Genomic DNA, 132,776 nt, shown 5'->3' on the forward strand with positions numbered 1-132,776 from the left:
GGAATCGAACCGCGATCGCGTGGTTTGCAGGCCCGCACTCAATCCACTCAGCTACACCAGCCAGGGCTACTTATTTTTAGACAGATGGGAAAGGAGGAAAGGAGGGAGAGGGAGAGAAACATCAGTGTGTGGTTGCCTCTTGCACACCCCGCACACCAGGGAATCTGGCCTGCAACCCAGGCATGTGCCCTGACTGGGAAGCGAGCTGGCAACACTTTGGTTTGCAGGCTGGCGCTCAACCCTCTGAGCCACACCAGCCAGGGCTCAGCATTTATTTTTTAACATATGGATATGGTTATTGCTTTCTAGAGTTACACTTTTAACACACAAGCATAAATAAAAAGACTTAAAAACATTTATATAGATATGGAATTTAGTACTACCCATGTATAATGCACATCCTTATTTTTCCTTCCAAAATGTGGGTAAGAAGAGGTGCATTATACACCGCAAACTACAGTACTATGCAGATAGCAGTTTTATTCATAATGGCTAAAAAACAGGAAACACTCCAAATGTTTTTCAGCAGATAAATGGTTAAAAAAAACTGTGACACACCCATGTCATGGAATACCATTCTTTGACTTAAAAGAAATGAATTATTAACACGCCCAACATCTTGGATGGACCTCAGAGGAATCATGCCCAGTGAAAAAAGTAAACCAAAATGTTATACACTATATAATGCCATTTGAGTAACATTCTTGAAATAACGAACGAAACTATAGAGATGGAGGACAGCCTAGTGGTTGTCAGCGATTAAGGATGGGAGGGGGAGAGGGTATGCGGCTGTGAATGCGGTACCGTGAGAGAGGCACGGAGTGGTGGAATTGTCCTGTATATTGATTTTGGTGGCAGTTATAAGAGTCTACACATGTGACAATATTGCATAGAACTATTCACACGCTCACAGATGCATACAAAACAGGGCAATCTGAATAAGCTCTGTGGGCCCTGTCAGCACGCTGGTGGATACCGTATTAGAGTCCTGTTAGGTGGTGGCACTGTGGGGAGCTGGGGAGGAGCACAAGAGCCTCCTTATGCACTTTTCTTTTTTCTTTTTCTTTTTTTTTTTTTTTGCAAATTCCTTGAATCTATCATTTGTGTTTCAAAATTTTTTTTTACATTATAACTACTATGCAAGTAGCTGCAACATCTCTGCCACTGCCCTGAGGCCACCGCCTGAGAGAGCAAAGATCCCTGGGGCCTGGGCAGCGTTCCAATGGAGCTCCTCACAGCTGAGGGCTAGGCAGAGTCAGCAGTCAACGTGCGGCTGCCGGGGAACAATGGTGCCCTGCACAGAGTTGCCTTCTTGTTTTTGTTTTTTTGAGGGTTGTTCTTTCTGAAGCATGTGTTTTTTTAAATTAAATAGACCAAACATACATTTTGCACTTTTACACGTTTTCTGAATTATGACCTAAAATATATTCGATGCAGCAGGCAGTTAGGCAGGCACAGGAAAAGTAGGAATGAAAAACCAGCTACAGAGGGTCGCCAGGGTGGAAAGCCCCAGTGCCTGGCAACGGGCAACCCTGGGAGGGCAAGTGTGGTGCAGTGGGACCTCGTCCCCAGGGTGACATCTTCCTCCCCTAGAATATTGCCGGTCCTGTGGTTTAGGCCCCTTGTCCTTTCATATATCTGGTCATGCAGTTCGGACCCTCCCCTGACTTTCCCTTCCCCAGCATGTCGCCAGTCATGAAGTAGACCCCCTCAGAGGAGGAACAAAGGAGCCAGAGACTAGCCCCCCATGACTCCCTTCCACAACCACTTCCTAAGCCAAAAGCCCTCAGGACCATGAGACTCTGACCCACATCAAATAATCTCAGATGTGCTGACCACAGAGAGCCAGGTGGTCAAACCAGAGGGAGCATGTAGGCCTCAGCTGTGTTCCAGCTCCCGGCCCAGATCCTCTAATTCCCTAGAAGGCTCTCTCTTTATGCATCCTATTGTCAAATGTCAAATACGAGACACACGAATCACAAGACATGTATTCAGAGGCATTAAAGCCTGAAAAAAAGCGTGTTTTAAAATGAATGGAATCCTGTCATATTCTATTCAAATAGCTCCCAACTGAGAAATTGTAACCTCTGCGTTTATTGGAAGAACAGGATCCTCCCTTGTGCCATAAAGAGAACATTTTGATTATGGTTTAATTGCTCCATTCAAAACACAAGATCTGGCCCTGGCTGGTGTGGCTCAGTGGATTGAGGCCAGCTTGTGAACCAAAGGGTCACCGGGTCTAAGGGTCACCCTCAGTCAGGGCACGTGCCTGGGTTGTGGGCCAGGTCCCCAGTAGGGGGCACTTGAGAGGCAACCGCACATTGATGTTTCTGTCCCTCTCTTTCTGCCTCCCTTCCCCTCTCTAAAAATAAATAAATAAAATCTTTTTTTTATGTAAGATCTGAATAAAGGTCCACTTTCTGTGACTTAAGATGATGTGTGAGGGGAGGGCGGAGGGGGGATGGGGTTATTTACATTAGCTGGATGAGCTCATATGTGTCCTCCTGGAGAGACTGGGAAGGAAGCTGGGTGATGGTCATATATGAGTGGAAACCAGCTGACTGGAGGTCCATGATTCATGGACAGCTGGCTCCTTCACAAGGGTAGGTAGGGATGGAGTGGGATAAATAATCAGCTACTTCCTGCCTGTGTGGGACCCCAGGAAGTGCTTGGCTGAGTCACACAGCAGTGATGGAGGTGGCTCTTCTGGAGAAACTGACTTGTGACTCCTTCTCAACACATCTCCTTGACTGAGTCACAGACCAGCCACGCAGAGAAATCCACCAGAGCCGTGACATTGCTCTGGTGCCTTTGACTGAGAAGGGAGCAACTCCCAGAAGTCAAGTCAGTCCATGCCATGACAATAGAGACCCAGAGAAGAAGAGTATGTGGCCATGGCCACCAGCCCCAGGCACCAAGTCCTCAAGGTAAAAACTAGTGAATTAGGGAGACCAGGGCAAGCAGCCACAGACAGCGTCACCTAACCTCGTATCTCAGAAGGCCTCTGGACATCATGTGGTCTGGGAGTGAACAGAATTCAGGAAGATGTACACTTAATGGGGAAAAAAATCTCTGCTTCTGCAAACCAGCAACAGATATTTAGCATTTTAACTAGGAATGTGAGCAACATACCACATTAGTGGCGTATGTGTCTGACATAAGTAAAAAGCATATGTCCATCTCACATCACAGTTGTTGCAGGTACCTGACATATAATTCACCCTTCACCTGTACTTGGAATTTTTAGTTGTATTTAGACTTTCACTGCATCTTACTATGTAACCCATTATTAAAGTGCACATGTGTACTATATCAGAAATGTTTATGTTTGGTATTTTGATAACTGCATTTCAATAAATGTTCATTCTTTCGTAATCCAGTACACTTTGTTTTTTACATTTAAGTGCTATTCAGAGAACTGGCACAGAGTCCATGTTAGAACACCCAAGGGGTCCATGGAGGAGAAAAAGTTTAAGGACATCGTATTAGTTTGCTAGGGTTGCTGTGACAAACAACCACAGACCCGGCAGCTCCAACAACAGAAAGGCACTGTCTCACAGTTCTGGAGGCCAGAAGTCCAAAATCAAGGTGTTCAACAGGGTTGGTGTCTTCTGAGGCCAATCTCCTTGGCCTGTAGATGGCCGCCTTCTCCTTGGTTCTGCTCACATGGTCCACCCTCTATGCAGGTCTCTCCGTCCAAATTTCCCCTTTTTATAAGGGCATCAGTCACACAGAATTAGAGCCCACTCTACCAGCCTCCTTTTTACTTTATTGTCTCTGCAAAGATGCATCTCCAAATAAGGTCACATTCTGAGACACTGGTATTGGGACTCCAACGTATTTGTGAGGGAGGCACAATTCAGCCCACAACACACGCATACTCTAGTCCAGTCTCCGTGTTTTCCCCATGAGGCCCCGAGCAATGGAGCGACTGACAGAACAGCTAATAGAACCCTGGTTTCCTGGTGCCTCCTTCAGGATTCCAAGAGCATGGTACACTGTAAAGGTTCACACAAGCATAGGTTAAATGGCGGCTGAAACCCCTTGGAAAGTGGGGAGCAATCTCTCCACATGCACACGCTCTCAGAAGCTGAGAAGCCCAGTCAGAATGCAAAGCTTTTCACTCAGTGGGCAGCTAGTTCTTAGGCGCCCTGGGGGAATCAGGGAACACTTCCAGCATCATTTTTTACTTTCTGGTGGCCGCTGCTTCCAGTGTCATAACTTTGATAGTGGTCATGGTCATCTGCATCACACCTGTGAGAGGGCACTGATGGGGCACAGGGATGACCACACGTGTGGTCACCAAGAAAACAACCTCCGCTGCACTCACGAGTACAGGACATCCAAATACTTCAGGAGAGTGGGAAATGTGTTCTCACCACTATTTCCTGAGAATCTCTAAGTCCTCTGGCCTGTTACCCAAATCTGAAATCCCGTCTCCTCCACCTGACCCTGTTACCAAGAGAGCTGAAATGAAATCTGCCCCCACAGCAGCTGGCGTGCACAAATCTAGGATACGGAACATGCCCAGATTACAGTTGCCAGGGCCCCAGCAGGCCTGTTTCAATACATTGGCCATAAATCTGATGCATCATTCAGGCTTTAGGTAAGAAACCCAGTACCCTATGCCCTAATGGAGCAATCAGAACGATCACCTGTTAGAGACAGCGTGACATCAAGGGAGGGAACAGGGAAACTACTACCTGCACGTCCTGAAGTGACATCAGGGACATTTTTCATCTCTGAGCAGCCAGCCTCCCCACTGGCCATTCGCCGAAGCCAACCAGCCCCGTTAGAGCCCGTGTCACGTGAACTCAGGGCACTTTGCCCTTCTCCGTAGTGCGCTGAGTTAAGCACGTACTCGCTGCCTCACGTCTGTCTGCCCTGCGGGATCACAAGCAGTACGAGGTCAGGAGCCGTGGTGTATCTCGCCCACCGCCGTATCCCCAGTGCTGAGCCCAGATTCCCACGGGTGGTGGACGCTGGTTAATATTTCCTCCACAAATAGACGAAAGCCTCTCCCACTTCCACGCCCACCTCTCTGATAACCTATCGCCCTGGTGCAACACTCCCTCCCCTCCAAGGTCGCCCAAGTTCATCCAAATTTAAAAATGTAAAAGCATGCCCAAAGTGTGGAAGCAGAAAGCACACTGCCATCTGGCCCACAGACACCCCCCCTCACTTCTTCCCCCTCCCTCCCTGCCCCCAGGCCCTGGAGCTGTTCAGGGTAATAGTGTCCCAACTGCCTTTACTGAACAGTCACTTTCTATTAAGGGTTGTATGTGCACTGCCTCATTCACTCCACACAATGACCTTGTTTGGAGACTTACTTGTATGCTGAGGGGCTGAAGATCTTGTCTGAGGTCACAAAGCTACAGGGTACTTGTGTAATAACAAAAATTGCATTTGGTCTTTGTCTCCATTCCTGGGACAGAGCTCCTAAAACCCTTGGAAATTCCTGAGTAACAGGAAGTGACTCGTTCTTCACAAGGAGCCCCTTTTGATCGCACCAGGTCTGGGCTCATGGTGACACAGTGGGGCCCCTAGATGGCCTCAGAATGGAGCTGGTCCCCCAAAACACCAGGCGACTAGAGGGTTGGACCTGCAGCTAGGAAGCTGGGAGAGACAGAGTGTGGAGGGAAGAGAGGAGAAGCGAGCAAACGCACCCAGCCCACTCGCTGACCCCTGAGAAGGGGAGTAGGAGTGCTGAGTGGGCTCTATGAAAACTGAAACAGGGAGGTTTGCTGGGCTCCCGGGTTGGTGAACACATACGTGGAGGTGGGAGGGTGGTGCCCCCAGATAGGCATGGGAGCCCCACACCCCTTCCAACAAACCTCGCCCTATTCATCTCTTCCATATGGGTGTTCCTGAGATGTGCCCTTGACCATAAACCCATTATAGTGAGTGAACTTTTCTTCCCTGAGTTCTGTGAGCTGTTTTAGCAAATTATCAAATTGGAGGAGAGTGAACTTTTCTTCCCTGAGTTCTGTGAGCTGTTTTAGCAAATTATCAAATTGGAGGAGATGACTCCCCAGCTTTACAGCCAGTGGGTCAGAAGTACAGGTAACAATCTGGACTTGCCACTGGTGTCTGAAGTCGGGACATCTTCTGGGACTGACTCCCTAACCTGTGGGACCTGCATTAATCTCAGGCCTATAGTGGCAGAATTGAATCAAATCGCTGGACACCAGCTGGTGTCAGAGAATAGACTGGTGTGGGGAAAACCCTTGGACATTTGATGCCAGAAGTGTTCTGTGGGTAGAAACAGGTCAGTATTGAACTTGGGTTGGAGCCCAGATAGGGCTGATTCAAACACCATGCTTCATCAGCTGGAACCATTGTGCAACCTGCCTGGAAGTGGCTTCATTACTCTCAAAGAATTTCTGGGTTCACAGCCCCTCCCTGAACATTATTATGTCATGGTCACATTTGAAGTTCGACTTCTGGCCTCTTGGATTCCAGGCTCCAGCAGACATTCTTTAGAGTCCTGCAGGGGCTTAAAGGGCTTCCCAGCTGCTACACACGCTCCAGAAAGTAAACTAAAAGGCAGAACTCTTTTTCAGTTCTCAACCCTACCCTATCTGAGGCGTCAGAAACAATGCCGACACTTGAGTGCACTTGAACCCAAGGCAGCAGCCACCAGAGCTGTTTTTCCCTCAGCTGATTAGCAAGTGACAGAAGAGGTCTCCTCATTTCCTGAAAACACCAGTGTCCCTTCCCCTACCTGGTAAATAATCACTACAATGCCTGAAGTTTAAAAAAAAAAAAAAGGTGAGCAAAGAAAGAACAGATATCCACACAGCCTAGTTCGGATGGTTTCACTGTTGCATTGCCACTGGTGTTAGCAGAAGAACCAGTTTAAATTCTAAACATGTTTTCTCTTGGCACTTGAAACCAGGTCCCAGCTGGTGGAAGTGGTTGAATACTAATTACTTGTAGCCAAGGACATCTGAAAACTGTCTTTCAATTTCGTCAGTTGAAATCATCTGTTCCTAATGCTTCTTGCCCCAACCCACTTTTCAGAAATCAAGTTAATAAGCTGGCAAAATCTATAGTTACAGTGAAGTTAACAAGATTTCTTTCCTTCATTTATACATTTATTTGACCAATACTTATTCGGTGTTTACTGTCCACAGACAGGGGACTAGATGCTGAGGAGGAAAGAGTGGTGAGCAGAAAACCACATAGTTCCTATCCCTCTGGTGCGTAAGTCTAGTTAGAGAGCAGGTACCGAAGCAAACAATCACACCAGCAAGTGGAAAATCACAACTGGGAGTCCTACAGAAGAGAGGCATACAGTCCAATGGTCACATTTCTCAGGGATTTGAACTAGTCCAAGGTTGGAGAGACTCCCCCGAGGACATGACACTAGATGAATCAGGAACTAACTGGACTAGAAGGGGGACACTAATAGCCAGAAGCAAGTGCTAAGGCCTTGCAAGAGAAGAGAGAACAACAAGGACAAGGGAGGCACAGAAAATCAGTACGACTGGAGGAGTGTGGTGTACGGTGAAGCTGGGGAGGTGAGTAAGGGCCAGCCACCCAGTTCGTGGTGAGCTGTGATGGCAGAGTTTGCCATTAAGCCCCCCAAACAGTAGGAAACCACTGAGGGGCTTTAATCATTGGGACAACATAATAAAAAACACTGCTCTGGTTTTACAGCAAAGTAGTAAGTCGTATCGGCCATACTGCACTTTCCTCGTGGCATGGCCAAAAGAATGACATTATCTCCTCTAGAGATGACAATATTGATAGATAAAGAAGGAGAGCAACTTGCTCAAGTCATCGCATGCTGGAAGCTAAAACACGAGATTCTCATGTTCTCATGTCTCTCACCATCCCTTTTTTTAAAAGTAGATTAAAAATTTGTGAGTAGTCCCTTTAGGGGCCCCTCCTCACTTAATGCATTTGACATGCTGACTTCTGAAGTTATCTGGGTATAAATAACTCAGCCAGTGGCCAGAAATACAAACCACCTAATGTGTGCCCCCATAAATGGCTAAGCCTTACTATCTCCCCTCCCCACACACTGAACCCATTTCTCCTCTCATCCCTCTCCACGCACAGTCACTCCAACTTCCCAGCTGCAGTGTCCTGCCTCTGGCAAAGGCTGTGTTGCCTGCACTTTCAGCATGACCTCATCACCACAGACAAAATAAGCCCTTAAGTGTTGAAAAGGAAAAGAAAATGTTGTATGTTATCCTCTAAAACAAGTCTAAATCATCCTAGAGCCCCGAGTCTATAATTCAGCCTCAGATTTATTTAGAGGAGGTTATTGATGTTCCCTCAGTATCTTCATCTGTAAAAGGAAATAATAAGACTTCCACTGCTAATAATGGAGAACAGATCATTCCAAACAAAGGTCCTCATCAGAATAATTAGTTCAGCTGGAAAAAAAAGTGAAAAAACAAAACAAATAAACAAACAAAAAAACCCCAAACATCTACTTGGAGCTAAAAATATAGTGAAGAAATGCCCTTTGGGGAAGATGAAGGCCTGGGGAGAGGAGCCTGTGTGTGCTAAGAACTGCCTTCCTCCTGCGGGTGTTTGCTCATTTGAGAGGGGCTGGCCCAGAGGCTGAGCAGTGATTCTGACAGCCTCACCTGAGGAGGAGGCTGTGGGTTGGACCCCAGGGACAGACGTAAGAGTGGGACGTGGTGAATGGCCCTCACTTTGGACCACACAGTAAAAGTAAGGGTGACGGCATGGAACTGCTGCTCAGTTTCAAATGAGACCAACAATCGCAGATTATTAGTTTCCTCCAAACCCAGCACAAAAAATTGTCAATCTCTGAAAATAGATAGCATCATATGACCTATTTTTTCAAATGATTTTATAAGAATAATGTCTTGCACACAACCCAAACTAACAAGGCACATGAGGACACAAAACAACACGATTGAAAACCTACAGAAACAATAAACAGTAGAAATAGAGTCAGGAGTATAATTAACAAACACAAACTGTTAAATGCTTACTATGTCCAAAAAGATAAAAGACAAAACTAAAAATGACAGTAGCAAAATAGAAATTACCTCTTTAAAAAAGAATGAATGGAAATTTTAGAACTGAAAATACAATAATCAAAATTAAGAATTCAATGACTAGCCCTGGCTGGTGTAGCTCAGTGGATTGAGCATGAACCTGTGAAGCAAAGGATCACGGTTCAATTCCCAGTCAGGGCACATGCCTGGGTTGCAGGCCCGTTCCCAGTGGGGGACACATGAGAGGCAACCACACATTGATATTTCTCTCCCTCTCTCCTTCCCTTCCCCTCTTTCTGAAAATAAATAAATAAAGTATTAAAAAAAAAGAATTCAATGAATAGGTCTAAGAAAAATTAGCAAACTAAAAATAGAAGGAAAAACAAAGCAACAGAACAGCGCAGGAAACATAGAGTATACATAGAGATTGTCTAGTATATAGGCATATGAAATTCTAGAAGAAGAGGGGAGGGAATGAGGGAAATGTCATATTTAAGGAAATAATGACTGATAAGTTTTCCAAAATGATGAAGAATCTCAAATTCAAAAAACCTTAAGAACTTCAGCATGATAAACAAAAAATGAAATCACCCCTAGGGACATCCTAATAAAACCACTGAATGTTAAAGACAAAGGAAATATCTTGAATGTAGCAGCAGGAAAAAAAACACATTACCTTAAAAGACCTGAAATAAAATGACAGTTGACTTCTCAACGGGATACAGTAGAATGGTATCTTTAAAGTGCTTTGAGAATCCCTCTTACTAGAGCAGCAAGAAAAATAAAGGTACTTAGGAATAAATTTAACCAAGAATGTAAAAGACCCATGTTCAGAAAACCATAGAACACTGAAGAAAGAAACTGAGGAAGATACAAATATAACTTTTCATAGATTATAATCTACATTATTAAACTGTCCATACTACCCAAGGCAATCTATAGATTCAATGCAATTGTTATTAAAATACCAATGGCATATTCACAGATATAGAACAAATATTCCAGAAATTTATATGAAACAAAAAAAGACCCTAAAGAGGCTCAGCAATCCTGAGAAAGAAGAAAAAAGTTGGAGAGATCACAATACCTGATATTAAACTATACTGTAAGCAAAACAGTCTGGTACTCCCATGAGAACAGACACAGAGATCAATGGAACAGAACAGAGAGCCCAGAAATAAACCCATGTCCCTATGGTCAATCAATATTCAACAAAAGGGGCACAGGTATACAGTTGAGTAAAAACTGTCTCTTCAATAAATGGTGTTGGGACAACTGGACAGATAGGTGCAAAAATAAATAAATAAAACTATACCACCAATTTATTCCATACACAAAAATAAACTCAAAATGGATAAAGGACTTCAATATAAGTTGTGATACTATAAAAGTCCCAGTGGAAAACATAGGCAGTAAAATTTCAGACATCCCACATAGCAATATTTTTGCTAATATATCTCTGAGGGCAAGACAAATACAGAAAAAATAAACAAATGGGACTATGTCAACATTAAAAGTTTCTGCACAGTAGAGAATCCATCATGAAAATGAAAAGGGAACCAACTATATGAGAGAATATATTTACCAATGATACATCAGACAAAGGTTTAATCTCCAAAATATATAAAGAATGCATGACTCAACACCAGAAAGACAAACAACCGAGTTAAAAAATGGGCAAGGACCTGAATAGACACTTCTCCAAGGATGACATACAAAGGGCCTAGAGACATATGAAAGGATGTTCAACATCACTAGCCTTCAGAGAAATGCAAATTAAAACCACAATGAGATATCACCTCATACCTTTCAGAAAGATTATCATTAATAAATCAACAAATAACAAATGCTGGCGAGGTTGTGGAGAAAAGGGAACCCTAGTGCACTGTTGGTGGGATTGCAGACTAATGCAGCCACTGTGGAAAACAGTATAGAATTTCCTCAAAAACTTAAAAATGAAACCGCCTTATGACTCAGAGATTCCACTGCTGGGAATACACCCTAAGAATCCTGAAACACCAATTCAAAAGAATGTATGAACCCCAATGTGCACAGCAACACTATTTATAACAGCACTTTGAAACAGCCTAAGTGCCCATCAGTAGATGAATGCATTAAAGAATTCATCTTTACATTGAGTAAAGATTACATTCACACATTGTGTAAATGTGTGGTACATTTACACAATGGAATACTATGCAGCACAAAGAAAGAAAGAACTCCTACCGTTTGCGACAGCACAAATGGAATGGGAGAAAATTATACTAAGTGAAATAAGCCAGTCGGTAAAAGACAAATACCATATGACTTCACTTATAACTGGAATCTAATGAACAAAATAAACTAAGGAGAAAAACAGAACCAGAACATGGAAACATAGCTGTAGGAGGGGAGCAGGGGCAGTGGGGGAGAATAGCGGAAGGACAAAGAAGGGATTAGTCAAAGAACATGTATGAATGACTCAGGGACATGGGCAACAGAAAGGGGATTGACTGTGGGAGACAGGGGTGGGCCAGGCAGAGGGGGGCAAAAGGGGAAAAATTGGGACAACTGTAATAGAATAAATAATAAAAATTTAAAAAACTAAAAAATAAAGTGTAATGAGAGAAAATTCTACAGACATTAAAAATATACTAAAAAGAAGATATCATGAATAAATCTATGAAAATTTGGTCATATGGTTGAATTACCAGAGAAATAAAACTTACCAAACCTGGCATGATAAAGTAGAAAATATAAATACTGATTTAAATTCATAATTTAAAACCTGCCCCCCCCAAAAGTGCCTGGTCCAGATAGATTTGCTGGGAATTCTACAGAACACTTAGAGAAAAACTAATGCTACTCTTGCATAAACTCTTTCCAAGAAGAGAAAAAAAAGTCTCCAACTTTTGGATCATATTTGAAGCCAGTCTAACTATGATCCAAAACCTCTGAAGAATGTCACAAAAATAGACATTTCAGACCCATCTTACTCATGAACACACACACACACACACACAGACGCACATACACAAAGCAAAGTCAGCATAAACCAAATACAACAATGTATAAAGAATTTAACACATCCCAGCCAAATTAGTCTCATTCCAGGAATGCCAAGTTGGCTTAACGTTCAAAAAGCAATCAGTCAGAATCACATGACATCTCAACAGATGCAGAAAAGGTATTTGATAAAATTTAGCATATATTCATTAATTTTTTAAAAACGTGCAGAAGATTAGAAATAAAAGATAATCCCTCTTTTTATGAAGCATTTACAAAAATCATCCTGTTATTGGTGAAAAGTTAAAAGCTTTCCTTCTGAAATCAGGAATGAGACAAGGATACTCACCATCACCACTTCTATTCAACATTGCACTGGAGGGCCTCACAGCAATAAAACCAGAGTGATGGATAAAAGGTAAGAATTGGAAACAAAGAGAAAAAAACTAGCATAGTTCTCTGACTACATAATTAACTTAAGTAAAATAATACTTAAATATTACTAAAGTAAATACTTAATACTACATAAGTAAAGTAATATGTAAGTAATACTGAAGATAATTATTAGAGCTAGTTCAATGAAGTTAACAAGATCCCAAAGTATAAGGATAATTTTTTTAAAAGCAATTGTTATTTCTATATAACAGCAATAAACTAAAAATAAAAAAGTTTACTGATACCTTTAACCTCTTTATGCTTGATATTTGTGAATGTATTATCCAACCCAAATGTATATTTTTGACTAAAGTCTTTTGTTGTGAAAAAAAAAGACAATTTTTTACAGTGGCATTTAAAAAAACATGAAAAAGTTTTTAGTCTGAGGAATTTAAACAGCAGCTACTAAAATTTAAAACTCTCTGTATAAAAAAGCCTAAGATCACCAAGGAGTGAAAAGAAACCAGACATGTCTTCAGCATTTTCAGGATGAAAAAAAAACCCTCCAAATTATGCAGAGAACTATTCACCTAATCACAGCAAAGCTACCCACTGGACCTCAGCTGTGGCTTCAAGACTTTGGGAGTAGAGTAGAAGAGGGAAGTCTTAAGGAAACCCTTGAAAACCCAGAGACCTGTGAACTATGCAGTCCACAAAGAGGACCCTGTGCCCAAAAGCACGCTGCACTTGGTTCAACACTCTGTCGACACCATCTTGAAAGTCACGATACTTGTATGTTTAAACTGATATTTTGGAAGTGAAGTCTGATTCCATGTTGCATGGGAATTTGGTGAGGCTTAAAGCCAGTGCAAAGAAAATGTGTTATATCTACCCCTGGGTAGCTGAGCACATACTTTGACCCAGAACTTGCTGTGATTGAAGGCAGAAGGATAGGCAACCAAGGAGCCCTATCATAACCTATCTTACCCAACCTCTACCAGCCAACCACATATGCTGAAAATGATGACACAGAAGGACAGAAAAAGATAGGTCAAACCAGAGTTTCTGTTCATTTTGGTCCTTCCTTACTAATCAATAAGAGAGTGTTAGTAAAATGTGAGCACATCAAGAAGTGAAATTAAATCAGTTGAGGTAGTTTTGTATAATAATTGCATTATTTTGGTAAAAACAAAATACATACGTATATACAAGCTAGGAAAAACTAATTGTGTGATTTTGGTGATTTTGTTTATAACTTAAATGCTCTTACATTTGTATTTTAAATTGGCATTCCACAATATAAAGAGGATCAGTAGAATTCACACTAATAATTTAAACTTTAAGTTTTCTTTATTTAGAATTATATAAAATACCAACTTAAAAAATGTCAAGAGACTGTAGAGGAAAAAACTTTATATGTTGTTGGGAACCCCCCTGCCTGGTTTCAGGAATTGTAACTACCCCCCATGGCTAAGTGAGCGACCTCCTGAATGCAGGCCACAGGAGACAAAGCTTGTCTCTAGCATCAGCACTGCTTCTGCTTCTTCCCCTGCCCCCAAAGCATGGTCGCTGTCCATGGCAGGTACGAGGGTCAACCTCAGAGAGGGGCAAGCTAGGCCAGACACGATCACTTGGGAGGTCATCATGGAAGGACTCTGGGGGCTGCAACAAAGAGGGAGCAATGGACACTCATCCCCACCCCCAACCCCCAGCTATTGTGACATAGTCCAAGTCCCCATTTCCCTCTGGGAGAAGCCCTGCCTGGCTCTAATCCACTTAAGCTTAAAAACCTATGATGGAGAAGGCGGTGCAGCCCTGTGCTGGAAAGGGTGGGTATTGGGTAAATCAGGCATAAGAAAGAATATGTAAAAATCCCATGAAACCTGCTTTGTTTAGAATGCTCTCATTTAAATGATAAGGGTCCAAGCAAGAAGTTTGTTCCTCAAAGTTTTATGGCTCATTAGCTGTCTGACCCTGACTGAGAATAAGCCCTCACAGTTCTTTGAATGCTATCTATTCTTTGATCCTTACCTGTATTCTTGTGCAAACAAACCCAATAAAAGCCCCCTTGAGCAGGGGGCTCTTGGCCCTTCCCCTTTGAGGGGTTGGCCACCTGTTCTTCCCAAGCAGATCATGTCTTGGTAGTGTTTATTTTCATCTGTGGCAGAAGAGGGTGGGGACTTGCAAGGAAAGTTGCCCCCACAATATGTTAGTATCTTTAATGACACTTTTTGCTTTGTGACCAAATGGTTTTATATTTTCATTTTGCACATGGCCCACAAATGAGGCAATGCCCTGAGTAAGTGATATACAGCCCTGGGTAAAGCTTTGAGTCAATATGACCAGGGAGCATTCTCACCATGCAAGAAGATACAAATGTGGAATGACGAAGGTAGAGCCCACTTCACCTGTGTTGGACCTAAGCAGTGACACCGGGCCCCATGCTTAGAAGAGCCCCTTGCTTGTTTTAATGCTCTCTGTTGCCACCTTGACATTCTGGTCACATTTTGAATAAGCAATCCCACATTTCATTTTACACTGGACTCCACAAATTATATGGACAGCCCTAGGAGATGGCAAGGTGGAATCCTACGGGTTCGATCAAAATTGAGGATATCAATATAAACACTTTTAAGTATATTATATTGATTATGCTACTACACTTGTCCCATTTTTTTCTTCCTTTTATTTCCCTTTGTCCTACACCCCACCTCTGATCAGCATTACCCCACCTTAGTTCATGTCCACGGATCATACATATATTTTCTTTGGCTTTCCCATTTCCTATATTATTCTTATTCTCCCCCCTGTCTGTTTTGTACCTACCATGTATGCTACTTATTTCCTGTACCTTTTCCCCACCTTCTCCCTTCCCCCTCCCCACCGATAACTCTCCGTGTGATCTCCATTTCTGTGATTCTATTCCTGTTCTAGCTGTTTGCTTAGTTTGTTTTGTTTTTGTATTTCTAGGTTAAGTTGTTGATAGTTGTGAGTTTGTTGTCATTTTACAGTTCATACTTTTTTATCTTTTTCTATTTCTTAGATAAGTCCCTTTAACATTTCATATAATTAGGGCTTGGTGATGATGAACTCCTTGACTTTACCTTATCTGGGAAGCACTTTATCTACCCTACCATTCTAAATGATAGCTTTGCTGAATAGAGCAATCTTGGATGTAGGTCCTTGCCTTTCATGACTTGAAATACTTCTTTTCAGCTCCTTCTTGTCTGAACGGTTTCTTTTGAGAAATCAGCTGATAGTCTTATGGAAGTTCCTTTATAAGTAACTCTCTCCTTTTCCCTTGTTGCTTTTAAGATTCTATTCTTATCTTTAATCTTGGGTAACGTAATTATGATGTGCCTTGGTGTGTGCTTCCTTGGGTCCAAATTCTTTGGGACTCTCTGGCCTCCTGGACTTCCCAGAAGTATATTTCTTTCACCAGATTGGGGAAGCGTTCATTCATTATTTTTCCAAATAAGTTTTCAATGTCTTGCCTTTCCTCTTCACCTTCTGGCACCCCAATGATTCAGATGTTGGAGAGTTTAAAGTTGTCCCAGAGGTTCCTAAGGTTCTCCTCACGTTTTTGAATTCTTATTTCTTCATTCTGTTCTGGTTGGATGTTTATTTCTTCCTTCTGTTCCAAATCACTGATCTGAGTCCCGGTATCCTTCCCTTCACTGTTGGTTCCCTGTATATTTTTCTTTATTTCACTTTGTATAGCCTTTATTTCTACCTTTATTTTGTGACTGAACTCAGTCATTTCTGTGAACATCCTGATTACCAATATTTTGAACTCTGCATCTGACAGGTTGTCCATCTCCCTGTTGCTTAGTTCTTTTTCTGGAGTTTTGATCTGTCCTTTCATTTGGGCCATATTTCTTTGTCTTGGTGCACCTGTTACATTGTAAGGGGAGAAGCTTTAGGTATTCGGCCTGGTGGGGCAACCCTCTTTGCTGTGTTGGTGCACTCTCTGTGGGGGAAGGGTCAGAAAGGAAACAATGCCATTCACTGGTTCCACTCTAGCCCCACTTTCCATCACTTCCCTCACTTCCCACAGATGGTTTGTGCCCTTTCATGTGCTTATTCCCAGGTGGGTTTGTGTATGTTTCAGGATCCCACGGGCCTCTCCAACAAATTCTCCTGTGAGACTGGGGATTTTGATCATGTTCCCACTACCCAAATCTAGAACTTAATCATTAATAATAATAATAATAATAATAATAATAATAATAATAAGGACAGGGCCCTGGCCAGTATGGCTCAGTTAGTTGGGTGTTATCTTAAGAAGCAAAGGTCGCCGGTTCAATTCCTGGTCAAGACACATGCATGGGTTGTGGGTTGTGAGACAAATCCAAATTGAGAAGCATTCAATAAAATAACTAGCCTGTAGTCTTGGAAATTGTCAATATCATGAAACACAAAGAAAATCAAGAAACTGTGCCGAACTAAAGAAAACTAATACAAAATGACAGCTAAATACAATGTGTATTTCTGAACTAGAACCTACATGGGAAGGATGTTAGTAGGACAACTGATGAAATTGGAAGATGGGACACAATTAGATAAAAGTATTATATCAAGTCTAAGTATTCTGAATTTAATAACTATACTATGGTTATATAAGAGAATCTCCTTGTTCTTAGAAATTCATGTGGAAATATAAGGGATAATTTACTCTCAAATGACGTAAAAAAATAAAAAATAATACCCCTAAATAAAGTGAGGAAAAAAAGAGAAAGAATAATGATGCAAATGTTGCAAAATATTTTTCAGATATTGAATCTGGTTATAGGAAATAAGAGATTTTTCAGTACTATCCTTGCAGCTTTTTTATGAGTTTAAAATTACTTCACAATTAAAAGTTAAAAATCAAATACCAAAGAATAAATGTGATAAAAAATGTGATAAAAGACCTCTAACAAAAGAGTGTCAAATGTTAAGAGAAAATAAAGAAAACCTAAATAAGTGAAGAAATAAACCATATTCACGGATTCAACATTGTAAACATGCTGATTCTTCTCTATAGATTCAATGCAGTCTAAATAAAAATCCAAGCGAGATATTTATGGCAACTAAAACACATATTCTAGGATCAAGCAGAAATTCAATGGACCAGGACTAGCCAAGACAATCCTCAATAAAAACAAAGTGCAATCATTTGCTCTATCACTTCAAATTTTACTTTAAAGCTACATTTAAAGCACCAAAAGCTACATTAAGGTGATATTGGTACAAACTTAGAAAAATAAATCAATAAATTATAATAGAGAATCTAGAAACTGACTCTATATTTATGACAAAAGACCACTGGAGACCAAAAATGAAAAGTCAATCTTCCAATAAATTGTACTGAGTTAGTAAAATGTGCGTGGGGGGTGGGGCAGCGGATGATGCCAGGCCCCTTACTCTTACCATTCACAAAACTCAACTCCAGGTATACTGTAGATTAATGTAGAAGGCAAGCAATAAAACTTCTAAAAGGTAGCTGTACCAGTTGTTGAGCTCTTGTCTGTCAGCTCCCAATCCACCCTCCTGTTTTCTGCTTTGTGACTCAGAAGCTGGGACTCTATATTTTTCCTTTGCTAGTTGGCTTTGCACTAGATTTTGCAGCAGGGGCTGAGAGAGGGAGACAGAGGGGTTGGAGGAACAAGAAGAAACTTCCTCCTCCCTGCTTTCCATGTTGTTCTCTGAGCATCTCTCCAGCTACAGCCATGCCCTCACCCCCCACCCCACCCTCACCCCCCACCCCACCCCCACCCCTGCAACCCCACCTGAGGTGTGTGGTCCCAGCCTCCAGCGTCCATCCACACTCCTAGAAGCAGTCTCATCACCCTCTCTGTGAGCCATCAGCTGCAGCTGGAGCGCCTAGGCCCTAACACCACCAGCCTATTCCTGTTGTTCCCTAACCTCGAGGCCGTACCTCTTCTCTGAAGCTCTTACTGTCCAGCCTAAGATTACTTTTTTGATTTTCAGCCTCTGATACCTGCGTGACCATTCCTCCTTAATAAATTCTCTCTGTTGCAATACACAGTGTGATTTCTAGTCTCCTGACTGGATACAACAACGCACAAGAATATTCTTATAACCTCAGGGTTGGGAAAGGTGTTCTAAGCAGGCCACAAAAAGTGCTAACCATTAAGGAAAAGTGTGGTAAGATAGACTACATTGAACATATCAAAAGATAGCTCTTCAAGGATTAAATGTCAAGTTACAGAATAGGAGAAGATATTTGCTATTTATTTAACAAAAAACTGGGGGGGGGGGGGAGGCTTTTATCCAAACAAAAAGAACTGGGCAGAAAACCCAATGGATAACTGTATACCTTAAATATATAAAATTTTTATGTCAGTTATACCCCAATAAAGCTGAAGAAATGAGCAGACTTCAAAATGTATTCTATAACACATAATATCCAAATGTCCAAGAAATAAATATGTGAAAAGGCATTCAACTTCATTTGTCATAAATGAAATGCAAATTAAAATCAAGACAAACTCTCATTACGCACTGTCATAATAGGTGATATCTAAAAGATCAGTAATGCCAAGTAGTTTTTTAAAATATTTTATTTATTTATTTTTAGAGAGAGGGAAAAGGAAGGAGAAAGAAAAAGAGAGAAACATCAGTGGCTGTAGCTCAGTGGATTGAGCACAGGCCTGTGAACCAAAGGGTCCCTGGTTCGATTCCCAGTCAGGGCACATGCCTGGGTTGCAGGCCAGGTTCCCTGGTGTGCAGGGTGTGCAAGAGGCAACCACACACGATGTTTCTCTCCATCTCTTTCTCCCTCCCTTCCCCTCTGTCTAAAAATAAATAAATAAAACCTTGAAAAAAAATAAAATGTAGATAATACTACACATTTCTTATGATTATTGTAAGGATTAAATGAAATGAGGTATATAGAAGTTTTTGCAAATATATAATATAGTAAGCATTCAATACATAGTAGCTATTATCTGATATAATACTACTGAGAGATGAAAGTAGCTACAAAGCCTTGGCTAGGGGAAAACAAACACAACTAACAAAAAGCAGTCAGAGGGCCACAGTGGTTTCTAACAAATACTAAAGTCTGAAGGTGAGTTTAAGTATGTTTTCTCCAGATAAATGCCAGGAGATGAGGAAGCATACCTGCCACAATGCCTGGCTCATGAGAGTCTCTGGATAGTTATTAGAAATTGGATGGGTGGGTGGATGGATGGATAATTTGAAACGAAAGTTAACCTGATGCAACTGTTGCAGCTCCGAGAGCGTAGAGACATTCTCCATGTGGTTCTGTTTGCTGAGATCCTAATGCAACACCATATTCAATAAGGCTTTAGGCTTTGTGATGACAGGGAAGACTACCTTTGCAGAACTTTTCATCATCCGTCTTGACTATTTACAGACCAGGCAAAGGGATTATGTCAACCTGGATCTATTGTATCTACCAAAGGTGGTCATTTATTTTACCTACAAATTAAGTGTTCTGCCAGGTTCCCAAGAGGCTGAAAGCAGAGTATGGGAGTAGTTTCTCCACCCAGACAGTCTCCCACGGGGAGCGGGGGCTAAACTAATGCTCAACCAATAGACAGGGATTCAAGCATGAATAGGAGGCAGTTGGCTAACAACATGTTTTCCTAAGACATCCTAAAATGACAACCAGGCATCCGGAATGGAAACCACTGAAGCCACAATTTCCAGTCCAGTACTGAACATAATTGTAGACTTCAAAGTTTTGTTCATTGCAGGAAAACGTCACATTCTCACCAAGTAGCCATGATGCTCCTGTCACCGAGTGTGGCCTGTCTGGTTCCCAGAACTGCAGACCGAAGAGCCCATTGACTACAGAGGCACATTCTCTAGTCACGGGGCAGAGGTCATGTACATTGTGTTATTTTATTATTCCTGTTATAAAGTATAATATGCTTGCTCATAAACTCTGCGTGCCTCTCCCTATCCCTCCACTCCTCTTCCCCACCCCCATCCCTCCTGAGGTAACACAATTCACAGTTAGATCTATTTTCTTCCAGACTCTTTTCTTTAAGGGCATATGTTTCTTTTTCCTTAAAAAAAAAGGTATTAAACTACATGTGTATGGTATAACAAGCAATATAGTTGCTTTGTCCTGGTTCCTGGCACAGAGCTCCTAAAACCCTTGGAAATTCCTGAGTAGTTGGAATATCTTTTTGTACTGATAAGGAACCCCTTTTTTACTGCCCCCGACCTTATACTAATGAGGTCACACAGGTCAGGCCCCTAGATGGCCTTAGGAAGGGGCTGATCATCAGAGAGACCAAATGATTGAAGGATGGAACTTCTAACTCCACCCACAGGCCGGGGGGAAGACGGGTTGACTTGAAGCTCTATAGAAACTCTCGGACAATGATATTTGGTGAGCTTCTAGGCTGGTGAATATGTGGAGACGAAGGGAGGGCGGTGCACCCAGAGAGAGCATGGAAGCTCTGCACCCTTTCCCATATACCATGGCCTGTGCATCTCTTCCATTTGGCTGTTCCTGAACTGTATTCTTTACCAAAAACCTTTAAATGCAACTAAAGTACCTTCCTGAGCTCTGTGAGCCATTCCAGCAAGTTACCAAACCTGAAGAAAGAGTCTTGGGAACACTGGATTTGTAGCTAGTCCACCAGAGTACGAGGGGCAACCTGGGACTTGTGACTGGCATCTGACGTGGGGGCAACAGGGTGGAACTGAGCCTTTGACTTCTGAGGTCTCACACTAACTCCAGGTAGCTAGTGTCACAGTTGAGTTGAACCACTGGACACCCAGCTAGCACTGAAGAATTGATTGGTGTTGGGAGATACCCCAGAAAATATTATTCAGTAACTTGCTTTTTTTTTAGCCCAATATCTACCATAAACAGCCTCCAAAGACAGGACTTTGCAATGGACATCATTCTTTCTGACATCTGCGTAGCGAAGCGGACACTCTAACCAGAGAGAGCCCTTCCAATGCCATTACCATTCCAGTGTGTGTCGGCCCCTCGCTACTGTGTGCTTTCCTTTAGCTAGCTGCACCTGCACACCTCTCAGGGGCCTGACGTCGGGCTTCGGGAGCCATTAGCCTGGAAGCACTGAGAACAAGGAGGGCTTTCAGGATTGTGAAGGCCCAGCTCCTGGACCCCAGTTGGTACAATTTATACTCCAGACTTGCCCAAAGAGACCAGGCAGGTGCTGACATTTTATCTGAAAATCGCTCTCTGACTTGATTTCTTTCTCTTCTCCGCTCCTGCCTCCCCCTGGTTCGATTCCCAGTCAGGGCACATGCCTGGGTTGCAGGCCAGGTTCCCTGGTGTGCAGGGTGTGCAATGCAAGAGGCAACTGTTCTCCTGGGAACACGTCCACAATAAATCACATGCACACTGCTCCTCACTGCAGGTGTGTCCGGGGCAGATGACTTGTGACATATAATGTTCCATGGTGTCTAATGTGCCATAACCTACCTAACGAGTCTCCTATTAGTGGATTTTTATTCTAGTTTTGACTTTTCCTGTCCCAGACCACGCTGGACACAGACTTACACACAAGTTTTACAACAGTGTCATGAATGGCCCCACCCAGCTATTCTGATGAGTTGCCTTGGTGGTCAAGTTAGTTGTTCTGCCTCCTACCATTAGAGTTAAAAAATAAGAATATAAACATGACTGCAAGGATCCCACTACCTTTATTAGTGACCATGGAGGTAGATGGCTGGGCATGCTTGTTTATTTTTCCTGGAGTTAGGTTAGGATGGAAAAGTTCAACCCACACAACTTCCGAACCCCCTGCTGTCAGACTCCTAAGTAATCAATGGTTATCATCACACATCCTCCCCAGAGGCTGGGTCCGCCAGACGTATTTTCAGATCAATAACTCAGAGAGAGTCCTTTGAGAAATTACAGGGTCTTACATCTCAGTATCTTACCTCTTCCCAATGCCTTGGATGGCCCCAAATAAAAAACGTGAAATCTTCCTGTTGGAGAGATTTCATTCACTGTGAAGTTCTCCGGGAATTTCCAAAATGAAAGGGCTCCAGCTGCATTGAATATTTCCTTCAGAAATGAGCAGCTAGGACATACGGAAATCTATTTGGAATGCTTTTATTAGGAAACCTGTAAAAATAAGCTAAAGTATCTTACTCTGTGGGGGAACCACCAGAATACAGACCACACAATTCTCTTTGCACAGAACCTAACATAGCAATAATTTGGGGTTTTTTTCCCCTGCTCTTGGGTGAATTTGATTTACCATTGTTCGAAAGACCCCTCTCATCTCTGACTACACATTTCCACTCACTGAATAGTTCCGAATGAAACGTGAACGTGACAAATCCCCATCACATTAGCTGTGGCTGGGAGGAGCCCCACCTCACTCCTGAAGCTCTCCAGGGCAGCTAATGAAGTCAGCTCACTTACAACATACAGTCAGGGTGTGAACAGAAGAGGTGTGGTGGTCACAGCCTCTGAGTTGCCTGGCAGCCTGTCTGAGACACGGGACCTGGAAGGCGCTGCAGCCACAACCGCATTCCCTCAACCCTGCTACCAGGTGGGCAGACCAAGCCTTCTCCTCCCAGTATCATCAGCCTTATCTCTTTTTCTTATCACAGGTGACAAAGTTAAAACAGGTTGACTCACCTGCACCTCTCACAGTTTCCTACTGTCCCATCTCTTATTGTACTGGAAAAAAAACCAACAACAACCCTTCAACTCCTGTCCTCTGGTTGAGAAGTTGTGGATCAAACCCTCTGGGAAGAGAATGAAGTCTTCCCTAGGAAAGTGTTTCACTTCAGATGCTGAGAGCAGGAGACACAGTAAATTCCAAGAGCATTGGCCCTAAAATCTTAGTGATAAAAGGGAACCAGAGATTAGAGTACAGTGGGGCAGCAGAGAGAATACCACTTCCTCGGAGTTTAAGTGGCAAACCAGCTCTTTCGTGGCCAGACTGCCCATACTTCAGCCTGCTTAAAACTAAGTCCTGGCCTGGGGCTCTGTCCACAAACAGACACTGCTATTGTTACTAAGAACACAAAGAGCGCAGGAGAGAACAGAAGGTAAATGCCAAGATCTCACGGATCACCTGCCAACACTTTCTCCTTATTGTTATTATTGACATTATTATTGTATTGTTACAGAATGCCGTGGTCACATTTTCACACATGTGAAGCCGGGGAAGCCGCTTTTCCATCAGCGTTAGCATCGAGCCCACACCAGCCACCCCTCTGGGCCTGGGGCTTGGAGCACTGCCAGCCAAACTGATGTCACTCAGAACACCGGCCTTCGACTCACAAAATTTACATGGCCACTGGCTCCCCAAAAGCCCAACCACCAGGCACCTTTGTTTGTGTGACCTGGCAGAGTCCTGCATACTAAACAAAACAAATTTTTTTAAAAACGACTCTTTCTTTTAAGTTTACACAGTGAGATAAGGGAGACACCTGCTGAAATAATCTTATCTTACAATTTCACATTAAAACTGATTGCTTTTGTAAAAAGTTGGTTAACCTTTATTTCATTCCCATGGAGATGAGAAAGAAATAGAAACCATAATGCTATCAATGGGGCCAAGAGCACGAACAGAAAAACACACTGAGTTAATGAAAAATACCACTTTTACTTGGTCCGTACTGACACAGAACCACAAACATACAGACACAAACACCTATAGTTTATACAACTGACACTGATCTGAAAAAGTGCAAAATAGAACAAAACCCAATTTTTTGAGGACTGCATTTGTCTCAGGTTAATGCGGTTTCTTTTAGCCGAGCATCGTTAGGAGCTGCTGTCAAGGCAACCAGACAAGTGAAGAAGCAGTGCCAGTGGCTCTGGGCTAAGGATGCACGGACCAGCGCCGGTTCTGCGTTTGGGTATCGGTCACCTCTCTGGGCAACCGTGCACTGCCCGCCAGTCAGTGGGTTGGACTGGGTGACCCAGGGTCCCTTCCAGCAGTTCCATGTTCTACTCCTAAGTAAGAAGGAGTGCATTTACATTGATTTGCTTGGGTGGATAAACAAAAGGGAACAAAGAGGAAAAACTCACCCTCTGAAAGCACATGAATGAAAAGACACTATTCCAGTCCCAAGGGAAAGGTACTCTTTCTCTTGTCTTGGGGCAGCACCCACTGCCCTCCGCTTACCCCCACCCTCACCTCCAGTCTGGGCACCAGCTTTTCTTCCCCTCCCTGCACCAGCGACTAAGGTGGAAGAACGCTGGGACCAACAAGGATAAGGGAGCTGGTTCTGAGCTAACAATTGACATCCCCTGGCTGCTGGAACGCACCTCACCCACCTGGCTGTTGGATGATGACAGCCAGGTGGGTGAGAGCAAGTGCACTCTTGTTAGAGCAAGTGCAGCTGCATTAGGGAACTACATCCTGCCACTCACAGCCACCAACCTCAGCACAACTTGTCTGCAGCCTCACCAGGTAGCCAGTTCAGCTCACAGCCATTGTCCAACTACTTAAATTTTATGACACCACTTCATATTTCTAGAAGAGAGTAATTTTTCCACCTTTCATTCAGAAGCTAAACTTTGATAGAAGATGCATAGGAAGAAAACTAAAAGTCAAGATGTTTTTAGAGGAGAATTTAAGATTGTATTATTTTTAGTTATATATGTAATAGATGTAAATGCTTTCATTGTAAAAGATAGAAATGTAGAAGTTTACAAATGAAAACATAAAGGTCCTGCTTTATCATCCCCCATCCCCATCTACTTCCCCTCCAAAACTAACTTACCTCTATTAACAGTCCTTCTAGTATTTTTCTGTGCATTGGCCCATAATATATATATATATATATATATATATATATATATATACACACATTAAATAGGGACATACCATGCTATACCATATAGCCACATGCCGCATAACAATGTTCAGGTCAATGGCAGACCACGTGGACAAAGGTGGTCCCATGAGATTCTAACAGAGCTAAAAATATTCCTATCACCTAACGACATCATAACCTGGTGGCCAGTGTAAATTGAGCACAAGGCACTAGTGTTTTTTGTTCGTCTCCATCTACTGAGAGTCATGCTCTTTACTAGAAATGCCTGGGGTACTCAGCTAGTCCCCAGGGAGCTTCCCACTGACCCTCTCGCCCTTCTAAACCAAGGTCAAAACTCAACCCACCCTTGTGTTTCTTATTACAATTGTAAGATGCCCTTCAGCAATAACTACAAGGGAACTTTGAAGAAAAAAAAAACTTTATTACAATACCTACAGGTCCTGGGGCATATAAGGAAGGCCAAGAGGTACACACCCAAGTCTTGGGTGGGGAGAAGGTGCCCATAGACCTGGGGTTCTGCTTGTACTGGGGTGGAGCTTGGAGGCTCAGGAACTCGTAGGCTCACTCTTTACTGGTGAATTTAAAGCATAAGAACAGAAATGTAAAGCATCCAAGAAAAGCTGACCATGCAGTAGGCATTCAATTAATGTCCCTGAGGTGACTGATGAAACACACTCCCGTGATCGTTGTTCTTTAGGAACTCAACACCAGGTACAAAATGCAAATTTTAAAGTACAAATTTAATACTTCAAATAACTGAGAGAAAATGACATTTCTAAGCCAGATAAAGTTACACCTTATACTTTTACACTGACCCAGAAAAATGAAAGTGAACATATTTTCAGGGAAATCACATCAACAAAAATGAGATGGTCAGTTTTCCCATCTCAAAAAATTGCTCCCACAGGGTTTCTCCTCTTTCTGGAAACTCATTGACTTTTCTCTAATCATGTTGGACCAGCAAACAGCAATGACAATAGCTCTCTGGCCACCTGGCAATGATGACTACCCGGTTTAATTCTCCCTCTATTCATGGCAGTCTGTGTGATTTCGGACAAGTTGTTTAACTTCTCAAAGTACTTAACCTCTGAGATGGAGTTTTCTTATATATATATTGTTGAAAGACAAACATATCAAACATTTTTAGACTTCAGAACAAAAATTGATTGAAATTGGTCAGCAGCATCCAATTTAGCAGATTGAGAGAAGCTCCAAGGAGCTGTACAAAATAAAAGACTTTATAGGCAGAAGGAAGTGGGAATAATGAAGTTATACTAGGCAAAAAAGCAGTTGTTTTTGGCAAGGTGACTTTTCATTAGGGGATGACAGGGGTCTGTGAGGCAGATGACCCAATGACTTCTGGTTGAGTGATTTTTGATTGACAAGTATAAGGTTCTACTTCTGGGAGAAACCAAACTGTGATTAGTCTTGATTTGGTGACATGGGACTTAACATAAGTGACTCCATTCTGGAATTGTTGCTTAGTTTTTAACAACATGAATGGAAAAAATATGTAACCACCTCATAAAGTTGTGGGGAAGATTCAAGGCAGTGTCCTAGGAGTAAACATCTACCCCAGAGTAGGCACTCAAAAATTACTGTTGTTTATTTGGGAAGGGCCAATTCTTCCTATGTACCCTGGTAAGAAAATCAAGTTAAGTTTTGGCCTCTAGCCCTGATTTCCAGAACCTCTCTAACACCCTGGACCACTGAAGAGATACAGTATTCCCCATCAAAACTAGAAAGGGTTGCTCTGGCTGGTGCGCATCAGTGGGTTGAGCACTGGCCCACAAACCAGAAGGTCACCGGTTCAGTTCCCAGTCAGGACACTTGCCGGGGTTGCAGGCCAGGTCCCCAGTTGGGGGCATGTGAGAAGCAACCAATTGATGTTTCTCTCCCTCTCATTCTCCCTCCCTTCCCTTCCCTCTAAAAAAAAGTAGGTTTTTATAACAATCTTTGAAAAAAGAAGTAGAAAGTGTTCAGCTAAGAGGGGTCCAGAAGATAAAACATCACAGCAGTGGAATGGGAACAGGACATGGACCTGCCAGGGGAAAGATGGATTTTTCTCTTACTGAAGGGAGAGCTGAACTCTTGAACCAACGGGATGTTTTCCTTTGTTCTGCCTTCCCCTGGATTAGCCAAAAGCAATGAGCGGATGGATGTCACTGCCTACTTCCTCCCAATTGTTTTTACAGACCTACATTTTGAGAGGGCTAATTGTTGGAGTCCTCTTCTTTCTTCCCCACAAGAAGAGAGCTTTGTTCAGCAATTAAATCAGGCTATCTGAGATACAAAGCCTTTCCATTGCAAAACAAATTTTGCCCCCCCAAATAGAAGAAATATTGCTTCTTTTTTATTTAGCTGACAATGTTTCCTCCTTCAGAGACTGAACTGGAGTTTTCCATCTGACAGAGATACTGGCCCAACCATGATGCAAAGCAGAATATGAAGACAGCTATTTAGATATCGTGCAGTGAATGAAACCAAGCAAAGATCGCCTTTGGTGTATCTGCATCACGGCCCCAGCCCCCTCTCTGCCTTTGTTTGGTGCTTACTGCATTTCAGACTCATTAAAAAAAGGTAACCCCACCAGCCTCTGGGTGACATGTGCTAGTAGTTTCCATCTCAGGAGGTTTCTTTGGCATCCAGCTTTGCAACACTGATGTATTTTTTTCTCATGTTCTAGAGAGCTCCTGAGGACTTTTCATTGCCACTGTCGAAAGTGGTGCCTGTTCTGAGATTAAAGGACTGTGTTCTGTGATTTAATCTGTATGCAAACTACTTCAGTCCTATCTCTGGGAAATGCAGCCCAAGTTTCCCGGTGCAAGTCACTTGGCAAAGTCACCCTCTAAACAGGAGACTCTAGCAGGGTAGACAGCCAGGGCCACACAGCAACCCCAGAGAACCCTGGATCTCTGGGAAGATGCAGAAGGCTGAGCCATCCTGGGGAGTCTTTGAGAACGGGGGAGAGAGGAGTCAGCTTTCCAGAGGGGAAGGAAATGTGTTCTTAGCAGTTAGTAGTAGTGGTTGTATCTGGAAGCTCAGAGCTTTTTTCTTAATGGCACACAGAGCTTCCACACATCCTGTGGTACTGTTTTCTCACTCTCTTTGTAGGGAAGTAACTCTCACTGAAACAAACAAACTAGATTAGGAGTTAAGTCAGTTTAGTCCCAGCTACTATTATGCCTGAAATCCCCTCTGTGAGCCTCAGTTTCCTCATCTGTAAGTGGTAGAGTTGAACTAAAAGACCTGGAAGATTGCAACTTTAGCAATCTAGGCTTCTAAGACTAAAAAGCTCATGTTATTGTTAGTGTAGGTAGTAAAGGAATACTAGTAAAGGAAGGGAGCAAAGGGCATCAGACATTATGAAGCATAATCAATTAGGGAGCATAAGCCTACTTTTCTAGGAAGTTGCAGCATTCCTAGGTATCCCAGGAGATGGCATCATCACCCCACCAAAGGGATTAACACCCCTCAGTCCCCCTTTGTAGAGAAGAAGGACTGCTTTTCAATCTCCCCAGGGTACATCTGGTCCATTCACCCAGACTATAGAGGGGAAGCAATAAACAATAAAGTGGAAATTTCTCAGCTGGGTACATGCCCAGTAGAAGCTAAAATGGCACAGTGAGCGGTGGGGTGGGGGTGGGGGGGTGCTTCTACTTTGAGACATGCACAGTAGAAGCCAAGATGGCAGTCATAGAGGCCTGTCAGTCTAGCCTGAAAAAAAAGATCAGATTGGCTAAAGGACACAGAATCTTGGAAGATCTAGAAAATGGATTAGTTTGGGGGTCACTCTAACACCAGCACCCAAAAGCTTGGAAAGTTGATCGGTTGGTTTGAAGAAGTGCCTGGTCCTTCCCAAGCCAGAGATAATATAATGAGCCTAACAAAGAGCTCCCGACCCCCACTTCGCACCCCCCCCCCCCGCCCCGTCTCTTGGTAACACACACTCATCCGGCTTGCTTGTGTGTTCTCTGTCCAAGCAGCCATGCGGGTCCACAGCTGCACTCCAAGCATGGGCCTGGGCACAGCCCACTGGACCACAGCTGGGAATACAAACTAAGGTAGCCAGATGGTGACAAAGACTGGACTGGACCGAACCAATGGCACAGAACTTTTTGACCTTGGCCTTTCTACTGGGCTTGATAAGGACTAGACTGAACTTTTTCCATGGTGGAACAGACAGAGATGAGACACTGGAGCTGAACCTGGGAAAGTCCTTTGGGCTTGATCAGCTTTTTCAATATATCTCACCACATCCTCCCATAGGCACATCCCCAGAATGCTTTCCTTGAAACCCCATGAAATAGCCCCATTTCCACCAGCAGCATTATGCATGCATTTATGCTTCTCTTTGATAGAAATTAATGTTTTTCTCATTACCTGTAAAATTTCTCCTAGCATTTAGAAAAATCTTGGAGCATAATAGGAATGCCATAAATTCTGAATGAATGAATGAATGAATGAACAACCAAATAGAAGAACCTGATTTAACCCAGCTCATCTCACTTCCGCACAGCACCATCTTGGCGTGGTGAGAGCCCCCCAATTTGCTTCTGTCCTTAACTGCCCTTTTTAGCTTCTCAATCCATCCTAACCTTTTGTAAGCTGTGGATTTAAAAGGCGAAGAATTCTTTATCCAGATATAATCTACTTGTCACAGAACAGATTTATGTTTGTGGAAGAAAGCCCAGATGCTTGACTGGGCTAAGGTGTGCTTTAGGATCCAACTGACCCAGAGTGCCTGCTGAGTACAACTTTTCCTGGGCACTGTCCCCACACTCTCAGGCCAGGACTGGAATATAGTTAGTGTCTTTCTAAAACAGATTGAGCAACCCGATCTCTCCAGACATTCCCTTCCACTTTGACCAAACTCATCTTCCTGTGGCCAGTGGTGGTTCAGCTACTTTGCAGGACTGAAAGCTTGATCTTCACTAAATGGGCTTCGCTTCATCTCCCTATGTATGGTGCCTTCTTATGTTCTAAGTGATTTGGTGTCATGCTCTTTATTTGCCATTTGAGGCCCAGAAAAGCCCAAACGGCTGAGTCAAGGCCACACGGGGCCCCTTCTATGGGCCGAGGAAACAAAGAGCTAACACATTTAATTCAAATGCCCTGAAGTTATAAAATGATGAATAACAATTTGTCTCACTCATTCTTCTTCCCACTACAGCTGAGGAGATGCAAAGGGAATTATAAAAAGAACAGGCCCCAGGAGGAAACCATCCCAGCTCCCAGGAGAAGCAGCTGAGGCAAACAGCCAGTCCCCTTTGCCTTCTTCGGATGGCTCGGATGTGCAAAGGAGATCAGCATGACAGCACCCAAAGGCCAGCCTGCCCAGAGTGGCCAGTCCTTGCTCCATTTCAGAGGGAAGCAGGGTTTCTCTGAAGTGGCCACAGTGTGTTTACTTCCCCTTCCTGTTCTTCTATCTATGCTCGTCATCCCTCCCTCACTTCATCCACTGGTGCAGTTTAGGATTTAAAAACGAAATAAGAAAAGTCTTAGATTGAGTTTTCTGAAATTGTGGAGCTGGACAAAAGGTGCTAAATTCATTGTCCTGGGACCAGCGGCAGGTCATTTCCAGTGACTAAAACGTGGTATTTAAAGGGATCTCTCTGTTTTTCTTTAATGAGATTCTCTGAAGCTCTTGCTTTCTTCTCCACATTGCTACCTTGGCTGTCTTGGAACTTGAAGAACCTGAGCATCCATACTGAATCTGTTACATTGCTGGCTATGAAAAGATGTTCCAAGTCTTAAAACATTTTCTATCTCTAATATTTAGAATTATGGCCCTGGCTGGTGTGGCTCAGTGAACTGAGCACCAGCCTGTGAACCAAAAGGTTCTCGGTTCGATTCCCAGTCAGGGCACATGCCTGCGTTGCAGGCCAGGTCCCCAGTAGGGGGTGCATGAGAGGCAACCACACATTGATGTTTCTCTCTCTGTCTCTTTCTCCCTCTCTAAAAATAAATAAATAAAAATAAATAAAATCTTTAAAAAACAACAGAAAGAAAGAAAATATTTAGAATAATAAATTGCATATAACAGGTATTCAGAAGAATCTTTTTGGTGAGGACAGCCCTCTTCCAAGTCACACTGTATAAGTCCCACTGCAATAACTAAAACGAAGCCCTCTAGGCTGGACAGTAACTGAACCTACTGTTTTAAAAAAACATGTTTTCAGGGCATTGCCATGAGAGTACTTCATCTTGCAGGCTCCACCCAAGCACCTGAGAGAAATCTTCCATAATTATTTTTTCACTCTTTTTATTTTTGTCAGAAGCACTGAATAGAGTTCTGTCTTTTCTTATCCTTGTTACACTACTGATTTAAAGTGAGCAAAGAAAAATGCAAGCCAACTATTTAGACAGCTTTTGAGTTTAGTTTCATAATAAAAACTGTCTAATAATTAACCCTGCTCTTCTCAGTCTATCGACTTAAATATTAATGCCACACAGAGGTACCCAGAATATTTGACCTAATATCTGGGCACCCTGAGGACCAATCAAGGTAACACATAACATTCACCCTCACAAGGATGAAGGGAGGACAATCCAAAAGATTGACACCAAAATCGAATCTTAAAAGGCTAGGGGGGACTTCCAGCCATGATGGAGGCATAGGTAGACACACTGTGCCTCCTCACACAACCAAAATAAGAACAACAAGTTTAAAAACAAAAAACAACCAGAACTCACAGAAAATCAAACTGTGTAGAAATCCGACAACCAAGTAGTTAAAGAAGAAATGTTCATCCAGACCGGTAAGAGGAGTGGAGACGGATAGCCAGAAGGAGACGACCAGGCCAGGTGATAGCTTGCAGACTGGGTGGACCCAGATTTGCATGCAGATAAACCAGGAGGAACAACTGGGGAGCGAGACAGACCTCACAACCCAGGGCCCCAGTGTGGGGAAATAAAGCCTCAAACCTCTAACTGAAAACACCTGTGGGGGTTGAGGTGGCAGCAGAAGAAACTCCCAGCCTCACAGGAGAGTTTGTTGAAGAGACCCACAGAGTCCCGAAATGTATACAAACTCACCCACCTGGGAATCAGCACTGGAAGGGCCCAATTTGCTTGTGGGAAGAAGGGGAAGTGACTAAAAACCCACAGAGAGTAGAGCAAGCAGCACTGTTCCCTCTCGGACCCCTCCCCCCACACATAGCTTTACAACCCAGTGAGCTGGGTTACCCGCAGTGGTGAACAGCTAAGGCTCCGCCACTTACTACATAACAGGTGCACCGAGACAAAAAAAATTGACCCAAATGAAAGAAACAGTTCAAAGCTCCAGAAAAAAAACATAACTAAGCAATGAAGAGATAGCCAACCTATTAGATACACAGTTCAAAACACTGGTGATCAGGATGCTCCAGGAACTCGCTGGGTACTGCAACAGCATAAATAAGACTCGGGCAGCAATGAAGGTCGCATTATGTGAAATAAAGAAAAATCTACAGGGGACCAACAGTGATGGGAAGGAAACTAGGACTCAGATCAACAGTTTGGAACAGAATGAAGAAAAAAGAATTCTAAAAAATGAGGAGAGGTTTAGGAGCCTCCGGGACATCTTTAAACATTCCAACATCTGAATCATAGGGGTACCAGAAGGGGAAGAGGAAGAATAAGAAATTGAAAACTTATTTGAAAACATAATGAAGGAGAACTTCCACAATCTGGCAAAGAAAACAGACTTCCAAGAAGTCCAAGAAGCTCAGAAAGTCCCAGAGAAGTTGGACCCAAGGAAGAACACACCAAGGCACATCATGATTACATTACCCAAGATTAAAGATAAGGAGAGAATCTTTAAATCAGCAAGAGAAAAGGAGACAGTTACCTACAAAGGACTGCCCATAAGACTGTCAGCTGATTTCTCAAAAGAAACCGTACAGGAAAGAAGCGGCTGAAAAGAAGTATTCCAAGTCATAAAAGGCAAGGACCTACATCCAAGGTTACTCTATCCAGCAAAGCTATCATTTAGAATGGGAGAGCAGATAAAGTGCTTCCCAGATAAGGTAAAGCTAAAGGAGTTCATCATCACCAAGCCCTTATTTAATGAAATGTTAAAGGAACTTATCTAAGAAAAAGAAGATAAAAAATATGAACAGTAAAATGAAAACAACCACAGCTATTAACAACAGAACCTAAAAAAAAACACACACACAAGCAAACAATTAGAACAAGAACAGAACCACAGAAATGGAGATCACATGGAGGGTTATCAGTGGGGGAGTGGTACAGGAACAGAGGGGGGAAAGGTACAGAGAATAAGTAGCATGAATGGTAGGTAGAAAATAGACCGGGGGAGGTTAAGAATAGTACAGGAAATGTAGAAACCAAAGAACCCATATGTACGCCCATGGACATGAACTAAAGGGAGGGAAATACGAGTGGGAGAGGGTGTGCAGGGCAGAGGGGAATAAAGGGGAGGAAATGGGACAACTGTAATATCATAATCAATAAAATATATTTTTAAAAAACAGGTTAGTGGGACCTGGTAGAATTTAAAGGGAAAGATTTGCGATCCAGTCAGAGAGGAGAGAATGTAGGGAGTCTCAAGAATAGAGAATAGGGCTCACTCAGAAAACCACAGAGGTCTGGATGGTAGGAGTCGGGGTGGAAAAGCCTGACAGTCATGAGCGAGGGGTTGGAAGGAAGCAGAAGGGTCCCTGGTTTGGAGGCTTTGCTTGCTGTGCTAACGGCCCGTCTTTGTGTGTGTGTGTGTAATGAATGACCTTTGGAAGGACTTACCATAGGGCTTATCAGATTTCCACTTTAAAAAAAAGGCTTTAAGTGTGTGTTCCCTGGTGCCTTTCTTCCCTTTTTGGCACACATCCCCTAAACTCTAAGATCCCCCCAAGACTTGCAATCAGGGGAGCAATGGGCAATTGCAGCTTGTCCTGGCCTGACCCGTTAAACCTGTCTCCAAGGCCCCCTTTTCTCTGACTCTCCAGTGAGTCAAAGCAGCCCCATCTAGGCTCTCTACTGTTGCTTCTTCTATCCTAAACCCTTCCTTGTTTCAGTGTGCCCAGCTTTAATAAAGGCAGTCTCAAAATAAAAAAATAAATAAAAGACTTTAAATTGTAAAAACAATACCTGTACATAATGTCTCAAAAACAGTTGAGTCTGTCACTTTAACAAAAACAACCAATAGTATTTGTGGGCAATTTCAAGTTTTCACGTAAAAATTAGAACTGTAGACTCTCACCCGGCAGCTCAGTTGGTTAGAGCATCATCCTGACATACCGAGGTCGTGGGTTCAGTCCCCGGTGACGGCACACACAGAGTCCATCAATGAATGCATAAATAAAGTGGAATGCACAAATAAGTGAATGTTTTTCTCTCTCAAAAATTAATCAAAATGTTTAAAAACCAATTTAAAAAATTAACTTATAGCTGCCACTATAAGATTGATAGCTTTTCAAAACTTTAAGAATCTTCTGATGACATCAGAGGGATATTAATCAATATTTTAAAGTATTGTATTAAGAAATATGTCAATATTTGGAAGATCTTCATAACTGAGTGAACTAATATTTTCCGAATTACCTATGTTAGATGTTCCAAAATGATGCCCACGTAAAAAAGTCAATTCAAAAAGCAAGATTGACCAAATGCACTTTCACGTAAAAAAGTACAAAAATTTTATGGATGCAGTTTCATATTTGACATCACAACTAATCATTAAGAAACTATATTTTAGGCAGTTTGGGTAAAGAATCAAAGAAAAATATTCACAATCATTTGAAAAAGATATTAACATACCCCTTTCTTCTCAACTACAGGTCTGTGTGATACTGAATTTTCTTCATATACTTTATTTTTTTTTAATTTTTTAATTTTTTTTAAATTTAAAATTTATTTAATTATTTTTCAAGTACAGTTTTCTATTACTCCCATCCCAGCCCATCCCCCCATGCTCCCCTCTCCCTCCCATTTCCACCCTTCCTAATTGTCCATGTATCCTTTATATTTGTTCCTCTAAATCCCTCCCCTATTTCCCCTGAAATTCCCTTCCCTCTGGACTCTGGTCGCTGTCCCCCTGTTCTCTATTTCAGTGTCTTTGGTTATATTTTGCTTGCTTTAGCCAAAGCAGTAAGTACATCACAACAGCTGAAGAAAGAATCGGGTAAGAGAACCTGCCACTCGAGAGACTTACAAAAAATACAAATGCTAATTCTTCTCACCAAACATTTTCAATTTTGGAAAGTATAGTTATTTGCCCTGGCTGGTGTGGCTCAGTGGTTGAGTGCCTGCCTGAAAACCAAAGGGTCACCAGTTCGATTCCCTGTCTAGAGCACGTCTAGTTGCAGGCCAGGTCCTCAGTAGGGGGCACATGAGAGGCAACCACACATTGATGTTGATGTTTGTTTCCCTCTCTTTCTCCCTCCCTTTTCCTCTCTAAAAAATAAGTAAATAAAATCTTTTTAAAAAAGAAGTTATTTTGCATAAATTGTTTATAACATGTCATGAGCTTATTTTAAAATAAAGTGTTAAACAATGTGGGGTTTTTGCAGTTTCCATTTCAAATCCACTAAATATGGACAGATAGATAGCGCACACATAGGCAAAGGCTCTTTAGAGTCCTTAATAATTTTTGAGAGCACAAAAGTCTTATTTACAAATACGAAGTCATCATGTTGTACATCTGAAACTAATACAATGTGATGTGTCAATCATACCTCAATTTTAAAAAAAAGAATCCAAATTTTTAGGTTCTTATTTGACTTAGGGGAAAGAAGTATGAGTTCTGAAATCAAAAAGTCAGGGATGGCCGCACTAACTTATACTGTTTCAATTGCTCTGAATTGAAAACATTACAGCCTTTCACAAAAAGAGGGGAGGAAAGAAATCCCTGGGGTTGGAGAGCCTGGGTTAATCATTAAAGCGGCTGCTCTTTGTCGGGTGCCCTGGGGTGTTTCCACCCCGGGGCCAGTGCACTGTAGTAAGTGCCTTGGGGTGGGTGACGGGGTTGCCTTCTGTTTACCAAGCAAAGAAACTATTTATTGTGCCTATAAGCAAACTTCCCAGGCTGTTTCAGAAAGGGTGAGTGTAGAAGCTGAGTATCTGGAGAACTGTTCCTCTAAAACTATCTACTCGGGTGCACCCTTGGGCAAGTCTTTAATGTACTTCAGGAAAAGGTCTCCCAGAAGTTGCTGGTCTCCCAGCCCTATGTGGAAACAGTGGGAAGCAGAAAACAGGGATCCTTAGAGACTGGACATGTGGTAGAGAAAACCTGTTGTTCATTGGGACTCAGAAAGCTATCTCCATAGCCCCAGGGACACAAAACCCTACTTGCTAATGAGCAATGTGACTCAGTCCCATTCCTGTGGCTGATGCTCTATCCAGCAAGGTCTTGCCCAGCTGCGTGGCTCTCAGGTGGTGTGACTGCTGGTCTGACAGACCTGGGGCTTTTCCCCAGTTATGGCTGAGCAAAATCAAGCAGGATCCTTAAGTTCTCCTAGTCGCTGCATCTGCAAAGTAAGGATAACAATACCTGCTTCGAATTTAAAGCACCAAGCACATTTTTTTAAAGATTTTATTTATTTATTTTTACAGAGAGGGGAAGGGAAGGAGAAAGGTAGAGAAACACCAATCTGTGGTTGCCTCTCATGCACCCCCTACCAGGCACCTGGCCCACAACCCAGGCATGTGCCCGGACTGGGAATTGAACTGATGACCCTTTGGTTTGCAGACCGGCACTCAAATCTATTGAGCCACATAAGCCAGGGCCATTATTAGATTAATGACAACCATTTCAGTGCTTACTCATGACAAGGGATCTTCATTTATAAGATTTAGTCCCCACAAAAGCCCGAAAAGTAATTATGGTATTTCTTTACTTTTAAGGAGAATTTTTGTCTACATTTGTCTAACACATCTAACACATCCAAAATTGAATTTTGTCTTGCATTCAATGTGCATATGGTTTGCCCTGTTTTGTACAAAAGTGAATCAACTGATGGTGCATTTTATAATAAAAAGTACAGTATGGAGGCCCTGACCAAGTAGCTCAGCTGGTTAGAGTGTCATCCCAGTATGCCAAGGTCGTGGGTTCCATCCCCAGTCAGGGCACATACAAGAATCAACCAATGAATGCATAACTAAGTAGAACAACAAATCAATCTCTCTCTCTAAAAAACAAACAAATAAATACAGTATGAATATCCCCATTTTATGAATGGAGAACAAGTTAAAAAATATTAAGTTCCTTGTCTAAGTCCATGCATTTGGCACGTGGTGGGACAGAGAGGTGAACTGTGGACTGTCCATCTCCAAAGCCCGGGGTTGCCCCAGGAATCCTTCACAATGGGCTGGTGTGACCCCTCTCCCCAGGCCCTGGATTCTATCACACAGCCAGGAATTATGGAAAAGCAGCTAGTCCCACCCAGGCCTTGAGTGCCTGCTCTTTCTGCTCCTTGGTTCACTAAATGCAGTTGTCAGAGCATCCCAGTGAGACATCTTTTGCTCAATTAGCCCAGCATATCTGAGGCAGGGTTCCTCTGGTGCCTGCTGCGTAAGTTTAGGCCTCGAGGAACTGAACATGGACAGCTTGCATAGAGCATTTATGGGCAACGCAATGTTACAAAATATTTCATACGTGACAGGCACTTCTCCACTACGCTCACCCTCATCCCCACCATCAGGTTCCTTTCTGACAGTCCTCCAAACCCACCCCGCTGCTAATCTTCGTTTTATCCTATCCTATATGCGGAATCACGTGGCTAATGATCCCTGTGTGTGCAAAGGGGGTGAGGCTTCTGCCAGTGACACCCACACTATTCAACACACCCAGACCTCTCTCAGAGAGTGAGCAAAGGGTTCTCTTTAGTCCCAAGTGGCCAAACTACCATGTTTTGAGGGGCTTCTTTTAGGATCATCTTAAAAGTATGTCAGAACCTGTAGGGTAAACCCAGTGTCTACAGATTCCCTGGGCCCGTCAGCAAACGGTGAAGGCTGCCTGCTCACACTCCCAGGGAAACAAAGCCCAAGCCCAAGCCAAAGCCACCCACAGTGCATGAAAGAATGTGAACCCAAAACGAAGTTCACAAAACAACCTTTAGAACTTAACTCCACCAAACCTGTTTTCCCTTTATTCTTTAAAGCATCAAAAAAGTTTGTGGGAAGGATGAAATAAAAGCCTTTGATCTGGTATCTAGAAAAATTTGGTTTTATTGCTTTAGATGTGTTCCAATGCATATCCCAATTTAGGATAATTGGGGGGGGGTGCATGTCAAATTTGTTGCAAATATTTCTTAGCATGTTTTCCCCCCTTTTGCTTATGATTTTTTATAACATTGAACTTAAAATATTTACATTGTGGAATCTCAGTATTTCCTCTGTAGTTTCTTTTATTGCTTTTAAGCTTGGTCTCTGTCCATCAAAAAATTAGATATTCACCAGTATTTTCTCCTTTTTAATTAACAGTTTAATTAAAACACACACATGTCAAGACAGATGATACAATGCTATGATCGCATTAGCTTTTTCTTCCCAAATAGTTAACCAATTCCTGTAGTGGTGAGAGGGGACTCAAGAGTTGGAAAATTTTAGTGTAAGTAATAGCTAATAAGCTTAGTAATTAATGCATGTAAAGCTTTTGTTCCAGGAACTGAAGGTACACCCCACCCTGACTCCAGGAGACCATAAGCAGTTCCACCTTTGGGCCTCAGGAGGACTGCAAGCAATTCAAGATGATAGCGGAGTCATTGTCCTCCAGGGTGAGATGACCACTGCCCAGGACACAGCTGAAGATCACCGCCCAGGACCAGAAGGCTGAAGTCGTTTTTTTAATCCAATTAAATTTTCACTGAACTTCAAAACCCCTCACCACACCTTGTTTATTCCCTGCTATAAAAGCCTTGGCCTAGAAAGAAAAGGGAAGATTTGTCCGTTAGGGTAAGAACTCGCCGTCCTTTCAGACCACGGGCCATCTGAATAAAGCGCCCGTAAAGATTCGATCCCTGTCTCTGCTTATTGGGTTTGGTAGTGACAGGAAGCCCTAACTCTGGTGTCTTTTCCAGTTTGGGTGGTACTGTTTTGTAAATAATCCCAAGTTCAAACACTGTTGCCTTTGCTGGTGTTGTCCAGTTGGTTGAGCACTGGCCCCAAACCCAAAGTTTCTGGTTCCATTCCCAGTTAACCCACATGCCTGAGTTTCGGGCCCGGTGCCCAGTTGAGGGCACCTGAGAGGCAATTAGACTGATGTTTCTCTTGCACATTGTTTCTCCTCTTTCTCCCTTCTTTCCTGTCTGAAAAAATTTAGATATCTTAACTGTGCTGGTGAGAAAAGGAGAAAGTGAGCCCAGGGCAAAGATAAGAGAATCAATGGGCTGGAGGGTCCTACCATCCCCTGGGCCTGCAGGCAGGGAGCACCTGGGTGGAGTGCAGGCCTGGCCCAGCCCCACTGCCCGTGTAAGAACTGCTGCTGGGGGAAGGGGCATGGGACAGGGGAGTAAACATTGATGGGCACGCTGCACGCTGTAATGGGGGACACACGCGAGCACACACTTGCCAAAACCCATGGAACTGTGCGACAGAGTCGCCCCTAGTGAAAACCATGGATTCCAATGAACATTCATGGATCAGTATTGGCTCTTCAGCTGTTAACAAACATACCACACGAGTGACATTTGTTCATAATAGGGGAGACTTAGTACATGGACAAAAGGAGGGCATATGGGACCTCCATACTAGCTACTTCCTGTCAACCTAAAGCTGCTATAAAAAAGTGGACACATTTTATTGTTTGCCCCAGCGCTGGCACTAGGTGATCGAGACCTGTGCGTCCCGTCTAACGGAAGCAGGAGGAGGGGGAGGTAACAGCCAAGGAAAGACACTGGGCGCGCTGGCCGGAAGCGTGAAACATTCTCCCGGCCAGAAAGGACCAGAGGTGCACTTCGGTGTATTTCAATCAGGTATTTTATTGTTCTGGCAACTGCAAAATATACAAATTTCTGAAAGGCAGCCCCCGTCTGAAAGCTGGTACAGCTTCATCCCAGGTAATTAATCCAGATATACAGAATGCAGAGAAGTTGTAGGTCACACACAGAAGGCCCCACACCAACCAAGGAACAATAAACCCAGTCTAAAAAGCTTTCTGTTTTCAGGCTCCCTTATACACATTAAATAAATAAATAGCACATATGCTATCAAAATAATAAAAAAATAAATTTCAAGTATCACAAACGAAATCATCATTGGTGTGGTTCAAAACAGTTTTTCTCCTCCCCCTAAACAGAGAGTTTCATCCACGGTCTCAGGACAGAAAAAGGAGCGAGAGAGGTACACACACCCCAAAACGAATATGCAAAGTTAAAAACATTGGTCCCAGATATTTCTCAGGGGCGGAGGGTCGGAGGCAGAACATTGGTTCACGACTGCAGCTCCATCCAGCGCCTCCTGGAGTCAGACCACCGGCTTTCACCTCAGCAGCACCTGCTCCCCGAGGTCCCCCTCCCTGTCCATTTGCATCTACCTCCCCACCTCAGCCCTTGCGAATCCTGTCCTGTGGGAGGCAAGGCTCCAAGTCTGTACTGACTTCAGACGGCAGGGGCGAGAGAAGCACCTTCACACGGCCCCACTCAGATCGTCCAGTAAGAGTCAAGAATCAGAGTTAGCGCAGACACCCAGGGAGAAGTCCAGAAGGTGGGACATAATCAAGTCATTTTCAAGAGCAGAACTGCGGGCCCCTGGGTCTAAATATATGACCAACCCACACACATACACTCGAGTCCACTGGACTCAAGACAGCGGGAAACAGGGAAAATAACCCAAGTCTTCGGTGGCACAGAATGTACATACAGACCTCCTCTCACGCAGACTGACAAGTAAGGGGGATAGGGACTGAGTGATTTGGTGTGAAAACCTCAAACTTGATTGTAGGGTGTCCGAAGTATGTTCCATTTCCCACATAATCCCAACCAGAGAAATGTACATTCTCAAGGAGCTCCACTCAAACAACAAAGAAACAAAAATAGCTGTTCTCTCCACTTCCAGCTCCGCCGTCCAAGCCTGCCCATCCCCCACTCCCAGCTGTTTCATGGGCTGAGAGGGGCAAGGATGTGAGGCTCAAAAGCAGAGGGCGGACAGGAAAGAGACCTTTGGCACCAGCTTTTGGAAAGATTCTCAAAGCGTTATTTGGACAAATGCTGAATCTCCAAATTGTTTCTTCTGGGCCTCAGGACACCCCCTTCCTCCCCCAGGACCTGGAAGCAACACGGAGAAAACAGCAGGTAGAAACTATAGGTGCTGAGCATCATCACATGTCCCCAAACCCCTGCTTTGAATGGAGAGGACATTCCCCCAGGAACCTAACACCATGCCAGGCACACAGCAGGTGCTCCATGAAAGTGTACGACAGCTCACTCCAGGGACACCACGACTGTCTCTTGGAGGAAGTGGCCTAGAGTGAGGGCCGCTGTCTTGATCTGGCAACTAAGGGAGGTGAAGGACATCCGGAAGGAAGGAGGCTGGATCTTCGTTCTCCTGCACGCTGTCTCCAAGGGTTGTCCTCCAACTGATCTGAGTGCGGGCTCCAGCCAGCACCCCCAGAATCCCTTTGAGTTTCTCATCTTGTGGGCAAGGCGCAACTCCCCATTCTTTCACACTCCCGCTCGCGCAGGGCACAAAACCCAAACATCTAAGTTTCTGAAGAGAAGGTGTGACTTTCGGGTCACATGTTCTGCCAGAAAAAAAGGTGCAAAAGCAAGCAGCCCCAGGAGAGCCACCTCTCAGGGGCCTTAGATCCGAGCCTGAGTGGAGGGACCATATAGCTCCGCCAGAGGGTGAGGCCCTGGTGCTATTTCCTCTTGCTGACAGTCAGATGGTCCTTCAGCATCTTCAGAGGCCAAGCACAGACCTGGGAAGGTGTGTGGACATGCAGAGGGCCACTGCTTAGCTGACCAGCAAGTCCAGCTCAGGGGCTTCTGTCTGCACCTCCAGAGGGGCTCTCTTGGCCAGCCCAATTCCAGCACATGTCTCTTCTTCCCAAGTCAATGATGCACGAACAAGCCTTGTGAAAGTTTTCAACATCCCTGAACCTTCAGCAGCTGGGATCTAGGCCCCTTGAACTTTAGGGCTCTGGGACCAGTGTCACCGCCCCAGCTGAGAACATTCCAGGCCACAGTCACAAAAGTGAAACAAAATAAAACAGCACAGAGGTGTCCGGCGTCCCCTCCTCACGGCCTCCTCTCACCTCCTCCATGGCTCACCGTCCTCACCCAGCCTCGTGGACAGTCAGTGAGACACTCAGCCCTGGACAGTGGACAGAAGGCTGGGGTGGGGGTGGCTGCAGCTGCGGCTGCAGCAGAAGCACGGACTCTGCGCACACGCGGGAACAGCATGCTGGGGTCTCGGCCACCCCAGTGCTGTGGGGGGCATGGGTCCACTCTGACCGGCAGACCCCTCTTCTATGCCACCCCGCCCCGTTCCGGGAGAAGTCCTTGGAACCGCTGGCCTCAGGCAGATGGAAGAGCCCCTACCTAAGTTGCAGGAAAGGAAATGGAATAGAACCGGCGGGTCTGCCTCAGTGTGTCCCAGAGGAGTCGGCGCTGCTCTGCGAGCCGTTCATGTTCTGTTTTCAGGAGAAACAAGAGTGGAGAAGGGGCATTATTATTACTGTTGCCTAGGTTTCTAAAGCAAAAGACTAAAGCCATGCAACTGAGATTTCACCTTCCCTCCCCCCAAACAAAAAACACAACCCGGAAAGAGCATATTAACCAAACTGTTGGCAGTTGCCCAGGGAGGCCCAGGAGCACGTGGAGGTTAAGGCCAGAGCTGCATGGGAGAAGGGCCTTGTGACAGACACCGGGCATCTGCCTGCAGGAGGCAGGAAGGATGGGGGGCAGACAGCAGGCAGCTCTGTAGGTCAGAGCTGTTCTGGGGAGCACTGGGGTCAGCACCTAAGAGACCCTCGGCTCACAACCCTTGAGAGTCCAGGGAAGTCTTGCTGGCTACGCCATGCAGAAGATGTGCTAGGGGCCCCCAAAGAAGCATAAGAACTCTCCTGTCACTAAAGCTCTCTTCCCGTTCTAGTCAGAGCCTCACCCACTTAAAAAAATGTTTTTTCAGCTGGCTGGGGACAGAGGATGGCTGCCACCGCACAGCTGCAGTCCCTTTACCTAACCTCCTCAATTAACCTGCAAAAAAGGGAGACACTTTTCAAAAAGTATTCTCTCCCATCCTAAGAGTCTACAGTAAGACCGTCTTAAACGGGTCCAGGGAGCGAACGGGACCCAGGCAAACAGATATGAAAAGATCACCTCGGCCCCCTTCCCTCCCCTCCCCATGCAGAACCATGGGCCCTGGTGCAGAAATCCCTCCAGGAGGGAACCCCCAGGCTGGCAGCACCGAAGCCTAGATCTGAGCCTGTTCTCAGCCAGACGCAGCAGTCCAGGTGACCCGACCCTCCAACCACAAGCATGTCACACAGACTCTGGGGCTGGGGGCATCTGCTGGGGAAGGCCCTGTCACCTTGCAACCAGAGAGGACCCGGCCAACTTGTGGGATCAGAGAGTGAGGTCCCCCTGCCCAGCTAGCTCCAACCCACCCTCGTCCATGGCAAGCCCAAGGCTCCGAGCACCCACACAGGACAGCAATGAGACAATGACACTGGGGGTCGCAGGCACAGGCCATGTCAAACCATTCACTCATGGTGTCCCTGGCTCAGGATGCATGGAGGGAAAGGAGGAAACACGATAGGGGGCCTCAAGACAATGGTGCTGCTCTTAAAAACCACAAGTTCTCTGGCACGAGGTGTATGAGTCACATACTTTACAATGGGCAGTCTTCACACAGAACGAGACGCCCTGCCGGGCAGCAATGCCATGACTCAGAGATGCAGAGGGCACAGAGAGGCATGCACCGAGCCATTTACCTTTCCAAGGTTAGTAAGGAGAAAACTTTGAGAAAATGTGACAGACAGTTCGTCTTTCAAGCATAGTGGGGGCAAAGGAAGAAACATGTTGGAAAAGAAAAACAAAACAAAACATCTTTAGTAGTATTTTTTTCTTAGTGTGCATTTGAAATTTCAAAATCCAGGATCCATGGTAAATGGTTGGCCCCACGCACTGATGGAGCCCTCAGGAAGGGACTGAAGGGCACCACGTCTGGCTAGGCTGCCTCTCCCGCTTCACCAGGAAACCACCCTCACTGGCATCCACAATCCCAGGGGCTCCCCCACTTCCCATTCTCTTCGTGCTGAGCCCACTGGACTGTGTGGAAGGAACAGGAGAGCGTGGAAATGCAGAGCCAAGTGTGAACCAGAGCCCAAGACATACCCACCAAAGCAGAGGGCACCGCTTCTCCCTCGAGAACAGCTACCAGCCACTGGGCACTGACTACGTGCCAGAGATTCTGTCAGTGCGACATTATCAAAGCACCTTGTAACCTTCCTATCTCCATTTCATGGAGGAGGGAGTCGGCACCCTAGAACTGCACTACCTGGCCCAGAGTTCCGAGGAGAGAGGAGAGTACAGCCAAGATCCAAACCCAGCTCGGTGTGACTTTAATAATACGTTTTGGGATCTGCAGCCCCAGACATGGGCTTGTTCTCCTAGGCTGTGCTGGGCACTGAGACCACAGAGAATACCACCCTCCCCAGCAGGAAGATTTCTTCCCTGGCAACAGCAGACCCTGGGTCGGAAGGAACAGGAAATGCACAGATCCACAGGGCAGCCACTATGCCCACATTAAATAAACACACCTCAGCCTCGGGAAGCTGCCGCAGGGAGAGGCTGCAAGAGGCAAACGTCAATCAAGCAGCTCTGGGCAGCCCCACAGGCTGCAAATGTCAGGTGCCCGGGACAGGGGCAGGTGAACAGTCATATCTTGGCTGTTCCCAAAACCAGCCCAGAGAAGGCAGCCAACCTTCAGGACTGTGGGGCCTGGCTAAGCCGGGGCTCTGCCACTTGACCGGCAGGATGTCCATGGCAAGAGACTTAACCTCAGCCCTCATCTGGTAAACGGGGATAGTGTCTGCCCTGCAAATGTCCTGGGGTTGTTTTAAGGATCAAAGGTAGGAAGACACAAGCACGCACATTTCCCGAGAGCTGTAGAGCATGGCAAAATACATTTCACTATAGGCGCAGCCACCTAATAGAAGCTCGATGCCAAACAACTGTTTTCCCAGAACTAGCCAAGCTTTTAAGGCTTATGAGGCTGAACTCTCCAGCCCTCTCAACTGTGCGATGTGAGTGGCTGGGGAGGTGATGTTTTATGATGGCTGTTACTGTGACTGCGATACAGAACCGCCAGGACAACAGAAACGCTCTGGCTGTAGGGAAGGGGAAACCAAGCAGATCTGATTCAAAAGCTGCTCCCAATCCTGAACATGGCCATCAAGGCGGAGCAGTCCCCATGCAAGACAGCCCGATCCAGAGCAACAGTTTCCAGAGGTGGGGGAAGGGGTCCCTGCCAGGACAAGAGGGAGAGACTGCAGGGTCTCTCTGTTTTGTAGATTAGGCTCTGGGTAAATTTTCCTCTCAAAACAAAAGGGCTCTCCAGGGGAGACACAGAACTTAAAACACAATGGTAGCCAGGGTAACACCTAGCTTACCACCAAAATCTGAGGCTAGGACAAATGAGATTAACAGTAACAGCAACCCAGGACCCTGAGAGGGAGCGAGGAGAAGCCAGCTGTAACCGTGGCAGCACCGGGACACAGAGAAAACAGATGGGCCATAAACACTTCTTGTGTCCTTTGCTAATAATTCATGAATCCCCTTCTCCCTCCTGCTGTGCCCCTCTCCCTCCTTCGATGCCACAAAAACTGTCCTTATCCTCAACACGTTAATAGGCAGGAGGGCAAACGGGAAAGCAAGAAGGAGGTGCTAGCAGCAAAATTATTCAGAGAAAAATACTTACAAACAGGCTTTCCCTAGCAAAGGCTGCAGAGAGAAAAGGTGGAGAGAGAGAGGTCAGTAGAGGGACAGGGTATGAGGTCCAAGTCACACGAAATCAGAACATCCTCTGCTGGGACCCTCCCAGCCTGGCCCAGCTCCCAGGCTCTCTGAGGATTCAGCTCGGCGACCCCAGAGGACTGTCCTGTCAGAGTGCTGGAAAGGCCCTGCCCTGCATCCTCTGTGACCCAGGACAGTGCAGCCCCACATCCCCCTGAACTCAGCCCAGGCTGGAACCCCCCACCGTCACTGATGGTGGCCTCTAAACTTCCAACTAGGACCCCATAGTTTATACCAAAACAGTGCCATAGACACACCACGCAGAACTTCAGTTCTCAGGTTTCGTAAAAACACCTCTAATTTTAGCCCTGAAAGGAGTATTAAGTAGTCATCTCCAAATCCTACCCCATCATTTTAAAAGAAAGGAGACTGAAGGCTCGGAAGGGAGGTAGCCTGACAATAAAATCCTACAGCCGGCGGCGGGGCAGACACCATTGTGCTCAGGCTCAGCACCTACTCCCTCACTCGACCTGCTCCAGCAGCAGGTGCTCCTCCCCCATCCCTCAGACGGGAAGACTGAGGCCTGCCCAAGGCTGCACAGCACCTGCCGCCACATCACATTTCCAGACACCACAGGGTTTAAGGGCTTCAGGAGAAATGCAGAAAGAGTTTGTGGGCCTCAGCATGGAGCTCATAAACAAATCCAATGCAAAACTTAGCTGTGCCTTATCTGTAAGAGACCAGGCCTGGTGGGTGGAGGTGGGGGGACACCCTTTAGTGGGACCCAAACTTGTGCCCAGAGTTTCTATGTCCCACAGATTTTTGGCTGTCATTGAAGGAAAAAAAATGGTTTCCTAAAAGCAAATCTTAATACCCAAGAGCCAAGATCTCAATGAGCCTTTAATCTTCATAGTGAATAAAGTGAAATTTAATTGGTTTTCAGTTTTTCGGGTTTTTTTGTTTTTTTAACTATCTATTAAACAAACTACATTATGTGAGGAAGTGGCTATTTCCAGACCACCCAGCTTGGCAAGGCAGGCTGCCTGGGCTCTCCCCAGGCCGCGCAGGCTCTGGGTGAGGACACTCTCCACGGGGCCCCTTCGACTACAGCGTTTCTGCAATAGAGAGCCACAGCAAGAAAGGAAGAAAAACTATGCAGCCAAGGGCCTGGGACAGAAAAGACACCCTCAGGCCACACAGAAGCCAACAAACAGCCCAGAGCTGCATGGAGACTGACTTCCCAACTAGGGGCTGCCTTCAACTTCTCCTGAGAAAAACCTATTCACGAATGTGGATGGGACACAAACACTTCGCCATCTCTTCCGCTCTGCCCGGTGCTGCCCAGTGAAGGTCGCCTCCTCAGAAAGCAGGTGTGCGCACTCACAGCCATGGTCAGGGACGACCTGCCTGCGGACTTCCAGGGTATCACAAACTTCCAGAGTGCCCCCGCGCTCTCTCCCTCCACCACCCGCCTGCACATGGGACACACTGCAGGGAAGGAAAGGGGGGTAACGCACTTGTCCGGGCAGCTGTGCGGGCACCTCCGGGGGCAGGCAGTTGGGCAGGGCAGCGGAGGTAGAAGCCACATGCTCCTCAAAGCTGTTGATGCGAGGCTTTTTGGTGGGCTCGGGGCTGGCTAGTGGGGTGACACTATTGCGTCTCATGAGTGGGTTAGGTCCCTTCTTTGCGTCCTAAGCAAGACAAAGACAAAAGAGAGAAGGCGACAGTTATGTGGAGAGGGAAAGTAAAAAGCCCCCAAAAGAAAAAATCAAAACCAAATGCAACACATTGCTCTGCTTCTGGATTTTACTGATACGATGAGATGGACCAAGGTGAATGTCCCAGGGACCACAGCATTGCCTCTGTCACGCATCTCCCAGTCAGCGAGATGATGGGACGATTTCCTCCCAAGCCCCTTTTCTGGGTCATTCCAAGACACCCACCCAGATAAACGCGACATTCACAAAGCAGGTGACGGAAGAACAGCAGGTCCAGTTCCGCACAGTCACTCGATTACAGCAGATACCAAGGCGGAGAAAAGAACCTTGATGCCATCCTCCGAGAGGGAGAGCAGAGGAGAGAGAGGCCTGGGCAGGAGGCTCAGGTAGCCACTAAGGGGACAGGATGGCAGGAGGGCAGGGGGAGGTGTCTGGGACCCCTGCGAGCTGCCCACGAGCCAGGATGTGCAGGGCAGACGTGGAACGGCTTTTGTATCCCATGACTATGCCCCGGCTCTGGACCCGAAAGGCAGGATGCAAAGCCAGCCAGGAGACTGAAGACACAGACCCGAGGGAGGCAGAAACGGCCAAACACTGGTCTTCTGACCAAGTGCCAAAGCGACCGTAGTGATCCCCATGGCCCGTCACTGTAGCTCATGACTCAGGAGCCTGAGTGGGAGTCTGTCTCCACCAAGACCCTGTCCCAGTTCTGCACAATAGTGTTCAGGAACCATCAGAGTCCAGTTCAGCCAAACCCCACTGCTGGGGGCTGGGCCGGGAGGCTGCTCCTCCCAGAACCCCAGGAAATGCAGCGTCCTCCAACCACCCACATTCAGAAGGGGCGTCACAGAGCCAAGGGACGCCATCCTCTTGTGTTTCAGTCAACCAGCCAGGCAACTGCTGGTGGAAGCCAGGATTTTAGTGCCAAAATCTTCTGGCCAAGCTCCCATGAAACAGGAAAGTCCCCTGCACTAATGGGAATGTCATATTCAGTACACGCGGAAGCATCGGACTGACGCTGGCAAAGCACGCATTTCCAATCGGTACAAAGTAAATTTCAACTTTCTTCCACAACATCCGCCTGGATGCAAATCAGCTCTGCCCTCAGGAGAGCCCACCAGGCTGACCACCCGAGTCTCAGACTTCCAAGGGGAAATCCAATGCCGCCAGGCTCTGGGGTCTCCTGAAAAAATTCCCACCCACCAACCCTCTCGCCTCTAATTTCCAAATCACATGTTTCTCCAGTTCCGCTTCTTTTTGCATGATTATCATTTCTTGGTAATTCTGTGCTTAAGTGCACAGAGATGACTGAGCAGATTTGCTGATCCTGTTTCAACCCGTAACTCTGGAACTTGAAAGTAGTTTTAGGCACCCCCCCCAGAAAAAGGCAACAATATTTGTGCTGTGGTTCCATTTAAGAGCAGAATGTGTCTTCTTCAATGCTCACTTCTCAGGTCAAGTAGAAATGGGGGAAGAAAGCATGGAAAGAGAAAAAAGAAGACACCAAGAAGCCACAAGAGAGACAGGGCGGGAGCACACGGATGCTGAGAGAAGGGAGGGGAGAAACCCCCAGGCCCGTGGAGTCCCAACAAACAACCTCAGGGAGAGCCCACCGGAAGACACACGTCAGCATTTACAGGCAACACCATACTGGGAGCTTCCCAAGTTCACACGCACTGGCCCTGCCACTTGACGGTCCTCAGGGTGGAGAACAGGAGGGAGGTGCTGAAGGGCCAGAGGCACGAAACTTCCACTCACCTCTGACCTCTCCCGGTGTGTGTTCACTGACTCCACATTCAGGTAGATGGATTCTACACGGCAACCTGGGTGGGGGAGAGAGCAGCAGCTCCTAGTTAAAGGGGACGGGCCGCTTACAGCCCCAGAGCCACCAGAGCCACTGTCCCAAGGACCAGGTCTCATGCAGCCTGGGCTGTGTCACCACACTCACCATAAGCGACTGGAGTCAGTTTCAGGACGGTGTGAAGGGGGCATTTCAGGTAAGGCATCTCCTCTGAAAAAAAAAGAAACAGGTCCATGATTCAATAGGAGGCTCAAGGATGGACATTCCCAGGCCTCCAGTGAGGGATCTGCCAGGCTGGAACCTCAGAGGCCTGGCCGGGCAGGGGTGTCTCCCCTGGCCCCCCACCCCACTCAAGGCAGATGGCCCTAGAAAAAAACACCTAGCCCAAAGAACAGAATCAAAACAAACCCCAAATCCTCTCTCACACAACGAGTTACAGTTAAAAAAAGTCATTCCCCAAACAACTTAGGTGCATTGAGATTCAGCTGAACCTCATGCAGACTCAGACTCAAATGTTAAGTCTGAGGTTTCTGGGCGGTTGTTCCCCAGAGGTGGGCTGAAGAGAAGAGCTGTCCCTCCCAAAGCCCCTGAGGCGTGACTGGATGAGGGCTTTCAGGAGGCTGTGTCATGGAGCTGCTGACCCACCGTGCGTGCGTGTGTGTGCTGCAGGGGCCTCACGGGGATTGACAAGAAAGGGGGGGGCCTAAGGGCCGGAGGCAGCGCAACAGACCATCTGTGCGGACCCGGTAAGGAAGGATGAGATCTGAAGGACCCGAACTCAGAGGCCGGCTTCCCTCCCCGCTCTCAGGGACCGCAACTAGCTCCCAATCCCACCCCACCCAGCAAGTTCTGGGGGAGGGAGGCACCTGCGCTCTTATCCAGGAAGTAGGCCAGAAGGCAACGCAGGACAGCCTGGTGGCAGATGACCAGCACGTTCTCCTGCCGCTCCAGCTCCATGATCACGGGCTCCAGGCGCTGCACCAGGTCCTGGTAGGACTGCAAGACAGAGGGAGAGGGACGGCGCTGTGTTGTGGCAGCACACACAGGAAGGTGGCAGCCTGCCACCCGGCCACCCCTCATTAGAAACTAGTAGACAACACACAACCGATCAGTCAGTCAAGACCCAGGGGCGCTTTAGAGCCACGGCCCTGGGGGGCGCTGGGGAAGCCACCTCCACTGGCTCCCTGAGAACGGGAGTCCTCAGTGTTGATGAGGACGTGGAGGAGGGATCCTGAGAGGACTCCATCTGCGGCCTCCGTCTCCCACTGCTCCCTCCCTCTCCTCACCTTCTACTGCAGAGGGTGAGGAGAGGGAGTCCTGGCACAGAGCATCGTGATGAGCTTTGACAACGTTAAACTGAACGACAAGCAAGACACAGCTGTGGCGCAATTCCATGTATGTGAAATGTCCAAACAGGCAACTCCACAGAAAGCAGATTCGTGGTTGGCGGATGAGGGAGAGTTGGGATCCACAGCTAACAGGTTGGGGTTTCTTTTTGGATTGATGGCATGTTCTAGAATTAGTGGTAATGGTTGCATGGTATTGTGAATATACTAAAAACCACTGGATTACATGCTTTAAAATGGTTAAAACAGTGAATTTTGTATTATGTAAACTTTATGTCACGAAAAATAAGTTGAAAAAGAAGGAATAAGCCTATGATTTTTAAGAGAACCAAGGTCCTATTTACAATGGTCTCTCTGCTGTCTCCTTACTTCTCTGACTAACCAGGTCCCAGGGAACAAGGACCAGGGTGATATAAAAGGACACCCCCTTGGGCTACGGGGGAACAGAGACCTGACAGGCCACAGACAGGAAGGATTCCCATTGAGTGTTACCATGCCAACGCCTGCAGGGAACCCCTGGGTACCACGTGCATTCTACACTCTCTGTCCTGGGCTCTAAGCAGCTGCTTGCTCAGCCAAAGTGAGTTGTAAACGGCTTTTGAGAAGGCCCTCCATCAATGCCAATTCAGTCAGCATGGCTGGCTCAAGATGACGTGTCTGCCACCTCCCACGCAGCCAAGGGGAGAACCCTCGCCACGAGTGAATAACTGCCTACGATTGCTGTCCTCTCTCACACTGTCCTGTGTGTTGTTAGAGAAACACACCTCTCACTATTGCCCATAGGAAAATACAACTACACTGCTCTCGGAGCTGGTCATAAGGTTCAGCTTAGGAAGACCCGATTCGAAGGCGAAGGGCCAGGAACAACCATCGGAACAAGTGCAGGGCTCACTGTGCGTAATCTGTTGCTAGTACCTGTCCACCTAGGTGCCCAGCAGCCCTCTCCTGGCCTAGCCCGACACCCGGCCTCTGAAGGACCATTGCACGCTCCCCCGTGCACAGCACACAGCTGCCACGGCTGACCACGCTCCGCCAAACGGACAACGGACCCTAGGTGGAAGGGGGAGCAGCATCAGCGCACGCACCTCCCCGGTGGGGTACCGGTAGTAGTATTTGTCCTGCTCACGCAGAGCGTACTCCTCAGGGTAGGTGTCCTTTATCTCCTCATAGGTCATCTCCTCACAGACACCCTGGAGAAAACACCAAAGGTCATTAAGAGAACATGCCCCAAGGGCCAGCTCGAATTGGTCAACACAGCACAGGCCTGGAAGGGCTCTCATTTCCAGCAGATATGGCTGGACAAGGCCTCCCTGCTCTCCTGTTCCCACCCCACCCAGCCACAGCCAGGCCTGGAACTCACAGCATCAATTTCGTTGAGCGCCTTCCACTGCTCGTAGGGAAGCTGGAGGGCTTCTGCCGTCTGGATGGTGCTCTTCAGCTGGCTGGTCCACACCTTGAGGTCCTTCAGGTTCTGCTCCTCCACAAATTTGCTCAGGGCGTTGGCAAACTGAGAGGGCGTGGGACAAAAGGGACACACACTGGACTCCAGGCTCCCAGGCCTGCTGGAGAAGCAGTGCGGGCTCGTTCGCACTCCACACTGGGGACGGTCACCCTGCTGTCATTCGAATGGCGAGGAGGAGGCTGAACAACTGAAAAGCTACTCCCTTACCCCCTCCTCACAGTCCCAGAGACACTCCCTCCTGTCCACACGAACACGGGCCCACCCACAGGGACACACACAGATGCACACAGAGACACGCACGCAGACACATAACAGGGACAGAGACCCACAGAAACACAACCACATGCAGGGTTACAGACACAGACATACACAGAGGAACAGGAACACAAAGGTAGATAGAGGCACACGTACAGACACACAGACACGCACGTGCAGAGACACAGGCATCCACACACACACACCCCATCCCTAGTCCCCCACCTTCCCCCCACTCCCCTCCTACCTTCCTGCCCCTGCTGGACAGGCCCGAGTCCCCTCCAATCTTCCCCTGGAGGTTGTGCTCGCTCTCGCCGTGCCGGCACAGGTAGATGGTGCGGGGCTGCACGTGGATGTTCATCAGGTAGTACACAATTCGGCTCTGGATGTGGTCCTGAACTCTGTTCACCAAGAACCGCCGGCCCACGTCGATCACCTTGATCAGGGACAGGTCCCTGCGCGGAAAGACAACAGGTGATCAGAACCCTCCTCCCACCAGCCAGCGTGGGGTCAACAGCAGAGCTCGGCCCCAACAGAGCCCCAGGGGCTGGCCTACGCTCCTTGGGAGGGCACGGACTGAATCTCTTTGATCTGAGAGCCAGAGTGTGAATATGAGTGTGTAACTCACGCAGCAGTATGTGTGGTCAAGAGGCTGACTCGCCTCCCAGAAGAGGAGGAGAGAAAAGCAAGAGGATGAAAGAAAATAAAGGCGATACACCAAAGGGACCACAGCAAGACTGGCCTCAAATATCCACTTTCCACACTTCTACATAGTGTCTGAAATTGTTACAATGAACGTGTAATCAAGGATTTTTTTTTAACAGATATATGCATATACACACACACACTTTTTATCTTCACCCAAGGACATACAGGCTTATTGGTTTTAGAAAGAGGGGAAGGGAGAGGGAGAGAGAGAGAGAGAGAAACATCGACGTGAGAGTGAACTACCCATCAGAGGCCTCTCACATGCACCCTGCCTGGGGACCAAGCCCGCAACCTGGGTATGCACCCCGATCAGGAATCAGACAAGTAGCCTTTTGGTTCACAGGACGACACTCCAACCAACTGAGCCACACTGGCCAGGGCTAAAAGACACTTTACAAGAACCTATCTGAAAATGTCCAGGAGCAACTACATTGGGGGAACTTCAGGAAACGTTAAAAGCCCCAAAGTAAGTGATTCGGAGCCGATTACCCCTAAGAATTACCTATCGCATTTGTCGGGGTCAAGGGGCTGATAGCTGGCTTCGTAGCAGCTAATTCTCTTCATGAAGTCGTCCATCGCCTCTGCTGAGTTGCAGTCTTTGTAGTCTGGGCTGGAGATTTTCACTTCCTGTAACACCACAAAGAGGCAGCTGATGAATCACACTGGAGGCTTTCTGTTTAGCTGAGGCAGGATTTGGGGCTGACAAACTGGAAAGCACAAACAGACTCGGAATGATGATGATCCGACCCCGTGTTTAAGAGAAAAGAGAGATGGGCTGGTGCCGAGGCGGGACCCAGTGATTACACGGGCAGAGCGGCGCGGCAGACGAAGGGTCACCGTCTGGGTGGACAGAGCAGGAGACCCACGAGACGTCTAATGAACACCTCCGAACGGGTCAGGATTTGGGATCAGGCCAATAGTTGTGTCAGCCCCGGACTTCCCAGCCCTCAACCCAGCTGAGTTCCGTGGAAGCGTCTGTGATGTTCCCCACACCGAGAGCAGAGGAGGCTGTCTGGGAACAGAGCTGCACTACAGACGGGGAAGGATACACAGCAACTGGTCCTCGATGAACACTTTTCTACCTGGATCCCTTCCAAGGTTTGCTCTCATGGGAGGAAGACGGAGAATCGACTCTCGGGCCTGCCATCTCCTCTAAGTGAACAACGACAGATCTGAGCAACCTGGTGGACTTCAGGGAAACTCTGAGTTTCTTAATGCCTGTGTCCCTTTCCTCCTCCACAACGAGCACGGACCTAAAAGAGAGGCAGCTACTCTTTCTAAATCCAAATGCAAGGGGGAGTTGGTGATTCACGGCGCAGAGCTTTGGTCTGGGAAGAGAAAAAGCACTAGAGCTGGATGGCGTTGGCGGCTGCCCAGTCACGAGACCGTGCGGAAGAACAATGGAACTGAACACTTGAGAGCAAGCCCCTTCTCCCTAGCACAGCCACCCACATGGAGAGCACAGCGGAAAGGCCTGGGCAGCAAAGTCACTCTGGGGCTTCATCGGAGAAAGAGGCTTCTGAACTCGGAGGGGCAGGGAAGGGGACTCCAGGCCATGTCCGTGGCGACCACTCACTGGGGAAATGTGACTCTGCAGCTGCTCTGTCCTTTACCACCAAGTGGAACCAGCAGAGCCAAACCAAAGAAAAACAGCCAAGCCCTTTGTTCAGATTACAATGACTTGTTTCCTCCTCCTTCGAGCCTCTTCCGCTGAACCCAATTTGGATTGGTTTTCCACAATCTGAATAGCCTTTCCTAAAATATGAACTCATTTCTTAGAAATGCCTGCAAATAGTCCCACTGTCTTGGAGAAGAGGCCCAGTACCAGAAGCTAATGAGCACTCGGCGCCCTTTTAAAGATGCACACACGTACATACAGCAATACCACCGCGCTTCCTGTCGACATAGCAAACCTGCTTCTCTTTGTAGCTATGTCCTATTCTGATGTACTGGAGCGGGATAGGAAATTACCTACAACACGAGAAGGTGGCTTGTGGTAAAGTCTTCACGGTAACTGTTTCTACTTGTGATATATTGCTATCAAGTGATACAATTTAAGAATTAATCAAACGAAGCTGCCAATCACCCTCACCTCCTCAGGCAGCCTGCCCGTGGCACAGGGAGAGGGCGAGGCTATGTTGCTGCAGACACACCACCAGGAAGACAGCCGGCCGCCCCTAGGCTTGTCCGACTTGGGAATCCTGCCTTTAGTCCGCCCAGTCCTGTCCTGATCTGCTAGGGCCCTTCACAGTAAAGAGCCTGTTGCCTGCTTTCCCCTGTGGAGGGGAAGCTGCTCCTGGCCCCAAGCCACCCGTCAGAAACTGTGCCATCCAGAGAAACTCTTCCCAAACCCTGCCTTCCCACTCCTGTCCCACAGAGAATGCTTTTTGCTGACTGTCTGAAAGGACCCTGGATACAGCCAGGCCAGCGCACAAAACATGCTTCTACGCTAAATACCACTCTACACTTCTGACCTCCCCAGACCCCACCTCTCCGACAGAAATCAACGCTGAGCAGAGAGAGCCAGCTTGTTCTCCGAGTCTCGTTCCTCCCCCTGGGCCGGGCCTGGTCTCCGAGTCCCTGCTTTTCTCAGACGGAGCTACCAGGGCAGCGGTCCCACATTGTCTTACCATAATGTTAGAGGCCACGACTGTAGGGTCGTCGCACACCGACTCAATGAAAAACACCTGGGAAGAAGAGGGACAGGGGCCTTAGGAAACAATACCTGTGGTCACACAAAGGGCCAACGTTGCTATCACTATGATGTCACCACCACATCTGAGGAGGCATGACACCACTCACAAATCCTCAAAAAAAAAAAAAAAATGAACCACTTGCTCAGTCCTAGTCCTTCCCCAACAGGCAGAGAGGCCTCCCCTTCCCCAGTCCTGGTAACCCTGAGAGCCAGCCCCAGGAAGGCCCCTTCCGTACGCAGCAAAACCAAGGCAGCAAAACCCGGGCGGCGGGAGCTGAAGCACCAAGTGTCAATCAGCTGATTCTTGAGGGTCCTCTATCCTCCTGAGCACTGGAGGGCAAGACGAGACGTTTGGCTCACCTTGAAATCATTTTCTTTGGCAAAGTGAAGGATCATGTGTCTCCTCTCTCTAGTAGTATTGGTGGCGTCAAAAACCTGAAGAGAAACAAGGATAGTGAAGAGAACCCGAGTCTGGGTTTCACAGCATTTACCAAGCCACCAGGTAGGTCAGGCCTGTCACTTCTAGGGAGAAGCCAACAAATGTGGTTCCAGAAGAAAACTGCTCCCTGCCCACGGCCCTCACCACCCTGCCCTCTCCCACCACCTCCAGCTTTCAGGGAGGGGTGGGAGCAGTCCTTGAAGCAAACGAGCGACAGTGACATGCAGGGGAAGGGACACTGGCTCCGTGGCTGCGGCCACCCCAGGTCCAGCCTGCCTTGCAGGGCGGTGCTGAGCACACAAAGGAGGGCTGAGCAAAGCCCAGCAGCTGCTGTGCCCGAGCCCATCCGGCCGACTGCCTTCTCGGGTTCCTGTGCGGCTCTGGCTACCCGCTTCCCTCAGCTCTCAGGGCAGAGGCATCTGTCCCCACCTGAGGTGTCCCCACAGTGGCCCTCCGTACTGCTGTGGCCAGTGTCCACATTTCACTCTCTCCAAGGCACCGCCCCACTATAGGACTGCAGACAGAGCCAGAGGGTTCCCGAGACTTACTGAAATTTGGCCCCCTTCCTTCGTCAGGTAACTTTTGACATCTCTCAAGGCAGCAAGCGCACACTGCCTACAACACAGAGAGAGCTCGCATCAGAGCCGGGCCCAGGCCCCAGGGGCCAGGGGCCCCCACTCAGACCTGCGCAGACGGCCCGCTGTCTGCCTCTGGTGGGGGTGGTGCACATGCTGGTGGCACAGTGAGATCCCCTTGGGAGCTTTTAAGAACCCTTGACCGAGGTCTTGCCCAGAGATTCTCACTAAACTGGTCTGGGATAGGCCTGGCATCAGGATCTTTCCAAACTCCCAGGCGAATCTCAAATTTAGCCAGTGAAGCCATTGCACTTAGGTTTCATGGGCTTAAACTTGGGCTTAAAAAAACCCTTTTCAGTGTAAACAGCTGATTTTCCATGAAAATAATTGTGTTCATTCTTAAGAGTAAAACATTGTTGCTGATCTGTATCGCATCAGCTGAACTGGACCATCTGGAGCAGATAAAAGCAACAAGCCTCAGAGAGGCCAGGAAACCCCTCCTAACGCCCACGCAGGTGGGGCCCATCGGATGGCCACCTGAGAGGAGCCACACCACAGGCCTCCTTCCTCTTTCTTTTACAGAACCTGGCTTTCCAAAGTAAAGCAAAGCAAAGTAAACCGAAGCCCAAGGCCTCCTGCAGCAGCCGGGGCCTTACTTTCGGACTCTCATGGCCTCCTCGTTGTCAGGGCGAAAGAAGTTGTAGGAGCTGTACTGCTTCACAGCCTCCCGGCGGTACTCCCCGACGTTGAACACTGCGGGCAGAAAAGCGAGGGCTCTTAGCTGGCCCCCAGGAAGGAGGGTCCGCTCACTGCTGGTAACACTCTCCAAACAAAGGAAAGCAAGCCAGTACACACATGCACACCACCCTGAATGAGATCAGAAAGGCATGGAAGCCAGAAAGTGAACCCCCGGGCCCAGGGCTTCACTGACCTAGAAGGCAGCCCAGCTTCCCCCAGACTGAAAGTGGCTCAGAGCCACCTGTTTTTCCACAGGTCGTCTCCTACTGCCCGGTGTCCAGTCCAGCCTCACAAGGTCAGGGACTGAAGGCCACGACTGGGAGAACAGGTGGCGGCCACACAGCTAGTGAAAACAAGGCGGGGTGATGTCTGTTGACAGTGCCGAGGCGCACGGCCAGGTCCAGGGCCACTCTTCTGCTGTCACAGCAGCCGGCGCCCGGGGAAACACTGAGTGTTTACTGGGCACTCACTGTGTAAGGCACCGTGCTGCGCCCAGCGGAGGACAGCAAACGTGAAAACAAACCCTGTCCTCCCGACATTTTCTGTAGTAGAGACCACCAGGCAAGGACTCATCACAATATGGTCACCTGGCATGCGACAGTTTATGACAGTCAGTGGAGCAATGTCACAACTAAGCGCCTCAGGACTTTAAAGGAAAAGGTCAGCATAGACTGCAGTGGCTAGAGAGGCTTCTGAAGGAGGCCAGGGCTGAGCTACACAGGATCCAGGGCAGTGGGAATAACAGGGCAGCCACTGAGAAAAAGATCCCCACACAAAGATAACAGTGCAGGGGGTGACACAGCAAAACCCCCTGCCCTACTACAGGGTCAGACCAGGCCAAGAGTGGCCCAGCAAGGTGAGTCCCAGCAGCTGGACACGGGGGAGCAGGTGGGTGAGCAAGGCTGCAGCGCGCAATGTGACTGCCAGTCTCCAGACGCGCACTCACCTTTCGTAGGGACACCAATCCAGTTGAGGTAGCGAGTCAGCTTCTTGGAGATGTAGGTCTTGCCCCGGGCTGGGAGGCCCACCATGACAATCACTGTGGGGGAGTTCGTCAGCTTCGGCCCGCAGGCTGGAAGAGAAACAAAGAAAGGTGCCATGGATGAAGCAGTGCTGGAGACAGACACAGCCCTGTATCCCACAACAAACTGAGAAATTCCAGAGAAATTCCTATTTCATTCCAACGGTAAAGCCCTGGGCATACACAATCTGGCTGGACTAGCGCCTCCTGGTGGCCAGAGCCTTTAATCACATCTTGCATCTCCATCTATCTTGCTTCCAGGTGATGAATGACTGAGACCTTAATTCCCAGCAGGTTACTGCAGGGCCCTAAAGCCCACCAGGAACCCCATTACTAAGCCCAGAGTGGAAGACATTCTGGGCATGTAAGGAAAAGATGCCCCTAAAACTAAGTAGGATGAGATTCACAGTAGAAGTATTTCCAAATGCAGTATGTAAATTGAGGTGACAGGTTAAGCTCAGGGCCTCCACAGCCAAAATAGAGAAGTCAATCATCAACTTCCCAACCTCCACCCAGCAGGTCTGGGTGACCTTCCTTAAAATTTTTGTTTGAAGATGACAATTTTAAAAAGTAAGAATTCATCAAATGAAAGTAGGTCGGGGGCCCAGAATGCTGCCCCCACCCCCATTAAGGGAGGCAGATAAATCCCTCTGTCTCGGAAACTCTCCTGCCCTTTTCTGCCAAGTCCTGATTGATGCCAGGGCCCTGCTGAAGAGATGGCAGACCAGAGTCCCGGATGCTCCAGGTCACCAAGCCCCACCCAGGCAGAGCCCCAGGAAACCCAGAAGGTCTTGCCCTGTGAATCTCCTTCTGGCTTCACTGCTTGACTACTAACCATTCCACGGTCTTCAGAATTTCAATCAAACAAAACACCAGGGAGAGGAGTTTTTCATGTTTTAAGCAAGCAGCCCAGAAAGCCCTATTCTGGACATTTAACGCACAGTATTTCCTTGACGGGAATCTCGTTCCTGAGACTCAGGCATCTCCAGCATCTTGGTGATGAAGAGCACACACGGGCCAGGAGCTGCCTGTTGGAAGCAGGAGGCAGGCCGTCTGACCACTCCCAGCCCAGCAGCACTGCCCGCTGCCGGGGGCTCACTGGCTTCCACACTCAGCCCAGCGTGCCTCATAGCCACACAGCATAGTTTCCCAGGCACTGGTCACAAGGGTGCGGAGAAAGCTATTCAGGCTGCACCCCAAATCTAGGCAGCCACCAGACTTAGACAGGTGCTCTGTCTCTCTCTAATAGGCAAATACCATATGGGGGAGGAGGGGAAGCCACTGGGCCAATGACAAACACAGGCTTGAAGGAAGACACCTCCTCCTAAGTTGGATGTGCCCCCACACAGTCCCATTCTCAGCCTGGTGACCAAACTGACTTCAGGTGTCTAAACGCCCACCATGCTACTCTAGGAGCTGCCCCTGGACCTGTAGGCTAGAGGCAAGGAGGGAGCAAGCACAATGCATAGGGGCTATCTCCTTCTTGGTTTTACACCGCCATGCAGAGTTAGAAGGAGGAGGAGGAGGAGGAAGAAGGGTCATCAAGAGGCCAGGGCACTTTCAGGAGCCACAAAAGCTCTCCACTAGGATTCCTCAGATTCCAACAGCCAGGAACAAACAAGTGCTTAGTGTGAGCACAAGAGTGCAGCACAGACATGCCAGTGGGCTTCCCAGAGCCCGGAGGGGCAAGCAGAGAAAGATGATGGGATCCCTGAAAACCAGTGGGGACATAGGCACACACTGCTACATGCACTGTGGCAGCTGCAGGTGGCACATGAGAAGAGTGTTCTCACGCGTGCTCCAGAACAATACTAGGACTTACCCTACTAGTTCTTCCCCCGAGCCATTTAGTTTTTCCCTGGTCCTACCTTATGCCCCCACCACGCTGCTGCTCCCAAAAGCACCCAAACACGCAAAGGGGCAGACGGACACACATGCTCTAGCGCTGAGCTGCACACAGGCACGGGATGCTTCTGTTGGACTCATGCCAAGGAAGTGGAGACCGAGATTGACTGATTTATCAAATTGGGGATTAATTCTATTATTAACCACTAATCATGGGCAAAAACCTCCAAATCTTCTGGCAGTAGAGGCTTTGGTAGGAAAGAAACACACACACACACACACACACACGCCATGGCAGAGTAAATATTGGAAGCTGAAAAATCAGGTTGAATGGCAAATCCAAATAAACCATCAGTCCCTTATTTGGCAAAGCAGAAACCATTCCTCCTACTCCTTGGGCTTCTTGCATAAGCTCCAAAGAAGCTGCGGGGCGGACGGCCCAAGGTGGGTGCAGCTGTCCCTGGGCCCAGCCGCTCCTGGGGCTCCTGGGTCTCAAAACGAGCAGGGAAACCACAAAACCTTCTGACTAAACCTTTGGGGCTTAGTCTCCTTCATTCCTCCTCCTTTTTTAAAGTCACAGCACATCTCAAGCACCTTTGTGGGCCTACAATCACCTGCCCCTGCCTCAGTTCCTGCCAGACCCTTGGTTTCTTCTCTGCAACACCCCCTTTTTTAACCCATGGGAAAGGGGGCCCCGTCCCAGCCCTCATACCAGCGTCCCTGGAACTCTGCCTTTTTTTCTTCCCCAACAGCACAGAGACCAGGGAACAGCAGCATGGGATCTGAACACAGGATTTTCCAAAAAGTACTTGTGTTTCATTTTCTTACACAAATGTTTGATATTTTAACTTCTTCTTGACAAAGAAGTTTTTAAACGTAGATGTACTGAGACATCGACTGAGGTGTCAACATTAATGTGCATGTGGAGACTGGAGGTGTTCACTGGGTGAAGGGCCAGAGAAGCAACTGTGTAGAGACCAGTGGGGGCACAGACTACAAACACCTTGATTGCAGTTGGGGGGCTGGTGCTCAGGTTCACAGTGTCACCTGTGGGTCAGGCTATCACTTGAGTAAGAGCTCATAGAAAGTCACCAAGTTCTGGGAGCTCACCCTCAACTCTCTAATGTCACCACATTCACTCAAGGACACACGTGCCGGGTGCCTTGTGAGCCCCAAGCATACGTGGACACCCTCCCTGTGCCGAGAAGCATCTAGCCTGAGGTGGGGGACAGATGCCACACAAACAAAGGCCCAAAGGCATTTCCGTGAGTAACAAACACTGAGAGAGCACAGCAGACACCCTTCAGAGAGTGCGGGTGTCGGGCCAGGCCACGGCCGTGGGGTGAGTTAGAACTGGGTAGGCAGGGCCAGGGTCCTCCAAGGGCATCTGGGCCGAGACCTGATTGTCGACAGCCAGGCACACCATTTTCTTAGTCTGTCATGCACCCTGGCTGCATGGGCTAGTTCCATTCACATAGATGGATACAGGGAGCAAAGGATACCCAGAAGGCCAATTGGTGAGTGCAGGGAACAGCACCTACGGTGACCTGGGCAACCAATCCTGGAAAGGGTTAGTCAGAAGCGCAGAGGCTGCAATTCCAATCCCAGCCCCCCAGCCCACGTCGGGCGATGACCTCTCTCTGGCAGTGCGCACCCCACTGACATGAGCAGGCACTCAGCAGCTGTCCTCACCCACCGTGCTGATCCCCACAACCCGGGCTCAGAAAACAAACTTGGAAGACACTTTGCTGTTGCTCCCATCCCTCCTACAAGCTTTCTTCTACCCAGAAATGCTAACCTCAAAAAGATGCCAAGTCATTGGTGTTCTTTACTACAAGCGGGTAAGTTATTGCTTCAAGGAGAAGTCCCAGGGGGAACAAACAGCGGGATGTTTACAGCAGACGCACGCAGATGAACTCAGCCCCAGCACTACCTCATGACATTTTGATTGCCACACGTCTACAGTAACCACTGAAACCTACTCCCACCTGGCAAGGGCACACTGAACTTGACAAAAAGACCTGCTGTCACCCTGCAGTTACACCTAAGAAGGACCCCTTGGGTAATTGGCTGCATGCACTTGGACCTGGGAGAATGAAATACAGGCTCAAAAAGCGATAGTGAACACTTAACTATTGTCTACTGGACATAAATCCTCTCCTGGGATTGCATCAGCCCAAAGAGTCTGCTTAGTCGATGTTAAGAACTGCTATCTAAGTGACCTTGCCACAGGGGGGTGTGCCTGAGGCTTTAAAGGGGTGGGGAGAACCCAGCCAAGCCAGTACTTGGCTCTTTAGTACTAGTTGGTGAATACCATATTCATTTATTACTTTGAGTGCACATTTTAACTAACGCATGCTTAACTGATCTTTATCCAATGAATGGGCTTCCCAACCAGACATGGTCTCTGCCAGGACATTGAGGGACAGGGCTTTTTAGAGAATCATTTGACAACCTTGAGAGATGATACAATAGCACAGTGGCTGAGAGGGCAGGGCCTGGAGTCAATAAACAGGGTTCAAAGCCAGTTTCCATGGCTTCCTTGGACCTTGAACAAGCGACCTGACCTCTCACTGTCTTAGTTTCTTTTTTGGTGAAATGGAGGGATGCTTCAAACAGCTTCTTGGAAGGATTAACTACAGCAAAATACACACGAAATGCTTTCTACAGTAGCCTATATCAGCATCAGCCTTTCTGGTCTTCAGCACTCCAGACGAGGAAACGAACACCCACAAGTGAGGTGAGGGCTCACGGAACAAGTACTAAGGGACGGGGTCGGCGCTCACCCAAGTCTCTCTCACCTGAAATCCTTTAGAAGCTCTTTCTCCACCAGTGGCTGGACCTATGAAGCTCTTAAAAAATAGGATGCCCAGGCTTCCCCTGAGGCCATTATGATTTGGTTTGGAGTACCTATATGGGTTACTTCCCCCAAAATACAGCCAGAGCTGTACAGCCAGTGTCAGGAATCAACTATATTGGCCACCCGTGGAGAGGTGAGGGATTTCTCTTCAACAGCACCCCCACCTTCTTCCTTCTTTAAGTTAGAATACCACCAGTGGTTTTTAGTCCCTACCTAGATGAAAACCCTGTTGGTAGATGGTATTAACCCACTTTACAGATGAGAAAATTGAGGCTCTGCGTGGGTAAATAAGTAGGGACTGGTATGTGGAGGCTCTCCGCAGTAACTGACAGAACAGAAAGGACAGGCAGACCTTACCAGTCGGCCATTGCTATCCCTGTCGATGAAGGTGATTCACTAATTCAGTAAGTTGCCCTGAGCTACAGTTTGCATTTGAAGGAAGCCGCAAGTTTTATAAGCATTTAGTACCACGCTGCAGCTATACAAACAGAGCATCCAGTGAATGTGCCTGAGAAGCAGAAATATCACCAAGCCAACCCACCTAAGCCTCTCTGTTGTTTTACTGTTCCCTGCCTATGAGGAGTGAATGCCCCCCAGGCCCTCAGAGGAATGTGCTGTAGACCCCCAGTCAGCACACCACTTAGAAAGATGGCAACAGGTCTGGGAGGAAGAAAATCCATCTGATGCTCCAAATGCCATTAAAGAACAAAGGTGGGGGGGGGGCGTGATCAGGAAAGATGTCAAGAAAGAATACCCTGTTTTTTCTATTCCGATGAGAGATCAATGTAGCTATGTAAACCTAGAAAGTCACCGCTACTTGAGTTAAGGGCATATACCATAGTAACTATTTTGGCTGCAGAAATTTTTTTAAGAAAGAACGCATCGGGGAGTATACCGCAGACCCACACTCAGAATTCCAGAAGTAGGTAGGGACAGGGAATTAATCCATCAGCTTTAGCACTCCCACCCCCCAAGCTCTGAATGGCTCTGATGGGGATTTTTAGGCAAATCTTTCATCTGCGTGTGAGACGTGCAGACTGTCAGAGTCTAATGGATGGGTCTCCAATGCCTGGAGGAAGGAAGCTTCACTGCACACTTGCATCTCTCAGAACCGCACGACTAAAGCAAATGCAGCCAATCTCAGTGCCCTCTGTACAGAACCTCAGCGTTATTCCTCCCAAACCTCAGCCCACCACCACGAACCTCAGGGGACTGCCAAATATGCATGTGCGTACACATACATACAAATGCATGCATTTACATGTGTATATAACCAACCTATATTTGTATGACCAATTATAGTTTACAGAGTGCTCCATAAATGTTTTATTCCAAGTCACAAAGGGCGAGACTGTTTCTGCATCATGCCATGGCCAACCTCCCTTGGGATTTGAGGCAATGCAATCCTCACTACCAATAGGTTTTAAAGAAACAAAAGCATACTGTGGTCAGCCCAGTTTATAAACTCTTTAAAAGAGCTTATCTAAAAGAAACAGACCTGCCACGCCCCAGACTACCTTGCAAAGGTAGTTTTCCTTAAGGCTTCTGTGACCCCCCCCAGAACCCAGGTCCAGCAGAGGTGACAAGACGGTGGGGGAGTGGCTCCCAGTGTCAGGAGTGCCTTGCCAGCTCCCCATCAGCAGTGGGACCAAGGAGCACCACAGGGCCAGCTCTCCCCACCTCCTGGGGCACATGGGGTAGGGACAGTGATTCAGATATGGGCAAAGCCCAAGGTGTTGAGTTGTGTGAGCTGTCACCGTGGCCATGATGACTTTTCAAAACCTGACAGTAGGGAAGGTCAGCAGGCCACCTACTACTCAACAAGAGCCACTGATAACTGGAAGCCGCCCCTAGGGTTTGTTCCTGGGATCACACGGTTCTGGCTCAGGCAATCTAACCTGGCCTGGGGTAAAACACCCACCATTCCGCTCTACATATCCACCCGATGGGCTCCAGGGCACAGGGCATGATACTCGCTTGTTACTTGGAGGAGCGGTGTTGCCTTCAAACCACGGGAACTACCCTTTGAAGAGGTGACTCTCTCCATAGTTAGGGACAGAAACAAATGTAAATTTTTCCAAAGCATTTAAGGCCAATGACAGACTGGGGCAGGTTGGTGAACTGCCAGCAAATTCCAAGCAAGGTGTGTGCATGCGCGAGTGAAACGCTGCCAGGTTCCAGAGCAGGATCCTTTGTGGCCCCCAGCACAGGAGCTGGAGGTGGGAGCAGAGAGGGAAAGAAACACAGAGAAAAGGAGAGAGGTTAAAAGAGAAAAGACAGAAATGTGAAGCAGTAGATAGATTAGAAATAAGAGAAAAAAGAAGAGACACAGGAAATGGAATATAAAGAGATGAAAGAAGGCAGAGAGAAGTCAGAAATACACAAAGAGGTTAAGAAAAGCGATGGAAATAGAGATAGAGAGGGGCCTAGAGAGGAGGGACGGTAGAGATGGAGTAACCCAAGGTGACGACGAGCATACTAGCGGCCGCATCCCCCGGCCGGATTCAACCCACGGGGCGCCCAAGAAGGTGGCCGAAATTGGGGAAGACGCAGGCATCCCTTCGCTAGCGTTCCTAAGCAAAAGACTCCCTGCAGTAACCTGCGCTCCCCACCCTAGACACTCCAAATGCGAAGCCCCGGCGCGCGCGCCCGTAGCACGTGAGTGCAGCGGGCCGGGCCACCGCGCTGCCGACGCCAACCAGGGGGGGCGCAGCCATAACATAGGAGCCTGCGCCGTCTCCGCCCCGCGCCACTTGGCCAACCCCGCCCAGCGCGCCGGGGAGGCACGGAAGACGCCTGGCCCCAGCCGGCGGAGACAGCTATGGAGGGAGGCACCGGGCCCCGCAACAGCGCGCGGAAGGAGAGGAGTCAGCACAAAAGCGCTCTGCCAGCGTCCGCCTCACAAAGGCTTTGCTCTCCACGCGGCGCGCCACTCCCCGGCATCCCGGCCCCCGAGCGCATCTGCACTCACATCTAGGCAGCGAGGGACGGTGGTCGACCGGGATCCAGATCTTCTGTACCCGGCTCTGAGTCAGCTCCAGGGGCATCTTCACAGCCTGGACTCCGCGGCCCTCCCCTTGCGAAGAATTCAGACTTGAATTCTGGAAGCGAGCGGCGTGTCGACCCCCCGAAACAAAGGAAAAGAGGGGTTGTGCGAGGGAGCGCGGCCCCGGCGCTTTCTGTAGCGCGGCTTTTTGGAAACGTGCTTTGTGATAAATGATGAACGCTCTCCCAGGATGTGAGGCTTCACCACTCGTGAAGTGCTTCGAAAGGGACGGGGATCTGGGGCTGCACCTGCAGCTTCCGAAAGGCCAGGCTCGTCCACTTGGGAAATCTCCGGGATGCTCGGAGAGCAGTGACAGCCGCGGTCTCCGTGTGCCAGCTCAAGTCCTCCACGTTCTCCACCCGCTCGCCTCCTCTTCAGCTCTGCTAAGGTACCCAGAGCTCAGCCTGGGCTTTTAAGAGTCCGGCCGGCTGCGACGCACACGTCAGCCTCGGGGCGGGGACGCATTCTTTGGGTTCCAGCCCCCGCTTCGCGAGGGGAGGTGGCGGGGAGAAGCAGAGAGAGTGCAAAGAAGCGGCCTGCTGCTGCCCCCTGCGGGCCACTGTCAGTAGTGTGCCGTGCTCCTGTAGACCAACCTAGCCTTGGCTGAGGTCCTTTACTCCTTTAGCTTCTTCCTCCTACCATCCCCTAAATGCTACCCGCACAACTTCCCAGACTAATCGCCTCAATTGTAATGTGAGGAAAGGAGTGGAGCTGTCCAGTGGTCCGTGGACCCGCGCAGCCGAATCAGCTGGGAAGCTGGTTAAAACGCATCCTACTGGTGGCTTTTCTGGAAGTGGGACGCCAATAGTCTGCATTCTTAACACACAATCTGCGTCAGGCACAGTCAAGTTGAGGGCTGAGGGAGGATGCTGAGAGCGCCCGTGGGGCACAGCTCTCTGGTTCGCTCCTTGCCAGAGCTTCTTCCTGATAATACTTGTGAGCCTCACCTACCATGACCCCTGCCAACGCCAAGGAGGGCCCTCCGGCGGTACTTCGTCCTCACCCTGTCCACTCTCCTGAATCCCGTTGAAACCTTGACTTATCCTGAGTAATGCTCACCCAACACCCAGTTCCAGAGACCTGGAACCAGAGCTGTGCATGAGGAGGGGGTGGGAAACTCCCCGGGGGCAGTATCCAAAGGGACCCAAGTATCTTGGTTTTCACAGTCACCACTTACAATATTTTCAACATACCTTTATCTCTCCTAGTAGAAGAGTAAATAAAAATAGGCTGTAATAGACCTGCAAATAATTACTTGATTATAAGCCCCAGAATGACTGTTGGGAGGCAGCAGCACCTTGATTATGCAAACCCCTTAAAATTCATGGCACGTATCCTGCACATTCCTACTGCAGCTCTTCCTTGTCAGTTTTTGGTGTTTATTGTGTCCTTTTTGCCTCCCTGGTTTTGCAGCCCGCGACGTGCGACACTCGCGTAGTCAGGCCTGTGGCTGCTTGGGAAGATCTGAAGCACTTTCCTCGGAGACAGCCACCAGCACGAAGGCATTATTACATGGCTGTCCGCGATGTATCGGTAGAGAAGGGCTACCCAGCTTGGCACAGGTGCATACCTCCCTCTCGGGTTGGGCTGTGATTGCAAGGATGTAGGCGGCGCTCCCTGAAACCCATTCTGCAGCGGAATACTCTGCGCAGAGGCTGCCACACGTCGCTCACGTCCCGCATGGCTCTGCTGGGACCGTGCCCGATCTCCTGCGGCCGGCACAGCTGCAGCCGGCACAGCTGCTCCGGCCCCGCCCCACCCGGGCGGCTCCTCTTCCCAGCTGGCCCGCCAGTCCAGAGGCCGGGAGCGCCGAGCAACACCCCCGGGCGGGGGCCTCGACCTCCCCGCTCTACCGCCGCTCCCCGCCCAGCCCTTCCCAGAGTCGCTGCTCGCTCTCTTTCCTGCAGCTTTGCTGACTGTAGGGTTTCGGCCCTCGGCAACTGTTCAGAACCCCGGGTGTATTTCATCGGACTTGTTTTTCTGCAATGGGAGCAAATGCCAGAGATGACACCCTATAACGCCCCAGGGCGAGTTCCACTCCACTCCTGAAATAAAAGAGGGCGCAGATTCAAAGAGAAAAGCATTCGCAAGCGAGTGCCCGCGCCTCCGAGAGAAGTTGCTGCCTCCGGTTTCTGGAGTCAGGGAGGGGGGCCAGCTGTGTGAGTGGCAGCGGCTGCGGCCCTAGATGTTTGCGCACTTGCCTCCCCGGGAAGAACCGTTGGACCTGCATGCTTGCCTCTTCCCCACTGGATGTTCTCACATACACTGACAAACGGGGCCAGGAAAAGAGGCGGCGTTCTTCCGCCCTCTTAAGTATGCAAACAACTGCGCTGGGTTTCAGTTTAGGGCGTGCAAGGGCCGAAAACTCGGAGGCATGTCTTTAATCTCCTGTCGCAATAACGGGTCTGCCCGGGGTCCAGCTCTGAGGGCACGGGGCACGAGACTCAACTCCCAGATCCCCGCTTAAAGCCTGCGCCTCGCCACGCAGACTCTGAACTTTATCTGCCAGTGTCAGTTACGCCTTGGGCGGCCATTGCTGCCCCCCAAAGACGGCGTTCTGCCTCCTCACTTCCTGCACCTGATGGGGGGCAGGCGAACGGAAGTTCGCTTAATCCCCGTCCCACTTCTGCTATGGGGGGAGGGGGAGAGGCAAGGATGAATTCAGACTTTCAAACAGCTTTAAAATAAGCAGGGCAGCAAGAGTTGGTGCTACGCTTTCAGCCCTCAAGTAAATTAGGCTAGCACCCCACCGAAGATAAAATTACTTCATGGCAAAACCGTTTATAAACAACCCATCTGCAACTAAATGTTTTGGCTCAGAATTGATGTTTAGACATCTGTGTAACTCTTCTCCTAGTTATGCTAACGGCTGCACCTTCACCCAGCTGTCTAGGGCTTTTTATCAACTTTCTGGTCCCCAAGCTGGTGATCAGCAACTCACTCCTTCAGAAAAGGCTGCAGAGAGTACCAATAAAAAAAAATCTCTAATACAAAGATATTTTTAAAGCCAAGACAGCTTTAAGTATTAGGGGAGATTCTACTATCCATGGCACTATTAAGGCTAGATAATCCCATCATGTTTTAAGTGAGTAAAGGGGAGTTTAGAAATTACAGGGTTTAAGGAACTAGGTCAAAGGCCAAGAAACAGCAAATTAGGAACTTTTTTCCCCTACTTGAGGCAGACAAGCTTCCCCAGGGGTTGCTGAGTGAAGTCCTGAAGCTGGTGACCACACTGATTCAGCCCCTCTGACCCAGAACGGTTGAGCTGTTTGGTAGGAAAACACAGGGAAGGAGCTTCTTGTGTAGTAGGCAGTGCCTCATGGCGGTACTGACAGAGGGGAATTCTCCTCCCCCCCCCCCAAGGACATGCTTATTGATTTTAGAGAGAGGGGAAGGGAGGGAGAAAAACATCAATCAATTTGCCTCTTGGACGCTCCCCAAGCTAGGCATGTGCCTTGACTAGAAACTGCACTCTCAACCTTTTGGTTTACAGGACAATGCTCCAACCCACTGAGCCACACCGGAACAGAAAGGAGAATTCTTTAGGTCTAAAGGCAGAGAATGGATGTTGGAAGTGGTTCTTCTCCATGACCTCTCTCTGGCTGGTTCCCTCTGTTGACCAATCCGTGACTCTTACCCCTGCTCCCTGATGCTCCCATAACAAAGGCAAAAAGCAACCCCATTCCCATGATTGGGTGACAGCCAGCCAGACTGAAACAATGAAACCACGCTAGTACCCACCTCTTCAGTGAGAGAATCAGAAAGAACGAGGTGAGGCAGGCTGTGAGCAAACAGAGTTGCTAATTAGACACGAAGTGTCACCATTTGCTCTGGTGAACCATCCCATGTATGAGACAGTGCAGTGAGACACCAAATAAAAGACCAAAAATAAACCTTCACCTCACCACCCATCCAAAGACTGGGAAAAGGGCAGCTTTTTAAAAGGAAAGTGTTTGCCCCTCATACGTGAACGGAACACAGACACAGACATCCACACGATGCTCCACTGGCAGATTAAAAACCCAATTCGAGACGTGCACACCAAGGTTTACAGCAGCTTTACTCATAACAAAATGTGAACCTGGCAAGGCGCCCTTCGGTAGTAGGTGAATGGATGAATAAATTGTGGTGCATTCAGACAATGAAGTATTATCATGGCCATCAAGCCATGAAAAGACAGGAGGAAACTTACATGCATACTACTGAGTGAAAGAAGTCAATCTGAAAAGATGCCATACTGTATGGTTCCAACGTAAGACATCCTGGGAAAGGGGGAACTATGGAGACAGTAAAACACCAGTGGTCGCCAGGGACCAAGGAGAAAGGAGGGATCGATACGTGGAGCACCGAGACAGTGAAACTCGTCTGTATGACACTATAATGGTGGACACATGTCATTACACAGTTATCCAAGCCCACAGAATGCACAATGCTAAGAGGGGACCTAGTGTACACTATGGCCTTTGGGTGATGGTGGTGGGTATCAGTGTAGGTTCACCCTTTAAAAAATGATGTTGAGAGTCGGGGAGGCTGTGCATGTGTGCAAGCAAAAGGGTGCATGGAAACTATACTTTCCTCTCAATTTTGCTATGAATCTAAAACTGCTCCAAAAATAGTCTATTTTTAAAAAATTATTATTTTTCTTCAGATGTCACATACACTCTTCAGTCAAGTAGACTTACATTCTATGTCGTGGGGGTGTGAGGATGGTTTCTTGGTGGCTACAAGCCTGGCTCTGGATGAACAGACTCTGTGCAGCAGAAGCCCCACTGAACCGGCCAGTGAGTTTCACATTCCTGTGCCCAGTCCGCACCGCTCCACTCCCCGCTTCTCCCCTCCTTCAGGCACACCCCGGAGCTTGGGAGCATGATCTTAACACTGCCTGTTGGTGTTTCACATCCAGCGTCACACCTGGCTACTGCTTTCAGAGTATGTACACTCCTGTCAACCTCCTCACTCAATATCAAGACATACATTATTTGTGTTTAAAAGTATTATTTTATGACTTTAAAATATTTCTGCTCTTTAAAAAGCAGATATTCAGTAGTCTAGTTAACAGTATTGTATCAATGTCAATTTCCTGGTTCTGATATTTCACTCCAGTCATGTAAGATGTCTACTTTAGAGGAAACTAAGTGACAGGTTCATGGGACTCTACGTTCTATTTTGTAACTTCTCGTATTTCCAAATAAAAATTGTAAAAAAAATTAAAATTGGTGACAGCTGATTTTGCCCTGATCTCGGGAAGAGAATGCATAGATTGTACAGGCACCGAGGGTAAGGGGAGCTGGCAGAAAGGTAGCCCAGACTGGCATGTGTTTTTTAAACATCTTTGCTTCCTGCAAATGATACATGATACAACCAGAATTTGCACAGATCCTGCACCTGAGAAAAAATGGAATCAAATTCAAGCTTTGTTTTAATTTGTGGGGATGATTCTATTTCTGGGCTTTGCATAGATTTTGGAAGAATATCAGTGGGTTTGTAATCGTCACCCATTCGCACACTTCAAACAAAGTGAAGAAGAGAAAAGCGTGCAGAGTTCAACTGAGGACTCTAAGAGGTCAAGGCTGAGCCTTTTTCTCTGATGGGAAAGGAGGCACAAAGATAAATAACACTCGAGAAACTCTCTGTGCACCTTCTTCTGGTACCTAGCATTTATTAGACGCTCACGAGCAGTAGCTGTGTGACAGACACTGCTACCCTGGCCAGTCCAAGCAAACTGGAATCTCAATCATCTTGGGTCCAGCCAGGGAAGAGAAGCAGGTGATCGAATGGCTGTCATCGTGGTGTGCTCAGCCTCATGCTGAGTAGGACAGAGAAATAGCTTCCAGAGCCAAAAGCTTGTAATTTAAGATCAGAGCAAGGAAACATACACATATTGGAATAAAACTAGGGAACTAAGAGGTATTAGGAGAGGCAAGAGTATGCCAAATGCAGGCTACAGATAAATCCATATGTCTGCCTGTAAGTGGGGCTAGATCAGCTGGGAATTTCCTATCTATCTCACTGTTCTTCACTTTATCTCTGCATGAGTCCAAGAGAACAAATGGGACGAAAGGTCAAGGTCTCTCATTTCTTTCTACATTCAACAAGTATTCACTGAGAGCCAGCTGTCCCCGGTATGGGGACTATAGGTCAAGTAAGAGGTGGTCCTTGTCAAAATCATGTATTCACTTTTGAACTTTACAGAGTGCCCCCAAATCTCTCTCACGTGCACACGGAGGAGACGGATGTCACAGCTTAAGCAGAGAAAGTGAACTCGCTCTCTGCCTGTTTATTCTATTCGGACCCTCAACACATAGGACGATGACCACTGCCTTGGGGAGAACCATCTGCTTTTCTTAGTCCACCGGATAAAATGCTAACCTCTTCTAGAAATATCCTCACAGACACACCCAGAAATAATGTTTTACCAGCCCTCCAGGCATCACTTGGCCTAGTCAGGTCGACACATAAGATTAACCATCACATTTTCCACTAGCCACTCTCCCCTTCTTCCTTGGTAGCAGAACTTCAGTTTTTAGCTGCCCAGCTACATGATATTTTTCAGACTTGCAGGTTAGGCATGGCTGAGTGGCTAAGGTGGGGCCACAGAAAACGGCTCGTTCCATTATAAGACAGTGTTACTCGCCAGACAGACATTTCCTACACTGAGCCAAATGTATGTATCTTCCTGCCCCTTCTCCCACTAGTTCTCATTCTGCGGCTGCGTACACAGTGAGCCAGTGCGCTCTTCCAGCCCTCACACGTCTGTGAGCAGCTAGCATGTTCCCAGTAAAACGTGCAACTGTCAGGCTGAGGGGCCCACTCCCGGGCTTTAACACGGGGTAAACACAGCTTTTACACAGCACAGAGCAAAGCCAACCAAAAGCGTGAATTTGGTTCATGACGTTAGGAGAATCAGGTTCTAGGAAGAAGTTAATGTTGAGTGACACCACTGGGCCTAGGGCACACGCTGAAATGAGCCAGAACCCGAAATTACCAGGACAACAGCAATTCTGGTGAACCTATGGGTGATCTAGGTTTAGATTCTCAACTACCAAGAACCAGACTTGTCTGGGCTCCAGAGCTAATCCAGTGGGTGCGGGCGCATGGATGAGGCAGGACAGTGTGAGGAAGGGGCTCTGGGCAGGGGGCTAGAGGCCTGGACCCTACAGCTGACCTTGTCTACACCAGGTTGAAGAACTCTCTCTCTGGACCCCACGTCCTCCGTCTGCTGATGAGCCATCTAGATGCTCTCTAAGCACTGTTTCCACTTCTCCAGTGATTCTAATTGTTCTCAATAAAGTGTCAGTGTAAACTTGACACTAATTACTAAAGATAAGCAACTTAAAACAGGGACACCTGTTCATCTTCGTATCACCAGAGCCTCCTGCAGTGCCAGGCACATAGGAGGTGTTCAGCACATGTTTGTTTGATGAAGAATGATTACATTCGCGACAACTCAGTGTGGCTCACACCACGGGCTGGAAGCAGTTTCCCTAACTGCTCCAGGAGACGCAGGGCTTGGAGACACTCACTGTTGCGATCAGTTGGTTCATCTGTAAAATGAGGATAATGGCTGCCCTGATGACTTGAAGAGGTGGGTATGAGGACCAAGGTAGATACGATTAAAAATGCTCTTGGAAACACTGTGAAGTGCACAACACATATACAAAGATCGGCATTTTGAAATCGCCCAGGTCCTCCGCAAGGTGGGTGATCGAAATATCTGAGCAGATGTTCTCTCACTTGACTGCTCTGTGCTCTGTGCTCTGGTCTCCATCCCTTGGTTTCCTCAACAGACTAACTACCTCCCCTGCAAATGCACACAAGGGTGAGGGGAAGAGCTGAGGACAACTGAGGTCCCCGACCCAGGGCCTTGGTGAAACAGACACTGACAAAAGAGAGAAAAGAAAGAAAAAAAAGAAAAGAAAGAAAGAAGAAACAAAGAAAGAAACTGACACCCAAACCCCTTTCTGCTGAGCATGGAAAGCGCCTCGAGGCTGTGCAGGGCCAGCGTGGGTGGAGAAAGTGGGGAAGGGGCACAGTGTCGCAAGGCCTGCTTATGTGGTGTGGCACTGCAGTGCGCAACAGTCTGTCGGGTGGTGCAACTCTGAGATTGGCACATCAGAGCTGGCATTCTGTCCCTTCTGTTTCCTCTCAAACTGCTTCTTCTCCCAGTGGAACATATTCTAAAAATAAAGCCCATCAAGGAAAAACATTTCTAGCCCAATCTAGAAAACATTGCTGACTAGATGTGGAAAAACCTACCACAGCAGGGCTGCACTAATAAGGTGTAGTGTTCAAATTAGGGTGGAGTGGACTGTAATCGCCTGTGTTGAGACCACACTGCAGGACTGTGTTCATTTCGGGGTGGCATCTTTTAAGGGAACATTAACAAACTCATATTCCTCCGGAGAAAGAAAATCTGGATGTTCAAGCCATCTGGAAGCCATGCTCTGTGAGAAATAGCCAAGGAGCCAGACATGTGAGATAGAGAAGAAGCACATGAGATTAAATGATAACCACCGACAAATACAGGAGCAGCTGACTTGCCCTGCGCTGCTCCTGGGAGCAGAAACCAGTCTGCGGGAAGACAGGAGGGAGATGGCTTCGCCTGGACCCCAGCAAACAGCAGTCGGGTAGAAAAACAGCAACTGCCTCTCCCCTTAGGATTCCCCACAGCAAGTACACGTCCTGTGGTCAAAAACTTTGTACAGGGTTCCCACAAGAGCTGGTAATTGAAAAACTGGCCCCCGGCTAGCCCTGCAGATGCGGGGTCCTACAATTCTGGGGGGGTCTGAGCCCCAATCCCAACTCACCAACTTGAGGACTTTGAACAGGACACTTCTCTGCACGTCAAGTCTGGAATGATCTCATGACCTCAATGGACCTTTTCTACTGTCAAGTCTTTAGGTCTAGAACTGCATATTAAGTGAATCTGGGTATAAAACTGCTGGTCTAGTATTTAGTCACACATTTAATCAACCTGGGTGGTCAAGGGGCTCAGGGCCATGGATTGGGTGGGGCACTCCATGGGGACAAGTCCTCTGGCGCGCAACCTGCTGCCATTACAGTGGGAACTGTGCTACGATTTTTCTCGCTCATATCTTGGGGCAATGGAGATTGTGAATGGCACCTCTCAAGCAAATCAAAGACTCTAGCTTAAAACTCCAGACTAGAAATCCGACATCTATCCCAGTATCCCCTATCCTAGGGATCGCTGAAACCTCAGAGAGTCACAGAAGTGTGAAAAGGGGCTCCACATTCCAAGTAGAAACAGCGTTGGTTCAATATTTAATTTTTTAATCAGTAAGTACAATCTTTAAATATTCTTCCTGTAGCAGTTTAGAGGCGTGTCAGTCTGCTGTCCCTTTAAGAAACACTTGCTTATCAGCATGCAAAGAGTACAGATAAATGAGCCTCCTGGGGATCTGAGGCAGCACCTGCCCTGAGGCCATGCTCCTCCTGGCAGCTCCCAGGCAGCAACTAAGCTCAGTGAACCAGGGCCTGGCCATTCCCGCCCGCCCACCATGGGGCTCCTCTCCCTGAGCTCCCCACAGGGCCAGCTGAGAATTCTCAGAGCGGCCCTGGAGTGGGAGGTGCTCTCTTCACTCTCACTTCCCTCCCACTCTCACTTCCACAGGTATCAGACCAGCAACCCGCCCCCTTTCTTGTTCACAAGCATTACCCCAATAAATCTGTTGCACTTTCAACTCCATCATAACGTCTGCTTTGCAGAGAGCCCAACCAATACATTTCACATTAAAATAAAATAGCTTGAGAGCATCTGAGTGTGCATCGAGCGTGCAGAACTTAAGGTGCAAGAGGAGTATGCTCCTGGCATTTGGCTGACTTGTCACTCAGATGAGTTATCACTAGCCACTGTGATGGGTTTGGCCGTTGTACTGCTTCAGATGAATTTAACCTCAGTTACTTGATATTTAATGTAGACCCATAATGGGGCACTGTTGAAAGGTGGGAAGCATGGGAAATGCTGATGTTGAAATATGAGTCATGAGCAAATGATAAAGATATGTCAAAAAAGACACAAGAGCCTACTTTAAAGAGTTCCATTGGCCAAAGTTGGCACATTCTGAGCAACAAAATGAATAATACTAGTAGATTAGAATGCTGAGAAAAATTAGAATCCCCAAATCCATTCAACTGTAAATAAAATGAATGAATGAATGAATGAATGAATGAGTACAAGAGATGAGCTAGCTCTTTTTTACAGCAGGTTGTCAACAAATAAATGGAGAAGGAATGATGGAATTTCTAAGTCACCATTTGGTAATCACCATAGTAATAATTACTTCAGACAAAAATCATCAAGTGTGTGAAAGCTTGACAAGAAACGGGATACAAGTCATCTCAAAATACCTCCCCCTAAAATAGTTATTAATTACAAATAAAATAGTAACCTTACAGCCGAGAAACCTGGCAGACACCTTCCTACGCGAGGGATCAAAGTTAACGCCACCAGGAATGGGACAGAGCTATCATGTGTCTCCTAACTGATGAACTGAAGACACTTCACTGCTTCTCAGGTGCTCCTGCCAAAAATAATGTACTGAGTCCACTCCTAAAGAAGCAACAGAGAAACCCAAAGTCAGGGAGCTTCTAAGAAAGAAATGGCCGGGATACCAAGGAAATATTTGCACACCCATCCATGTTCATAACAGCATCATTCTCAGTAGCTGAGAAGTAAAAGCAACACAAATGTCCAGCTGCAGATGAATGGATAAGCCAAATGTAGTCTCTACAGACAATGGAATGTCATTCAGCCTCTAAAAAGGAAGAAAATCCTGTTGTATGGGTCCTTGAGTTCATCCTGCTAAATAAAATAAAACAGTCACACAAAAAAGATACTGTTAATGATTCCACTCATATGAGGTACCCAGGGTGCATGAGAGGACAGACGGCTGGATGAATGGATAGATAGATACATAGATAGATACATAGACAGATAGACAGACAGATAGATAGATAGATACTAAGTAGGCAGAGGAATGAGGGAAAGATTGAAAGAAATAATAAGGCAAATAGGGTAAAATGTTAACTTTTGCACAGTCTGGGTGAAGGCTATCCTGGAACACCTTGTGCTATTTTTGCAACTTTCCTGTCAGTCTGAAATTATTTCAAAATAGAAAATAAGTACTAGCTTCAGCAGCACATATACAAAAAAAGAGAACTTTAAAACTCAAGCATTGTAGGTTCATGAGGACCATAAAATGGTAAAAATTCTGCACATTCACCTAAAAAGGATTTCCCTCAGATTTGGAAGTTGCATGCATCTGATCCAAGTTCTTATATAACAAATCGGTGGCATCTCTAAAATTTCAAAACCCAATATTGAAGGATAAAGTATAATGACAATTTTCAACAAATGCCTTTCAAGAGATAGAGTCTTTTATTATAAAGAGTAAGAAAAGATATTAGGCTTTGCACTCAGACAAGACCAATGCTTAAACTTCAACCTCCAACCCTGAAATGTGCAATGCCATTCTTGAATTTATCTGTCATATTTCCCTTCCATAACTAAATGAAAGAGCATGAGTTAATTGCAAAATGTAAAAAGTTGAAGATTTATTTCAATTTATGGGAGACACTGTTCACTGTGACCTTTCAGCAACCCCCACATTTCTTCCTGGCTGCCTGAACCTTGATGTGGCAGCTGTGGGTAGGCAGAGATCCCCAATTTCAAGATAAGTTGCCTCCCATCCCATCTGCAGTGGTGAGTTCTGATTGGGCTCATCCACCCCCGCCCCTTGTTGGTGGCTTGTCTGGATGTGATCATGTGACCAGTTCTTTACAGTAAGCGATAAACATCCTTTTGGTTTAACCTACTGTTGGTCAGGTATTCTGTTAGCTAGAGCTACCTAGAGCCAAAAGCAATTCCCAACTAGTAAATATATCATGAGTGTCACCAAAATCTGTTAATACCAGTCAGGTCCTGTGCTAAAGCTTTACATATATTTTCTCAACACCTCAGTCAGGTACCTAACAGCGTCACCATTTTTCAGATGAGGAAATTGATGATCAGAGGTAAAGATCTTTTACCAGGTCACACAACAGAGATTCTAATCCAGACGTGTCAGATCGTGGAACTGAAATTAATCATGATACTGACTATTGTGCCCCACAGGCCTCCTGAAATGAAATTTGTTTTAAGGAATATATTTATATGAATCTGGTTAAAGGAATATATTTATATGACTCTGGTTAAAGGGAGAGAGAAAAGAGGAAGAACGGCAGAGCTGGGGTAGAGAAGGTCTTCGAGGGAGCCTCGGGTCGGAGGGGCTACTGGGCACCTCCCATGTCACCCAGAGGAAGAGGCTATCTGGGAGCCCCTGCTCCATGCTTCTGGAGTTTAACTTCCCAGCCAGTGAGCCTGATGAGGTCAGCAGCTTTCTCTTCCCCTCACTTATTTGCTGATGCTGAAACATTTGCCTGGTGGGAAGACACAGGCTATCATTTCTCGATTTGACTTCCAATGTGAATTTAAATTAAGTAAGTTTAACAAAAATAATAGAATACAGTAAATATATCACTGGCCCATTAACAATTACCAAGTGTAAAAGAGGGTGTCCTCTGAGTCCTTCCTTTTTTTTTTTTTTTTGAGTGGGGAGGGGTGAGGTAGCAGTTGTGCCAGAGAACTCAGGAACACCTCAATGGAAGTTGGAGAAAAAAGAAGAAATGCCTGGGTCCCAGAAGCTTAGCTTTGGGTCAGCCGGAGACAGACCAGGCTGTACCTAGATGGGGGTAATTCTGTCACTTCCTGCAATGTGTTCAAATGTATTAACACATTACATCACACTAAAAGGAGCCTTCTTCCTGATGATTCCATAAGGGAGAGGTCGCTGTGTGTTGTCTCGGAGATGAGGCACCCTCGCTCAAAGAACACATGGGCCAGTTTCGCCCTTTCTACAAGAAATAGAGAACGAAATTGCTCGGCCCCTATAACATCAAGACCTCTGGGGATACCATTTGGAGGGTTTTGTCTAAAATGATGTCACAAAACTGGGCATCACACATGCATTATGTAGTAAACAGAGGCCAAAGGCCCCCAACAGTGTGCACCCCAGAACTTGGGCCCAGGTCAGACACATTGGCCACTGGACACTAAAGTATCCATATAAAGTAAATGAGTTAAGCCACCTGTAAAAACAGCCCCTCCTGGGATGCTTTGTAAATGAGTTACAGGTAAACCCACCAGTTGTTTCTATAACAACGAGAGATCCAATGAGGATGTATGGGAAGAACTGGAAGGCCTTCTGAGCAGGTAAGAGACTCACCAGGAAGCCATTTGGGACATCATCTGCTCACCTTAGTATTTCTCCCACGAGAGCCCTTATGTAAAGAGAAAACCTGGCCTCCTAGCTGTTTGAAACAAGTATTTTATGTTTTGGGTTTCAACAAGTTGAGATCCCAGGCCGATATGCTAATTTAAAGAGGGGAAAAAGAATGCACTCACAAATCTGAGCATTTAATCTAAAACATAATATAGATACCAGTTTTTAAAATCAATGTCACAAAGAATCATCCAGAGAACTTTTAGAAAATACAATTGACCCTTGAACAATGTGGGGGTTAGGGGCACTGACTCCCATGAAGTCAAAAATCCATATGCACCTCTGGCTGGTGTGGCTCAGTGGATCGAGTGTTGGCCTGCAAACCATAGGGTTGCTGCTTCAATTCCCAGTCAGGGCACATGCCTGGGTTGCAGGCCAGATTCCCAGTGGGGGGCATGCAGGAGGCAACCACACACTGATGTCCCCCTGCCCCTTTCTCCCTCCCTTCCACTCTCTGTAAAAATAAATATACAAAATCTTTTTTAAAAAGTCCACAAGTAACTTTGGACTCCTCAAAAACTTAACTAATAGCCTGCCATCAACTGGAAGCCTAACCAATAACACAGACAGTGGGTTAACACATACATTGTATACTACGAGATAAAATAACATTTATTTATTGAAAAAAAAAGTCCACCTGTAAGTGGATCCATGCAGCTCAAACGCATGCTGTTCCAGGCCAGCTGTGCCCAGTGTGTAAACTCCACGCTGGAGCAATTAAATCAGAACTTGGGTCGGGGTTTGGGTTTGCAACCTATTTAAAAAACTTCTCAAGTGCTTCCAGCATTTCACCAATAGATTCTGACTGATTGTGACCACGCCCCGCCACAGGGCCAGCTGTGCTGAGCTTCACTGGGCCTGTGGGAACAAGGAGACATGCATGGCACTTGACTACAAATATTTTATATCTTGTTGAGGAAACAAGTGGTATATGCATGGGAAACTGTTAGTAAACCAAACTGTTGTGGAATTTGGAAGTGTTCTGGAGAGATCTGTGAACCGAAAAATCAAGAGTCTAGGATAAGGGAGCCCCTCGGAATGGTTTCTGCCACACCTGCCACCTGCTTTCCAGGGGACTGTAACAAGCCACTTAACGGCCTCAAAACTTTTTTATGGTTTTGTTTTGTTTTTGAGAGTGAAGAACTGGTTGACCTTCTGAAGGAAGGCTGGATAAATTTTTAGGACAATAAACTGCTAGGTAGTTTCCAGAGAACATTCCCATCACTTGCTATCATAGGATGGAAAAGTCCCCTGCAACCCCATTTATCCCACCCAGTCCCTTCACCCATCCGAGAGTAAACTTCTCAGATGACAGCATCGGGTGTGATGTGTAAGGACTAAGTCACCTGGGGATGAGACCGGGCTCCTGTGCGAGTACATGTGTGCATTCTCAGGTCTGGTGCTCCAGACCCTGCAGGGGGCTCAGCCATGTCCACTTTTTGAGCCTGAGACCAATAGGGTGGGGCCATGTGGGCAGACAGCCACTCTGGCTGACCCTGCTGTGGAGCAAGTGGGGACCTTGGGGTGTTGATAAAGGATTGCACTGTCTGGCAGAGATTCAACCCTCCTCCTCCTGGCCCTGGCCCTGGCCACAGCCCCTGGACTGGACCACAAACTTCACCCACATTTGGGCATTGTCCAGCTGAGACAGTATGAGGCAGTCTCGCCTTCCTTCTCCACTGGCTCCCACTGGCCTCAGAACCAGTGAGGCCACACCTCAGCCTGCTGTGCGACACCTCAGCCTGGTGTGGCAGAACCTGGAAGAGGCCCAAAGCCTGAGAGTGCTGGACAGGGACACACTACATTTCCATTTGTACCCCCCAGGTGGGATCTTGCAGCTCTGCCAGTCCTGTTGCACTTTAGACTGAAACACAGAGCCTGGCATGCAGAGCTGGCCCGAGGAGATCCTGGGGAAGGGGTCAGGCCTATGGTTCAGGGGGTTCTGCCTCTCCCGGAAGTGGCATTAAGACTCAAGGTGCCCTACTTGTGCACTGGACTCCTTCCCATCGGCTGCTTTTTCTTCCCACTTCCCTCTTCTTGTTCGTGATGCACTCTCATGCTTGCCTAGTCTCATCCTATCACATATCTGATGCAACATTGGCAGAGGTTCTGGAGTCTTGTGCATTGTGGATGAAAAAGAGTTCTATGGAAAGGAGCCTCACAGAGTGATCTGATCATAAATTCCTAACAGGGCAGGTCATGGTGAGTAGTCAAGTCCCAGGCATATAACGCCTTTAATAAACAGGCTATCTTTGCAATAAGCAAGCCCTGTCCACCAATCGTGTTGACTATCCTATAATCTAATCTCTGCCTTGCTTTTTCCCACCTCCACGTAATCTTTGCTCCTTAATTTCAAATGTGTGAAAGGAGCTGCAAAACTGTTATTCTCCAGAGCATTTTAGACCTTGCTCCCCATCACATAATATCAGCTTGGCTTCAAATACATTCTTATAAAAATTCCCTACAAAAAAAAGAGAGAGAAGGGGAAAAAATCCCTACAGGTTTAGATGTTTCTTATATTGGCATAGACAAGGTCTCTAAGCACAGACAGGAACAAACTACGGCTGATGATCGGAAACCTCTGAGCAAAGTGTAAGGGATTTGGACAAACAGTCCAAACCCAGCACAGTGGCAGACAAGTTCAAGCTTTTGCTTGCTTCCTCTTCATCTCCTGCTTCTCCCCATGGTGACCAAACTGCCTGGGTTCAAATTGTTTCACTGCTTACCAGCTAGGTGGCCTTGGACCAAGAACTTGACCTCTCTGTATCTTACTTTCTTCACTGGTTAAATATGAGAAAATAGAGCCCAAGATCTCTCTTTTTCTCTGCCATCATGGTGTGTGCAGTTGACTCTTTTTTGCCATGTCTTCTCACAAGACATTCAGGCTCTAGAGCAGGGGTGTCAAACTCATTTTCACCACAGGCCACAGCAGCCTCACAGTTGACTTCAAAGGGCCAAAGTAATTTTAGGACTGTGTACATGTAACTACTCCTTAACTGTTGAGGAGTTGAAATCACATTCAGCCCTTTGAAGGCAACTACGAGGCTGATGTGGCCTCCAGTGAAAATGAGTTTGACACCCCTGCTCTAGAGGCCAAGAAACAAGAGTGGAATCAGCCCATTCCCCAATGGATTCAAATGAAACTGCTAATAAAATCAGGTGCAACTCCAAGAGGAGACAACAGAGAAGAAGCAAGCTGGGTGTGTAAGGAATCGCACACAAGATGGTACACTTACGATGTATCCAGTTTGCTTACATCTTACCACATCACTGAGAAGGTCACTACTATCTAGACAGCTTGTTGTGTGGTGTTTTATTGGGAAATTATTGGAAGAATGATTTTATGTTACTATGTTTCTGCACTAGTAGGTTGGACCAGTAATAAACATGTGAAAGCTTGAAAAGAAAAAGAGCCCAAAAAGTATTAGCCAGTTTTACTCTTAGCCGATAAATTCATAATAGCTACCTCTTACTGCAAATACTAGGCATTGTATTAGGTATTTTAAACAGATTATCTCTAATCTTTGTAACTAGCCTACCAGATAGGTACTACTGTTATTCTAGAGATATAGTGAACAATCTCGGGAGATTCAATAACTTGCTCTAGGACACTGAGTGTGGAAGAGATGGAGGCCTTTTAGAGGTTACCCAAGGTAGGGGGAAGGAAACTGGGACTAGCATGCACTTCCCAAGGAATTTCAAAGGTGGTGACTGACAGTAACCCCAGTCCAGAGTATGTGCACCATAAACCTCTGTTGAGTGAATGAATGAATTTGTCGAGGAATTAATGATGGCTATATAAGTCAGTGCGTACCCACAGATTCACACACAGGCCTAAAGCAATTGGACCAAAGGAAAACCAGGACCTGACTGAACATGGCTCTTCCCCAGAGTCTCGGAATCACTGGTTTTGGATTCCTTAAATTCCCCATTACAACCAAGGCTGAAACCAAATCAGTCTGCAGCCTTGGGAGCTTCACTAGGTACCTTGCCATTTCCCCTAACTCATCTTCCCATCGGCCCCCAACACAGCACCTGCCCGCATACATACACCCTCCCAGAGGCCCAAAGCTCTCAGCCTCACAGTAGTTTTCCATGCCCCTCAAACAATCCCATCCCATCCCTGCCTCAGCAACTTCCCATTAACTCCATTTTATTGCACTCTATTATGTGTAGGGGGAAAAAAATCTCGTAAGAGGAATTTATACTAAGATGTGAATGGCTGCATTTGAGTTGTCAGGTAGCTTCTAAATTTTTGTTCCATCCCCTGGGAGGAAAACCAGTCAAATTGAAACTGGAAAAGTTGGTACTCATGCTGTCCTTCACTACCAGAACCACTGAATCTTTTTTTTTTTTTTGAAGATTTTATTTATTTATCTTTAGAGGGGAAGGGAAGGAGAGAGGGAGAGAAATATCAATGTATGATTGCCTCTCGTGTGTCACCTGCTGGGAACTGGCCTGCAACCCAGGCATGTGCCCTGACTGGGAATTGAACCACAATCCTTTGGTTCGCAGGCCCGCACTCAATTCACTGAGCTACACCAGCCAGGGCCCCAGGATTGAATCTTTCTGCATGCTTTATTCAGATGCTGACTATCTGAGAAGACTACGGGTTATGTACCCTCAAAAACCATCATCTCAAGCTGACCTTTTTGTACGAAGATGAAATGGTAGGTAAGTGGTTTGGGGAAAAGGTTAATTGGATAAGTGTCAGTCTGGTGACAATTTTCCTAGTACTTCTTTACCTGTTGGTCAACAATTCTTTCTCCGCATCACTGGTATTCCCTCCCTGGAACACAGTGACTCGGACACCACCTTCCTTGCTTGCAGACCCCCTGGGGCACAAGGTTGAATTGTGTGGAGACTTCCTGGATCACTGGTCATGCATTCCAGTTCCTGGAAAAACCGCTTTCCTCGTGCATTAAACACTCAAGCCTATCAACTATGATGGAAGCTAAAATCTTTAATCCTTGAGTTCCTCATCAAAATCAGTGAAGCCCTAGTCTGTTAGAGTTTATTGTAGAGGTAAGAAATTTGTCACATAAGAAGCCATTACAGAACAATGAAGTGCTGAAACAGCTCTGTGCAGGCTGAGGGCCCGCCCCAGAGCCACAGGATCCCCATGTTGGCCAGATCACGGATCCTGGTGCCGTGGCTGGACGGCAGCCTGCATCTCCCACCCTAATTTCATCCCCAGGGTCATCACAGCCCACGCGTTCTGTTTCATGAACTTAGATTTCAGGTGAGGTTTTTTTTTTTTAAATATGTTATTTATTTTTAGGGAGAGCAGAAGGAAGGGAGAAAGAGAAGGAAAGAAACATCGATGTGCGAGAGAAACATCGATCAGTTGCCTCTAGCTTGCCCCCCAGCTGGGGACCAAACACACAACCCAGGCATATGCCCTGGTTGGGAATGGAACCGGCAACCTTCCGATTAGCCAGACGACACCCAACCAACTGAGCCACACCAGCCAGGGCTCAGGTAAGGTTTTGTTTGAAGAGATGGTTCTATGGTTATGAAAGATTTGCAAACCACTATCTGATCCAAGGCATCTCACAGAAAAGTGAATCTGGAGAGAGGTTACTTGCTTGAGGCACTCAGGAGTTAGTGGCAGCTAAGACTGGAACCCAGGTCATTTTTTTAAAAAGACTTTATTTATTTATTTTAGAGAGAGGGGAAGGGAGGGAGAAAGAGAGGGAGAGAAACATCAATGTGCAGTTGCCTCTTACTCACCACCAACTGAGAAACCTTGCCTGCAACCCAGGCATCTGTCCTCACTGGGAATCAAACTGCATACTTTTGCTTTGCAGGCTGGTGCTCAATCCACTGAGCCACACCAGCCAAAGCTGGAACCCAAGTCATTTGTTTTAAAACACTTTTTTAATTTATTGATTAGAGAGACAGAAACATCAATTTATTGTTCCACTTATTTATGCATTCATTGGTTGCTTCTTGTATGAGCCCTGACTAGAGATGGAATCCACAACCTTAACATATTGGGACAATGCATTAACCAACTGAGCTACCCAAACAGGGCCCCAAGTCATTTTTAAAAATAAACATATTATTGAAGTGTAGCATTCATAAAAAAAATGCATAGCCAGATAAATGCTCAAAGTTAACACATCTGCATAGCCATTGCCCAGCTCCAGAACTAGGTCAGTACCAGGATCCCAGGAGGCCCCAGTGCTTCCAGTCACCACCCCCAAGGTGAATGGAATCTTGACTCAGTTGGTATGGTTGGAATTTTTTATCAGTGGAATTGCACACATGTATTCTAATGGCTCTAGCTTTATTCACTTAACATGTTGCTCACAAGATTTGTCCATGTTGCCTCTGATAGCTCTGGTTCCTTTCTTATCATTGTTCTACAGTATCTCATTGTATAAACATACCACGGTTTATTTATTCACGGAGATGGAACACTGAATTGTTTTCACTCTGGGGCTATCACATGTAATGCTACCGGGAATACTCCTTTTTTTTTCTTTAAGATTTTATTTATTTATTTTTAGAGAGAGGGGAAAGAAGAAAGAGAAGGAGAGAAACATGATGTGTGAGAGAAACAGGTTGCCTCTCTCACCCCCCCGAGCTGGGGACCTGGCCTAAAACCCAGGCATGCGTCCTGACTGGGAATCGAACTGACAACCTTTGGGCCCACAAGCCAGCACTCAATCCACTGTGCCATACCAGCCAGGGCTGGGAACATTTTTGTACATATCTCAATGCCACACGACAGGCTTTTTTTCAGAGTCTAAGCCAAGAAGTGGAATTTTTGGATCACAGAGCATGTATACATTCAGTAAACATAGCCAAATCATTTTTCAAAGTGATTATATTAAGTTTTACTACCACATGAGCATTCCTGTTATTCAAAGCCTTGCCGATACTTGGTCTTTTTCTTTTTAGCCATTCTGGCTAAAATACATATATAGTAGTATTTGATGGTGGCTTTAATTTGAATTTCTTAGCTGATTCAGGAAATAGAGAAGCTTTTCATTGTTTATTGTCCATTTGGATATTTTCTTTTATGAACACTGTAAGATACATGACTGTGTTTTCATGAAAAGCTATTTTTGGTTTACTTGGTTTTTGTTTTTGTTTCCCCATAGTGACTTTTGTGGCTCTATACATACAGGAAAAAAACCACCTCCTGGACAGAGGCTCTGGGGCCAGACTGCCTTGCTCACGTTCCAGATGTCATTCTGAGCTGGTCCACCCCTCTCCGTGCCCCAGCTATGCCGTCTGTAGAATGGGGATGGGGACACAGGACCTCATTCCATAAGCTTGAATGGGTAACTGTGTGCACACATCTAGAACAATGCTTAGCACACTGTAAGTGCTCAGTATTTGGGATTTATACCTATCATTCTGACCTGGAAGCACCCAAAACTGCCCAGAAAGAAGAGAGAACACAGAGCAAGACTGAGATCAAATTGCACAATTTGTTGTTAATTTATCACCACTTAATGCAGCAACCTCATATTTCTCCTGACTAAAAAGAGGTATTCCCCTTGCACATGGGAATCAAAGAAGGGTGAAACTGGTGTTTGAGCAGAGTAGCTGGGGCCCGTTCACCTCCACTGGAAAGAAACAAAAGAGAAGCCGCCCATGAGGCACACACGAACCACACCCGGGCTGCAGGAGAGCAGCACTGAGCCACACGGCCGAGGAGAGCTTTCCTCTGGCCTCATGAGAAGCTGACCACCGAAGGCGACATGAAATGAGGAAGTATAGCATTCCGGGCTTGGCCCTGCTAGCCTGGTCTCTGCAGCCCAGTCTCAACCAGCCTGGCTTCTCAGAGACAAGAATCCACCTGACTGCTGGGACTCTGGTCTCGGCTGCCTTGGCAAGGGTTCTGCAGGCAGCTGCGGGCAGCAAGCTTAGGAGGTCAGCCCGGGCTGTGGAAGCCCTCACTCTGCAGAACTTGAGCTGTGCTCTAGGGTGTTTTGCCTGAACACTGTGTGACATGGCCACACCAGGTGCTGAGGGCATGGTGACTTTCCTAAGCACCCCTACAATGGACTGAGAAAATAGGTCAGCTGCCAGATAGGAAGAGGTAAGGGAGATCCTGACTTCTGCTGGTAAACAGGCCTGTGTCAGTGAACTGATATAAACAGCTGGTCTGTGCTGTGAGACCATGGTGAGTCACAGAGATCCAAGTCCCTGGTTTCACAGATAAGGAAGCTGAGGCTCAGAGAGGTCAGCAGACGATGTGTGGGCTTTGGAGCAAGACCCACTTGACAATGACTAATTCCTCCTTTCACTGTAACTTACTACTTCAAGTGCCTCCAATCCCATAATTAGCAGTCCTCAGCTTCTAAGTGTTTCTCACATAAGTAATCTGTGCATTCTCATTCCTGCTGTTTCCACTCAGACTTAAACCCTAAAAACCTAACTAGAATGTAAGTCGTCACTTCCCACCTCCTTCCCTCCTGCCTCTTCTATTCCAAACCACCGTGCACAGCACTGACAGAGTTGTTTTCTAAAACGATACTTTGGTTCTGTTCTTCCATCACTCAGAAACTATCACTGGCTCCCTACATCCTCTGAGACCACTTTCGACCTCCTCAGTCCCCATTGCAGGTCCTCACAGTGGGCTCTCAAGCAGCCTTTCTCTCTCATTGTCCTTCCACTCTGACCATTTGATCTGCTGGAGTTTGTTTGATCAAACTTCCTGCCCATCTCTGCTGTTCTACAGAGCACTCCACCAGAAACTCGTTTTCTCCTTTTTGTTTAATCCCTACCCATCCTCCATGTCTATCAGCATCTTTCCCTTGCCATGACCATAAGCTGTTATTTCCCATACTACACCGAAGACGGGTGTCTCGTCTGCACTTTTTCATGTGAGTGGACGTAGGCTGTGTGTGCACTCCCACCCACCTCTATGCTTCTTCAGAGCCTGAATATTCTCAATCCCTACTAAGTGTGCTAAAAACATGTGTTGACTAACACACAAGAGAAACCAACAACATGGACAGCCTTCCTGACAAACTTTCCCTCCGTGAAGTGTCTGGTCAGCACCAGGAACACGAAGATTATAGAAGGTCATTTCCATCCATCATGGGCTGCTAGTGGACATGGGCATGAATACAAGCAATGATGGCGATGATAAAGTGCGTAGAATCCTGGTGGAAGTACTAAGAATAACATTCCAATTCAGTCAAAAGAAGTCAGGGAAGGCTTCGTGAAGGAGGTGAATTCTGAAGTGATCAGACGGGGGGCGGATGCGGAGCACAGGGCTGAGAGAGGACATCCCAGGTAGGAGGAAGTGGGTGGGCAAAGGTACAAGAGTGGCAGCAGAGACCACGTGCGAGAAGAGCACCAGGAAGTCCTGAATAACTGCAGCCGGTGGTGGCTAATGGGGAGGTTTAATGACGCTGAAAGGGTTGTGGAGACACCGAGGATCCTTACGGAGGGGCCTTCTTTCTGGGAGAGACAGGGCTGACGTGCCCCAGCATTGAGTGGAGGTGGGAGACCTAAGTCTGCTCAGTTCTGCTCCTTCTTCCCCAAGCTGGCCAGCCTCGGGCAAGCTTGTGAATTGCTCTGGTCCTCAATGCCCCCTATGAGATAGATACAGGCATCCCTTACTTTCCAAAAGTTCACCTTACACCATTCCATTTTTATGGAAGACATACTCTAGTGTAACAATGGCTTCTTTCATAAAAACAAAAATCTTCAGATTTCTTTCAGTTAACAAAAATGGGTTCTGATACTCTTCACTTCAGGCCACTTCAGCTTACAAAAAATTTCACAGGAAAGCTCTACCTTCCAATGGGGGTGAGGGGAAACCTGTATTTTTATCCTATTTCTTACTACCCATCAGGGTGACTTCCCAAAAATCCACCTTTGCCTTAGGAAAACCACATCACAGAAGCGACCCATCACCCTGCCAGACGTCCCTGGTCCTCGAAACCCTGGGTCATTGGCTCCAACTTAAGGCATTCAAAACCATGCCTCTCATGGCTCCTGACAAGAAAGAAGACCCTTCCCATTGACCACTGGGTCTCCTTAGAGATCAGAGAACTTAGTGGTTCAACTGCAAGGTCACTGAGCAAGAACACATCAACGGGGCATTGGGAAGTTTACCTGGAGAATGAGCTTCCATTGGGAAGGTACAGACACAGAACGGATGTTCACCTTCCCCACACCCAGAGGCAACCCTTCTGCTGTGACCCATCTAAACCTGGCCTGGCCATCACACTTTAGGGAAAGCGTTGCCTTGAGGTAAAGGGTTAAAACTTCTGTTTTCAAAGAGATTTTTCTCAAGCTGGGTCAGGGCTGCTCACCACACCCCCAGACCACCGTAAGATTTACATTGAGGTAGTGTGCCTTCCATAAGTACATTGTTTGGCTCTTCATCCTTTCGTACACTAATCAGCTCTTTACCATCCTGGGGTGTCATCGTGGGGCCACTGGGCTTTACAGGCCAGAAAGGGGAAAGGTCGGAGGCCCCCAATGACAGGATGTAGGTGAGAGCATGGGAGAAAGCGTTCCTAAACTACCTGCTCACTGGCCCGTCCTTCCTCACACCAGCTCTCCAAACCTGAAGACCTCAGCTCCACACCCAGGTCACTGATTCTCAGGCCGACTACTGAGGAAATCTTTAGAGCAAGCAGGCCAAACCTGAATCCAGACTCTGGCTCAGAACAGACTAGAAGAACAACCTTTGTTGACCCCCATCTTTGTCCCCCGAAGGGAATGAGAGACAGTGAGCTTTTGGTTCTTGTGCTTGAAAACAGTTTATAATCACATTAAACATAAATGGTCTAAAAACTAACTGAAAGACATAATCACACTGGATAAAAAGTAAAAGCAAGGCCAGCTATAAGAAATCCACTTTAAATATGAACACATGGACAGTTAAAAGGATGGGGGAAACATTCCTCCGTGCAAATATCGATCCACAGAAAAGCGAGTAGCTATAATAACAGCAAAGTAAATTTCAGAACAAAGACTATTAGCAGCATTCAATAGGACATTTCATAGTGATTGAATGGGCCAATCCAGCAAGAAGACATAAAACCGATGAGCGCACGTGATTAGGATTATCTTTATTAGGTTTCAAACCAATTAATTGCCATCCTGTCTGTTTTGGTGATACTGAGGAGAAACTCCTGATGTCTGCACACTGACTCCCCTCCCAGTACTGCCTCCCCCTTCTTATTCACTCTTCAGCTCTCAGCCTAGAGAGCTCCACCTGGTAACCTCCTCTGCTGTCCCTTTTGTGGACCCAGGGGCCCTCCCATAGCGCAGTGCCCCGCCCATAGAGTAGTGACCCGGCCCCATGACGGCACTCAACAAAATTTGGTACATGCATCTTTGCTTCTCCATCTCTCTCATGAAGGCCAAGGACTGCATTGTTCATTTCTGAATTCAGAACACTTAGTCCTGAACACATTGCAGATATTCACAGGAATGAATGAATGCATGGAAACTGAAATCCTCAAAAGTTCAAGTCTCTTGAACTTTCACTGGCTCCCAAAATAAAAGCAGTTTTTATTCAAATAAAAGAAGCACTTGTGCACACAGTCAGAAGAATTTGCCCTGCTCTACTACTTACAAAGTCTGAGATCTTTGATAAGGCACTTAACCAGAGTGGACCTTGGTTTCCTCACTTGCTAAGTGATAAAAAGAACACTGGCCTCCCGGGACTGAGGCAAGAAAGGTAATTGAGGACTGAGTCCACCTAGCACAGATGGCAGTAGGGGACACCCCCAGCTATAATGAGCGCACCTGTTCACCCTCCTCCATCTCCCATTTCAGAGGTATCAGCTTTTCTGCTTTTTGCTGGCCACACCCCTTTCCTTCTTGTGAAGTGGGCTGCCAGAGCCACGTTGACCAGGAAGTAAATCGAAGTCAGGTTAACAATGACACACCCCTTCTGGAATAGATGCCTGCACCTCCTCTGATGATTCACCGCATGGAGACTTCCTCACAGCGTCAGGGTAAGTTCTGGGTGCTCCACTTAGGAGACAACAAAGCTTCTGGTCCTCACCCCCTGCTGGCTTTGGGGTTTCCCTCTCTGACTAAGACACCAGATGGAATATTGCACCAAAAGGGAATAACACCATCTTGCTTTTCCTGAGTCAGCCTTCTCCTGAGGAATTTTGGGCTCCAGTCCAGACCCACTGAATAGAAATTTACATCTTAACAGCATCTCCAATGAGTCACAGGCAGTCGGATTTGAGAAACCCTGGTTGTTTGGCGCTCTGCCGTCACTCCTTTCAGCAGTGGTGCCCAAAGTTTTTTATCACAAACTGCTAACTCCCAATCAAATGTTCCTTCAGTTGTAACTTACACCCTTGTAGTGCTGCACTGATCTATTATATACATTATAAAACTTAGACAAAAATCAGAAAGTAAAAACAATGTGCTAAAAAATAAATAGAGAGCAAAGTTGTAATGTTTTCTTCCTGTACCCGAAGCAACACTTTGGTGACTGAGGAAGAACACGAGGTGAACCCTGCCTTGCCCACCTGGTGGAGTAAAGGGAGAGTTCTCAGGGCACAGCTCTGGGGTCTGGGATCGGTAACCTTCTCTGATTTTGCAGAAACCTCTCCCTCTTCTGTACCTCCACCCATCCTGTCCTGAGGTCACCTCCTTGCACTCCTCCATAGGCCCCCTGCTTGAAAGCAAATCCACCCGCCTCCTCATCAAAAGACTCAGAGGGCAGCCCCCAAAGCACGTCCCCCTAGTCCCGCCACTCCAAAACAACCCCAAACAGAAGTCCAGGAAATTCAACACAAAAAAGATTCCCAAAATGTTATTAATGTGTGGTTTCTGCAAGTAGGAAAAGTCTTCCCAGAGAGCAAGCCACACGTACTACCAATAAATATTTCAATCTTCTCAGTATCTAGACCCAGAACCTCAAAGAAGCTGGGAAAGGTTTAAGGTAGCGCACCTACAAAGTGAAACTTTATAAAAATGAAATTGGGAGTAAGACAAGGGCGCCTGGTCCCTAGGGTCTCTTGACTCTCGTGGCCAATTCTGTACACAGTGCTCAGTGACTGGGATTTTGTGTCAGGGCACAAGAGGTAGAGGGTGTCAAGTTTTGTTTTGCTTGGTTTAGGGTTTTCTAAGATTCTGCACACTTGTAAGCCTCCCTCTAGTCCTCGGCAACAGCCCCCTTTGCCACCTCTGCCACCTCCCCCTCCACCGGTCAGCAGGGCACCCAAGGCAACCTGGGGACCACATGCCCAAGACAAACATCAAAACTACCAAGGGAGGATGGGTCTGCTTCTGTACCTACCTATGACCCCTGTCTCCTACCCCCTTCCGACAACTCCAACGACTGTGGCCCAATTTTAAGCCACATTCATTCCTCCTTTTATGAAACTTAACACTCAGTTCTGCTTTGTAGCCACCACATAACCCATTACAATCCCATAGGTAAGACCATAAGGATGGAGACTCGGTCACACTGACCACTGACCACCAAGCAGCTGCATCTTGGCAAGAAAGTCTGAGGGGGCACTGCGTTAGAGAACACTGGGGAGGACAGGAAGGAGTGTCCGGCTAAGGACCACTCTGGGATGTGCTGTCTTGGGTGGGTGGATCACTGCAGACGGCATGGTTTGGGGCAGGGAAGGCCTAGAAGACCAGATAGCACTTGAGACACCTGCTGTGCTACCCCCTGTCCTTGAACCTTCCAGACCATTTAAGCTCATACAGAAGCAGGTGGTGGCAACAACTGCAGAACTTTCATCACTGGACTGAGGTCTTCTCTAACACAGAAATGAATAGCTACCACTTATGGAGCACCAAGCATGTGCCAGGCCATGTTTGGAGTGTTTTGAGCACAATCCTCACAACCACAGGTGAGGAAACTGAGGCACAGAGAGGTTAAGGAACTTCTCCAACATGACACAGCTACTAAGTGGTAGAACTGGTGTTTGAACCCAGAAAGCCTAACTCCAGAGCCCACCTCTTTAGCTTGCACTCCCAGACTCCAGTTTAGAGCCTGGGAGGAAGGGGAGTTTGAGCTTATTAAATGAATCCCTGCCCCTTTATAATGGAACTCAAAGATGGTTAGGGGGGTGACCAGGGCCTGGGTTCAGTAAGCAGGAACAAAGCAGAGATCTCATGACTAGTCTCCCATGGCGCTCATTACCTCCACCTTCACAGCTGCCCCACAGAAGCTATTCTAGGAAGAGAATGTTGGCATTGGGAGGATGGGGGAAGCTAAGAACAAAAGAACAATGTGCTTTAACCTTTGCCCCTACTCCAACCCTAAGTTTTTTAGCCCTGAAGTCCATCACTAGGATACAATTCTCCTGTGTTAAAGACCTTTGAGGTCAGTTACTATGCAAACTGAGCTACTAACTATTACTTAAAGATGACAATGAGGGATCTGAGGAATTTGCAGGAGAGCACAGGAAAGGACCTGAGACTGAGAAACTAACCCATGAAGAACGGGACCAGAAGGAGGCCGCCAAACAGAAACAAGTGACCTTCTCTAAGCCTTGCTTAGGACTGGGCAGGGCTGAGGGAGCTCCAGTGACTTCATACCCTGGAGGCAGAGGAGAGAATGAAGACTTAGGAGGCTGAGGATGAATAACCAGGTGACTTACTGAAATGAAGGGAAGTGGACTTTCAGAGATAGACAGCTTCTAGAGCTCCATAAATTGTGTCCAGGCAAATTCCAGTTGTGTTTCTGGTAAGAAACTGTAACCAGGTCTGCTAGAGGTCCAGAAAAAACAGATACTGCTTCTTTAGACCCATTCCATACCCCTCCCTTCCTCTCAGGGATGCTAAAATGGGTTTTATCTGACAAATTAATACAAATAGCAGAGACAAAAATAAACTCCTACAGTGCTCTTGTCTTTTCATAAAATATGACACTGTTATTTCATAAAATGAACCCAAGACCTCTGATCTTTATGCATCTTCCCTACAAACTTCCAGAGTGAAATATCAGACATTGAGGGTCACAACAAGAATCCGACCAGCTCAGGTGTTTCCCTCCCGACTTTTCAGGGCACTGTAGCTGGTGTTGCCAGGGAGTAAAATTCACTCAGGTCAGTTATTCACTCCCCCAGTCCTCATTCTTACTGTGTTGGTCCCACTCCAGGCCTGGTCTAGGTACAGGGGGTAGACAAGAGGAAGGAGTGACTGATTTGAAAAAAGGGCAGACTAGGAGGCAGTAAGAAAAAATAGATGACAGCAGGATACTGTGATCATATCTGTTAATGTCAAAGTCATTTTAACAGCTGTGACAGCACCTATAGGGACAATGGGTCAGAGATATGCCCTGCTGGAAAGTCTGACTTCCTGGTAAGATAGGAGGCCTCCTCCACCCCGTATAGCTCTGGTACCCTCCCTGGCCCAGTACAACCTCCCTCAGCATTGCAGGTAGGAGCACAGCTAAAACAGGGCTGAATGAACCCTCTAGACTAGTCCAATGAGTTCAATCAATACAGAAACCCTTATGTCGACCATTATTCCCAAAATAACACATTCCGTTACAACAGACACGTCATGAAAAGGCAAGAGGTTTGGATTCTGGCAAATGAAAATTTGAATCTTAGCTCCTCCATTTTCTTACTGATATATGTAAATACTTAGCTGTACCTAGCTCCTGGATGGAACTCCAGAAACTTCATTCCTGCCCCCTCTCTGTAACTGACCTGAAATTCATCTCTGGTAAGTAGCTCTCGTTCCCCTCAGGCAAACGGACCAGTCTAATCTCTCGTTGACAATCCTAAACACATATTACATAAAAGCTCAGGTGCACTCTGGGCCTGTACAGTCTGGGCCAAACATCCCCACTCATGGTTTCTCGGCCCTTCACTAGCTGAGTCACTCTCAAGGAAGAGTCTGATGTAGTCAGGGTCCCAGTGCATTCTAGGCCCTGGGGGTGAAGGGTCTGGGTACTGGACCCAAACTAGAGGTTGGAAGTGCTACATCCAACAGGTGGCTTCGGTTTCAGGAGAACACTGTGGCCCTCAACCCTCAGGAGGCATCTTCCCACGACAGCTGCCTGGGCTGTTTACTCAGTTACACAGAACGTTTCGTACACTTCCAGCGGGTTTGGGTACATCTTTCTGCCAAAGAGGAAAACGCAACGTAGGGCACCTAAAGACTGTTTATATAAACAGGCCCCAAACATAAAAACACTGCATGTTCTCACGCAATCGCCCACGTTCGTTTTATTTAATGTCCCTCTGTATCGTTTTCTTCTTTGGCTAGCCACCCGCCCCAGCCCCACCCAGTCCCAGGATTCAGCAAACCACCTGCCGACCAACTTCCTCCGGGGACTTTACAAAGCAGGGCCGCGCCCAGGGCTTCTCGTGGCGGGGCGGGGTGGGGGAGGGAGGCTTGGCCAGGAAAAAGCAAGCAGTTCACAGGAACCATACGCACTAAACCTCTAGCAGGGACCCACGTGAACGAACCGCACCCACGTGCGGCGCAGGGCAGGCTGGGGCAGCGACCCGAGAACGCGGCGTGCACCGCGTCCAGGTGGGGTGGGGCCTGCTCTGATCGGCTGGTGCTCCGCGCCTGCAGCCAATCCACGTGCCCATCCAAGGCCCGGCCCCGCCCCGCTCTGTCACGCCCTTTCCCTTCGTGCCCTCCGCGGCCGGCTAGCGAGTCCCTGGCTGACCTCTCCACTGCCAGCCCAGGCTGGCATTCGCGCCCGGCATCAATCCGAGCGACGGAGAGACGGGCTGTCTGTCCTGTTCCCATCCCCATGCCCCGTTACCCTTCCCCCCAATCCCCGGCTGCGGGGTGGCTCCAGCCCCACGTCCCCGTCCTGACAAGCGATCTCTGGTACCGAGACCTGAAGGTTGGCGCGGGCAGGAGGGAAGCAGGGTGTCTTGAGACAGGGCTTGAATAGCAGGGCTGGCCCCTCCCTGCCCTCCCAACGTGGAGCGAGACCCACAGAGCCCTTTCCTCTGTCTGTCCCCGTCATCTCTGGGTCCTTGATCATCCGGTCCCCACAATGCCTGGCTCCCATTAAGTCCACAGAAGGGTACCAGAATATGCCACCCCCAAATAAGCCTCGTTGACCTAAGGGTTATTTTAGGTTTATTTTTGAGAAACTGTAGACACAGTAGAAGCCCTGAAAACAAGTTACCGTTTTGCAAGGGAAATTGACATTAGAAATTGCAAGGGGGCGTGTACGAGGGAGAAAGCCATTACCAATGACCAGAGATCTCAGCACCGGGCACCTGACAGACTTGTGTGCACAGCACGGCAAACCTTATTTACCATACGTTTCCTGTTCTTACCTTCCTATGAATTTTCTCCTTCCCCTTCGAAGCCCCAGACGCCTGTCCCTTTCTTTAGCTCAGCGTGGTGGTACCTTAACCTTATTACTTGACAGTCTTTTGAGTCTCATCTTTGTGGGACTCCTGAAAGTAGGTACATCCATAATTAAAATTGGGGTCTTTTCCCTCCTGTTAATTTTTTAATTGGAGGTGGGGGTGTCTCAGTCAACAACCTAGATGTATAGAGGAACAGTTGTTTTTCCTGTCCCACAATATATATGACATATACATGGTGTTATACAACATACACCAAAATGTTCACATCCAATCTGTATGTGGGGTTTTTGCCTTAAAATGTTATATGTGTTATTTAAAAAGTACTATACATTCATTGTGAAATGATAGGAATACATGGAAAGAACACAGAATATTCCAGACTTTCTGTTCTGCACAGATTTTTTTAAAGCCCCAGGAGATTGGATCCTAAGCCGTCACCTCTGTGCTGAATTTAGGGTCTCCTCAATGTCATTACTCATGGGGAATTAGATATTAATCTTGAGGATTTTGTTTTTCTAATGAATAATACCAGAAATAAAGGAAATTCAAGATTTTAAAAAAACACTCCTGGAGAAAATATAAAAAGCAAATGGAAGATACAACTATGGAATGGGACAGGAAGAACTGTCTGGTATTGGACTAGAATAAGAGATAGTGGCAAGCATTTATGATTTTTAAAAAATCTGGTTCCTAGCTCTCTCCATTGAAAAGGTCCTAGAAACAATGATACTCCAGTAGCAAGCAGCACACCAGAACCCAAACCTTGGTTTCTGTCATTCTTCACTAAAGGTAACTAGGGCTCCTGGGGGACATCCCTGATCCCAAGGCTGAATGAACCTTCATCATCTGCTTGTGGCAGAATATAAGGAAGAGTTCAAAAATGGATAATGATGTGCCAAAAGGACATGGCAGCCAGCTGGAAAGTGCTCTCAGCCAAATTTGGGGCAATTTAAGCATCAAAATGAATGATGTCAGCAATGGATTATAATGCATAATTATAATAATTTTTAAAGATGTTATTTATTTATTTTGAGAGAGAGAGGAAGGGAAGGAGAAAAAGGAAGAGAAACATCAATGTGTAGTTGCCTCCTGAGTGCCCCCAACTGGGTTCCTGACCCACAACCCAGGCACATGCCCTGACTGGGAATGGAACTGGTGACCCTTTGGTTCTCAGGCCCACACTCAATCCATTGAGCTACACCAGCCAGGGTTGCAATAATAATTTTTTAAATCCCTGAATCCATACTAATACTCTTGTAGCCATTAATAAAATTTCAAAAGAAAATAAAACTATTTTAGAGAAGAAGTTAGGTAAGAACTTCTCTTCCTTACAAAAGAATGTCAGGATTAGTACGTGGCCATTTTTTAGCCACTGTAACAATGTTTCAGTCACAAATCAAAATTACATGCTAAAACCATTACTGGGAAAAGAGTATTTTATTCACATAACGTGAGTGCTCACAAAAGATCCACTACAGGTAGGTTTTTAATAACAAAGGGGAAAAGTTATCTTTACAAATGATATAAATGACCAGTTATTAACATCATGATTAAAAGGATGAACTGATGTTAATCCAGCGATTTTCAACTGGTATGCCATGGCACACTGATACGCCCTAAGAATTTTTAAAACCTGCAGTACCTGACTATTTAGTCAGGGCATTGACCTCTTTGCCCTTAAAATGACAGCAGCCAACAGAAAAATAGCCATCAGGTGCAAAAGAATCAAAACGACACCTATTTTTTTGTTAGGTTGGCAAAAATATACTTTTCGGTGTGCAAAGAAGTTCAGTAATTAGTTTGTGTGCGATGAGATGAAAAAGGTTGAAAATCACTGCCCTAGTCTGTTGACATAATGTCAGTAAGAGGGACACATCGTCTATGCAAATTTTTCCTGCCCAAAATGTTTGACCTGAATCTAATAGGGTAACAATCAGGCAATTCAAAATTGAGGGGATTTCTCTCGGTGGAGTGTGGCGTGGGGGTGGGGAGTGGCCTGGCTCTGCGAAAATATCAACATATTAGAATAAGATTAAGCCTAGCCCTGGCCAAGTAGCTCAGTTTGTTAAGCGTGTCCTCCTGATCAGCCAAGGTTGCAGGTTTGATCCCTGATCAGGTCACATACAAGAATCAACCAATAAATGCATAAGTAGAATAACAACTAACTCTCTCCCCCACCCTCCCTCCCTTTCTCTCTCTCTAACATCAATTTTTAAAATAGCCTTGGCCAGGTAGCTCAGTTGGTTAGAGCAGCCTCTGGCTACACCAAGGTTGCAGGTTCATCCCCAGTCAAGGCACATGCAAGGAGCAACCAATGAATGCATAAATGAGTAGAACCACAGATCGATGTTTCCTTCTCTCTCAAATCAATACATAAAAATTTTTAGAGAGACTAAATAGCTTCAAAAAGCAAAAAAGACAGACTAAATAAGGCTGGGAGTGATACTTGACTGAATCCTAGACACACACACACAAAAAAGATTTTTAAAAAGACATTGTCTTTTTAAAAATTGAGATAATTTTAGAAATAATAGAAGAAATTTGATTATGGACTGGTATCTAGATAACAGTCTTATATCTATGTTAAATTTTAACTAGGGTGAGAACTGTATAGCGATCATGTAAGAGAATGTTCTTGTTCTTGGGAGAAACGTGCTGAAATATTTAGGGATAAAATGTCATGATGTCTGCAACTAATTCAACATCAACAAACCAGTTGAAAAAATAACCCGGTAAAATGCATCAATAAACAAACAGATAAATGCAACAACTGGTGAACTGAGGCTAACAGACTGTCCCTGTGCCATTCTTGCAACTTTTCTGAAGGCTTGACATTGGTGATTAAGGGAGTTGGAGGGGGATATAAAGAGACTAAATGGTAATAGAAAAAATACAATAAAAAGAAAAGAAAGTATCAGGAAATTTTTTAAGAGAGAGAGAAACAGAAATGGAAAACCCCCAGGCAATAGTCCCTCATTGCCTTTCACATAAAATGACTTTCCTAACATACAATTAATGCCCGGTGGGTCAGAAGACTATACTTTTTAAAAGTTTTTCATTGAATTTATTGTGATAACATTGGTTAATAAAATTATATAGATTTCAAGTGTACAATTCTAGAATATATCATCTGTATATTGCATTATGTGTTCACCACTCCAAAAACACTAATTCTGAGTCATCAAACATACCTAAATCAAAGGTGGTATGTTTGTGTACATACACAAATAATATACATATGAAATTAAAGGGACAAGTCTGAATATTTATAAAAGAAATACCACTTCATTATCTATATATTCCTTAAAAGCATATTGTTTAGTTTTGCTGTATTAATATTTTATAAAAAGTATTTTACCATATCTGATGTTTTTACGATGTTTTAAAATAGTCATTAGCAAAATCAAATGTCACTGTCTATCAGAGTGTAACTCCTTCAGACTGCTGTATAACATTCCACTACTGACTACAGCAAGAATTCATTCTTCTCCTCTCTGTATGCATTTGGTTGCTTGGCAATGTTCCTATTAGTGTGCTGCTGTGAACATCACCTGGGCATGAGCCTCTCTCAGTGACAAACCTCGGAATAACATGGGGTATGTGAATTTCAACTTTACCAGATAATTCCAAACTGTTTCTAGGGCCCTTACTGTATACCAATTTACACGCCCATCACAATGTACCAGAGACGCTTCTGATCCATATTCTCTGCAACACTCAAAGCTGTCAAACTTCTTCACTTCCACCCACCAAATAAAGTTCAAATTGTGTCTCCCATTGTAGTCGCCATCTGTATGTGCCTGGTCACGCACTGAACAGGTTAAATGTCTTTATTATGTTACACACCACCTGCTTTTTCTAAGGCGTTACCATTCATTCAGTAATTTCTAACAGAAGCCAGAGAAAGGAACACAACCAAAGAGGCCCTGGCTGGGGTGTAGCACAGTGGATTGAGCACCAGCCTGGGAGCCAAAAGGTCACTGGTTTCATTCCCCGTCAAGGCACATGCCTGGGTCATGGGCTGGGTCCCCAGGTAGGGCCGTACAAGACACAACCAACTGATGTTTCTCTCCCTCCCTTTCTTTCTCCCTTCCCCTTGCTCTGAAAACCAATACATAAATTTTAAGAAAGTATTTTAGAAAAAAGGACTGTTTTCTTGCTCAGTGCAATTGGTTCTTCTGTAGAATGGATTATGGTTTTACTGTCATGCTGTACATTACTTATTGGTATGCATTTCAAAATGAATTTTTTAGTTCTATAAGTTTAAGAAGTCAATTTCCTATAAAGCAGTAGTGACAACATAACCTTTTGCTTCATTCAAATAGCTTCTGAATGAAGCAAAAGCTTTTATACAATCCAGAATTTGCACAAAACTTGATTTCAACTTTAAGTAGATTTCATTTTTTTGTTCTCTGTGTCTATCTGGGGAATGATGTAACAACAGCAAACATGATTCGTGGTGAAATGTATGCTAACGGACCCATTTTAATTATAAGAGATGACATTCAAGTTTTAGATTTTCCACACAGAAATCAGGCAATTTGCAGATTCAGATTCCTTTGTTGTTACCATGATGAGGCAGCACATTGATGATGAAATAATCCTTGTTTTGATTTTCTAATACATCTGTTGACAGAACTGCTTTGAAACAAATCATCATAGTTTCAAGTCTATAGCCCAGGGCCATACAATTAGATTGGATTCTTTCTGTTATTCAAACATTAATGAGGTTTTAAAGTCCATTTCTCTAAAATGAGGTCATCTAGCCTATGGCTAGGGGCTTGGTTGGAGGTAAATAGGGTTGCAGACCATCCTGGTTACCTGGGCTGGAACAGGCTGCTGGGTCTCCTGACTTTCTCAACGAGAACAGGCGAACCCAGGCAAACCAGGTGCAGCTCGTTGCCCTGTTTGGAAGCTGACTTGGTCAGCGGGAGGCTGGGCGGAGTTTGTTCAGGAACGCTTCCTGGAGCAGGTTTTTCCCCTTCCCCCACAATTGAGCCTTTCACAGTTTAAGGAAAATGAGGAACAGAAAGAAATGTAACTGCTAATTGGGCACTACTAACATGGAAACATCGGTAACCCAGAGAATCGACCAAATGCTTCCCTACCAACTTGGAAAACACCTGTGCTCACTACCCACATGTAAACTGCATCGAAACTTTTCCAAATCCCTTAGGGGTGACAATAATAATCATCAATCCTGATTGGGAAGGCCAGTTTCTACCTAAAGAAGGATCTGTCAGGCAAATGGCCCAGAGCACAATGATCTTTCTAGAAGGCTGCTTGCTGAGTCCCAATCCTTTTGACCCATGGACAGAAACTGAACCTCAGGAAAGTGTCCTCTGCTTCTACTCTCGCAGTTACTCAACACAGCCGCAGAGCCGCACTGAACTCCGAGTGACCTCCACCTCCGCTGGTGGTGTGGCTGGGGGGAAAACAGTGCTCCCAGTGCTCCCATCTCTACACATCACCCAGAATGCAGTTCCTCGCTCTTTCTCTCACCCCACATCCAATCCATCCACAAATCATGCTTTCTCTGTCTCCTAAATACACTCAGAATCCAATCACTTACAACCACCTGCCCTCCATCCCTGACCTAAGCCACAATCACTGCTCCTCAGCAGACCTGGTCTCCCTGCTTCACCCTCATCGCCCTACAGCCTATTCTCAGGAGGCAGCCAGATACTGTGTGTGTGTGTGATTATAAATATATATAATATATTTACATGTATAAATATATATAATTAATTCCATGCCTCCACTAAAACCTACCAAGGGCTTCCCTTCCCACTCACAGTAAGAAGCCAAGGCCTTAGAGTGGCCTTGATCTCCCAGACCTCTCCCTGCATTTCTGAACCTCGCCCCACACGCAGGCAGCTCCAGCCTCACTGGCTTCCAGCATTCAACACAAGGAGGCCCCATCTCTGCACCTACACTGCTCCCTGCTGGAGAGCTTGCCTAACAGGTCACATGGAGAAAAAAATAAAAAAGATGTCACAGAGCCCACTCCTCACTCCCTTCCGTGGGTCACCTCTCAGTGACCACCCTATTTTAGAGGCCCCCACCTCGGCCCTGGACAGGTAGCTCAGTTTGTTAGAGCGTTGTCCTGATACGCCAAGGTTGCGGGCACAACAAGAACCAACCAATGAATGCATAAATGAGTGGAACACCAAATCGGTGTTTCTCTCTTACTTTCCCTTCTCTCTCTCTACAAATCAATTTTTAAAGTTCCCCTGCCTTCACTCCCATTCCTTCTCTTCCTCCTTGCTTTTCTTCGCAGCACTCACACCTATCAGGCACATCTGTGATTTCTCATTATCTGTGTATTGCCCGCCTGTCCCCATTGGAATGTAAGCTCCTCAAAGGCAGGCATTTCCGTCTGTTTTGCTTGAGGCTGCGTCCTCAGCATTTCACCCACACCTGTCTACTAGGAACAGCTGTTTGCCACTGACTCAAGGGCTTATGGAAGTGACAAACAGAACACATAGGCCAGGGCAGGTACCAGCAGGCAGATGCAGCTGGCTGGCTTCCAATTGTGTTTCTTGCCTTTTCTACCAAATTTCCTCAGCTACCAAGTCTCGAACGCTCCTTCTTTTAGTGTTCCCAAAATAGTTATTTTGCTAATGCCCCCAGAAAAATGTGGCACTTGCAGATGGCCGGTTGTTGTGGGGCCTCCATCTTTCATCTTGATCCACTGCTTCCTTTCACAGCTGCCTGGCTCAGGAAGCCCCCACAGAGAGGCTGTCCACCTCCAGTGCCTGACCGCAGAAGCCTGAAGCAGGACTACCCACATCTTGCTGGAGATCTAACTCATACCTGAAACCCTAACTGCAAGGAGGTCTGGGAAATACAGCTGACAGCTTCCCGGCATCTGCAGTACAAGCAAGCTGTTGCCCTAGAAGAGCATTTTTAAGATTGTTGCTTAGTCCCCATTAATGGCCTAGAAGTCAATTTATTGGAACCAGACCAGAATTTTTTAAGTGAAAATGAGTTTCTGAGTGAATGGTCTACTCCACAGACAGAGGAGCTCAGAAATTTTTCTAATGAAATGGAATAGATTAAAAATGTCAGAGTGTGCCTCTATATTCTAAGGATAAGTACTGTTTCTTCACACTTCCAGTCGTCAACCCAGAACTATTAAGTCAGACTTTCTGGAATATCAGACTTTTTAAAAAACTCCCCAGTTAACTAGAAAGTGTGGTCAGGAATAAAAGCCACAGATATCTGGTTTTGTTCTTTTGTTCTTGGAGAATGGGTGGTTCTGTACCCTTTGTTCCAGGCCAGCATCTGGCCACCCCAAGAATCACGTGGCTGTGGTGCTGATGGCCAAGCTTTCCCTGGAGTCCATTTGCACCAAAATGCATCTTTCTCATGGCCAGGATCTTCTTTCTCTCTTCCTGCTTCAAAGCCCACACTTCCTTGGGGGCACCTCTCAAAACCCCTCCCCACCACAGACTGACACGAAACCTTGCTCTGCCCGTGCCTGGACTGGCCTACGTGCCCAGCTTCCTGACTTCAGCCGCTGTGGGAAGGGCTTCCTGAATCTAATCACTGGGGTTCACTACGTCAAGCAGATAGGCAAAGTACTAAAGCAATTCAGGCCTAAGAAAGAACACAGTTGTGCCCTGGCTGGCATAGCTCAGTGGATTGAGCGCGGGCCTATGAATCACAGGATCGTGGTTCGATTCCCAGTCAGGGCACATGCCTGGGTTGCAGGCCAGTTCCTGGCAGGGGACACACCAGAGGCAACCATACATTGATATTTCTCTCTCTCTCTCTCCTTCCTTTCCCCTCTAAAGATAAATAAATGAAATCTAAAAATTTTTTTAAAAAAATTAAAAAGGTCCTATTAAAAAAAAAAAGAACACAGTTGTTTCCTCAAAGAGCCAGCATACCTCTGCACCCTGCACATCGGGAGAGGAAAGCAAGGGCCAGGTGCACACCTCCATAAGACCTGCTTATTTTTTATCTGGCAGAGGACACAGCGAGGAGGAGGTCTCTCTTTCTGACAAACTGATGGTTAAAACCAGGCGGGGGAAGTGCGCCTGCTGAACTGTTCTATCAGGTGCCTCCGGGAGCAACCTCTGCAGGCACTGCCTGTGAATGAGGCAGGACAGCCACAAAACTGTTTGTCCCTCAGACTTCCCCACCCTGGCTTCCAACCAGGACATCAGATATCCCCAAGGCCAGGTGCCCCTTGCTCTAGTCCCTGGACACACAAGAAGCAGCCAGAGAGCCACAGGTGCTGTTTGGAGCCAATAAGAAGGGGGGTCACTTTTCCTCTCTTACTGTTGTCCCCTCCACTGGCCTGATCACTGTGAGCAAACAGTAAAACTTTCCCTCTGTGGGTCATGAAATGAGCAATTTTTGCATTTTTTATAATTTTCTGCATTTTCTACGTTGCTTACAATTGAACGTACATGGAAAACACTAGGGCTTCCGATTTGTGAAACAAATGAATTAGGTCTCTGCCCCTGACCCTCTGTGAACATGTACGACGGTCACTCTTTCTTGAGGTTCTGCATGGGAGGACCTGCTACTAATGACTACTTTAGACCCTGGGAAGAGTAGCAGAGTTCTTAGCCCTGGTGCTACCTGAAGGAGATGGAGACCTGATATCGGCAGCCTCACATCAGAGACAGAGACTTCCAGGCTGGCTTAAATAGGTATCATGTGCATCCACAAAAGGTCAACTTCAACTTCAACGTCAACTTCCTTTTGGAGCAAATTTCAGTCCTGAAATCAGAGCTGCAGGAGCAGAGACCAGAGAAGGTAGGACCATGACTTCTTCATTTGCTACTTGCCTGAAACTTAGCCTCTGACCTGGAGATGCTGGGAGAGAGCAGGCCAGCACCCAGGACAAGGCACAGAGGGAATTCCTTCTTCCTCCTGCAGCCAACTTAGCCCAGAAGCTCGCGGCACTCTGCGTTGCAACAGGCATTTGGGAAGCACAGATCTCTGAGTCACAGCTGGATGGAATCTCGGTTCACCCCCTTCTTCTACAGATGGCTGAGGCCAAGTGTTCTGAAATGGCTTATTTGAGATCACCCTGCCAATTACCGACATGGGTGGACCTGTCACTACCTAGACTCTGTGCCCCCAGGCTAGTGTCTTCTGCACACATTTCATTCCTAATGAGAGGCGTGTGCTGCCACACCTCACAGGCTTCACCCAGCATCTGCGTCACCACTTTTCCTGCCTGTGGGTATCTGCCAGGGCTGCTCTCAGAACTGTCCTGGTAAAGGAATAATACTTAGAGACCAACCCATCTGTAAACATGGCCACATTCCCGCAGACAGAGTGAGTGGTCTCACATGTAGTCAGTCACCTGGGAGCCACCACATTGAGGGACCGGCTGAAGTTAGAGAAGAATTGGACCCTTACATTACGTCAGACCACAACTCCTGCAGAACAGCAGGCAGAGTGAGGGCTGAGAGCACTCCTCCCCTCCCCTCCCCTCTCTGCCTTCCTCTGCCCCACTGCCTTTGTACCCTCCAACCACCCTTTTGTGGCCCTCTTTGTCCCCATTTTACCCAGCTTTCACCCTAAATACAACAATTGGGAAGGACAGGAAGGGTGGCCTTCCTTACATCCCCAAGGTGCTGTTTCCCATACCTCCTGGGGACCGGCTCCAATAAGGAGGGAAGAGAAAGGCCAGATGCTGGGACAAAGATGAAGGTCCAGACCCCACCCTCGGGAAGGTCCCAGTGGCCTGTGAAGTTAGAGGAGAGACTCACAATTCACATAAGAATGTGATGGATGCTTGAACACTTCAAAGATCTACTGGTGCTTTTAGCTCTTCCCTGCATGAGACAGCCCCATATCTGAACTAACCAATCAGACTACACCTTATGCTCACAGCACCTGTTGATATTGTTAATGTTGTTCAGAACTTGATAGTTCCCCAAAAGTAGCAAAATGGTGACCAAAGTAAAAATCAGAAATGTGTCCATCTTGCTTTCATTTAAGGCTTGCTATTGTCTTTATTTTAAATTCACATGTGGGGAGAGGAACATAATCTTTCCGTGATTATGGTTTCTGATTATCTTATTTGGCTCTGCAAATACCCATTCCAGAGGAAACTGGAGTTTTTGAGAAATCAACCAAGCACAAGTGTTTATGAAGCACTTGCTACCCACCTGGCCCTATAGAAGTAGGATATACAGACCCTCCCCCAAATATCTGACACATGAACATCCAGGAAGCATTTTTGAGGACAAGTTTAAATCTCTGGTTATGGGACAGGACACACCTGCAGAAGTCCCATCTGCACAGAGTAGATGGAAAAGGGGGCCGAGGAGATTTGAACTCGAGCAGGGAGGGCCATAAGGGACGAGAGACACAGGCATGTGCATATGTGCATGGGCACATGCGCACACACGTGTAAATGCAGCACAGAGGATGGTTGGCATTTGGGAGAGTGCAGCTGGGTCCGAGAAAAGGACAGGATGTTGGACGGAAGCAACAGATTACAAAAGCACGGGGCGGTCGGAGGCTGGGCACTATTGGATGCTGAGGAACACACCTACCACAGCAGAGAACGCACTTTAAGGAGCAACAGGAAAAGTTGGAAGGGTACAGATCAATGATAAAAGGCCTGCAAAGACACTGTCAGCTGAGAGTTCACAAGATAAGCCACAGAGGGGAAACCTGGAGATGGAAGGCCCCAACTGAACACCAAGCCCAAGTTGATGTCCCTTGGGGAGCATGCTGCAGTCGTGTCAAGGGCAGAGCTCTGAAAAGGCCTGGAAGACCTGTTCTCACCCAGAAAGCTGGTGGGTTCCAAGAGAGGAGAGAGCACCCCAGAACACAGCCAGCCCAGAGCAGAGGGTGGTGCCCTGCACAGCATAAGCACTCAGGAGAGGAAGGAAAGAACTGAGGACCAGCCCACGTCCTCCCAGACAGTGTCTTTGCACTCCCACTGAGAGAGAGAAGAAAGGGAGGTCCTGGTGTAGGGTCCAAAAGTGCTGATCTATCTGTGATTGAGTCCCTCTTGCAAGAAGCTGATCTGCAGGAATTCCAAAGGTTTGGCTCCCTCCGCGATGGCATAAGTTGTTTTTTCCTATGTTCTCTAGGCATCCCTGGAACCTTGTGATCAGCAGAGGGCTTATCAGCTCATGGTTCAGCTGTGGTCTGACACCCGGCAGTCACCTCCACAACACCCAACAGGAGCTATGCACTCAACAGCTCACCGCAGTGTCCTGAGTCACCTCAAGAGGGGCAGAGGCCAGCTGTTTTCATGAGCAAGCCCATCTCGATCCGTCTGCATACATCTCTCAAAGATTCGGATGAGTCTGTCATCTAAGTCTGTCTCTCTACTTGATGCTAATGTGAAAGAAGTTGCTGGTTCATAATGAGACATCATATTGTATGGTTTCTGCCTAATATACAGCATATCATATCACACCATACCATACCATACATCATATCCTAGCACGCGGTCTGTGCTGGAACGGCAGAATACAGACATCAAAGTCCCAGCTCCGTTTAGCACCAAGTTTGATGAGGGAACTTTGACAAGTTATGCAACTTTTCTAAACCTTGCTCCCTTCACCTTTACAATGGAAGTAATGACACCAGGCAGCCCAGAGGGTAGTTGTGAGAATAAATGAACACATATATGGCCCTTAGCACAGCACCAAGGACTTGGAAGGTGCTCAGTGTTGGTTTGGTATCTATTGTTATTCATTCCTAGAACCTCAACCCGCTAGTCCCTGTCCCTTCTGAAGGTGGGGATGTGCAAGATTACTGAAGACATACTTATAGGTTTCCCAACCTAAAAGAGACATTAAGAATTTAGTCAAGAACCCAATCTCCAAGCACAGCCACACCTGAATCACCTGGGAAAAATCCCCATTTATCCTATTTTAAAAGAACCGCCTCCCTTCATAGCTAGGTTCTAGCTGTAACCACCCATTCATGACCTTCCTCCCAGAGTCTCATTTTTTCCGCCCCTCCTGTTCTCACAAATTTTTCATGTTTCACTCAGGGATATTTCTTTCTCCTTACTCAAACCAATCTGAAAGAACCCTGGCCAAGGACCCAGCTCTGTTCCCCAACTACAGCCACCCACACCCTGGAACTGGCCAAGAAGAGAAATGACCACCGTGAGCCCAGGGCTTGCATTTCATTCCCACCTGCCAGCTGCTGCCCTGGCCAATCTCAGCCATTCCATTCACGCCACACAGTTTCTGCCTGACATTACCATGGCGCTGTGGACCACGCTGAAGAGGCAGGAAGGTCTAACTGTGGGAAGGGAATTGCCAAGTCTGTCTTATTAACACAGGGCCTCACGTGTGTCTGGTGCATCGCAAGTGACTCAATGTAGAGAATGAGCAAAGGAATGAAGGACTGAGCTGCTCCCAAAGTCTTACTTGTCAAGACCCAGGAATGCAGCATGGGAAGGGAAACTGGCAGGTAATTAACCTTCCAGAAGGTTAGCTAGAAGGAAGTTCTTCATCTGACTTCTCTTTGTCTTGGGGAGGAACAGCAAAGTCTTTTCATTTCCTACTTTTAAATCACTTTTTAAAATAGTTAATACATTTGTATATTTCAAAATTAAAAAAAAAAACATAATTTTCAACCCTTGTTCATCATTTAACCACCTGGAGCTCAGTTTCTTCGTTGGCAAAACAGGCGCTGGAGTGGGGCCTCCTGAGTGGGGAACGGTGCCAGGTGGACAGAAAAGCAAGCCCCTGAGCAAAGTGAGATCTGCCTGGAGGCAGAGGGTGGAGCCTGAAATCTCCGCCCTGTGACAGTTGCAGGAATGCAGTGCTGTGCTCAGCCTCAAAGGCAGACCTTCCACCTCCAGGCAGCTCCAGGTGATGTCTCATCCCGACCTTGCACAGACCCTGTTTCCCTGTCATTTCCACTTGTGCTTGCTTCCAAATAGGAGATGGCAACTCAGTGAAGTGGGAAGTTTTGTCTTAGACTCAAAGTCCTCCAGAGTCCCCACCCTAGCGTAGACCAAAGCTTCAGGAAACCCAAACACTGTTTCTCATACACTGGGAGATTCACAAATCAGCACCCACAGAATGAAGAGACAGTTTATTTCTCTTCACGAAGCAAAAAAAAATCCAAAAAGTTTAACATGGTTGCCAAAGTGTAAATGTCTGGTCGTGAGCGATGTGATAATACACTAAAATATGCTGTCATAAAGTGAAATCTTCATATATAAAAATCAGTTAGCTGCTCAGCTGATTGATCCTTGCTGCATAAGGGTTTCCCGGAGTGCTGTGACAAGTAAGCAGCCATTTCTGCCTTGTAGGTGTTTGCCACCAAAGACCTCAAGGACACAGTGGTCAGGAGAAGTGACCAACTGGGTGGAGAAATGACCACCCATATTGCAATTAAATGAGGTCAGGGAAGGACTCAGAAAGAACCTCTGAGAGAAGATGGCCATGTTATATATGGAATAATGGAGGCATTAAGGACAGTAACCAGGGGACTAAACGTCATTAGCTGATGGAGGACTTAAGAGAACTCATCATCCCTTTTCTTAGCTGTTTCCATTCTTCTTACCACCCCCAACTGTCAACAATCCCCCTTCATAATCTGGAGCTCATAATGGCACCTTAGCAACAAACTCTGTTTAAAGGACAAAGGCCGATATGGTGTCACAGCAACTGTAGCATTAACTGGACAACCTGAATTATGAGAAAAGTCGAAAGAGGTCAAGAAAGGTGCGGTGGGGCAGGGAGGAAGCTCACAGCGTGGCCCCAGGTACCAGGTCTCAGATACCCCAGAATCAAGGCTTCCTCTCACTTCTCACTCTCAGTTGTATCCAGGTGGGGGTGGGACTTGAGTGACAATAAGTCACCAGAGTCCAAGCCTCTCTCAACACAAATAGAAAAGGCAGAGGAGTCAGACAGTTCTGACTGGAAAGTAAATTTGAGCCTCCCTCCCTATCCTAGGCTCCCATCTGAGAGGGCCCTAGGGTCCCAGGTCAGCTCTAAAGTGCCTTGGGAGCAGCAGAGACTCTGTCCCTCTGCCCATAAAATGGGGCCAAATACATTGGCGACCCCCTTCAGGCAGGGACCGCAGGAGCATCTGAGACTTCCTGGCAGACCTTGCACGCACACTCACCATCCCATGCAGAAGACAAAGGGAAATGCTTAAATCCGAGGAGACATCATCGCCTAGGGAGGCAGGTGGGCCAGCTTGGGGCTCCATGCAGGGTGCCCTCGCACCCGGAGGAAGATCTTGACAGAGGGCGCCTTTCTAGTCCAGGCCGAACTAGGCTCGCAAAGAGACGGCTTTTACGTGCACCATCTCACCAGTCCCCACACAGCCGTCCCTATTCATGCGCCCGTTTTCCCAGTGAAGAAACTGAGGCTCCGGGCGATTAAATGACTTCCCACGGATAGAAGGCGGGAAAGGAAGGAGGCGGAACTCACACTGTAAACTGTCGTTTCACAAGCCTTGTCCCCAGCCCCGACCCTCAGCCCCCTTCGAGAATTCAGACTGCAGTCAGAGCGCGCAGCCCGGATCCAGCGCTGCAAAGATCCCGGCAGTGTCAAACTCCCTGATAGTCCATCCGGGGAACCCTATTCCATCTGCATCTCGAAGCTTGAACGGGGAGCGACTGTGGGGACGGTGGGCGGGGGGTGGTCGCTCGGAGTGCCGACGCTCTCGCCCAGGGCTCTGCGCTCAGGCTGCTGCGCACGGCCGGCCAGGGGCCCGAGGGGCGTCGCTGGCCCGGAGCGGCGCTGCGGTGCCGGAGCCTGGAACGCGGCGCCGGGTCTCCGCACTGCCCGCAGCCCAGGGCGCGGGCTCCGCACCTGGCCAGCGCGGGTCTCCGGGCTCCGCACCAAGCTCGTTGCCGTGGGGACCCCGCCTACCTTTGCTGAAGGGCATCTCGGAGGAACGCTCCCCGCAGGGCTGGCCCAGGACCCCAAGGCCAGGTGACGTCCAAGTGCCAGCCCCGGACTTCGGGGTGCCTCTAGGCGCCGGACGAAAGGCGAGGGAGGGGGGAAGGGACAAATTTGGGCAAAGCCCGAACGCGTCACCCACGGAGGAGGAACCCGGAGAGGCGGAAAGCGAGGCAGCGGGGCGGGCCCGGCCCTCGCGGAAGCCGCTTAACCCCTCGCTCCCCACCCGGCCGCGCCAGCAGCAACCCGTCCCAGCCCCCCGGAGCTTCGAGCTGCTCCTCCTGATGCCACTGAACGGAAAGCAAGCTCATCCTGTTCAGGAGGAAAATCAACGCACTGGTCAACTCCTTCGGGCTTTTCAGAGACATCATCCCTGGAAAGATTTGGGGAACTTTATTCCCTTTTTATCTTTAGGTCCTCAGGAGCATAGGACAGGCACAGGGGACTGCCCAAATGGTGGATGGCTTAAATTGAAATTACATCAGGGCTGGAGGAAGTCCTCCCTGAAAGTACTCAAAATCCTTCCTACTCCCTCGTCTCCTGCCCGGCTTTCTTTTCCTCCCCAGCACTCATCACCTCTGACAAAATTTTTATTTTGCTCTTTTGTTCACTGCTGTGTTTCTCAAGAACTTTGACCGTTACCTCACACACAGGTCAACAGATATGTTAATAACAACAATAATAAAAAATAATATAGGACTGAAGGAACTAAAGTTCCTAGAAAAATAGGAGATGGAGATCACCTTTCACATTCCTACTTATTTTGCCTCTGTAAAGGCTAGAACCTGAGAAAATGCTTCATTATTTGGTGGGCTCAAATGCCTCAAATTCAGGTCACCTTTCCAGTCAGGTCATCTTTCCAGTCACAATTCCCATGAAAAGTGCTGCTTTATATTGCAATTTAAAGAAATGATGTTAGAAGCAGTTTTCTGCTCTATATTTAAAGCACCCATGGCCTTCTTTCAGTGTAGTGAAAAAAACATCCCGGTGAGTTGAAAAGTAAGAGGTAGCGGGCTTTTAAAAAAAAATCATTTTTAAATTAGAATCAGTTTCTTAGCCTGCTAACTTTTATGGGTGATAGTTCAAACTCCTTCCTCATTTTTGAAGGGAGAAAATGCCTGAGGAGAAAGAAGTAATTGCTACTACTTCTTGTTATAAGTATATTATCCTTGGCTTGGGGAATCAGCCCTAGCAGAGCCTTCCGGAAAGATGCTGTAGCCTGGGCTTGGCTGGAGATCAAGATGGTGAGCGATCAGGCTTCAGCTCCTGTGCCAGGGCCCTGGCGAGCGTGGGTGTCAGTCTGCGTGACAGAGGCAGGAAGTAAAGAATGTCGGAGGAGTCCCAGATGTCATTGCAGTAAGAGATGGTCCCCTCCCTCTGCCCTTTTCCCTGCCATAATCACAGCGCCAGGTGGACATGCACTTTGCTTCTTGGATTTTGTAGCCATAAAGGCAGATTTTATCTAAGGCCAGAGAAAGTGCTCAAGGCTGCACGTCTCAGACTCCCACAGCTGCAAGTCCTAGTGAAGCCACAGGAAGTGCCCCTTGAGATGGGCTTTCTTTCTTCTACTTGACACCTTTACTGCTCTGTGGACTCACCTAGTTGATTGTGATATAGCATGTGATCTTTGCCGCTAACCCTTAATATCTAAAGTGAAGAGAGCTTCTTGTGTGCCAGTGTGATGACTGGTGGCTGGGGGAGGTCACGGGGCCCTAGATAACTTCAGGGTGGGGGTAGTGGCCAGGAAGACCAAGTATGTTAAAGGGTTCAAACTTTCAGCCCCGTGAGGAGGGGAAAGGGACTGGAGATAGTCAATGATTTAATCGATTGTGCTTGTGTAATGAAACCCCTGGATGACAGTGTGGAAAGCACCGGGGTGGTGCTTTCAGAGGGTATGGAAGCTCTGTGCACCTCTACCCTCTAATCTTGCCATATGTACCTCTTCCATTTGGCTATTTCTGAGTTGTATCCTCTATCATAAACTGACTATTGCAAGTAAAGCCCTTTTCTAAGTTCTTTGAAACCTTTTTCTAGCAAATTACGGAACCTGAAAGGGAGGGAGTTGTGAGGACACCTGATTTTGTAGCCATGTTGGGTGGAAAAGTGGGTGCTCTGGGCGCCCGGTGCTGGTAACTGGCACCTGAAGTGGGGACACTCTTTTGGGACTGAGTCCTTGACCCGTAGGATCCGAGGTTAACTCGGTCACTATTGAGTTGAATTGTTGGAGCCCCAAGTGGTGTCAGAGCGCTAGAGAACTAACTGGTTGTTGGCATGGAAAAACCCCACACATTTGGTATTAGAAGTCTTGTAAGCAAAAATATTTCAGACTCGTGTAACCTGACTGCTCCATTTTGCATCCAGTCCTGGGTAGGGAAGGGAACAGGGACTCATACCAGCCCTGATTCCATCCCATGTTTAATGAGAAACCTCTCAGATTGTTGTTGTTTAATAACCTGGGGAACATCTGTTCTCTCACCACCCATCAAATTAGTTGCCGGGGATTGATGTCAGTGTTTAATGACTTCAAGTATGTCTGCTTGTCCCTTGCAGAGGGAGGAAACAGTCGTAGCGAGTTCGCATGAGAGACTAGAGAGTGGCAGGGAGGATTAGATTTGCTGAAGTGGCAGCCAGTACCTGTTGGGGGGAGGGGCTGGAGGGGNACCCCCCCCCCCCCCCCCCCCCCGGTTTCTGACTTGTAGAGAGGATATGAAGCAACTTAAATTGAGACTATACTCCCAGGCTCTGTCTACAATACAGATGCCATAGAACCAAGTAATTTCATCATTATTCACCAAACTTTTCGATTGTGTCTGCTAACATTTGTGTTCTCACTCTAATGAACTTTTTTTAAACTTTAAAATGAACTTTTAATTTTATTTTTAATTGAATTTATCGGGTGACAATGGTTCACAAAACCACGCAGGTTCTAAGTGTACAACTCAACAAAACCTCATCTGCGCACTGCATCGTGCGCCCATCACCCCAAGCAGTCTCTCCGTCCCCATTTCACCCCTTTTCCCACCTCCACCTTCCCCCACTCCTTTTTCCCTCTGGCTATCACACCGTTGTCTGTGTCTGTGTTTCTAATATATGTATATATTTTGCTTATACATATTTACATATGTATATAAAATATATAATTTTTGCCTAATCCCTTCACTTTCTTTTCATCCAGCTCCCAACGCCCCTCCCCTCCAACAGCTATCAGCCTGTTCCATGTATCCATGCCTCTGTTTCTGTTTTCTTCTTCAGTTTATTTTGTTCATCTAGTGGACTATTGACTTAACGCCCCTCCTGTCATAAGGAGCTCTTAGCACATCAAAGTGTTGTTTTTTAAATCTGGCCTAATTACCATAATTGCATTGAGGGCTGCCTGGCCAGGCCAAAGTCTTCCTCCCACTGTCTCCGGGCCCCGGTTCATCATCATTTTGGAATGGTCACCGTCCATGGCATAATCTGGTCATCTGAGGTCCCGAGAATGGAGGTGTTCAGACTTGTGGGCAGGGGAGCAAGCTGGAAGGCTGATCAAACAGATGGCTGGGACTCAGCCCTGTTTTTCTAATTCAGTGAGTCAGGCGTGGGGCCCAAGAATTTGCATTTCTTGCAAGGATGTTGCTGCTCTTAGTTCCAGAGGGCACTGAGAACCAACAGCACAAGGGGAACTCAGCTGTGAGGTGAGGGCAATGGAGGAACTAGATCAGAATCTGGAACTCCTTGGATCCAGGGCAGGAGCCACGCTTCCTGTCTGTCACTGGTGCCTGGCTGAGTGTCTGCCCACCCTGGATCTTAGGGCAGGAAGTGCCCAGGGCCACAGTCTCTGGTTTTCTTATTGCAGGAAGAAAAGGGCCTTCTTCCCAGATTTCTTTTCCAGTTCCCAGGCTGAAGGCTTTTGTGCTCTCTCGGAAGGAAGGATAATACTCGAGTGGTGAGAAGCTGTTTACCCCCAGAGACTGGTCCTTAGCACAGTCTTTCCTTGGCCAGATATTTGGGTATTTTTTGTATTTTCCAGCCTTCCCAAAGAAAGGGTCTGAGAATATTTTGCTGGGAGTCAGGGAACAGAGGTAGGAAAAAGTGTGTGTGAAGAAGGAGGAGTGCTCCCTGGGGGCAGGGCCCATTAGGGCACACCAAGAACTTGACATGTTCAACACCGACCTCTGCTAGAGTCCTTCGGGTGGAGAGTCCAGGAGCTGTCTCCATTGCGCTGGCCCCCACTGCCTCCCTATTCTCTGCCCCTCAGCATGGCATGGTCCAGTGGTTTAAATGTCCTGCTGCCTTAAGCTGCTCAGCTCCTGAGGGCTTGCCGGAAGGCAGACCCACAGCCAGCCTTAGGGGAGGGCACAGGCAAAGAGCAGGAGAGGGCAGAACTGGATGAGAATCCCCACCTTGTCGTTTACTGTGCTGTATGACATACCCTCTGGAGCCTCAATATTTTGTCTACAAAATGGGGATAATGCCTTCTTCCTGGATTGCTATAGGGACCTGATGATGAAATCATGTTTACCTGGAGCACAGGTGCTCAGTAAAAGACAGCTGCCATTGTTAGTAGTATTAGTATTATTAGAGCGGGAAGCAGGAGGAGGCTACCTTCAGGGACCCCAGGTAATGAACAGGAAGGGTCCCAGAAGAGGAGAGAAGTGACGGGAGCACCTGGGAGGGTGCTGGGTGGGAGCGTGTGGGAGGCACCAAGTGAACGTTGGGGCTAAGGTTCAGTGGGGGCAAGTGAAAAATGAGAAATCCAGCTTCTTGACTCTGTCTTTCACCAAAATGTGAGTCTGTGTGTGTGCGTACTCAGCATGTGACTAAAGGATTAATGGCCCGGTGTCCGAAGGAAGAAACAAACATTTAGAGTAGTTATATGGACACGGTAACTCATAGATCTTTCTTGATATCTAATATCACTCTAAATATCATTCTTTGACTAGAGGACACAGGAGACCTTGCAGGCTTGGAGATGACCCCAGAACATCCTGTGGTGCCAGAAAATAGGCCTTTTGCTGAGATGCCGAGAAATGAAGGGAGCATGCCCCAAAGACACGGGCCAAACAGAGTGGGCTCCCCTGGGACCATCACGGAAGTGATGGGTTGTGACCCATGGAGTGAAGTGAGGACTCATGTTCTCGCACTGACATTGGTATGTAAATGAATAGTTAGTGAAGGAAGGATAGCTCTTCCTCACAAATTCTGGGATGTATAGAATTATTAGAATTCTAGCTAAGAAATGCAGAAGAAAAGTCACCGTTTGGCAAATGCCACAGTAATAATTGTTTTACAGGAGAATCGTCAGTGTATGTTAAAATTAGTAAGTGAAATAGGGTAAGAAACAGGATATTAACAGCCTCAAAGTATCTCCCACAAGGTACTGATTAATTACAAAGGGGAAATGGTAAATTTACAGTGAAGAATCCCAGCCGCCGCCTTCACCAAGTGATCCGTTAATGTCACCAATAGTGGACCAAGTCAGTATCATGTGTCTCTGGATATAAAACACTGAGACAGAAAAGTCACATCTGTAATATTCTTGTCAAAAAATGCACAATCTGAATATAGTCCTGTGAAATCATGAGACACCTAAAATAAGGGACACTCTGCAAAATAACCTAGCCAGTACTTCTTCAAAAATGTCAAAAACATGAAAGACAAAGACAGAGATAGTGTTCCAAGTTAAAGGAGACTAAAGAGACATAACGCCAAATGGACCCTGTGATTCCGGGTTGCATCCTGAACCACCAAAGGGAGACTAGCAAGACAGCTGGTGAAATTTGAATGGTATTGTACTGTATTAATTTCCCAATGTTTATAATTGTGCTGTGATTATGTACCCTGGCTCAGGTAAGGGAAGATTCTGAGAGAGGGCCTCCTTTCCCTCCTAACAGCCCTCCTGTTTAGTTCTCCATGCAGCCTTGACTGTATTGGAAGGTAATTACCCACTTTCTTCCTTCCTGTGGAAATTTCATAAATCAGGATTTTACTGTATTTTGTCATGTATAGTGCACATTCTTTTGCCCAAATTTTGGAGGAAAAAATAAGCATGGGCAATACTAAAATGTGGGCGTGTGTTATATGGTAGTATCTAGGAGACAATTCTTCTTCTTTTTTTTTAAAGATTTTATTTATTTAGTCCTGGCTGGTGTAGCTCAGTGGATTGAAGGCTGGTCTGTGAACCAAAGGGTCACTGGTTTGATTCCCAGTCAGGGAACATGCCTGGGTTGTGCGCCAGGTCCCCAGTTGGGGGTACTCTAGAGGCAACCACGCATGGATGTTTCTCTTTCTCCCTTCCTTCCCTTCTCTCTAAAACTAAATAAATACAATTTTTTAAAAAAGGATTGTTTCTAATTTTTTAAAAAAGGATTGTATTTATTTAGTTTTAGAGGGTGGCAGGAAGAAACATCTGTAGGTTGCCTCTCCCACACCCTCAACTGGGGACCTGGTCCACGACTCAGGTATGTGCCCTGACTGGGAATTGAACCAGCAACCTTTCAGTTTGCAGGCGCTCTATCCACTGAGCCATACCAGCCAGGGCTCTAGGTGGCAATTCTGTTCGACTCCTTGATTAATGTTTTTGATGGAAGGAGAGTATCACGTTCAACTGTCCTTGCAACTTTGCATGCACCAAGCAACTAGAGCCCGGGTACTTGGGAGTGTGTGCGCTGAGCCAGACCAGCTTCCTGCCAGTCGGCAACAGTTATTCCTTTCTTCAGGAGGAAAGAGGAGTTGAAGTGAGGTTACAAAGTCAGCAGTAAGAGTTTGCAAGCTGTTCACAGGGTCCATGAACCTCCCGGAACCCAAGGATGGAGCTGGATTATAGACAGAGCCATTGGAAACTTCAGAGCCTTAAATGACTCCAAATGTATACAGCCTGCTCTTAACGAAGCCCATTCCCATCAATATATAACCAGGCCATTTTTTTTAATCCTCACCCAAGAACATTTTTCATTGAGTTTAGATAGGGAAAGAGAAAAACATTATGTGAGAAAGGAGCATCGATTGGTTGGCTCTCTTACTCGCCTGAACAGGGGGTAAGATACATGCCTGGACCAGCAATCAAAACTACAACTAAGTATGTGCCCCGACTGGGAATCAAACTTAAAACCTTTCAGGTATGGGATGACACTCCAACCAACTGAGCCACTTTGGCCAAGTCCTGGCCATTTTTTAACATGTTACAAAGAGTTTTCATATTTTTTTTCATAGCACCCTGACCAATTTTTTACATAAGCAGAGGCAAGCATTTACCCCACTTCACTGATGACAAAGCTCGCCTCAGCTGGGGGAAGTGGTTTGCCCTGGCGGCTCCACCAGACAAAGGCAGAGCAGAGACCTAAATCCAGGCCTCTTGACCAGTGCCACTGTTTTCACTGTGCAGCACGGCCCTTCTCCAGGGACCTGTGTTCTCTCCTCATCTGGGACTGAGGGCCATTCAATCCCAGTGCATGTAGTCTTACTGACCTACTTACAGCGAAGGAGCCAGGCAGCCTCTTTCCCAGAAATCAGACTCAACTACTCAGGCCAAGTGGTAGATTTCTACCCCCATTATGGTCCTAGAATTGATGCTGAAGAAGAGAACAAAGAGTCATAGAAATTTAAAATTAGTAGTATAATCACTTCTGGAGATAAAGTATATTCTTCCTGGCATGGTTTCACTTCTGTAAGAGGGGCACTTTGGAGACCAGTGAAACAGTAGACAAGCCAGGCCAGCGGTGGCAAGGCGGGGACATGTGACCAAGTCCAGCACTGGCTCTTGTTCTGCATGCTGGTGCTTCCACTCTGTCCACTGATTCCTTCCTTTGCCTCTGTTTCCCCATCTGTAAAATGCAAAGAATATTAGTCATTGCCAGAATTAAGGAGCAAATGACTGCTTAAAAACAGAAATACTGAATTTCTAACATTAAACTCACACAAGGGGTAATCCCTCAAAACTAGACTTACCTTCTGGGGGGTGAGTCTTTTGTAGTATAGGCTTCCCCTACTAAGTGAGTGTTCTAGGAACCCACCTGTATCACTGTACCAGCTGGCATTGTTGTGAGAGGCTGGGTTAGGCTTCAGTAAATTTTTTTTGAAGACTCAGTGCATTTGCCTGTTTCATGATGGGTGATTTACAAGCACACCTGCCCACACCATGCTGAGTGTTCAGCAGTTTTTGACCAAAAAACACCGTGACCCAAGCCCCACCCTGCCTGTTTATTCAGTCTCACTCCGAGCTACTTTATTTTGTTTTCCCTGATGAAAAAAAGTCCTTAAAAGGAAACATTTTGTTGATGTGGAATAGGTGAAACGAAAAGCAGCAGAAGCTCTAAAAGGCATCAAAATCGACAAGCTCAAAACCTATTTTGAGCAGTGGAAAAAACATCTCAACAGGTATATTGCATCAGATGGAGAGTCCTTTGCAGGTGACTGAAGTTTAAACATGTGAGAATAATACACATGTTTTGATAAATAAAGTCCACGTTCATTTTTGGTTTTGCCCCAGCTTGTGTTTTTACTGTAATTGAGGGTGGCCTTTATATGGACAAAAGACTCCTGGGAATTATTATTTTTTTAATATATATCTTTATACTCTTTTTTTAAGATTTTATTTATTTATCTTTAGAGGGGAAGGAGAGAAGTATCAATGTATGGTTGCTTCTCGTGGGTCCCCTGCTGGGAACTGGCCTGCAACCCAGGCATGTGCCCTGACTGGGAATCGAACCATGATCCTTTGGTTTCACAGGCCCACGCTCAGTCCACTGAGCTACACCAGCCAGGGCTCCTGGGAATTATTTTTATTTTCAGTTTATATTCACTTTATTCAAGTTCAAAACTTTAGGTTTTCAAAATTTTATCTTTTAGATTTAACTTAAAACTGCTTTAGTCTACTTATAACTTTATTTTATAAAAATAGTAAGTAAAATTGAACGATGTTAAGGGAAACTGAAATTTATTTATTTATACTGTCTTAACAATTTTAAAACACATTTATGGAGTTAATATTTTATGTTTTAGAATACTTTAGTTTTTTCACAAGCCTTCCCACGTTCTTAACCAACTACACAGGGTGAATCTTAAGTGTACCTGTACCGCTTACAATCTCAGTAGAATTGTGTTGCACTTTTCAGCTTAAAAAAACAAGTCTACACTACTTACATTTTTCAAAACTGGAATCGTAAGGTCAATCCATTGGATACTCAAATTTGTCACATTCTCTTAAAATTGCAAGTTCTTAAAATACCAAATAGGTTACCTAAACTTAACCTCAAAATTTCAAAAGTCTGAGTTCAATTTGCTTCACATTCCTCTGTTTATGTAAACTTTTCCAGGCTTAAAAAAATTCATAAAGGAACAATTATATCATTCCCAGCAAGCTGGGAGACCTGTCCCACGGCACTGAGGTTACTTACAGACCATAAAGACCCAGATTCGGATGGAAAAAAACACACAACATAATAATGGTTTCCAGGCCTCCTAAACTGTAGGTTGTATTATTTCTGTAATAACATGTTTAAAGTCAAAAAGAAAGCTAAAATGTAGATCTGCCAATGGGGAGTTTCAAGATGGGATTTGATACAAGCTTTTAAGCTATCACAAAGCCTGTGTTGCTTATTTCAAGTTGGCTCCAAGAATTAGCCAGGGAATTAATTTGTAAGTGGCGTCATGTTCTGGAGGCATCAGTGGTTGTGTCCGTGGCTTCCTCCTGGCCACTGTGCCGTTTCCTCAGGCCCAGGGCTGCACGGATGGAAGGACAGGTAATGACCAGAAAGAGGGACAGGCCTGTGGGCAATTAAAAAGCAAGAGTCAAAATCAGTCCCACGGAGTAAGGGTGCTTCACTAGCCCCTCAGAGGTAGTCAGAACTCTGGGTTCTGAAGGGCAGATCTCAAGCAGAAAAAAACTTAGGCAAAAGCGATTTTCTGGAAGAAGACTGACATTACGCAGGATAAAAGGCAGAACACCCGAACGACAGAACAAGGCAACAGTCTGCTGTAGGAACAATGGGCACCACCATCTGGGAGGGCCTAAGGAACAAAGCAGCTCCCACTGGAACGGTGATTTCCGAGCTGGGGGAGAGCGGTTCCCAAAGGAAGGGGGATGGGCTGGGCACAAGGGTCAAACTTGGTTCAGAAGGGCAGCCTGTTCCCTGGGCTTCATTAAGGCAGAACTAGTGCATTTTACCAGAAGCAGCAGGAATTGGAGACCTGCATCTAGTGCCAACTCCTGTCACCAACAAACTTGCTGGCCTTGGACAAGCCCCTTCCCTTCTCTGGGCCTCAGTAACCTCCACTCCAAAGTGACTGAGAGTCCCTGAGGAGGACGTCCCAGCCTGACATTACAGTTCTCTGAATAAAGGACAGAAGGGCAGATTGGGAAGCAAAGGAGAGGGAATAAGGCTAATGGGCAGACTGACAAGGGGCATTTCTTATGCAGCAAACACCCTAAGGAAAATAGAGCTTTAAACAGAAAAACACTGCTTCCAGGGAAATTTCTTAGCCAGACAGGAAATAAGGAGGAGGGAGAGAGGCTGGTAGCCCAGGTTGCATTGGAGTGCCCGGTCACCCCACATCACAGGGACAGAGCCAGGACATTTTGCAGGCAGACCCATTGAAGTGCCTCAGGCCAGGCTCCCACCCCTTATTTTATTTCTCCCTGAATCCAACCTCTGGCACCTTGATAGTGTTCAAAAGCAGAGTGACTATACATTGCCCTGTTTATGGATGTTTCCCCTCAAAACACAAGCTCTGAACCTCTCTGTCCATAGAAGGTTAATGAGCACTTACTGGGTGGATGAAGGATGAATGTTCGGGAGATTGTGCTCCTCAAAGCCTAGAGCTGTGACATTCATCTTTGTATCTTCAGCTCCAAGAGCCTGGTTAACTGTAGATGCCTAATACTTGTTAAATGAATGAGTCAGTGGATCACAAAGCTACCATTGCTCCTGAATATGGATTCATCTTTCTGTGTGGCTTGGACTCCAGATATGTTTGGTCCCTCTTTGTGCTACTGGTTTTGCCAGTGCACAGAAAATATTCAGTAAACATTTGTTAAATTGCGATGAAATAAACAATACCTCCTAAGAGCTGCATTAAATTTAAAACTTGATCCTGGGAGCCACTCCTTTTCAGTTACCAAATCCTGTGTCAGTTAGGGATGCTTCTGTCTGTAAGTAACAGAAATCCGGATCTACTTCAACAAGAAAGGGCTTCTGTCTGGAATGAGAGCTCCAGAGGTAAGCAGACCAGGGCTGGTGCAATGAATCTGTAGCACTCTGTTCCACCGACTGCAGCGAGTGGCCTCCTTGCCCACAGTCTGACCACTGCTGCCTCTTCGGGCCTCCTGTCCACATCGTTCGAGGTTGAACTGGGACAGAGAAGTAGCACTAGGTCATCTTTTCCTCTTACCAGGAAAGTAAACTCTTTCTCTGAAAGACCTCAGATATTTCTACTTCCATCTCATTAGACAGAATTATAACTTTGGTGCTAGGAAACAAAAAAAAAATGCATTTCCCAGAATAGGGGTGGGGGAGAAAGGGGACCCCAAGTCATGTGCCCCGCTGCTCCTGTACAGACAGGAAGGGTTTAAAGATCTTTCCATCCTGCTACTTCTGGTACATTTAAGGTTCTTCATATCCCAGTCCTTAAAAGTAAATGTTTTAGAGAAGCACCAGTCTTGGAGTAAGGATTTTAAAATATTTTACTAAAATGAACTGTTTCAGATTCCCAAGGTGAATTTGAAGTTCATAATTGACATGCTGTCTTGTAGGTAAGTCAGATGTCACAGCTTTGCTATCTGACTGAGGATGCTCAGTGGTCCATCTCTGGCTGGCTGGACTGAAAACTAAAAACTGATGAGGGCTTAGAGCCAAAAGTTTGGTCTGTTTCTGATTGGATAGGATGAGTCTGCTTGCCTTTCAAAGAGAACTGTGTGAGCTGGTCAAACACTTGAAGTTCTGGTATGGATAAGAATAGCTTCAGTTACATGTTCATGCTTTGGAATTTTTTGTTTTAATATGTATCTACGAGCCAGGAAAGGAGAAAAAAGAAACTTTTCTCTAAGCTCTGAATACATTTATCAGGCCAATTATACCTTTCACTGTTTACTAGCATTATCATTTTAGGTGATTTAGAGCCATATCTGGGCCCATATTTCCAACATGATATATTTTTTTATTCAATAATGCCTAGCAGAATAAGGTACTTATTTTTTTAAAAGATCAAAAGTATGAATAGTATAATGGCAAAAAATACAAATCTATCAATCAAATGTAAAAAACAAAGCAAACAAGAACAGAGACAGAATCATGGATACAGAGAGTGTTGTTATTTTTTTAGATTTTATTTATTTATTTAGAGAGAGGGGAAGGGAGGGAGAAAGAAATGGAGAGAAACATCAATGTGTGGTTGCCTCTCATAATGCCTAGCAGAATGGTAAGCATTTAACAAGTACTTCTTTAGTAGCTAACTGGTATAAAGATATATATATATATATTGATAATGTCCATGAATAATTTTAGACCTGACTCAGTCAACAAATTACATGATTTGGCTTAAATTATTACTCTGTAGATAATCAGAGAGATGGTATTTTTAACTCTGGACAAAATGACTTATCTGTCTACTTCCTCATCCCAATATTTCCAAATTACCTTGTTTGAAAAAGGTTAACATCTTAATCCTGGGAAAGATGAAATATGTCAACACAAGTAAGTTCACTAAGGGCCATCAAATAGCACAGTGGATCTGATGGCGCCACCAAGTCGGAAATGTTATTTCAGTCTTTCGTTTTTCTTTTTCTTTTTTGCATGGGCTCAATTTATTTATTTTTAAATTATATTTTATTAATTATGCTATTACAGTTCTCCTGATTTTCCCCCCTTTACCTCCTCCACCCAGCAACCCCCACTCCCTCAGGCAATCCCCCCACCTTTGTTCCTGTCCATGGGTCATACATGTAAGTTCTTTGGCTACTCCATTTCCTATACTGTACTTTACATCCCCATGGTTATTCTGTGACTACCTATTTGTACTTCTTAATCTTCTTACCTCTCCACCCATTTCCCCCCACCCCTTCCCATATGGTAACCATCAAAACATTCTCTGGGCCCTGGCTGGTATGGCTCAGTGGACTGAGTGTGGGCTGCAAACCAAAGGGTTGCCAGTTTGATTCCCAGTCAGGGCACGTGCCTGGGTTGCAGGCCAGGTCCCCAATGGGAGGCACATGAGAGGCAACCACACATTGATGTTTCTCTCCATCTCTTTCTCCCTCCCTCCCCCTCTCTCTAAATAAATAAATAAAATCTAAAAAAAACAACAACACTCTCTGTATCCATGATTCTGTCTCTGTTCTTGTTTGCTTTGTTTTTTACATTTGATTGATAGATTTGTATTTTTTTGCCATTTTACTATTCATACTTTTGATCTTTTTTAAAAATAAGTACCTTTAATATTTCATATAATAATGGTTTGGTGATGATGAATTCCTTTAGTTTTTTCCTGTCTGGGAAGCTCTTTATCTGCCCTTCCATTCTAAATGGCAGCTTTGCTAAGGAGAGCAACCTTGACTGTAGGTCCCACTTTTCATGACCTTGAATATTTCTTCCTAATCCTTTCTGCCTGCAAAGTTTCTTTTGAGACATCAGCTGATAGTTTTATGGGAACTCCACTGTAGGTAACTAATTTATTTTCGCTCAATCCACTGGGCTACACCAGCCAGGGCCTAAGCTTTGGCATTTTAATTATGGAGTGTCTTAAAGGGGGTGTCTTTGCATCTGTCTTGTTTGGGACTCTGTGCTTCCTGCACTTGCATGTCTACTCCCTTCACCAAATTAGGCAAGTTTTCTGCCATTATTTTTTCAAACAGATTTCCAATTTCTTGCTCTTTCTCTTCTCCTTCTGGTCCCCTATGAGGTGAATGTTGGACCTCTTGAAATTGTCCTTGAGGCTGTTTATACTATCAGCATTTTCCTGAATTTTTTTTCTTCTTCTTGTTCTGCATGATTGTTTTTTGCTTCTTTATGTACCAGATCATTGATTTGGTTCCTGCATCATTCATTTCACTATTGTTTCCCTGTAAATTGTTCTTCATTTAAATTAGTGAATCCTTTGTTTCTGACAGGGTCTTTTTCATGCTGTTGAGGTCCTCACTAAGTTCCTTGAGCATCATTATAACCAGTGTTTTGAATTTCGCCTCTGATAGATTGCTTATCTCCATTTCATTTAGCTCTACTTCATGTAGCTTCAAGGGGGTAAGTCTGTGTGTGGGTTCTTTAAGAAGAACTGCTTAGGGCTCCAGCAGTTTCTTCCACTGACTCAGTCCCTGCTAGATTTTGCAGCCAGTGTGGGGACTTGTCTTCCTGGCAGTGGAACCCTGGGCTGGGGGCCCTGGTGTGGGGCTGGGAATCCTCATTCCCAAGATATCCCTGCTGAATTTTCATCCGCCACACATGGGTGAGGGACCAGCCCATTCCATGTCTGTGCCTCTCCTACCAGTCTGGATGGATGTGGTTTCTTTAATTCCGTAGTTGTCAGACTTCCATTCAACTTGATTTCTGATGGCTCTGAGTGATGGTTGTTCTATATTTTAGTTATGATTTTGATGTGGTTGTGCAAAGAGGCAAGCCATGTCTGCCCACGCCACCATCTTGACTGAAGGTTTTATTTCAGTCTTTTCAAACAGCTTCTAGGTCTGCTTGAAAGTTTTGTCATTAGTTGGAGGGACTAGCTGTTCAGAATGAGGGAATGTGTGGGAGATCAGTGGGAAACCTTAAATGACATGTGAGGAGGAACTCTTGCTTTTGCCAGAAAATATGTATTTGTCTAATCGCCTGGAGGAAAAAGCGTCGCCATTTTCTTGCATAGTCATTATTATAAAAATAATGCAAGCGGTGAGATGTAGCAAAATGGGGAAATTTAAACCACCTTGATTGCTGAGGTAAATGCATTTATGAGTTTTATAAGCAATTGTTCATTATGAATTGTCAGGAGAATCTGAGTCTTTATTAAAGTGAGAATTATTCATTTTTATTTCCTCAAGGAAAAGGATGAATTCTTTGCTTAGAAGCTCTGAGGCAACAGCTGCCCATACCATGCCCTGCCATTCAGAGTGGATTGTATTACAAGACAAGGAATATATAAGACAGAGAGAGATACAAGGAGAAATTCAGGTGAAGGAGCGTTAACAATCACAGGTACCCTATGTGCCTCAGGCCCTTTTCATTTCCTTGTCCCAAGTCCAATCCCTCCAACACCCCCCTCCCCATTTCTGAACTTGACCTGAGAAATGACTAAGATGTTCCTATTGGGAAGTCTCCTTGAGAAGGCACCTGCAATATGTTAATTTGTGGGACAATGACAGCTGTCCATACTACTAAGGCTAAAGAGAAGACAGAAATATGAAGAACTTGAGAAAGAAACATGTTTGTAGGTATAAAGCTCATCTCAGCAAGAACATTAAAAGGTACACAGCCCTGAAAAAGAAAGAAATCTTATGTTGTGCAGCAGCATGGATGGACCTGGAGAACATTATGCTGAGTGAAATGAGCCAGTCAGAGTAAGACAAATATTATATGATTTCACTTATATGTGGAGTTCAATGAACAAAATAAAATAGCAAACAAAATAGAAACAGACTCATAGATACTGAGAACAGGCTGACAGCTGTTGGGGGGGAGGGTTGGGGGACTGGGTGAGAAAAGGTGAAGGGATTAAGTAAAACAAACTTAACCTAAAAAGTCATAGACACAGACAACAGTGTGGTGATGACCAAAGGGAAAGGGGGATGGGAGGACACAGAAGAGAGTAAAGGAGGGGTGGATGATGATGGAAGGAGCCTTGACTTAGAGTGGTGGGCACACAATACAATACACAGATGATGTATTATAGAACTGTACACCTCAGACCTACATAATTTTATTGCCAGTGTCACCCCAATAAATTCAATAAGTATTTTTTAATTTAAAAAAGAACATGTGGACAGAGAAATAAGCACAGTGAGTCAGAGACCGCGAGTAAATGTGAAGATGATGACTCACTGGACCAAAGGCGATATGAGGTGACTGGGAAGTGAGAAAAATTTTCCTCCTCCTTCCTTGTCCCAGTCTCCTTAAGACTTCCTACAGTGCTAAAGGTTTAACTTTCAGTAAAGATGCTTTCACCAATACAGATCTTCCCTTTTGTTTACTCTGATAACAGCCAGACTTATTAGATTGTTGCAGAAGCCTAACTCTTTTCATACTTTTGGGTGCTTCATAAACATCTCCTTGGGAGGGGCATGAGAAAGCGCGGTTGGAAGAGTAGCACAGAGGACTGTGGCACCTGGATGTACTGATCCCTATGCGCTCAGGGAGTCTGATGGCAGGATTTGGGAGGCTGGAACTTCAATGTAAAGTTATGTTTGCAAAGCAGTAGACATTAAGCACCTTAACTTCCCTTGAGATTCTAAAGTCATGCAAGAGCTCTGAATTTCAATTTTAAAAAAGAGTCAGTTCAGGAGTTCTTCAGCTATCTCTCTTTTTTAAAAAAAAGAAAATTAGAAATTTTACTTTTTAATTAATAGACTATTTTTAGAGCAGTTTTAGGTTTACAAAAATGTTAACCAGAATGTAGAGTTCCCATATACTTTCTCCCCCTCTTGCACATTTCCCTATTATTTTTAAAAAATGTTAATTCTTACCCAAAGATATGTTTTATTGGTTATAGAGAAGGATAAAGGGAGAGAGAAACAATGTGAGAGAGAGAAACATCTATTGATTGCCTCTTATGTGTGCACTGACCAGGTATTGAACCTGCAACATTTTGGTGTAGAGGGAAATGCTTCAACCAACTGGACCACCTGGCCAGGGCATATATTTCTCTATTATTAACATCTTGCAAGACTTCCAGCTAAGATGGAGGCATAGGTGGAAACACTGTGCACAACCAAGTTTAAAGACAACAAAATTTTAGTAACAAAAACGCAACCAAAATACAGAAAATAGAGCTATATGGAAGTCCGACAACAACAAACCTTCCAGCCAGACTGGTAAGAGGGGCGAAGCCAGCAACTGGAGAAGCGGGGTTGCAAAGGAAAACTCGGCCAGACCAACCCAGGTGCATGGGCGGCGGTTGGCAGATCCCAGGCATGGGATTGCGGCGGGCAGACCCAGTGAGGACACAAGGTGCAGACTGACCGCGGTCACACATTCACACACAGATAAACCAGGCGAAGGAGTGAGTAGTGAGACGGACTACGCAGGCCCAAGTGGTGGGAAGCAGCAGAGGGGACCACCATTACCCCTCTTTGACCCTGCCCCCACATACAGTGTCACAACCCAGTGACTGAGTTGCCCTGCCCTGGTGAACACCTAGGGCTCTGCTCCTTTTATGTAACAGGAGCAAACAGACCAAAACATTATGGCTCAAGAAGAACTCAAAGCCCCAGAGCCAATAATTCTAAGCAACCAAGAGATAGCCAAACTTTCAGATGCACAGTTCAAAACACTGGTGATCAGGATGCTCACAGAACTGCTTGATTTTAGTCACAAATTAGAGGAACAAATGAAGGCTAAACTAATTGAAATGAAGAGAAATGCATAGGGAACCAATAGTGATGGAAAGGAAACTGGGACTCAAATCAATGGAATGGATCAGAAGGAAGGAAGAAATGACCAAACAGACAAGTATGAAGAAACAAGAATTCAAAAAAATGAGGAGAGGCTTAGGAACCTCCAGGACATCTTTAAACGTTCCAACATCCAAATTATAGGGGTACCAGAAGGGGAAGAGGAACAGCCACAAGTGGAAAACTTATTTGAACAAATAATAAAGGAGAACTTCCCCAGTCTGGCAAAGGAAATAGACTTCCAGGAAATCCAGGAAGCTCAGAGAGTCCCAAAGAAGTTGGACTCAAGAAGGAACACACCAAGGCACATCATCATTACATTAGCCAAGATTAAAATGAAGGAGAGAATCCTAGAAGCAGCAAGAGATAAGGGGACAGTCACCTACAAAGGAGTACCCATCAGACTGTCAGGTGATTTCTCAAAACAGACCTTACAGGCAAGAAGGGGCTGGAGCCCTAGCTGGTTTAGCTCAGTGGATTAAGCACAGGCCTGCAAACCAGAGGATCGAGGTTTGATTCCCAGTCAGGGCACATGCCTGGGTTGCAGGCCAGGTCCCTGCAGGCCAACTCCCAGCAGGGGACGCAGGAAAGGCAATCATACATTGATGTCTCTCTCCCTCTCTCCTTCCCCTCTAAAGATAAATAAATAAATTAATTTAAAAAAAAAAGAGGGGGTTGGAAAGAAGTATTCCAAGTCATGAAAGCAAGGACCTGCATCCAAGATTGCTCTATCCAGAAAAGCTTTTATTTAGAATGGAAGGGCAGATAAAGTGCTTCTCAGATAAGGTCAAATCCAAGGAGTTCATCATCACCAAGCCCTTATTATATGAAATGTTAAAGAGACTTATTTAAGAAAAAGAAGATAAAAATATGAACAGTGAAAGGACAGCAAACTCACAGTTATTAACCACCACACCTAAAACAAAAGCAAACTAAGAGGACAGCTAGATCAGGAGCAGAACCATAGAAATGGAGATCACATGGAGGGTTAGCAACAGGGGATTGGGAGGAAGAGAAGAGGGGAGAAGGTACAGAGAATAAGTAGCATAGATAGTAGGTAGAAAATAGATGTGGGGAGGGCAAGAATAGTATGGGAAATATAGAATCTAAAGAACTTGTGACATGTGGACATAAACTAAAGGGGGGAATGGTGGGGGAGGGAGTGTGCAGGGTGGAGGGAAATGAAGGGAGGGAATAGGACAACTGTAATGGCATAATCAATAAAATATATTTTAGAAAAACACCTTGCATTGGTGTGGCACATTTATTACATAAATGGACCACAGTGATATATACTACTAACTAAAGCCCATAGTTTACATTAGAGTTCACTCTTTGTGTTTGACATCCTAGGATTTGAACAAATGTATGGTGTGTATCCAACAGTATAGTGAAATACAGTGTATTTTCACTGCTCTAAAAATCCCCAATGTTCCACCTACTCATCCTTCTCTTCCTCCTCTCCCCAAGCCCCCCTTTTTAAAGTGTATTTTATTGATTATGCTATTACAGTTGTCCCATTTTTGTCTCCTCTTTATTTCCCTCCACCCTACACACCCCTCCAACCAGTATTCCCCTCACCCTTCCCTTAGTTCATGTCCATGAGTCGTACATTTAAGTTCTTTGGCTTCTCCATTTTTCATACTATTCTTAACCTCCCCCTGTCTATTTTGCACCTACCATTTATGCTTCTTATTCCCTGTACCTTCCCCCCGGCCTTTCTCCCCACACCATGTGATCTCCATTTCTGGGATTCTGTTCCTGTTCTACTTGTTTTGCTTAGTTTGTTTTTGTCTTTTATGTTCAGTTGTTGATAGTTATGAGTTTGTTTTCATTTTATTGTTCATAAATTTGATCTTCTTTTTGTCAACTAAAGCCCCTTTAACATTTCATATAACAAAGGCTTGGTGATGATGAACTCCTTTAACTTGACCTTATCTGGGAAGCACTTTATCTGCCCTTCCATTCTAAATGATAGCTTTGCTGGATAGAGTAATCTTAGATGTAGGCCCTTGCTTTTCATGATATTGAATACTTCTTTCCAGACTGCCTGCAAGGCTTCTTTTGAGGAAGCAGCTAACCGTCTTATAGGAACTCCTTTTTAGGTAACTCTTTCCTTTTTTCTGGCTGCTTTTAAGATTCTCTCCTTATCTTTAACCTTAGGTAATGTAATTATGATGTGCCTTGGTGTGTTCCTCCTTAGGTCCACTTTTTGGGGGACTTTCTGGGCTTCCAGGAAATCTATTTCCTTCACCATATTGGGGACATTTTCTTTATTTGTTCAAATAGGTTTTCAATTTCTTCCTCCTCCTCTTCTCCTTCTGGCACCCCTATGATTTGGATGCTGGAACATTTAAAGTTGTCCCTGAGGTTCCTAAGCCTCTCCTCATTTTTTTGAATTCTTGTTTCTTCATTCTGTTCTGGGTGAATGTTTATTTCTTCCTCTTGTTCCAAATTGTTGATTTCAGTCCCTGGTTTCCTTCCCACTGTTGGTTCCCTGTATATTTTTCTTTATTTCACTTTACATAGCCTTCACTTTTTCCTCTATTTTGCATCAGTACTCATTCATTTCTGTGAGCATCCTAATTACCAGTGTTTTGAACTCTACATCTGATAGATTGGCTATATCCTTGTTGCTTAGTTCTTTTTCTAGAGTTTTGATATGTTCTTTCATTTGGGCCATATTTCTTTTTATCTCAGCGCAGCTGTTACCTTTTAAGGGGAGGAGCCTTAGGTATTCACCAAGGCAGGGCAACCCACCTCACTGAGTTGTGGTTCTGCCTGTGGGGGAGGGATCTGAGAGGGAACAGTGATGATTGCTCAGCTCTCCTTTAGCTATCTCTAATTCCTACAAACATAGATTACTTTTTAAGAGAAAATATTTTCAAGTTCCGCCAAGATGGAGGCATAGGTCGAAACACTGTGCCTTCTCCCACAACCAAGTTTGAATACAACAAAGGTTTGGAGAACAAAGACACAGCCAAAGAACAGAAAATTGAATTATACAGAAGTCCGACAACGAACTGTTCAACCAGGACGGTAAGAGGGGTGGAGCCAGCAGCGGAGCGGGGTTGGGCAGGAAGGATCCCCCGACCTGGGCGGCAGGTGGCCCCGACCCAGTCAGGGTGTAGGGCAGACTGACCGTGCTCCCACATTCGCGCACAGTGAGACGGACCATACAGGCCCCGGAGGGCGAGCCCAGTGGTGGAGGGCTGACGGCAGCG

General features: G+C 46.4%; 1 protein-coding gene and 1 pseudogene across 5 annotated transcripts; one reads left to right on the forward strand and one right to left on the reverse strand.

Moving 5' to 3' along the window:
- Positions 1 to 40,007: 40,007 nt before the first annotated feature.
- Positions 40,008 to 112,066, reverse strand: PFKFB3 (6-phosphofructo-2-kinase/fructose-2,6-biphosphatase 3). 5 transcript variants are annotated; one of them, XM_037065989.1, is made up of 17 exons: positions 111,960 to 112,066; positions 58,687 to 58,812; positions 57,659 to 57,755; positions 56,976 to 57,042; positions 56,349 to 56,423; positions 55,924 to 55,980; positions 53,796 to 53,920; positions 52,833 to 53,040; positions 52,229 to 52,375; positions 51,954 to 52,058; positions 50,389 to 50,518; positions 49,670 to 49,732; positions 49,480 to 49,544; positions 47,521 to 47,694; positions 45,969 to 45,991; positions 43,981 to 44,033; positions 40,008 to 42,678 (listed from the first exon to the last, which is right to left on the reverse strand). In XM_037065989.1, exons 1-16 carry the CDS (start codon positions 111,973 to 111,975, stop codon positions 43,991 to 43,993), a joined length of 1,521 nt encoding a protein of 506 aa, XP_036921884.1. In that variant the 5' UTR covers positions 111,976 to 112,066; the 3' UTR covers positions 40,008 to 42,678; positions 43,981 to 43,990. The 5 variants fall into 5 exon arrangements, with proteins under 5 accessions (XP_036921884.1, XP_036921886.1, XP_036921883.1 ...); XM_037065991.1 differs by lacking the exon at positions 111,960 to 112,066 and adding an exon at positions 66,438 to 66,848; XM_037065988.1 differs by lacking the exons at positions 43,981 to 44,033; positions 111,960 to 112,066 and adding an exon at positions 66,438 to 66,611.
- On the forward strand, positions 82,714 to 83,060 carry LOC119000837 (60S ribosomal protein L39-like; annotated as a pseudogene).
- Positions 112,067 to 132,776: the final 20,710 nt, after the last annotated feature.

This window comes from Sturnira hondurensis, unplaced genomic scaffold, assembly GCF_014824575.4.
Source record: "Sturnira hondurensis isolate 20B ecotype Veracruz unplaced genomic scaffold, ASM1482457v3 Scaffold0016284, whole genome shotgun sequence".
Lineage (NCBI taxonomy): Eukaryota > Metazoa > Chordata > Mammalia > Chiroptera > Phyllostomidae > Sturnira > Sturnira hondurensis.

Bases quoted from the DNA above. Each gene is read 5' to 3' on its own strand.
- PFKFB3 (XM_037065991.1), bottom strand. From the start codon at position 66,513: ATGCCCCTGGAGCTGACTCAGAGCCGGGTACAGAAGATCTGGATCCCG. The intron at 56,424-56,975 runs GTAAGTCTCGGG...GTTTCTCTTCAG, and splicing joins AGGAAGGGGGCCAAATTTCA to GTTTTTGACGCCACCAATAC. The intron at 55,981-56,348 runs GTGAGCCAAACG...TCTTCTTCCCAG, and splicing joins CCAAAGAAAATGATTTCAAG to GTGTTTTTCATTGAGTCGGT.